Source organism: Chamaea fasciata, unplaced genomic scaffold (genome assembly GCF_029207755.1).
Source record: "Chamaea fasciata isolate MVZ Bird 193981 ecotype frontalis unplaced genomic scaffold, bChaFas1.0.hap1 SCAF_6, whole genome shotgun sequence".
Taxonomy (NCBI): Eukaryota; Metazoa; Chordata; class Aves; order Passeriformes; family Sylviidae; genus Chamaea; species Chamaea fasciata.
Genome location: NW_027094091.1, coordinates 4,925,415 through 5,047,427, shown reverse-complemented (window position 1 = coordinate 5,047,427; position 122,013 = coordinate 4,925,415). Strand labels below are relative to the sequence as shown.

Below are 122,013 nucleotides of genomic sequence, written 5' to 3'. Positions count from 1 at the left end.
GTTTGGTGCCAGGGGTGTCTTGGGCCCTGTTCTTGCTGTGGCCAACTGGAAGAACAGAAAGTCCCATGGTCAGAATTCCCAAGGGAACTGTGGTTTTGCAGATCGTTGTCCCAATCTTTCCTGCTGCTGCTGCTGTTGCTCGCTGATCCACACGGGTAGGCAATGCAGGTCTTTTAATTTGCCAGATTTGCTGGCTGAGGTGCAAATGGATAGAAACTGACTGCAGGGAGTTCCAAACTGCCAAACACACAAAGGCAGGAACCAGCTCTGGTTACCTCTGAATTAACAATCTCACTTCGGGTGTGCTGGGGCCTGTGTTTCATTAGTGTTGGTGTGATGCTCTTGGTATGCACTCTACTTAAAGCTTAATAAAGGCATTTTAGTTTGACACTTAACTGGAGTCTTGCAGTGAAATGCACTGTACCATGTGAAAAAAAATGAAGTAATGCTAAGTGTTAAATAAGCTTTAAAATGCAAAAGGAAATTTTTCTTTTTTTCTCCCTCAAAATAGATCCACATAGAATCTTGAGGAAAAGTTGGTGTGCTCTTGCATCCCTCAGTCATAGAGACTATGCAACAGAGCTTATGCTTATCTCCCACGAAAACCTGCTACCTGAATGGTGCTTGGGAGTACCTTTCATAAAAAATAAATCAGGAGATTAATTTGAACAACTGAGAGTTTAGTCAAAACACAGTATTTTTTAAAATAACAAGCTCCAAGTCAGGATTTGGAGTTTGATCACAGTTAAAATCGCTGTTCAGTGCTGTCTTTGTATTGCACAATGGCCACGTGCGGGAGAGAACCTGCTTTTAACATCTAAATAGTAGAAGACAGACCTAGTGAGACCAAGAGCATAACAAATACATAATGCAGCTGTGAATTTATTTACAAGTAACACAAGTTTGAATGCAGAAGCAGCTACTGCTATGTAAGTGTAATGAACTTACAGCTAATATTGTTTCTAATTTCTTTTCCTCCAAAGCTTAATCCTTTTGCCTTGTAATATGTATATTTGATTTTTTTTTTTAATGTAATTAGGTTTAACAAAGCATCAGTTGCTTTGTGAGTTGTACTTATGATTGTGCTGGGCCGTTAGCTTTAAGCAGTTTGTGTGCTTGTGTTATTTTATTAAAGCAAAAGTCTTCTTGAGACAAATGCAGTAAAGGAAAAAAAATAATATCTTTGGTAGTGTTAAGCAGATGTGTGGTATGCATTTGGAAAATGTCCAATGTCAGTTAAAAAAAAAAACAAAAACAACAAAAAACCACAAAAACAACAACAAACAGGCTAAATTGCTTCCCAGAACTGCTCACGTTTAAGGCAGTGGCTTACTCACTTATGCCTAAATAGAAACTTGGGTTCCCCCAAACAGCCTTTTACTCTGCATCTCCTCACCGTTGTACAAGACCAATGTGAAATGAGTCTTGTGTTTTCTATGTTCAGCATAGTATGTACTGTACTTTGTAACGGGAAGTGGCTACAAGTCCTCAAAGAAAAACATATTCTAAAACAGCAATAATTACCACTGTAAAGCAAAAGAGCACGTGGGGGAGAGCCCGGGGAGATAGTTAATGAAGGTGATGCTGTTAGGAGCACACTGGCAGCAGTGTGTTCCTAAGGGGTGCTGTTGCACCTGGGGAGCAGGATTAAGTACTAGGGAAGGCCATCAGTCTCTGGAACTGGATGTCACCTTGGCAGAGAACCTGCCCGTGTGGGGTCCCTAGAGCTGAGTCATTGTGAGCCCTTATGCAGTGCAGGCTTCTCACCGCAGTTAAGGGTGAGTTATTGCAAATACCATTCCTGGTGGGAGAGACGGACGTAAGGAGGAGCTGTCAGAGTCACACAGAGGAAGGTAAACACTTATTGCCGCAGTCTTGTACCCCAGCATACTTTGCTACTGCACTTCTGGGGCTCAGCAATGGCATAAAACGGAACCAATGACTAATTTTCTGTGGAGGGAAGCAGGAGTCAGCTCTGTTGGGAAGCTGTTTGCATACCGTCAAGGTAGCAGTGCAAACCGTTCCCCTGGCGTGGCAGGGTGTTGAGATGTGTGCAAGTTATCCCTTGGTGTGCTTTAGGATTTTGAGCTCCAGCCTCCAAAGCATGACCCCGATGCAGAGAGGTCTCTCCATCCACAGAGCCCTGGGAGCCAGCCAGCTCTCCAGGGACAGCAGGGTGTCCTCAGGCAGGGGCAGGCCAGGTGCTCTGGACAAATGACTTGTAGGTACTTAAGTTCTGTTCCTGATGGCCGCTGTAACTGTGAAAATTAACCAGACCTGCTGTGATAAATTTGGTTATATAAGGTTTATTTGGTTAATTTTTTATAAGTGAAAACTGAAAAGATGAAAGAGAATTGTAATATGAAAGCAACTGCTGTAAATAATGTATGAATGAATAAAATCTAAAACTTATGTCAGTTTTTTCCTAAACTGTACTGCTGTCAAGTTACTGATGTGCAGATGGTGCCTGCATCTTTTCCAGCTCCCCAGCTCCAGCATGGGCAGACTTCCCTCATTCCTGCTTCCGTTGATAATAGGGATATCTTTTTGTGCCTCGTGCTTGTCAGATTGTATTTCCATGCTATTCCAGCTCATAGTGCCATGTTCAGAAGCTGCACACAGTAACTGTGGAGACAGCCCTGCCATGGGACCCAGCCTGGCCCTGGCCACCAGGCCTAGGGCTGCCACTGCCACCTGCCTGGTTCAGCACTCACCCCAAATCCCCCCTGAGACCAGAGGTAGCCCTGAGGAATGTGCCACTGGAGAAGAGGACGAAACAAAACCATGCAGTGTCTACTCTCTGCCACCAAGGCCATAAGGTGATGGAGTGTTATTGAGGACACTTTCATGGTGGGGATGGATCTTGGGGGTTCCCCAAGGCCCCTTTTTCTTCCCTACACCTCTGGTAAAAATTAAAAATTACACCTTAGGTGAAAACCAGCATCAAAGGGCTGTTCCCCACTGTGTGTTTGTGAAACCTGCACGAGGCTATTTCTGACCATCTCTGGAGCACTTCTGTGGGACCGGGAATCGCTGACCTCCTGTTTGTGGAGGGGAAACAGGGCTCCAGCCTCCAGTCACAATTAGATACACTTGAAATAAACTGATTGCTGATGAGACAGCCTCTGGGGTTGTCTGTTCCTGAAAACCAGTTTCTGGTGGCAGTTATAAATGCTGCAGCTGAAGGACGCTTACCCAGCAACATCTCCAGGCAACCTGGCTGTGGATCCCACAGGGAGCACCCCCAGGGCCATCATCCCCCCCAGCAGAGCGGGCTGAGGCTTTGGGACGTGCAGGGTTATCTAGCTGAGCAGTCAGGCAGTCATGTGGAGCATAAAGTTAATGCCTTTGCCCTGTGGATCTGGCCCCTGTCACTTCCCTGCCGGATCCAGAGGTGCAGACGCTGATAGCAGTATCTCACTCAGAGGAGGTGAACACAAAACACCTTCTGGGACTGATAGCAAGGTGTTCTGGGATTCGGCCTGGGGGGAGAACAGCTGCAAAATCGTGCATGTGCACAGGCTTTATTTTATATCAGAGCTAACCAAAGAAACACCTCCACCCTTAAAACTGCTTTAGTGAAATAACAGAAAAGTGGCAACAAAAGCTGGGTTGGTTTTAGAAGCTACTGCAGTGTGCCTTAAAGCACCTCAATTAGCTGCTAATTGGGCTCAAACTCTCCACTAACCGGCCACACATTCCTGTCCTGACCTCTTTCATCGTTCATGGTGAATTGCTTCAGATAAAAAAAATTAGAATTCATGGAAACAAGGACTCTGCCTCCATTCCCTGTGTTCCCAGGCACGTATCTCATGCCCTGGATGGGACAGGACCTCGTGATCCCTTTCCCTGTTGCTCCCAGCACACCCACCATCTACATACACCCTAATGCTTCCTAAAAAGCCAAAGCAAAACAGCAGCACGGGCCCACTTCAGGCTGTCCCCTCTGCCATAAGCATGGCCTCCCATCAGGGGCTTGGTGCTCTCCCAAAGAAAGGAAGAAGGTTGAGGCTGGAACCAGGCAGGGAGGACCCCAAGTCTACCAGCTGAGAACATCCAGCCCACAAAACTGCTTTTATCTTGACCAAACAGCTGCAAAATATTCCATCTGTCTACTTATCTATCCACCCATCTACATTCCATCCATCCATCCATCCATCCATCCATCCATCCATCCATCCATCCATCCCCACCTTTTGCCAAGAGACACGTCTGCTCAGCTGTTGCCAGAGTCTGCTTGGAGAGCCCTGAGGGTGTGCAGGAGTCAGCTTGAAGTTTCCTTCATCTCCCAAGTCTTTCACAGAGCTTCCTGTGACATTTCTCTCCTGACTCCCTTTAACATCTCCTGGTTCACAATACCCTCCACCAGCCTCTGCTACACAAATGTAAGTACCGCAGTTACCACCTCTTCCATTCTAATAAATAGGAAATCCTCATGAGGGTGAAGGTGAGGGTGTCCTGTCCCAAAGATTATTTTTATTGCACCTATGTGGAACACTACTGGCCAAATTTGTCAGGAAATCAGCCTATTAATTTCTTCATGATAGGTTTTCATTCTTTTCCATGCTTGATTGTATTTGCAAAGTCAATAAAATAAATTCAGCACCTGATGTCTGTTACAACAGGAGAGGAATGGGCATTGTAGAAAGATGAATCATCTCATCTGGACATCAAAGGGAAGGTCAGGTGTATCATGCTCCAAAAAGTGCTCATATCTCTCCACTAATGACCAGTCCAAGACATGTCTAGACTACCCAGCAGTAAATGTCTATCCTAGAAACACCTAAGGTGAGATAAATCCTAACATGATGCCTCTGTAGAGAAGCTTAATTGCACCTGAGAAATCAGGGAAGCTGAAAGACAAACTGTAATTTCTTCAACAGATATTCATTGGGGCTTTAAAGGTAAATGGTTGCATTCAGTAACCAAAGCTTAAAGACTTAACAGGGAAATATGTTTCTGGTTGTTAAAAAATCAAAGGTTTGATGCTGCAGTAAGAAAAATCACTTGTAAAAACTCAGGTGATCAATAGTGTGGTCCAGCTGCACTGGTTCCATCTGCACTGTGGTTCCATCTACTAGAGAGAGGTGTGAAAATCAATTTCTCACCACTAGTATTTATATTACAGTCTAATTACTTAGAATTTTTTACCTAGGCAGGAAAAAACTGATAGAATAGGAAAAGAATAAAGAGCTGCTTTGTGTTTCTCTGCAGAGAGAGAAGTGCAATAGAAGAAAGGAACTCTACGACAAACTGAATTACCTTTCACTCCGTTTTATTTGTTTTATGTTGTCACTCATATTTTATCTTGCAGCAACCCTGAATAATAGCCATTAAAAATCAACATCAGTTTTTCAATTCTGTTGTTTCGAGGCCGCTGTGGTTACAGCTGCTGGACTTACTTGTAAAAACAAGCTTCTACATCTTTCTAAGCTGAAAGACCTTGTTTCTCAACAGGAGAGACTGATCTGAATGATGAGATTGGCTTTCAAGATTAATTTTTTGTGCTTTTTCCTTTGTGGAAATGTAACGAAAAAAGACAAAAAAGTAAATGCTTAAGACTTACAGGTTGTGACTTCTTTAGGAACACTTTAGGGAATAGGAAGAAATGCTGGAACCATTAAAAAAACCCCTCCAAATAATGTGCACTAGGAAGATACTTGGGCAGATGATCAAGGGGAAGAGGATTCAGTTCTGCACGAGGGTTCACCAAGTGGGAAGGATGGATCTTTTCCCCACCTTGGGAATTGTCAAAACATCAAAGAATGTTTGAGGGACAGATGACTAAATGATTACAAATGCTGTTCTTGACCTTTGCAAGTGTGGAAGGTGGAGAACCCTCCAGTTCACAGTGATGAACTTCTCCTGCTCTTAAAGCACAAGGTGTCTCAAACCTGTTAGAGAGTCATTACAAGGGGAAGGTCAAGCCCTCAAACCCAAAAGGATTACCTCAGGAAATTAATTTAGGATTGGATGATTGGATGCTCTCTTCACATACAGATTTTTTTTCTTTTTTTTTTTTTTTTTTCTTTTTTTTTTTTCTTTCTTTTTTTTTTTTTTCTTCTTCTTCTTTTTTCCCATGGATAGAGGAGCAGAGCAATCCAAGAGGAGTTTGTAGGGTTCGGATTGCTTTGGTCTGACAAAAGCCCCATACCTCGAATAATGACCTCATGCTGAACGTCAAACCTGCACAAAGAGCTGAATTTTTACTCCAGCCCAGCAGGTGGGTGAGAGGCTCCAAACCCAGGAGACTTTGTGCCATGCCTCTGAAAGCTGAACTCAGGGGTGTGCAGGGCAGCAGGGCTGTGTCTGCCCTGTCTGCAGCCACCACTGTGGGCACGTCTCCTCGTGGATATACACAGACACAAGGGCATGACAGAGAAGCAGTTCTTCCTTTCATTTCAGTGCAGCATATCCAGAAAAACACCAACTAAAATAACTTCAAGGTTAACCACAGGGAAAAAAACCCACACTGATTCTGCCTAACATTGTTAATATCTGTTCGAAACACTCTCTAATGCAAGAACGATGTCTAAAACATCATTATTAGCCTGTATGCATGTCAATTCATATAAAACCTCAAATATATATATTTTTTCTGTAATGAAGATACCATTTTGCTTAAGAATTATTATACATTATATATTATATACCCAGCTTTCCCACTGAGTCCACTCTAAGAAAGCACCCAACTGGAGATCCTCCTTTTGCATTGCCAAGTGTGGTGAATAGAATTCAAATGACAGGTAAAATTATACTGACCTATCCCTACCTTCATTGCCATTAACTTTTGTAGGGGTTAATGCACAGAAGAAAAAAGGTAGCTCTGTTCATCAGATTCTGTTTCAGATAATGTTAGATGGGATGTCAGTGTCCTGGGAAAAGTGGGGAACTGAAAAAAGTGTGAGCAAAAAAAAAAAAAAAAAAAAATTAAAAAGAATGGGAAAAAATGGAAAAGAGGAAAAAAAATCAACGTGATAGCTAGTTTCTACAAATACAATAGTGTGAAAACTTTCCAGTTTGGTTCCCAGACAGGAAAAACTTGTATGGCTGGCACCTGGGTACATTAAACTGCAGAAAATATCCATGATAGCCTATTAAATTTTCACAAGGCTGAAGTGTTTCTCACTGGTGCTAGATCTGAACTTTTTATCATTGCAGTATTAGTCTCCTAAATGTCAATAAACCCACCTAGGATTATCACACACCATCTCCTTCAGTCTGGCCAGGGGGAGGAGAACTGCAATTCCCCTTCACGCTTCAGCTCTATTGCAGTGTTTAAAACCAGTATTTGAGATTTTGGGCAGCCTGGCAAGATTCCCTCCCTGTGACTTGCAGAAATAGTGCATTTAGTGAAGGCAGATGCTGTTTTTATCACACTCCTTCTAACAGAAACACAATAGATTTTGATATGAACAGCAATGCCCTCTAGAAACACAAAGGACATGATTCAGCCGGCTAAACATGAGGATCTACTATCATTTGAGACAGCCTGTGTTTAAATGGTTTGAAGTGAGCCCAGCCAGGCTGTGAGCAGTGCTTTGGGAGAGTTAACCAGATGGAGAGGTAAGAAATATTGTTGTCTTCTCCCTTACACTCATGCTGAGACATTAAGGTTTATTATATGCTCTGTTTACATGGCAAATGTGAACAAGCCACACAGATACCTTGAGCACTTGCAAGTTATGAAGGCTAAAATATAAATATCCTTTCCCCCTCTGGGATTGTTTGTTTTCCTAGACTCAACATCTGAGACGCACAGCTCAATCACATGATTATCTATTATTTCTGTAGTAGCCTTTTAATTAATATCAGTGTCATAACACCTCTGGTCCTAAGAATGTACTATGCCTATGCCTAACTGAAAAAAAAAAAAAAGATAGCTTTCAATAGGACAAATAATAGTGAAATGAGCAGGATACATGATAAAAGGGTTTCTTTGTCATTCATTTAAGCAAAAGTAATCAAAACACTTCACTATGCTAATAAACTGCAAAATTATTCATTGAGATGGCTTGTTCCTTCGTCATGTCATAGTCTCAAAGGATTTGTCACCAGAGCTTCCACGCAGATTTTCAGTATTTTTTGCATATGTAAAGAAGTCTTAAGGGAAAACAGCATAGAAGCTCAGGCCCTGCAAAAGGCCTGGGTAAGATGGGTCAGGTGGGTAAGAGCTTGAACTTAATAAACTTCAAGCATGCTGGTGTGGAATAATGTATCTAAGTGTGTCCTGTACTCAAAAACTCATTCTCAAAAGAATATTTTTAAGAGTTTTGTGCTCAAACAGAAGAATTATTTTAGCATCAGTGTGCAATAGCCTCATACTCCCTGTATGTTAACAGCTACACAGAATTGGAGGCTGCAGAGCTCGTTCTCCAAGTACTCAGGTGGCTGCCCAGAGAGCATTGCTTGCTGTGATGTCTGATATTGTGGAAAATCTGTGTTAGGTGAAACTCCAGGCCGAGGTAAGGAACAATGTTTAAGCTTGTTTCTTTGTTCCCTTTCCACTAAATTAGAGAATGTCACACAGATCTCTTGACATTCATTCTATAGCTACTGAGTTTCATAAAGGTTGTGTGATCTTCATGATGCAGAGCTGACAAGTTCAAGCTGCTTTCACTGGTGGCTCTTGCTCTGAACAAGGTGCTCTAAAGCAGTGTGGCTGCAGCTGCAAAGCATCCTCAGCAGGCAGCTTCCAAACACATGGTGGGGTTACCTCTGCCCATTACATGCATTTTAAGAGATGGGTGACTGTATCTTTGCCCTTCTTCACCTCTTTACTTCAGGAATACCCATGGAGTGGGACTTTAAAGGAATTCCTCTGGGTCTGTGAATCTGTAGGAGGTGTTACAGGAGGGCAGCAACAGTGCAGAGTTTCCCACAGGACCTTTTCTGGAGCAGTCACCTTCCCAAGTGGCTCCTGCAGCCCACACTTTGCTCTCTGCTGTTCCACCATCACTGAGCCACCCAAACTGCACTGAGAGTGAGTTCCTGTCATGGGTGTGGAGGCATTTGCTGAAATTCAGTATAGTAACCCTTGGTCAGTTTATTGGGACATGAAGTTCTTGGAAGTGAAGTACCTATCAGTGTTATTTTCCTGTCAAAATGTTTTAATTAAAGAAAGCTCTTTAGCTCCTACTTAATTATTATTTCTGGGAGTGCTACCAGAGTTAGACATTTAAATTGTAAATGCCAAGCATTTTGTCTATCCTGCTCAGCCTAACAAAACCTATTTATGACTTCTACACACAAAACATCCCAACCATTGCAATTCTAGCTCTTCCAAGGGGCTGGTTTGATTTAGTTACAAAGAGGTGAAGAATCTGTGTGGCTCTGGCACTGGAGTCTTTTGTGGTGGATTGTCAAAGGCCACATTCTGTGCAGGTGACTCAAGATCAGTCTTTACAGACAAGGCATGTCAGAGTCTAAGGAAAACAGAAATAAACACACATATAAGACAACTTCCCATAAAATGTTTGATACAGCCTGCCTTGGTAATGGTTTCATGCTTGTGTCCTGACGAGTAGCACTGCCAGAGGCTGCATTTTCACACTCCTGTGCCACAGCCTTATGGAATAAGAGCACCACTGACCATTCCAAAAGGAAGTGATCTGAAAGCCTTGTTTCTCTGTAAGCAAAAATTGAGATCTATCTCAGCACACACTGTGAGGAGGAATACCTTGGCCTGTAAGCACTACATTGTCTGAAAGAGTAGTGGTGGACAGATGGCTCAGATGAAATTTCAAAGAACCTGAGGCAAGAAATCATTATGCACTTGCAGATAACACACTGGGAGGGCTGCTCTAAATTGTGGTTCTTTTCTAAACCTCTTGCAGATGCTAAAATTACAAAGCAGGCTTGAGATCTTGGATCCCTGCAGTGATTTCCAAGTTCAGTTATCAGTACCAAAAGGTTCAAAACTTTCCCGTTCCTTAATTGTGGGAAGCAGAAAGAGACTTCTTCAGAGCATCTCCATACTTTCTGAATTGAGTCTTTTCAATGCAGGTTTCCTTTAGGCTCAGTTGTATCTCACGAATTCTGTCATATCACTAGTTTTTGGGGAAGAGAACCCACATTCTCTTCCCCATTTCTCCAAGGCAGGAAAAGGAAATATCTGAAGATTAAACAATGTCAGGTTCATGTAGGCAGTAAAAGGATTTCAATTCCACAGTTTCCTCCCTATGACTAATGTGTTTAAATGAACCACAAACAGGACAATGCTTTAAGCTGGCAGATTTGGAAATAAAAAAATAAAAAACCCCCCCACAAGTAAAAAAAGAGACTTTGATTTTGCTGAGGATGAATGTCCTTGGAGTAAGGAGTAAAAAAAAAATGTTATTGGCAACTGTTAGGTACAGAAGTATCAATGAGCAAAAAAAGCAGGAGGTAGAGTGGGATGGGGAGTGAATAACACCTGCTGCTAAGAGAATTTATTGAAATAACTGAAACATGGGGAATCTAGAAATGAGTTTTAAGGCTAAGACATGACACAAAATAGCTTAAATGCCCACCCTTGTGTCAGAAGATGATGGAGGGGAAGTAGGGACAAGAAAGCACATTCCTGGCTTTGAACCACCAGTATGGAGCATGAAGAAGGACATGGAGGATCCATAATGCAGGAGTGATGAAAAAGTGGAAAGCCTTCCAGCCCAAGGACAAAAGGCGGGGATTTCACTGGGGTGTACCTATGGGCAAAGACTTATTTTGAAACATGAAGTATTACCTGGATTGAAGACTGGAGAAAGAGGCCAGGCTTTTCTGTGGGATGCAGTAACTTGGAGGCTGGACAGTCATTCTTTTTTGTTGTTGTTTTTGCTGTTGTTGTGTTGTGTCTCTCCCTCAGAGAAAATATTGATTAGTTCAAATGCAGTGGCCAGCCCCAAGGGGGAGCACAGAAAGCTCCTCGGCAGAACATCCTGTAACCTGGTGATTTGTGCATTCCTCTGGGTGGTGGATGTTGAAAGCCTTTCAGGGAGAAAGGTTTCCTACCCTTTGTAGATATAAGGACAGAAGCGGCAGCAATATCCATTGCTCTGATTGCCTTTAGGAGGTAGAAACAACCTCATCAGTGTTAGAACAAAAAGCCATGGATCTCAGTCACAAGGAAATGAATCCCAGAAGCTGGCACTTAAACTCCAGAGGCGCAGAATCAATCACTTCCCTGTGCACAGGTTTTGGGCAGGCTACTTGGATATTCAGAGGACTGGCAAACAAGGGAGAGGTACTAGGCATTTTGTGCCATGCTGAGCGTATACCTGTTCCTAAAAATGCTGTGTGACACCAACAAACTCTATTCAAGTCCATCCAAATGTTCAGTTATCATTAGCATTCTTTTTGAAGTCTTGTTTAACATCTTCCCTAGTTATACCTTGCTGAAATTTAAGCCCCTCTCTTCTCATTCTATGTCCAGGGGACCTATGAAGCAGTTCACTGCCAGCTTTATGGCAGCCTGTCTCATACTGGATGAATCCTTTTAGATTTCTCTTCAGTCTTCTCAAGGTTAAATGACTTAAATTTTTGCACCCTTTCCTCACAGGGGGTGTTATCTATAGCTCTGATCACTCTTGTTGGTCTCCTATGGATTCCTGTTGCTCCATCTATTTTTTGAAACGGACTTCTGAAAACTGGGCAGGGCATTCAACTGAGACCTTGCTGGGGCTGAAGCGAGTGAAGGGATTTGCTGTATCACTTTTGATCATTCTACAAACACCTTCAGATCCCCCGGTCCTTTCCTGAAATTGATACCTAACTAGCTGTTCCCTGCATTTTAGGAAATACGTTGCCAGCATTTGGGTAGCTAACTGGTTTTGCTTTTCTGTGAAGCTTTGCATTTATCCTCACTTCTTTATATTCATCTATTCCATTGTGTCAAAATCCTTTTGAATTATAAACCTGTTGGCCAGAAGGATTTAAAGCAAGATTTCAGATCTACAAAAGCAATATAAACAGGATTCAAGACCTTCCCAGGAAAGAAATATATGATTCATTGTCAGAAAAATATTTGGTTTTTTGTGCAATGGTAAATATCTGCCCAGACTGGAGGTGTAGGATGAATTAAAGAGGTTTTTATTAACCTGATTTCCAGGGAATGGAAAGTGTTAAAGGATATGGATAATGCCAGCAGAAGGTTAAATTTTAGGTCAAGCATGAGAAGAAGTGAAAGGACTAAAAAAATTCAGCTCCAGAAGCAAAATCAAATATATCACAAGGCATAGTATCAGAAGCAGCCAGAGAGTTTGACTACAGCCCAACATTTACAACACCTTTTTAACCTCATCTGAGACCCACAGAGGCCCCAAGGGAAGATGTTGACTTCTCCCAGCTCATATGTTACAAAAGCTCATTATATTTAAAGGAAAACCTCCCTGAGAAGCTTATTTAATTTAACATCACGGTTCAAGTGAATGGATGGGAAGATAAACAGAGATGGGGATTGCTGGCAGGCGAGTAGGGTGGCTCAGCTTTCAAACTGCTGCAGAATTTATTCATTGTGAAGAAATGAAGTTCTTATAGGTGTCTTTCACATGCAGTTTGGAGTCAATCATCAGCCTGAACCAGCTCTGGGACATAGCTTAGAGTTAAAAAGAGGGGGAAAAAATTCTGGCAGAAGTCCTGAGGACACTTTTCTTCTTCACCTAACCAGATACCAATAAAACATTTAGGATAAATCAGCAATTAACTAATTTCTGGGCTCAGCTGGATGTGGACTAATGGATCAGTGCAAAGAGGCCAAGTAACCCAGGGAGATATTTAATTTTGTCTCAGCCGATTCTGTAGAGGAAGGCAGTGTAGCAGGCAGCAGCCACTCATGGGGAGGATGGAGGTTGATTCTCAGGAGCCTGTAACTACAGTACTCTGTTTAACACACAAATTGGAAAATGGGATTGTAATCTGATGCATGACACTTTGGAATAATTAGATGTGAGAAATTCAGTGTGCACAGCAGATGAAGCTGCCAAAAAATGTTGGGGGGAGGGGGGGAGAGCGGAAACCAGAGAATTTCTACAGTCAATTTTTGATAGCCTGGAAAAATTGATCATGAAATGAACAACATCAGTAAAAATATAGTTAGCCATAGAACAATCTCCAAAATGCCATAAGTGCATGAATGTCATGCCAAATGGTAGAGAGGAGTGAACTGAGGGCACAAAGTTTAGAGGTAAAAATATAAGCAATTTTTTTTAACTTGTGGACAACTAATAGTGAGATTTTTACAAGAAATAATAACAGTAACTATGAAGTGGGAGGGAAGGTTAGCAGAGGAAAATTGTGAGTGTAAGAAGCAAAAGTTGAGGAAGAAAGAGGCTAAAAATTGTCCAACTAATTAACCTTGAAGGGAGAAGGTGACATGGAAAAGTGCACAAAAAATGTGCAAGCATTGGCTGGAAGCTGGACCTCCACAATTCAAAACACAAGTAGACAGCATAAAAATTTGCTTGGACTTAGAGTAGGTAATAACATGCTTGATAACAAAAAAGGGACTTCCAGAAACAGGTGGTAGAAGTGCACTTCAAATATCTCTCAAGAGAACCAGCTGATCAGTGACAACAGTCTGGCTGTTATCTCCAGAAGGGATGAGCTGATTATTAGGCTGGGGATGTTCCCCAGCAAGGCAAAGACAGGGCACAATTGAAATGTATTTTAAACCCAGAGATGCACTCTCTACTAAAACCATTGCAGAATGGCAGAAAAAAATGATTCCTTTCCACTCCCTGAATGTTTCTGACAATGTGCTAATACCAAAAGGAAGTATGCCAGCCAAAAGTGAGCCTGTGAGCCAGGGAATATAGTAAATGCTGGCACAGAATGAGGCAACACAGGTGGGAAAGCAAATCCCAAAACGTTTCTGGGGCTTCTTCTGGAATGGCACTATATCCTTCATGTGGTGCAACAGAATGTTTGAAGGGAATTTCTGGTTTGTCTTCCACCCAGGTGATTGCTGTTGTCTAACTGAGGAATGACATAGGACCAAACTTCAGGTTGGATGGCAGCTCAGGAGGTCTCCAGTCCAACCACCTGCTCAAAGTAGGGCTATGAGGTCAAAAAGACGTTACTCAGGGATGTGTCCAGTCTGGTCTTCTAATGGTGAAGCAAGAAAAGATGCTTCAGGCCAGTGAGGAAATACATCAGGAAGCTATCATAGAACCTTGAACCTGTTCTTTTGGCCTCCTTTTTAAATCAGATTAAACAAGAAATGAGAGGAACAGGTTTCCTTGACTCCCAAAAAATGAAATTAGTTTGTTTTTAAGGGCTTTTTAAAATCATTAACATGAACAAAACTATGTCCTGGGTAATCTAGTAGATTCAATCACTTAATCTACTCTTACTTTGCAAAAACTCACACCTTTTTTCTGTCTCCATGTTTAAAATGTCTTGCTCCCATAAAATCTGAGGCCAGTGTTTGAGCTGTGGTTATTATCGAGTTGGACCAGCACTGAAGATCAGAGTCCTGCTGTCCCACAGTTGCATGTGGACATTACAAGATTTGTGAACAGGGAAGTATTGGCCATGCCATCCCATGCAAGCACCAGCAAACAGCTGAGCTGTTCCACTTCCCACAGACACTGAGTTAAAGTATTTTTGAATAGTGCTCTTTCCCCACTACTTCACATGGCAAACAAAGAGACTTACAGCTGATCTAAAGGAAGATTCAGGCCATCAAAGTCACACCTAAAATTAAACCCAGACACAAATCAGTTCAAAAGGGTGTTATTACTGTGTTCAGCGAATCAATTAATGAAACTCCTGCTCACAAAGGATATCTGAAACTAAGTACAACCAGCTCTTACCCTCTGCCCATCTATTCTGTGATTTCCCATGCTCATTGATCAGTACTTTTGTAGGGTTCTGCAATTCATACATAAGTTTTTGTTTCTTGCTCTCCCAGTGCCTCTTTGTACATTGTGAGGAAAAGGGAATCATTTAAAGATCAAATTGAGAGCTTTATGGATGGAAAATGCTCTTATGATTCTTCCTGCTCAAGCCTAATCATGTTTTTAAAGACCCTTTCATGCAGAACCAAAATAACCTGACAAGGTGGTTATTTATTATAATAAGAGTCTGGAGTTCTGTGGTGTGAAATTATTGTGCCACCCAAAGGAATTTGAGGCAGTCATCAAACACTGAATATTTTCACCTATATTTATTTGGGAGGAAATCTGTGGTCAGGACTGGCCTTGCTTCCTATAATGGCTCTTTAGATTCAGACCTTGACTAAGGATTGGAAAAACTGCACTGCCCAGATTTTATGGTTATACATAGATCAGCACACAAGCGTGGTAATACTGATGCCTTGTCCTCTGGAAATTGGGACATGAATGTTGGGACACATCACTGGGAAATTAATTGCAAACACTATTCTTTCTCAAGTGGAGAAAGCTTCTCAGTTTCTTTACTGGAGAATCTGGAGCACTGGAATGATATCACAAGTTCATGGTATGTATCCTGCAAGTTGGAGGGACACGAACTTCACCAAGTCTCAAGACTTGGTCAGCAACAATCCTCCAAAATTTTGCCAGTTTACCTTTTGCCTTCACACCAGTGTACACAGAATGAGCCCTTGGACACGTGATAAAGTGGTGCTTTATTGCTTGGCCTTCTTCCTTCTGTTAGCTGATTCTTTGGGAATTTAAAACCCTGGAGAAACTGTGACACAAGGAGAATAAAATATTAACTTTGCCTGCTGGTATGACAACCTACACAAAGTGCACATCTGGGGAACTGTGACTGACAGTCTTTTGTGAAGGGCTGTGTTTGAAAATTTGTATGGTGACCTCTGCATTTCTGTAGCTTCATATTTGAACAGATGTCAATTCACAGAAGTGGATTGAGGTTCTTTTTGTTCTTGACCGTGTTTTTGGGTTTTGTTAGGCTGGAGGGTATTCCTAGCGCTGTTTAGGGCTTGGAAAAATACACCATCCATCTAATTGTAAAGTATACATCTAAAAAAAAATACACAAAGTGAAAATCAGCTGGGAATACCAAAAAATGATTATTTCCTCCATATGGTAGGAAGGTTAGCAATGTAGCCTTAGAGAAACAGTGCTTAGTTAGTAGAGGCCTCCCAAAACCAGTAGATCCTCAGGAGGAGTGAAAGAGATGAGACAGTAGAACATTTCACATTTATTCAATGCCACTGCAAACACAGAGGGCTTGAAAGAGCAAAAAGCAGAAGAAAACTTGTGCAACCTCCTCTGTGCTGGAGAGGTGGGATCAGGGCCCCTGCTCACAGGACTGTGCACGGTGTCACAGCCATGCAGGCTGGATCCCCCTGCCAAAAAGCTGACCCCATTTAATATACAGAAGGGTCTGACTTTGCTTACATGATCAATGCCAGTTTTATAAGAATCAATTTTTAGAAACTACTGACTCACATCAGCTGACAGGTTATGTATGATTAATAAGCAACATAAGAAAACAATGTTTAATAGTTTAATGGCTTTCAGTGCAAAGTAAAATTATTTAATTAAACAAATTAAAAATGCTGCAAAGTCTTTACAATCATACAGTTCTAGAATTTAAATTGTATTACTGTGATAATTTGATGTCTAATGCTGAAACATACTGAATAACTCTTAAAAGTTTTGTGCTTGACTTCAACTTCTGAATAATTAGTAGACTTCAAGGACAATTTCATATTCCACAAGCACAGAGACAGAATTTGTAAAAGAGTAATGTTATGAAACAAATCTCATTTGAAGAATAAACTCTACAGAAAAACAAATTATTAATAAAAAATCCAAACATTGAAGCAAAAGCCCGAGTCCTAAAAAGGACAAGACTGAATCCTAAAATTTATCTAAACAATATTTATCATTATATAAGTAATAAAAATAATAGATTAGGCAAAACTGTAACAATTTGTCTAAAGTATGCTAAGGCTACTGTGCAAACTCAGTTTGAAATTAACTGAATGGACAAAAATCTCCTTATTTTTAACACATTTAAGGCTTCTAGTTTTGTTTACCTGTTTCGCTCCAAAATTGTGGATAAAAATTAAGTTCATTAACTCTTTTTCTAAGTCTGAGGAATGGGACATTTAATATGTGATGAACACCAAGCAGCTACATTCTTCTCACAAAATACAAAATAAGCTGAACACAACAGTTAAGCATCTGACACAGTACAAATACTGTCAGTTTGTAAGTATTTTTTCACAAGCACTTCACAAAATCTTTAACATTAAAGTCTAAACATCCCTGTAACTCAAATATATTTGTGATGCTCCCAAAGGGTTAATACTGTCTTGTTTCATTTCTTACATGTAGTAATTTAGCTGTGAACAAAAGCAGCTCCCCGCTGGATACCTTGGCTAAAGGAAACACAATGAACTGGTAAAAACCAGTTTTATCTCACTGCTGTTGCCTAGGGCTACAGACAAAATGAAGTAAAAAAATTCACATGCAGAGTATTAGGTGCTTATGAAAGATCCAGCAGCGCTGTTGCCTAGTGATTCAGCGAGGAATCAGCACAGGCCAATGAGGTGTTTGGGTACTGAATAACATCCCCAATGACTGCTTTACATCTCCTGCAATTCTGTCATACACCCCCATGATTTCCCAGTGGTGAGAATCACTTTCAAGGGAACCTGTCAGGAAAAAAAAATTAAACAAATAAACACATCACATACAGCAAGATTACTATTTTTGCTTTTCCCTTTGGATGTTGATACTGCTCTAGATTATATGCCTATCCAATATGAAATGTTCATCATTTCTATTAATACTCAATTACTGCTACAATTCTGATAAAAGTACCTTAACAATTTCAACTAATCTTTAGTTTTCAAATTGCAAATATATGTTACTGAATTGCAAAGAATACACTAAAGCAAAATTCATCTTATGCTTTTAAAAGAGCTACAAATGATGATTTTGATGTTTATCATCAGCAACTTTGTCAGCAATGCGTAAAGATATTAAGGTGTTTTTACCCCCATTTTCAAATTCTGGGGTATTTTTAATGTTGCTTTGGTTTAATTTCAGTTTGTTTTGCAGTTCCTGATGCTCCTGTACACAGTAGATTTGTTGACATGAAAGCTGCCTCATTAGCATGGACTATATTTTGGGAAAAAAAAGCTACTTCAAAGATAAAGCATCCTTTACCTCAAAGAAGAAAAAGAGATCTCTCCCCATTAAGACTATATGTGTGCTCTACTTTAGTGACATTTTGTCTCCATACTAAAAAATAATATTCATATTAACCAAGCACATAAGACATATTTAGCTGAAGTAAGTCTGCTGAAGGAGAGCAGGAGCATCTCACAAAAATCTTTTCATCTTCAACATCTCTAATCCTAAAAGACATTTTCCTACTGTATAGAAGGGTAAACAACATGAACAAAAAAATACTTTTTTAAAGATCACTCTCAATTTCTTCTCTGAGATCAAACTTTATGTTTTCTATCTGGCCTCTGTCATTGATCTCTTTTTGAGGCTTCAGAGGAAGGTGAAGTACCTTCATGATGGATGTAGTCTAATATGCTGCATGAGCAAAAGTATGTCAGGACTCCTACAGTAATTTGATTAGGAAAAGGAGACCAAACAAGGGTAATGAAATGTGTATCTCCAAATACTTCTACTGCCAACCAGAAAGTCCTAATCTTTGAAAGCCCCAGAGAACTACGTATTGTTCAAGAATGTGTTTCTTTTCCCCTATTAAGGCATAGTTGGTGTTTAATGGAGAATTAGTTTTCTCATGGGAATGGCACATTGAATCCATGTGTTTAATGCTTTGAGATGGATTTGTCAGTGTGTGACAGTAAAACACCTTAGACAGATGTGAATAACAAGGTATGTCCCATTTGTCCACAGGACATTCAAACCTTCTGCCACTTCGTGGTTAGTCTGAAAAATGTAACACTAAAATGATATTCTACCCCTGTAACTATGAACACTCTCGGTAACCATGTAAACATTTGTCTTTCTTAGAAACCTAGTAGAGTGCTCATATTTATTTCATGACCATGACTGCTTCAGACAAAGTATGCATGCTGTTACCCCTGAAAAAGGCACCAAAAAGTCTCCTAAAACTATCCATAGAGGACTATAGTGTTGCTATTCACTTTATATGCCACCAATAATACCATATTTGATTATTTTTAAGAACCTTATAGCAGCATGAATGCCAGGTATGTAATACAGTCATTTAAAAAAATAATGTAATATACCTTGAAAAACACTCCAGCTTTTTTTTTTTTCTTCCCGAAGGAATTTGTAACAAAAGAAGAAAGGCAAGCACAGGTGTACAATGTAAGCAACCTACAGAATTGCAGTTTGCAAAGCTCAGGAGTATTAGTGCAAGAAATTTATAATCCCAGTGTGGCCAAAAGGTCTCACTGGACCATATTTAGTAAACAGGAAGGTAAAATCTTACAAGGGTTAAGTGAACAGTAGCGGGGAGAATCAGTATGGGAAGCAGAAAAAGTAATTTAGATCTTGGATACCCTTCACTATCCTTTCTCAATTACTGTGGGAAGGATGGGCTCCCTAAGGACCCATAAAGGGTCTTGTAACTGCAAGAGCTCCAGAAAAAGCCTCACAAAGTGATGCTGTAATAGATATAGAAGATCTGGAGGAAGAAATACAAGACAAATTATCAAGTAGTTTTCTATTTCCACTGTTTCCATTAGTACAAGTCTGAATGTTGCAACCATTTCTGAAATAATTAGAATAAAGCTGCTTCTGTCCCTGAATCTGGTTGGATATTACTGCTGAGTGAGTGACCTGGCAACACTAAGTACTCCATTTGTCAGGAAAATGGAAACCCTTGGGCAGTTGCTCACTGAAGTTTAGGGATTCCCAGGAGCTTTAGTCTTTTAACAAGCAACAAAAGCTGGGCAGTAGGCTACAGTGACGGGTACCAGTTTTGTAGAGAGAAAAACGTAATTCTTTTATAACGTAATTACAGTTCGGTCCAATATATAGATAGCTGTGTAGTTATCTACTCACTTTTTACAGATGTTGGTCTGGTAGATGATATCCTCTATCTCTAGCAATGACCAGTGATTTTGTCTGCTTTGTGTGTTAGGCATCCACACAGAAATGTTAAAAAGACCCATTTTCTAAGTGAAAATTACTGAAGAAAGATCTTTTGCAATATTTTTTCAGCAGTAATGAAAGCCTGGCACATCTAGAAAGCCTATTAAAGGGACATATTTCTCACTCCACCACAACCCAACAGAAGTTTCATGGCAATGAATGAAATAGATTTTTAAATTACCATATGCATAGCTACGACAATCTCCCCTTCCAAAAGGGAGTATACATTCTTTCAGTTATTTTCCTTAGGAGCTTTTATAGTAATTTGAAAAAGCAATTACCACAAATATGAAAATGAAACAATTGAAATGAAAAGCAACATAGCTGTTTCTAGGTTCTTAATATGATGATGATGATGTACAAAGCCAAGTATGCCTGAGAAAGAAAAGGAAATTCAAAATTGTCCCTACCTTCAGTGGCACTTCCAAGGCTGTGGTTTGCTGCAGGGACTCCATTGTTCTTTTCACCAGTGCTGCAAGGTAAGTTTGAAAACCTACAGCTTTATTTTCCATGTTAGAATTGTTATATATATATATACAAATATGTTACAAAGTCACTTTTTATATATCCTGTTATATAATACCTGCATTTCTGCATTAAAAAAATACCATTTACAACTTTTTCAGATTATTTTAAAGTGATATTTTATCTCTTGTGAACAGTTTAATTTCTTTTTTAAAATTGAATTTTAGGGGAAAATTTGCAGGATTTTTTAATTTATATATCCCATATATAAAGAAGTACAGCACTACTTCATTTCATATAAAGGTATATAGAGCATGTGTGAGTGCTCAGTTTTCAACTTCACTACTCATAACTCTCTGTTTGATGACAGTTTACATATTTTAATTTTCTTGTGCAGCCATAAAACTCACTTTAAAAAAGAAGCTGGGAAAAAAGCCTACAAGAATCTGAACTTTTAAAAATATTTTACTCTTCAAAGTAAAAAGATCGGAGCCAAATTTTTAAAAAAATCATCCCTGTGGGACAGTGGAGCTATCAGGACTCTAAGCAATTAAACTTCAGTATAATTCATGTAACTGAACAACTCATCATGCCATAACACTATGCTCACTATTACTGTGCAAATGCATCTATAATTATTCCAAATCAATCATTTGGGATCAGATTTGCCATCACTGGTCCTGCTAATTAGTGTTTTGCTTGACAAAGATTGCTGCTTCAACACATACTGTTCCAATAAAAATCAAAGGGAGATTCAATGGATAAACAGTTTTTTAAAAGGAAGACATTTTTGGCTAGTGAAAGTGAAATAGGAATACCAGGTGGCCCCAGAACCTGCACTGTTCTGACAGGATGGATTACTAAATAATGAATGTTGTCTTGTGCCTCACAGACCTGAGAAAGAGCAGGGTCTGTGATACGAGCTGGTAACTGCTAGAGTGAAACCCACATGATTACTGAGCAGCTTCCTTTGAAGTTATCCCTCACTGCACATCACAGTTGTTTGGCAGCTGAGGTTAGAAGCAAAGGAGCAAGAAGAACTTTAAGAAGCTGTGGATGTTGTTGCTCTGGATGCCAAAACCTTTTCTAATGATGCCAGCAATGAAGAGCAGTCTGTAATGTTGTGTCATGTCACTGACACTGAGGCTGGCCTGATAATGATGATGAGGATAACCAGCTTCTGCCTGAACAGTGCTCCGACCGTGCTTGCTCACTCAGATCTCTGTGCTAATGAGCTGTCATAAGCTTTTCCACGAAGTCCAAATTATGCAGTAACTCAAAATATCAGCAGATCAAGTGCCAAAGCTGAGGAAACCAAGACATTTGTTGACACATCTATGTACAGCTACACCTGTAGACTTGGTTCATACTAGATTTGAGGTAGTTCATGGTCCAGCGTGGGACAGAGCAACATTTTTGGAGCACAGACACAAACATTGCAATCCACAGATTGTGAAAGGAGAAGTGCTGGCCTAAATAATTACTCATTTGTAATCCAGTCCATGTCAACATGGCTATTAATAGAGGAGTGTTGAACTGCCTCTGTCTGGAGAAGCCCACTCTGAATTTTAACAAGCTGTCAGCTCTAGGAGGTCAGCAATGCAGCAGATGCTGGGGCATCCCAACCAGGTGGGATGTCTTCGGAAGGCTCAGTGTGTTGCCAGTCAGTCCTGGGTAAACATTTTTTCCAAGCTATGACTACACAAAACTTTTGGGAGGATAACACCTGAATTCTGCACTTCTTGTGCAGAATCACTCAACTCTGGTGTTCCACCAGACAATTATGAAGGGCACACTCAAATCTGTGCAGCTTTACATGTTTTGTGTTGTTAGATAAATAAACAGCAATAGAGCATTTGGGCAATGAGAGGAATAGGTCTTCTTGACAAAATGAGTTACGACAGACAGTAAAAGATGGAGCATGAGTCAGCAGCATCACTTCCTAGGCTGAAATATGTGAGTGATATGACAAAGGCTGCTGCCTGCCTATGCACAGAGTTGGACCTGCCTTCCCCAACTTCTCTAGACCTCTGAATTTCACTAGTTCTGTCCCATTCAGCTGTTATCCCCAAAAGGGGATTCATGATGGCAGCAATGACTGCAACAGCTTTCTTTGTTCGTTCACACATTTTTCGCTCTAAGGCATCAGAATTCTGTTGTATTCTTAAATACTCTTAATTTTAAAATGCACAGATTAAAGTGGCTACATCAGTGAACAAACCCAATGGTTCCTCATTCACTTTGAGAACTATTAAAAACCTCTCCATGGGTTTGCTTCATTTTCTTCTTTCCTTTTCTTCCTGTCAGTTCACTACCTGTTCTATTTCTCATGTCACACTGACTTCTCTATCCAGAGTTTAGTAAAGCCATTGATTTCAAGCAATCTGAAGTTGTTGTGCCTGCATTTCAGCCTTTTGAAACCACTCCTTTGTAAATATCAAGAAAAAGCAGCTGGACTGCCATTCCTGTTTAGTGGTCTGCTAAGACTGTCAACAGTGAAGAAGGAAGCATTTAAACTACATTACAGTCTTCGCACAAAAATAAATAGGTATAGTGGCTGAATACATTTAGGCTGGAAATATAAAGTTCTAGATTTTGGAGAGACAAAATTCTGGAACAGTCCTCAGTGGGAATTATTTTTCATATGAAGATGATAAATTATAAGAGAGACCACACGGCACGGGGGTATGTAATCACAGGAGAGGTCCCCTTTAGTCCCATGTACATAATATCTGATTCTCCCACTACTTTCTCAAACCTCCTGGAAAATTTCCCCTTTTCTCAAGGCTCAGAATAAATAATCAGACATACACAACTGTATCTTCTTTATCTCATATACGTTTTAGAGTGTAGTCACTAAAAAACAGAACCACAGTGTTTAAATAGATCTGTCTCTACCACTCTTAATTTTTTGCTTATTTTCTAAGATTTAGGCTGGAGACTTTGGGGAGATAATGATTATTTCTGTTCAGTCAAGAATCTAGTATATCTGGGGCACATAAATTATTAATTTTAAAATGTTCCCTTACAGCCAGCCATATACTGCAATGGCATCTGTAAAATGCTGTTCTCCCAATCTTTGCAAGTTATCTCTCAAAACCCATAGTCAGCAATTAGGAGAGTTGTTGATTATACTCTTCTTGAAATGCATTGTAAGTGCTAAGCACACATGCTAAAATATCATGTATAAAAAAAAAATGATGACAGAAAAGTTAAAAGACTATAGAGGAACTGAAATTTTAACATAGGTTTTAACATGTATTAGATCTTCTTGATACTGACCAGAATAAATATGCTTATTGAAAGTGCTGTGAATAGGAACAAAGATAAGACATGCATGCCTGCTGTGGAACAAAAGCTTATTTGTCCCTATCGAACTGAAGACATTTTTCAAGTTCACTCACCTATGAAATTATGACTCTAGAAACATGTCAAAGCTGGCCAGACATATGATCTATGGAACAGAGATTTTTGCAAATTGAAAGCTATCTAGAGGCATCTTTCGTTTACGCACCTATATTTCTCAAGTTAGAAAACGGCAGCTCAGAGGACGGAAAATGTCACTAACTTGTGATGACCAGTTCATTCTTTTGTTCTTCTGTTACAGCAGTCCCCTTTTGAACATGTGTACATTTTTATGCAGCTGCCTCAGTACCCAGTAAGCATAAAATTGTAGCAGAATAACGTGAAATTTCATGTAACTTGTATGTGAGCCAAAAATGTATATTGGCAGATGTTAAAAAAAAGTCTAGGATACTGCTCTTTAGGTAGCAAGTGATCATAATACCAACATAAATGGTTTAATACCAAATAAAAAGGTTTAATTTTTTTTGACTGGTTGTTTCAGTGTTCTTAAATTGAAGGTAAATACTTCAGCTGAAATATTTTATGCCTGGTAAAATATTAGAAAAATTGCTTCAAACTCTACATTGTACATGTACCAAAAATAAGAACAGATGCAGACATTCTTTAATTCTATCAATACTGTATAATTATGAGTTCTAAAAAAAATTTTAAATTTAAAATTTAAACCTTTAAAAATTACTCTAATGTACAGTGATATTGAACACAAAGGACTGGAATACATCTATTTCTACAAAAAGATGGTATTTCAAGTACCAAATATCTTTCATTTAATTATCACTGATGGATGCAATCAAGCAGACAGGCATGGAAGAATCCACAGTAATTGCCACTGGCAAAGTTCACCTTTCAAACCCACCAGCTCTTTATGGAACACACATTAGAAGCCAGATTCTACAGTTGTAACTACAGGTATCCCTGTACTGTAAAAAAAAATAAATAATTTTGCATTTCTTCACCACGAAGTGTATTCCCCCTTTCAGCTGCGATGCATTCGGCATAATCCAAGGGTCTGTATTTCAAACACAGCATGGAACACCAGTGTGAGGAAACAGTCCCCACAAAAAGAAAAATTGTGTTCTGCCATTCCTAAATACTCTTCCAGAGTCTCTACACAGACTCACTGACCTGGGGACAGACTGTCTACCTGATTACACAGACTTCAGGATCCGGAGATGTTGAGGCTTCTCAGATTCAAGAACCCAGTTTTTGGCATTACCACAATATTATCTGCCTTTCTGTTTTCTGGGCTGCTGGAGTGCTCAAGATGTGAGGAAGCCAGACAGGCAAGCTGGCCAGAAACCAGGCAGATTATTGATGGTAAAGCTGACAGTCTTCTGCCCAAGCCAAACGAATTTCTGCCAAATGTTTTGATTTGAACTTCCCAAGCACCCTTTAATAGGAAATTAGGATTTTAAAAAGCTCTTTTGCTGTCATGTTCTTGCCCTAAACAGAGAATTGAGGGAAATAACATGCCATATCTTTGATGAAAATTGCACCATTCAGAGTAGTATGTGCTTCATTGTATTTCAAAGTATGTCAAAGCTTGGGCAGTAAAAACCTTGTTATAAATAAATGATGTTCTGCCTTGTCCATTTAGAGTGAGCCATATGTGTGTACTATAAAACTGTGGGCAATGGATTCTTTTTGAAGAAGGTATTCTTCCAAAATAGTTAAGACCTTGTGATGACCCACCTCATGCAGTACTTTGTGCAGAAGTAGATCTAGAAAAAAAAAGAACACTTCTTTGCTTGCCTCATTTTATATTAGATTCAAAAGATTCCAAATCATCTGTGCATTATTAGATGCACTAAAAATGGGATTTCTGTATAGTAAAAAGTCCTGAAAATTCTTATTGAAGCATGTGAAGTCCTAAGCAAGACTAAAGAAAGTGCCAGTATTATGATTCCTTGTGGCAATTTTCAGCCGCCATTCAGGAGAGTCTTAGAAGCAAAAAGGACATTTTAATGTTGTGAAGGAATTCAAAAGAGACTCTTTCATCAGGGAAATGCTGCTGAGAAGGCTTATATCTTGCACTATGATCTAATGAAATAATACTATCTATCTTTATGTTCTTAATTTATAGATCTTAAAAATATTTTAAATTTCATGTCCATTCTACAAACAAGAAAAAGGAGATGTACATTTGTTGTTGCTTTCCTGAAAAAGTAGATCAGAAACATGATTGGAATCAGAATGCAAACATGCTGAATAGTAGGCCAGTACTTCTTGGATCACATTAAATGCAATAGAATAACACAGCACTGAAGTGTAATCCATTAAAACCCTCAAACACTGCTCTTTAGCTTCAAGTCCACGTCTTTCCCTTTACTGAGCTTTGTGACTGTACAACTGAGATTTCTCTCTGGATCATTAAACTCCAGGCTGGAAACTGCAAGTCAGCAGATTCTGTAATTTAAAGTTTCTGAATGGACAAAAGCTCATTAGATATGTAAAGACAAAGCTGACAGCTAAAGAATATTGCCAAATAAAAGTAAGAAGAGTAGGGATTTTTAAAAAGGGTGAAAGAACTATAGGTAAAGAGATGAAAACCATTTTTGGACTTTCAAAGCACTTAAGTGAATTAGGAGCACACAACCTACTGACACTTCTTTGGTTTAATGCTCAGTTACCGAATCTGTTACCTCACTTAGGTATTTCAGCTCCTGAAATAATTGGAAAAGACTAGGAGAAAAGAGTGTTCCTATTTAGTTTCATCTGAAAGGAATCTAGGTCAACTGTTCTCAGGCTGCTCTGTGATGTGAACTGAAACCGTTCACACCATGGTCTGGGACAATAGGAAGATCTGCTTCTGCAGTACTTCTGACTGGAAGTGAGATACCAGTGCAGATACACCCTTTTCTGCCTATTCAGATCAAATGAAATCCTCACTAATGACTGAAGAATCGCCAGCTTTGGACCCTTTTAGGACACCTTGGATTAGTTTTTCCACCAGTAGCAGGACTATTTGGAAAATACAGAGTCAGGGAGGTTGAAAGGAACCTTTGGAGGTTACCTGGTCCAGCCCTGCTGCTCAGAGGAGCCACCTGGAGCTGGTTGCCCAGGACATTGTCCAGATGGCTTTTTTATATCTCCAAGAATGGAGACTCCACAACCTCTCAGGGCAACTTGTGCCAGTGCTCTGTCAGAGAGAAACAGTGTTCCTTGACCTTCGGAGGGAATCTTTTCTGTTACAGTTCGTGCCCATTGCCTCTGGTCCTGTCACTGGGCACCACCACTTCCTCAAGATATATTTACATTAGTAGGATTCCCTGAGCCTTCTGTTCTCCAGGCTGAACAGTCCCAGGTCTCTCAGCCTGCTTTCATTGAACAGATGCTCCAGTCCCTTCATCATCTTTGTCACTCTTTGTTGCACTTGCTTCTGTCTTCTACTGGGGAGATGAACCATAACCAGATCCTGCACTCCAAGTAAGGCTCTCCCAGTGACGAATAAAGAGGAGGGAAATCAATGTCTCAGGCTGGTCTTTTGTGTTAAGAATAAGACAAGTTACTACTCTTCTGCTCTGACGGGGGTATATCTGAAAGTTCCAGAATTTTCTTTTTTCCTCTGACTCTGATGGCAAAGTAGAGACAAATTGAAAACTCTATCTTCAATCAGCAGAATGAAACAAACCTCCATCTTGAACATTCAAGTTTGGCAGCCTATGATAAGTGCAATGACAATTTTCAAGGTACCTCAGACCTGTAGACTGCCCAGGTCCATTTTCTAAAGGTCATCTTAGCAACTTCAATCATAGGGTGATAACTTTGAAGCACAATAAGGAGTTTACAGGTACGTTTGTTCTGCACCCTGCAGCTAGACCTGAAGATCAGCAAATTAATTACTGTGCAGTGCGTACTCTAAATTTCATTATTAGAATTACATTCTTCTTGCATTTTCAGAAAAAAGCCTCCTGTCATCATGTTTCCATAGTGGGATAATGTATTACCATTATTCATATGATAGCTAGAGTTTTTTTCTGTTATACTTGAAAAGTATTGATTTTTCTGAATTTGCTACAATTCAGACTAGTAATGGAGATCTGAATTTTACCCAATGAGGGCAGAATCTATGATTTTCTATATGTATAATCAACCATGAATCATTTTTATCTTTTGGGTATAATATTAGCTCTATACTTCATGCAAATTGAAGCAAAATAAGATAATAAAAATCCTTCTATGCTGTCCTACAGATGTCTTTCAATACACTACGCTTCCTAACTCTGAAACTCTGTCACTTCTAGACATTGCCTTCTCTGAACGGATATTGCAATCTCTAATAAATTGTATCATGGTTTTTAAAAATTAAAATCAGATTTTAACTCCTCTATATATAGGTCAAATGTTAACATATTATCTTAATTTGTTACAATGCCCTGAAAATATTGAGCTGAAATATTTCCCAGGTAGTTTGTTTAGATTAGATAGAGTTTTAAAGTTCTCATTTTGAACTAATACTCACAAGAGGGATCAATGATGAAATGAGACTAATATAGCAAATTGCACTGTTCAAATGAACGCAGCACGGGAATGTGAAATTAATTTTTTATTAAATGCTTGTGCTATAATGGAAGATACTTCTTGTAGTGATTCATTTAAAATATTTGTAACATTATGCTAATTGGTTTAGCCAAACATATTGGTGAGCTCAAAACTAGACCAAAGTTTGAGAATAAACACTTGGTGTGTACAGGAATAAATCCACTACTTACTGGAGAAGAGACCCAACTGTCTGCTATGTGCTCTCTGCTTGCTAAATTTGTACCAGATGCTGAGACAAACTCTGGCTTAGGGAAGAATGTTTGGAGTAAGCCAGATGAGAGGATAGAAACATAGGCATGAACTTTTACTAACCTTAATCTTGAGAATGCCATCATAAAGGTTTCTTAACATAAAAAAGCAGTAAACTAACTTAGAAATTACAGTATGGTATAATCTTATATGAAACATTAAATACTTCATTATGTAACAGCCCCTAATCTAAAGTACTTCAAACTGGTTTGTTTCCTTCTAAAACTTTGGAGGAAATATTATTTACTTTTACAGGACTCACACACTGGATGAGGAAATCTTGATAAAAAACCTAAATACAAATAACCATGGTAATGAATTCCAAATGAGTATATCACGTTTTATCTAAATGAGAGCCAGTGGTGGAAAGCATTCAGAAAAATCTGCTTAGTATACATTTTCTTAATTGTGAGAATCAATGTACTTCTTCCCGCTTCATTAGTTCTTTATTCTCTGAGAAATCACAGGATATAGAGAGTAAAAATGGGTGGAAGGAAAAGAGCAAGAGAGATTGTACTTACCTGAGAATTCCTGGATCTGAGAATCTTCTACTTCAAACAACAGTTCATCATGGATCTGGGCAATTAACCTGAAAAATTTCAGACATCAGATAACATACGCAAAAAATTTTGAACGATGCCTTCCATTAATGGTCAAGTTAAGGTGAAAATAAACACCTAATGAAAATTTAAAAATCATTAATGGATTTAAGAACTGCCCCTCCCTATATTCTGGAAACACAAAGGCCATGGTTGGAAACCCAAATTGTGCTTGCCATCTTATAAATGCCATTCAGGGATTTGATGACATGACAAGGTTTTACTTAAAACCAACACAATTTGCAGAAAAATGGGAGAAATTATGGAGACAGACTATGTTTTGTTAATATAGCTTGGTTGTTTGAACTGGAGATAAAGAAGAAATTCTCCTGCATGAGGGTGGTGAGGCACTGGAGAAGTTGTGGATGCCCCATCCTTGGCAGTGTTCAAAGCCAGGCTGGACGGGTCTTGGAGCAACAGGTCTAGTGGAAAGGGTCCCTGCCCATGGCAGGGGGTTGAACAAGGTGGTCTTTATGGTCTCTTCCAACCCAAACCATTCTGTGTTTCCATGATTTAAATTAAATGTCACCTGTAGATTTTCTTAATACCTTTTCTTAATAATAGCAGTTATTCAAGTAAATAATCCTTTACAAATGGCTGAAACATCAATATGGTTATGACTTACAACTTTTCACAGCTTCTTAAGATAGTTTCACGCAGCCTTAAATTACAATGTGACATTGACTAACAGTGTGGTGAGCTCTAATAATAGATCTTAAATTATTAGTCACTTACAACACAGTCAGAAGCAGAGTGAAAAAGATTAACATATTTCTAATAGGAAATTAGGACACAGGACACAAAAAAGAAATAGATGAAAAGACCAGGATCATCTATAGCAAGAGAATACAGTTACATGAAAAGTTGTAATTTCTAATTCAAGTAAATTAATTAAAGCAAGAGTGTCCTCATAACCATTGAAATGACATGCAAAAGCTATAAATCAGAACAGTGAATATTAAAGATGAATAAACAGTCAACCAATGGAGTAAGAAAATAGTCTATTAAACCAGTGCAAAAACAACACGATAGACTGGTTTTGGTTTGTTCCAGAGTACTGTCTCATGCCTTCAGTCAGGATTAGAGCACCATATATTCTGAATATCTGGTGAGGAAAAGTCCTTTCTTAGAAGAACTTACAACATACATAAAATCGTCATAAATTTATCAGGATTTAGGAATGAAAGAATAGGATTTTCAAAACCTCTCAGCATTGTAACAACTGATCACCTCACCTCAATGCTAAAAGTAAAACAGGAGGAGCAGGGTTGGACCAGAATTAAGTGCTACCTTATGTGTCTGAAAACCTGTGGAAGCAATATAAATTAACTGAATTTTTCTCTCTAGACAGCAAAATAGACTTGATATAACTCTACATGCTCCAGTTCCCCTACTGAAAGCAGCCCAGCTCCTTTACCTTAGCTCTCCATCATGGCTAAAGGACCCTGTTTCTCATTCACATCATCCTGAACAGCACAGCCCATGAGCTCACTTGCATTGCCAGTTAACTCAGGACCTGCACGGAGCTGCAGAGTTACATCTGCCCCATCTTACACATCTAGTGATTAATTTGAAGTTCAGGACCATGTTCTGTCTGTTAAATACAGTCGGCATTGCTGGCTCTCTATCTAGCTCTGCTGCTCTCCTAACCAATGCCTTCAGTTAGAAAATGGGAATAATATTTCTGAGATCTAAGAAATGAGTATTTCTAGTACACTTCTATTTTCAAATGAAAGATATTACAGAAGATTTAATTAACAGTAAACGTGATTTCCTAGACTGATGCCTAGAATGAAATAGTATACATTATTTCCTCCTTAATGTTCATCAAACAAGGCAGATATTTTTGATGATGTTTTATCTCCTTTTCTTACATGTTTCACAGCAAATAATCAGTTCTGGTCTTACAGTACAAGGCCACCTGTATTTTTTCAGGCTTGCTTAAGTAATAACACTTGCATGCAATATTCTGTTCCACAGAAGGAAGCATTCAATTTGACATCAATAAAGATGAAAGAAAAAAAATCAAAGCAATTTGTACATTCAGAATTTACAGCTTTCACCATTCCACTGCATGCACCCACCCAGCTATTGCATACTCTGAGTGAAAGAAGCTTGAAAAAGCCCCTGTGCTTTTGCTTAAGAGCTTAATTGAATCCTCTTCACTTTGAAGGAATGTTGCAATAGCAAGCTCCTCTCATTATCTTGTGCTAAAAGGTACGGTCAACTGGATTAGAAACTGGAAACCAGGCAGAGACTAGTATATTTTAAATTCTACAGATGATAAGAATGCCTTTGATTTAGAAACTAGTATTTCATTAACTGTGTTCTTGCCTGACTGAAAATTAGGCATTGTTTTTGATGAGTACACATATTATTTCCTTTACTGAGAAATGTGACTTGCATCTGAGCATGCCAGTGGTGTGGAACTAGAAACAGTGCTACAGCCTGACCCTTCAAATGCAGAAATATTTCTGTGACTCCCAGTCTGAACATGGCTTTCGACACCACTTTAGTGTGCCCAGCATACAATAGCCATCTTAAACTATTATGCTGCACAATAGAATTTTAAAAAGAAAATATTTTTCATTTTCTTAACACTACATTGATCATTCTTCCACTTTCCTATAAAGCAACACAGAGAATGAATTTTCAGGCCTCCAATGGATCCACCCAGTTATTACTACTATATCATAATCATATTAATGAATTATATATGCCAAAATTAATTAAACTGTTCTCTAAAGATTTTTTTCAGAGTATTCTATCTATGAAGCCATATTGTTAGAGCATACTTTTCCCTACTACCAGGCCAGTTGTCTAATAAAAGAACTAATGAGGATTTTGTTTGTTACTGGAAATCAATATATTCCAGGTCTGGACTCCTCTGTTCTAAAGTGCAGAATTGCAAGGTTTTCCATGACTACTTCAAACACCTAGAAATAATTACACTATTGAACTGACCTCAACAAACAGCTGTTACCTTATTAGTGAGCAACTGCATTTTTCTTTGTCATTAAAGGAAACAACTTTCTGTCTAAACTCAAAAAAAGAACACTGTGTTATGACATGCTGCAGGCTCCAGTGCAGGTATATTCACTAGAAGAGGCCAGTGTAGGAGAGGGGGGAAAAAAAGACAAGATTGTCATAGTAGTCTTCATCAGAAGGAGGTTTTTAACAGTGACATGCAGCGCTTCAGGATGTTAGAATGTGCCAAGAGATGCTCAAACTAATTAAATTCATGCTTCTTCTACAGACAAGGGACTAAGGCTGGTTCTGACCTAGATATTCTGAGCTCACACTTGGAAAACCCCAGCTCTGTGTGTTGACTTTATGGGGGTGCCACCTCCCAAAACAGCTGACCAGAAGTCAGACAGAGATTAACCCTCTGTACGTTTTTGTGATGTGCTTTTTGCATTACCAGGGAAATTTTTACTGCTGTTAACAACACATCCAAAGCATAACATGGTTTAGCTTTCCAGACTGGTCTGTAGGAAGATAATATAAAATATAAAACACCAACAGTTTAGTGGTGGACTTGGCAGTGCCAGTTTAACAGTTGGACTCAATGACCTTAGGGGTATTTTCCAACCTGATTCTGATCCTCTATTACATTGAGCTGTTTTAAAAAATTGAATAGAAAATAAATTTTAAAAGGTTTTAAACTGGGCAGCTGGAAAAGCTTTAAAAAAGAGGGTTTGATCATCATGCATAACATAGCAGGACTCAATGATCTTAAAGGTCTTTTCCAACCTAACTGGCACTGTAATTTTGTAAGGAATCGAGGGCACCTTATTCTGACCAAGAGCCAGGCTGAGAGCCCAGAGTAAAGTTTAAGATGGTTCCTGTTGGACACTCCTGTATCTTCAGAAAAAAAAATGGTGCAGCACAAGGTCACAGGTCTGATTCTGAACTACTAGAGCACTCCAGTGTAAAATTTCCACACCAAATGACATATTTGATTTCTAACTTGAAGATATACTGAGAATTAAATCATATCTGAACAAGAGATTTCCTAAAGCAAAAGGATCATCTTTGAAGAAAGAGCAAAGAAAATGAATAATTTGAAATCCATCATAACTTAATGGTTTAGGTAAAAATTCTTGTGAAAAAAATCCTATAATACATCTTGAGAATTTAAAACAATGTTAGTAGTTATGTATTTATATACAATGAAAATATAAATATTATAGAGTTACTAAAAGTACATTGCTTAAAATAGGGCATGGTAGCAAAATAAACTTTGAAATAAGCTTTTTTAAAATATTCTCTAAAATATTTTCTAAAATATTTTCAAAATATTTCTCATTTTCTATTCCCACAAGGTTTTCATCTTATTTAAAAAAGCACTATATCTCTGACCACTGAAATGAAGGTCATACAACCGTATCAGATTTCATATCCCAAATATTAATATCCTTGTCTCTCATCTTATGTTATTGCCCTTTTTTGATATAATCAAATCAATCAATAAAATAATAATCCAACCAGTAACACCACATTTTTTGCTTTGAATTTGCCAATAAATGCCTAATGGGAGACTTCAAAATTGCAGATATGGGAGTACACAGTTAAAAGCTTTGTATATAAAGTTTAAAAATAAACCCAAAACGCATAAAAACTGTTAAGTGGTTAGGCAAAAAAAAAAAAAAAAAGAAAAAAAAAGTATTTTGAAATCAGACCAATGGGGGAATATGGGGGAAAAAAAATCCACCCAAGCCATCAAAACCAAAGAAACAAATGAAAATATGTTTCATGTTTTAAATGAAAAAAAAAATTAATTTAACTTGAAAAATTGACACATTCACACTTAATAAATTAATATATAATAAAATACAATTTTGAGTTAAAAGACACGTAATGAAACACTTTGCCAGAAAAAGCCAGAATGGCTGCTCATGTAATAAATACTTGCATGGATTTTAAGAACACCTAAAAATGATGACATACAATGATTTTGTGGGAAAACTTTTAAACCTTACATTTCAGGACTCAGACTCATCCCCACAAGCAGAGGAAGATGAAAATCTGCAGACAGGCGACTCTACTACAAATCTTACACCTCCCTCCTGAAGCATCTGCTACTGGCCACACTCAGTGATAATGGACCAGATGGAAGCTGGATCCAATTCGTCTTAGAAATATCTATGTCCCCTATACTGAAACACTCTTAATTTATTTTCTGATACTGCTAATAGTACCTGTGGTTTAATTGTGCCACAGTTTCCCCACAGAAGCCCACAGATTGCAGTGGACAGAATTCCTATTCTCATGTAAGTAAGGAACAAGATTATCGGCATATTGTAATATTTTGTAGAATTTTCCCTTTTTAATTTTTTTTTTTTTGAAGCTGCACCTATGTGGATTCCTAAAGTTGTAATATAAAAGTTATAGCTCAGGATACATCATGCCTGAATATATGTTACTTGCATTAACTTTAAGCTATGTCTTTCAGTGTTTTCATGATAAAGACCAAATCATTTTAACATTTTAACCATAAAAATTCAGCTAGCCTGTGAAATGGGTTTTCTCAGCAGCTACATCATGAAGAGTGGAAAACTGAACAGATGGCTAATTAAAGATAATAGAATTTTTGCATGTATCCAAAATGTTTGAAAACATACCAATCTAAAAGGTGACCTACAAAAGGGTTTTATAAATGAAATATATTTATTTGTGTTGAACGTCTTACATGAAGGAATAGTGAAAAACCTGCTACACGATGCATGTCCTTTTTGGCTGTGACATTTCTGCACATTAAATATACTTGGCTCTTTCTATAAAGAATAAATTACTCTGACTGCTTTGGCTCACTGTGCTTGAAGTGTTCAGGTAACAGTTCACCATCTTGTGGATACATGCAAAATACTGCTTTGGTTGCTTGAGGAAAGTGATGATTTTTCTAAGTTACAGCTTGCATAAAAATTCAATGTTATTTGGCTACTTTGGGAGGCAAAGAGCTACATATTGGACATCAGCTATGGAGAGTGCAATATGACCTCAGAAGTTTCCTTCTGCTACAGAAACGAAAGCATTCGTCTGTGAAACAATAATCTTACTCTCCTCTAAGCAGAATCCAAAACTTATCTTTCCTTTGTGGTTCAGTTTCTCCAGTATTAGGTGAAGGATAAAAGTTAACCATCTTGCTGAAGTTAATATACTAAGGTAGTTTGGGCACATACTGAGTGGCAATTGTGGGTAGAACACCAGAGTAAAAAGCATTTATTTGAAAATCCTGGTTAACTGCTAGAGAAGAAACATGAGTGAAAACGGTTCTTTAACTCCTGAAGAAACAGATAAAGGGCCGTAAGATTTACAAGCAGAATTAAAGATCAACACAAATAGCAGCACTAAGAATTTTAGTTAACGTATGTTTGAAACTATGATGTAATAAGGAAGTTGGGTTTATAAATATGCCTGTATGAATCTGAGAGATTATAAGCAGTTTATAAAGTAATAATTACTGAATCCCTACACACCTTATAAAAATGCCTCTAGATTCATGTGTTGTACTATAATTGAAGCCACTTTCAAGAAATGAATCATTTGTGATTTATCACATGACTTGTATCTGAAAAAAATCCAGGTCATATAAAACAATACTTGTTGCTGGGACAATAAGAGCTATTTCCAACTAATTTAGCTGTTTCTAACTAATCTGTAGAAGTGAGTTGCATTTATAGCTCACCAGCAGAGAAATCATTAGGTGTTCATTCCTTGAGGAAGACATACAAAACTCCAACATCCACTGCTATTGAAAAGCAGCTGGGACCAACCAAGAAAATAAAGCTTTTGCTTTTATTTGCTGGTGGCTTCTCCTTTTCAGATTACTCCTTTGTATTTGGCCTATGGTTGAACCTGTCTCTTTAACTAGGCTCCAGGCATACTGAGAAGTAAAGATGTGTGTGTGGCACAGGTCCAGTGCTGAAGGAACAATACTTTCATGCAAAAGCAGAATTGGTGGATTCACACCAAATTACTCAGTAGTTCTGTAGACCTGTTAAAATTCATGTGCATGTTGTTGAGATACTGAGATGTCCATAAAATACCAGGTAGACTTTGGGTAACATCAGTGCTTCTTCAGCTTACAAAATTAAAATATCTACAAGCAATGCTATAGGCAACAATTCTTCCACAGTTTGCCAGCATCCTTCTTTCTCACCAAGTTTCCATGTGACTGTCACTGCAGTGATGTTTTAAACACCAAAAAGAAACACAACTGTTCATCTGAGTTCACCAAGTTCACCTTTGCACTCTTGTCAATCCCAAAAATCTTTCTTTTACCTGCTACTGTATGCCTTGATCTCATTTCAAAAGTTTCTCTGCTATCATCTGCCTGCAGGAAACATTGTGTGGAGGTTCTATGGATTGCATCAGACAAGTAAAAGCTGGCACTTCAATAATTTATGCTAGCACCACATTTTCAATGAGCAACTTGGCCAGCTGCATCAGAACAGCTTAAGAAAGATCTAGGTAATATGGGAGAAGTCTGAAAAATTTTGATTACTTGTCAGCACCACACAAAATGCTGAGATATTAACACTGATGCCAGTAGTCAACTCATACTAATATTAGATCTGTACCATATATATTACATTTAATACTACTTATCCTGATTTCTGTAAAATTGCTTCCAAGTAACTGATTGACTTGTTATTGGCAACTGCATAAGCTGCTAGGCTTGTATTTGAGTTAAAAGATAAAGAAACATAAAGAGAAAAATGAAACCGCTAGTTGACAGAATCAATCAGTCACAGTAGAATATACTGTTTCATCAAGAATGCCTCTCTGATGAAGCATCATGAAAATGTAACTTGATCACCTTTCCTAACTTCCAAATACAATATCATATATGCAAACAATAACTGAAAATCTACCGACTGCTAGTCACAAAAAAATGAAGCTTCACGCTATTGGGTCAGAGCTTGCTCACTGCTGAACAGCCTCCAGCACAGGAACAATGAATGCAGTGTTGTGAGTGAAGACTGTAAACATACCTGCAAACTAACACTAAAAACTGTAAGACCTTATTTAGAATTATTTTTTCATTTTTTCTAAGGTAAGGAAGACAAAATGTTGAGCGTTAGCCAAAACCTAGCTATGCTTAATAGGATACTGTCTCCCAGTGCAAATGTTCATAATCACTTCTAAAGCATGTAAAAATGATATTTCTCTTTGATATGCTGTTCAAAGTGAAAACCCTGTTTCCAAAATCAGAAATTCTAACAGGGAAATAAAGATACTTACAAGGGGATGAAGACAGAAGAAAAGATAGTAGTGTGCTATCTTTGGAATAAATATGATCTGATGGGGTGATAATAGGAGATTGATTTTATTTCTCATTTTGGAAGAGCTACTGAACGTTCCCACTGTTGCAATAGCACCAATTATGTCCACGCTTCCTTTCAACAATATTTTTCAAACGGCTTCATAAAGGATGTTAGGATCATTATCCTGGCCTGACTGATAAGAAAATCAAGAAAAAGACCACTGAAAAAATAACTAACTGAATGCCACCTGGCAGACAAGCAGAAACACAATATTTCTAGTTTCAGTCCCATATTCTTTTGGCAAGATCCTTCTGATGTGTTTCAAATGCCACTGCCCAAGCAGAAAAGTGTTCACAGAATTTACAAAGGCATTGATTGTGCTTTTCTGACAAGCCTGGCCTGTTAGTACCTACTAAATATTACAGCAAGGAGCCATTATTGACTACAAAAACACTCTGCTCTAGCAAAGCCATCCAGTTGTTAATGGCTGGCAGAAGTTCAAAACCCCTGTTTAAAACAGTCTATCCTTTTCAAATGCCTTTGCAGTGTTGGTCTTCCCCAGCTGTGGCATTTATGATAGGACCAAGCAGGATAGGCGGTGATATTTTTCTTTTCTCTGGTGTAGCCATTCCCCTATGCTTTCAGAACACCAGGATTTTCAACATGTACAGCTTCAATATTTCCCCAAGTCTGTTATCTCCTTAGCCATTTGGTGACATTGCTTCTCTAAAAGAAATAGTTTTGAGAAAGAAAAGAAACAAGCAACATTTTCTGTTGAGAGAAAAAAACATTCACAAGCTTAATCAGACATGACATTAGTAGCAAAAAACTTTGGCTTTCTCAGAATTACAATGAACAGCCAGTTGCTGAACCTAAAGATCTGTGTGCCAGGCAGGAACTACAGAATGTTGTATGTTCTTTGCCCTCACACCACCTCCACTTCCCTCCTCCACTAAAGGCTGTTGGCTGCTCCTCTATCACTCATCTAACTCAGTTATGCCTGCTACTGCTGCAGGGATTTTCGTCCATGCCACAGATGACAGATTCTGGGCTTTTCATTCAATTCAGGTAGCAAAATGAATTATAATCAGTGCAATCTGCCTGAAAGTGTACAATGCAATATGTGATAGTGCATCATCCAACATTTAATATATAAATGTATCATTGTCTGAGTGCAGGCAGGATCTCCACCAAATCTCACACATTTTCAGATTTGTACCAGTGGGCCACTAACTGGTTTTTTTGTGTTTTGTTTTTTTTTTTACTAGTTTAATGGCATTTTGCTTAAACAGTTGCAAGAATATTTAAGAGTCATTCAGAAATTGTTTTATTTTTAGCATACAAATGAGTCCAACTACTTTGAATTCAACAAATTCAACTTTTATTTGTAATTAGAAATTGTATTTTCAGACATTGATCAAATAAGACAACACTGCTGTGTGTAAACTATACACACACTAACACACACAAAGTACTTATAGGGTTAGATAATCCCCATAATTTCCAAATACATTCAGAAGGACAAACTCTATTTCTTTGTACTGAGCTAAACACCCACAGAAGTCCTCAAAGCATGATTGCTACAGCTAAGTTGTTATCATCCTTTCTAGATGACAACAGAAACATTGATGTTCTGCACCACTTGCACTACTCTGCTTTTGTCTGACCTTCTACTGAATGAATTCTTGTTCTTCTGATTGCTTGCTACAAAAACTTTGCATTACCAAAGATGAGAAACCAGTTATTTGGGGTTTTTTCTACATGATTGACTTCAAAGTCTCTTTCTAGTGCAGCAAATAATAATGCTCACTGGATGTCTGGACCAACTTCTCCACAGGAAAAGTTGACTTCATTATTTCTGCTACTGGCATAAAACTCTTTGAGGACATTCTGTGATCTCCCACCCAACTTTAAGCAGTCACAACAGAAGAGAATCATGATGACCGAGCTTTTCTTTAAAGAAAAGCCATCTATACAAGAATTAAAAAAATGTTCATTTATTTTGTTTGAGCACTGGTTTCCTGGTTCCTGTTTTTTTTCCCAGCCCATTGAATGTTCCATTCCCACTGTACAATACACTCAAATACAGGAAGGATATGATCAGTGGGCTTGATTTCAAAGGTGCAGAACTACCACTAAATTAGATCTGACCAAGTTTAAATGACCCCAGGGCTTCAACACCTTAGGATGCATTTACAGATCCAACCATTAAAGCACAAAGATATAACTTTAAATGTATGAAACCACTCCACATGTCCTTGCTCGCTAAAAGATTCAGAAGTACACATGGTAGTTCTAGAGCTACTTAAAACACCAGAAACACATTAATTTTAACTAGTTTTGTTTTAAACCAAAGAGTTTTGCAGTAATTCATTACTAACCTGGCTGTTAAAGTTGGAGAAAAAACAACAGAGGCAAAAATCTTCACCATAGCCATTTTACAAAGATCAGCTGCAGAGCCTACAAAAGAAAGTGATCTGTTTTTAATTTAAAGCCTGCAAAAGAAAAATGTTCTTCTTGGAAATATGGCATAGGAACAAAAAACATCTGAAGATTCTGAATTACAAGAATTTTCAAAACTAGCAGATTCAATTAATGTAATATGTGAAACAGATTATAAGATTAATAAATAACAGAGGAAGTAATTACATGTTAATTAAAACTAGAAAAAAACAATATGAAATTATGTGTTAATTAAAGGTGAATTTGTCATTCATGACTATACGTTGAAAAATTGCTTTCTCTTTAAAAAGGTATGAAATTATCTATCTCTAAGCTTTAATTAAAATTTACCTATTAATCAATTAAAATTTAATGTCACAAAAGGTCAGAACATTCTTTCAGTGCTGCATTTCAATTTGGAGCCTTAATTTTGCACTTTTTCATATTTCCATGTCTATGTAATGTATATTCATTACATTACAGTGTTAAAAGCAGTGGTGCATAAAACAGTGTAATGGCACAGAATAGATGACACATTTCTGGTCATCAAGAGGCAGAATAATTCTCCAGGCCTGCAGTTTGGTGAAGGGCTCTGTTCTGATCCAAACCTTTTACACAAAAGATTTATCTGATAAAATACAGAAACAATTCTTTGAGTAAAGAGTGGAAACCATAATCCTCCTTGTCCCATTAAACATTCTAAATGTCCTAGATCATGGTCCTTTTTACAACCCTGTAACTCAATGAATTCTGATTTTCTTCTTCCAAATGTTTCAACTTTCAGAATAGGGGCAGAGAACAGCCAGGTAGCCAAATGACAAGGGCTGAAAGGTCATCAGAGAATTGCAGAGTATCTCCAATCAGAAGGGACCCATAGAGATCATCAAGTCCAACTCCCTGCAGGACTCTAAATCTGAACTGTATGACTGAGAGCATTGTCCAAACACTCCTTGAGCTCTGTCACGCTTGGGGCTGTGACCACTACTATGGGGAGCCTGTTCCAGTGCCCAACCACCCTCTGGGTGAAGAGCCTTTTCCTAGTATCCAGCCTAAACCTCCCCACAGCTTCATGCCATTCCCTCAGGTCCTTTACCTGTCACTAGAGAAAGGAGCTCAGCACCTCCCCTCCACTCTCCCCCCTGAGGAACCTGTAGACGATGATGGGGTCACCCCAAAGCCTTCCCCTCTCCAGGCTGAACAGCACAAAGGACCTCAGGTGCTCCCTGTAAGTCTTATCCTCAAGACCTTTCACTATCTTGGTGACTCTCCTCTGGACACAGTCTGACACTTTGATGTCCTTCATATATTGAGGCACCCAAAACTGTACACAGGACATGAAGTGGGGCCACACCAGCACAGAGCAAGTGGGACAATGACTTGCCAGTGAGGCTGTGCCTGATGACCCCCAGGATACAGTGGGTCCTCTTGGCTAGGGAAGAAAATCTAAGAGAATGAGGACAAAAGATTATCATCTCTTCTTTCTCCAGTCATCTATGACAAACTGCCTCCTCTGAATCCTATGCTGAGATTCTGTTTTGCACATTAACTGTACCAAGGGCAGACCCTCAGCTGATGATCGAGATGGTGATGTCTGACTGCAGGTTTAGCCTCAAATACCTGTCTTGTTTCCCTGTTCAAATGATGTGTCAAATTATACAACACATCCCAAAAAGGGCCAACTGATACAAAAAGTAACAAAGGATGTTTCAGCAAAGGTCAGGGAAATACCTTCTTAGTGACTGTGAAAATAAAACTATACTGAGCGTTTAGTCCATCACAAAAGATATGTTCTAGATATATTCTTTATGAAACATTGTAGAGTAATAAAATTTGAAAGACTTCTCAAAATATTTTTTTACTGAAATACGAATTTTAGCGGTATTCTATTTTAAACTTTTTAAATGAAAATAGTTTTAAATAAATAATTAAAGATAAAATGAGCTGTTTTTCTATATATTCTGTGGGGGTAGGTACAACTGAATAATAACTGAAGAATAAGATGCTGTATATTGGTGAAAACTATTAAGCTGGAAAATATTCAAAAAGAGAAAAAATACTATGAAAAAAGTGTGAGAAATCAAATTGTAATAATTCAAAGCTGCAATCCTACATTCCTCTCAATATTGTTATGCATCTGAAGTGTTCTGCTATCATTTGCTCCTACCATAATCAAAATGTAAATTACTTAAATTAATTAGACTATTAGGTGTAACTATAAAACACATATTAAATGCAGCTTAGTACACTAAATGTCATAAAAGGTTTTATCATAATTTAGAAAGTTTTTATAGTCTTCAAATATTATCTTATGGCTGAAATCTTAAAATTAAAACATCATGGTAGTCTACAATGAATTTTTTTATAAAATTTGGGAATACTGAATATTTTAGAGTTTTTAATCCTCACTTCACCACATCTTCTATTATTACATTCTGAGTGACAATTACATTATTTTTCATCAGATTTGTCCTCCAGTATCACTTGAACTGACAGTGAAATCTGACAATCTTATTATTGTAGGTACATAGAAGTGAGTGTCCCATAGACAGTCCTGTGACAGCCTTGCTCCAGCTCTTGGGACAGATGGACATAGCAAATGCTGCTCAGAAGGCCGTGTCTCTTTACCCATACTACACTGTGTGCCCTGCAGGACTCACAGAATGAGAATTAGAATTCTAGACCTGTAGCTATCTTTGCAGAGACAGTACTTAAGGACTGTCAATCACAACATAAATACTTACGTCATTTTAAAAATGAAACATTAAAATGAATAATATTTAGAAAGAAAAGTGATACTTTCAAAAGGCAAATTCAAATAACTTTAAAGGGCATGCCATCACTACATCTAGAAAGGATGTTTTCCTTGCCTGTAAATTGTACGGTTCCAGGATAACTTAAAGAAAACCCGGGCAGCATCATCTAATTAAAAAAAATAATTCTTCCAAGGGACAGCTTTGTAGGAGGGATCTCAGTCGTGGGCTGACAGCTCAGGTTTTTTTTCCCTTTGAGACGCTAAACTCTGTACTCAACTGAGCCCCAGGTGACTTAAACGGAGTATGTTAATGCATCAGATTAACTAACATGTGAGCACAGAATGATGACTTTTACATTTCCAATCTATATGTTAAATGGTTTTCTGTGGAATAAAACGACCTTTTTTTCTCGCCCTCCATAGAATTAAGTTTGAAAGTTTCTGCAAAGAATGAGCTGGATTTCAAAACATGTAATAATAATGCACAATTATTGTAACATTCTATATTTTTGAAACTAAAGCTATCTGGCAAAATGAAAGCTGGAATCTGTAAGAAACATAATCACAGACACCCTTCTGGAGTAACATACTATAAAAACCAGAAAGGAAAGTGTTTAAAGAAACAATGCATCTGAAGAACGGAACTCTAGATATTCTCTCTATACATAGTTTGTATCAATGCCTATGTTTAGCTATCACACAGCACTCTAGTGTATTAGAACATTTATACTGTTGCTGATATTAATATTACTATTATTATTATATTATTCTGTTTACTGGCAATTTCCAAGGTAGATGGAATATATAATTTTAACTTCTTTTTCACAGTAAAACTCACGCCTACTCTAGTAGTCTACTGGAATATTCATTCTTCTGAGATTATCAGAGTTGTTGCCCACTCTGTAAAGGCAAGCAGGGACAGAGACAGGTGGGTAGACAGGAAGGTAGGGAGGCAGATCTTTACCTTGAACAACAAAATTGACAGCCTGCCTCTCTGCTTGAGCACGTAGCTTGTAATCCTGTGCATTGATATTGGCCAGTGGCCTTTTGCGCCCCATTATGGAAACCACGTAACCTTGCAGGATTTAAATAAAAATTACTATTATTTGACACAGAGTGAGTAAAACTAAATTTCTAAAATTCTTTTTGAAGACAATAGAGATTTTTATAATTACGTGTTGCCTGAGTCAATTTAATATCTTGTCCTCTGAAAATAGTCAGAGCTTACTTAAACCTTCAACACTGACTGTATTTTTGGTTTAAGAATGATTTCACTCAGAGAACTGGCACATGTTATACAAGGAAAATTTTTGTTCTTTAAGGCTGTCAAATTTTTATTAGGAATGTCTACTGATAAACCAGCAAATTCTCTCTGTGGGAGATGAAACTATAAATACCTAGTAGAATTAGCTATCTATTAGCAGCCATAATTAGAGCTTTCCACACAATGAATAGTTTACTTGGGAATAGTAAAGAAAAATCAATTTGTAGAGTAATTAAATCAGTAATGAATATTTCCCAAAAATATAAAATAGTTCTTTTAGGCGAAAAAAAAAAATTCCATTTATCTTTATGTAGTATTTCTGTGTTCCTTTCACAGCCAAACTTCCTTAACTCGAGTGTGGTTTTTCTAGTTTAAAAGAAATATAAAAATATAGTTAAAGCTTTATATTAGGCCTAATGACATATTTTGCTAAAAAACCCTATTTGGAGGGCAAGTGAGAGGAGTTGGGAGAGGAAAAGACATGTGAGGATCCTCTTCTCAAAATAACACACACAAAACTTAGCTTATCTTCAAAAATAAACTTCTATTCTTATTTTAAGAAATATGAAAAATCACCCATGTTAAAAATACATCTTGAAAAAATTTTTCTTTATATTTCTAATCACCTTGACTACCCATGAATTGTCGCTAGATAGCATGGAAGTTCAGACCGACACAGTTTCATCTCCTGTGCTGTGCAAGCACAAGTGGTGAGGAGACCTTTTCAAACAAAAAGTTATCACCTTGTTATGGACAACACATACCCAGGCTTGTGTGCATAGGATAAATTAATTCAGCTTTCTATGAATTAGTGCATTTCCAGGAGCGCTGATACCAGAAGTACTAGTTTTGAAACAAGGAACAGAACTATCTGGAAGTTAGAGAATTCTTTGGCAAATCAGACTTCCCAATTCAACTAACATTTTCCATGAAGAATAGTATTTAAAGATGGAATTCTTGAAACATTGTATTCTTAGATAAAATTAGATTTGCTGTAATATCCGGATTTCTGTGAGGTGTGACTCCTCATAACTCAGCATCATCCCCCAAACAAACACCATCATTCATGTAACAGTGGCAGAGAAGGTGCCTGGTGTCAAGGACTAATCTGCAAATGCATGCCCAAAAGAGGTCTTAATGTAGTCTTTTCAATATATAAATAATTTCATAAAAAATAGCAGTACAGTAATATATACACTAACAAATATCTTCCTCATAGAATAATTATTTATATGCCTATCATGTCGACATGGAATATCAGACATTCAGAACACTTAAATAATGTTAGTCAGGGGGGTGCTGCTCACCTTTGAACTGCAGATAAGAAAGATTACCTTCTAATGAGCTCAATAAATTGGAATGTTTTTGTTGGAAAGTTAGAATCCAAGGTGAACGAACAAGAAAAATATTAAATAATATTGATCTGCTGCAGACTGCTAAAGCTTGTATAACCTAAACAGATTGCTCTTCTACCATTAATGGTTAAAAATGGTTGATAGGCAAGAGTGTAAGGAGTAAGAAGGAATTAGACAAGTGTGCTTTGCTGACTTTAGAACATTAGTCATGACATTCCTGTCTACTGAACTCATAAACCTGATTCTCTTGCACAGAAGTCTGTTTATTGAAATTCATTCACTTTTAAGAAAAGAATGTTATCTTAAATATATAAAAAATATATAATAAATATGTAATATTTTACTAGGCATGTTATGTTTGGCTTAATTACAGCTAAAAATGGATGTTTGGTAACTTCACTGTTTTTGAGCAATATTAATAAACAAAGGAGTGCAAATGCGTGACACAATGACAGTTCATACTTCCAATAGAAGGCCCTACAAAGTACAAAAAATGAATACTATCCATTTCCATAATTAGAAGTGAATTATATGTTTCTGCCATGACACTCACCCATACAGTGAAGGGTAATATTATATTGCAAATTTACTATTTATTTCTAAAAAAGTCTTAGTAGTGCATGCCCTATTAAGAAACAAAAGAACTCAATTTTGACATTTCTGCTAATTAGCTTTTAAAAGACAATATTTCAAGCAGCTATGTTTTCTCTTCTCAAATTACTGCACTCCTAGGATTCACTAAATATAAACGAATATGTAGACTAAAAACAAATTTGATGCAAGAAGAGTTTGCAGCTGCTGGCTCCAGAAGCACTCTGCACACATCTGTCACTACAGCTACCACCTGAACTTCAGGAACATAAATTCTGATTGATGCAAAGAAAAAATAAGTTTAAAAAAATTGGCTGTGTAAATTGACTGAACTTCCACGGTCCAGCAGCCACGTACCCAATTTATTAGGTAGAAGATTCCTTGGGCTTTTTTTTTCTGTTGGAGTATATTATATGTCAAAATGATGCAATGTAACTTGACATTAAGTGGGTTCATTCTGAGAACAGATGTCTTATTCTGTTAGTATCTTTCTGAGAAAAGGCACACATAACCAGCTCCTTTTAGGGGTAAAAAAGAAAAAAAACCCCAAACCTGATTCACCAAGAAAGGATATTCCATCTTTTTTTGTTGTCCTGTATCTATCTGAATTTGGGTCAAGTTGGATCTTCGTCTTCACCACCGTCACACAATGCTGATCAGTAAACAAAATACAGTCACAGATTTTGGATTACCTTTATTTCGGCACTCTTCAATGGTTTTCTTTGTGAACTCATGTACTTTCTTGTATTTTTGCATAAAACTCTCTATAAATTGACCAGCTTGAACAGGAGTAATTCCCAAGCAGCCAGCGAGACGTTCTTTACCTGGTGGTACAGAAATTATCTCTATTATGCAATAAAGCAGAACAGAAAACCACTCCATATAATAGCACTAGTTCATGCACTGTCAGTGGAATTAGTTAATTTTACTTACCTCTGTGAAAGAGGATGGATCTGATACACTAAAATCATATAGGAACAAAATAAATGTTTAACCCTGTGCTTGAATGTTTTACTGAAGTTACTGGATTAGGCATATAATTAATAAGAAGTACATAAAAAGTATGTAATTTAGAAATTCCTAGTTATAATTTATACCTATAATGTCGTTGAAATATCTTTTGTTTACAGAGCAATGCTGTTGCTTTAAGTATCACTTTACCAGTTCAGTCTTGCAATCTCCAAACTTTGAAGAGCAGATAAAGATTTGAAATTAACTTTAAGCAAACACAAATATACTGAAGATCTAAAAAAGGATGGAGATGTTTAAGGTTGAGTTTAGCTACAAGCTTTAGAGTTTAGCTTGAATTTAGAAAGGATGTTTGGAGTCTGAGTCCCATAGATTTCAAACAGTCTTAAGCTCCTCAGTGTCAGTAGAAACTGGGGTCCAAGTTTTGAGATAAAAGGGTTGGAAAAAGAAAAAATGGAAAAAGTGTTTCAACAGAGAGAGAAAGGAATAATAGCTTTTGGACAGGATATATGTGCACAATATCTGTTATGCTGGATCTAAGAGCATTTATAAGAAAAGGTGGACAAAACCTGAAGATATTCTAGAGTGTGAAAATATAAACTAAGAGCTACAGTTTAAACCCACTTAAAAATCAAACAGTTCCAGTAAAAATAAAACATACATCAACATTAGTCATATGAAGTTTGAAAGACAGATATATTTATGTCTGCACAGCAACACAGAACCAGCACTGTGTCTGCAAAGAACATAAGCTGAGAGGAGACATCTCAAGGCACCAAAGGCACAGAATAGTCATTGTCATGGTAAGGCTGTCAAGAAAAATCGTCTAGCACTTTTAAAAGAGAGAGGATTTCAGCCACCTAAATGCCATCACTGTCAGCCTGATGTGCATTTCAGAACAATTCTTGTAGCATTTTGTTCTCAGTCACGCCAGGATCTGCACTGAGCTGCAAGAACACCAGTCTGGACAAGGTGCTAGAGGAAAAAATTCACGTAGACATCCAGGATGACATTTGCTGAGCTATTATAGATCTGTACTCTTTTTTTTGGACATCTAATTAATCTGGGTTTTCTTCCTGGGTCAGCAAATGACAAGTCTATCTGATAAGGCACACATTGCTAACAGCTAGGAGACTACTGTAGCTTCCTTAGAGAACTGTAACAATCTAAGTTTGCCCATGTTATCCATTTAAAGAACTATTAATATACAATTAAGAACAATTGCATAAAATACTAGGAAAATTAAAGCACAATATTAGCAAGGACGTCTAAAAGGGCCCAGGGAAATGCAGTTCCCGGGAAGCAAAAAGGGGAATGAACAGCCAGGTAATTGTGTCAGATCATGCTCCACAATGCAGGAGCACAGGCCATGCAAGGCAAAGCCCAGGAGTGGACTAAACCTTCTCTGAGCACTCTTCTTGAGTTATCTGTGGCAGGGGAATTATTAGCAGCAGCCTGTGAGTTCCTCTGTTCTCCATTCTGCAGTATCATCTTTCAAAAATGAAAACAGCATTAGTTTTCATTAAAACACTGTGATAGCTCTCCGTGTCATTTCAAGGCTTGAGCATACTGCCATTGAATATAAGGAATTCCTTATTCTACAGATGTTTAAGTTTCCTGTGTTCTAGTTCTCCAAGATGACTAAGGCAGAAACAAGTGAATTGAACTGCTTCAAACTAACCAAAAATATTTATAGAATGTTCTGAGCTGGACAGGACCCACAAGGATCAATTCCGGGCCCTGCACAGGCGGGCCACACCATGAGCCACGCCACACCCTGCACAGGAGGCCCAGTAGTCACACCATGTGTTGTCCCCAAATGCTTCTTGAACTCTCAGCAGGCTTGGGGCTTTGACCACTGCCCTGGGGAGCCTGTTCCAGTGCCTAACCACCCCTCTGGGTGAAAACTTTTTCCCAATAACCAATCTTCTTTTTCCTTTATTTTCCTTCAGAACTAAAGAAAATACCTTGAAAACATGAACCAAGTGTAACCTAAAGCTAAGAAAACAACAAAAAAAAGGTTACTATTTACTACATGAAAGGTTTTGATTAACTCCTGTAAGCATAATACAAGCCAGCTCCTCAGGGAGTGTTTTTGTAGTCTTCAATCCTAAAAGAAGTATTATTCACACTCTTCAGTTGTATCAAAATGTCTCCTTAATGAAAAATGAGCCGTCTTTTGAAGGGAGACAAACTGTGGGTGGAATTCAGTCCATCAATTTTAGGCATCTAACAATTACTTTTTGTCAGCCCAGTTTCCAACTAAGTGGTTTAATGATATCATTTCATGTCTTAATTAGGATCTGATCACACTTCTAATGAACTGAAAACTTCTTATTATCTTTGAGGTACTTCAACTGCCCTTGTTTGAGAGAGAGGGACACAAGGCAAACAAGTAAATGGAGACACTTACATCAAGCACTGCTGCACTGAAATCTTTAGTGTCTGGTTCAGAGCAAGTGAGGGAGTGCCAATGCAGTGCTTAAATGTAAACATGAAAGTTCTCTATAGATGAGCAGACAGACATAGGTTCCACCAAGCCCCAGGAACTGAGGCATTTCTGACTATATACAGAACTACAGGGCATTCAACTGGTGGTGATTCATCCGATTACATCTGGTATCTGCCTGTTCCCCCCACAGTGAAGGGAAGAGATAGGAAATGTGTAGCATTTGCATGGACCAAGGGGCAGGGGAGATAATGCTGGCATTTTGTAAAATAACCCAGTGATGAAACCATTCAGGTGGGAAATCAAAGATTTGTTCCAGTCTCAGCACAGGCAGGTCTAAATTTACAGTGAAGGGTAAAAGCCCAGCCCAGTGCTGGGCTTTTTAACTATAGATCTTAAACACAGAGGTTTCAAATGCAATATAGCTTAATATAAAAATGCAGGTGTGTATGCATATATATATATATGTGTGTGTGTGTGTGTGTGTGTGTGTGTGTGCGCGCGCGTATATATAAATATATATACACTCTTATAGGTATATATATAATCTACACACACCCCCAAACATAAAATAAATGTTCTGGAGAGCTGAATTTGATGCATTTCTTCCCAAGTTAATGCTATAAATGACAAATGGAACACCCTGGCTGATTCTGCCTTTGGTTCAAGGACTGAGTGGAAAAGATGGCTCAGAAAGCATTCACAACCAGGAACCCAGGATGTAGCATTATGGGTTTCCAGGTTACATAAAGCTTGCAGCCCAGGGCTCTCATTTCCTAAATTACTTTTTCAAGAACTCATCCTCTGTAGAGAAAGTTAGTCAGCTGCTCACTGAAATCAATTCACAAGAGCTTCTAGGCTGATGACATACATGCATCTATCTCCCCAGGAAAGGTAACTCTAAGAAAGGAATAGAAGGCATTTAAGAAATAGTAGGGAGTTTTGAAAAGTATGAAGAACATCTTGACTTATCTAGGGCCTGGTAAGGACTTAGGCAGAAGGGGTAACAGTGGATTTTTGCAAGTTTTCTGCAGTTGTGAAGAAATGGCAGCAAACATTTAGCCTCAAAGTAAGGGAACACTTTCACACTGTGAGGGTGAATGAGCACTGGCACAGGTTGCCCAGGGAGACTGTGGATTCTTGAAGAGCCCTTTCTCCAGCCTTTAGGACATTGAAAATCTGGACACAGTTCTGGGCAAACAGCTCAAGGTGACCCTGCTTGAACAGGCGGCTGGATCTGATGACCTCCAGAGGTCCCTTCCAATCCCTGCCATTCTCTGATTCTCTAAATGTGTTTTTAAACAATGCTGGAGTTTTTTAAAATTCCATTGCAGTCTGTCTATATACTGAGAATATGAATTCTACTCAGAATTAGATAAATGCTTCAGTTATATCAGCAGTAAATAAATACAAAATCAGATAATCTTTGTATATGGCAATATAACTACATTAATTTCATAATTTTTATACTGAGTAGATAACTTTAAAATCCTGGATAAAAATATAAATGTAATACTCTGACAAACTATTACTCACCTTTAGAAATTCAGTCTACTTACATAAATTATGAATAAAGTATTAATTTACAGTGGCTGGGTTTTTTTCTACAAGTGCCTACCTGCTCCATAAACCACAGAGTAAACGATACGCTTTGCTTGCTCTCTATCAGCATGCTTCACTTGTTCACTTGGAATCCCTTTCCTAAAGAAACAAATAAAAATCACACATTTTCGGTCAAAACTAAGTTGTTATCCCCAGAGAAAACTCATTTAAAGTCAATAGTCATTTAATAACCACAAAATTGTAAGATATGAATAGATGCATGTAAGGGCTTTTGTTGTCAGCCAGGAATGCACAACTTCTTTACAAATTTTCATAGTGATAGTCCATAGTAAATGAAATTCTTTATTTTCATTTTAATCTTCTCCTTTCTTTTCAATTAAATTCTTGGTTAGGAAAAATCCTACTACTATATTACTAGTTTTTCAGATTTAGATGGATTTAATAGTCGCTCATGAGAAAAATTGATTATTTCCAGCAAAAGCATTTCTTCAGGATGTGACGGTCTGGAGATTCAAAGCATAAGTCTGACCTAAAGCTTGTTTAAATAAGATTATTATGAGGGCTTCACTAACAGAAATATCTAACCTTTTTTCAAGAAATGACTGATAGAAGCAAGCACTGCTTGCTCCACACACCTTACAGAGCTCCACAATAGCAAGGCTTCCTAAAACAGCAGCAGTGGCTGATCCTGAACTCAAGACTGCATCCAGATTACTCCCAGCCAAGTGTCCTCCTTCCCAGATCTCATTCTCGCACCAACTGACATAAAACAGGCCTATAAAAATGCTAATGGATTTAGCATTGTGAAAAATGAAAAGCTACAACTTTGCAATCATCAAGTATGTGCCACCTATACTTTTCCTTATCAAAATGCAGCTTCAGAAAGAATACTGACATTATTAACAACTGAAAGTACTGAAGAATACTGATCATTTGGTTTAAATGGAAAGGTGTTGGGGAAAATCATGTACTCACTCTCTGAAAACAAATACCTACAAAAATTGTATCTGAAACATGGAGATTAATTGCTATCAGAGATATTTGATGATATCTGCACCATTTGGGAAAAGGTCTCCCCACGAGACTGTCAATTTTTTCATGAGTCTGGTCACATTTTTAAAAGCAAAGTTTTCTGTGGTTTGCTATGAAAGCTTTTTTTTGTCATGAAAGATGCTTTGTAGTGAAGGCTTTAGCTGAGGAGCTTTGAGAAAACGATGTATCTCTATGTATCTTCTTCAAGGAAAGTCTTTCACCACTATTAAGATATTCAAACTCCTAGAAAAGCAGCAGAGCCACCAATTTTTGCTTGCTTACCTCATACATTGATATTAGCTGAGCCTATGCTCAGTGCTGGTATAATTAGGCATTCTGAATGATAAACAGGCAGACCCTGAATGAAATCAAGATTTAAATAAGTCTTTACAGCAGTACAGATTTTTTAAGAGGAAAAATACAACAATATAATCTCCAGTCTTCGTTGGACAAAAAGTCTTTGGTTTGGCAGAAGCTCACATTGTTCCTTTGAATACTACTAACTGCTCAAAGATGAAACAAAACTTTTCACTGCTCAGTTTAGTTGAGAAACAAAAATAATTTAATAGTGTTACCACCTGTAATGAAGACTGTTCCCACTTAAACATTTTGCTAGTTTGAGACTCCTGTAATTTACTTTCTTAGTTCATGGATCTTTAGAATACAGTAGGCTGAGATTCCCAGTTGTACCTGAATACAAGGACAAAGTGGCAATAGGAGTTAATAAGTGCAGAATTAGGAAACTAGACATCATTAAGGATTTCCTGAAACAATCTCCAGCAGAAAGACTGCAGGAATTCCCTGAAGAACCTGGCAGAGAACTACACAGACACTTGAGAAAGCATCAAACACAGGGGAAAATAGAATCTGGTAAGAGAGCAACTTTCTGACACTCAAAACCAAAATTGGGGAATGCTGAAACTGGGGAAAAGCTAGAAAATGTAATACTACTTTCCTAATACTGCATAATTCAAACTAGAGGATTGGACAAGGCAAGAAATGGGAAAACAGCAGCAGAATTTACTTGCAGATTTACTGAAGTCAGAGGCTAGAGGCAACTGAGAGGCAGCGGGTACATCACCTGCTCATCTCTCTGGAAAAGAAGGGCTACAACAGAAAGGACACAGTGAGTAAGAATCATGGAGACCTGTAGAGGAACACACAGATTCATCAGACCATGGTCCTGAGGGAGACACAAGGTGAGATGTGCTGGGAGGGACTGGTGGGTCTAGAGAAGTTTTAGCAGTGAAAGGGGATACTAGAACTGGATTGTGTGCACAATTCAAACTGCTGCTGGAACTTTGAATATGATTTTGCATTATCCAAGCTTCAGTTTGGAGGCCTGACTAGAAAAACCAGAAATAGTCTTATTGCTCTAATCATGACTGGCAGTGTCAGCAATCACACTAAAACCTTGCCTAAAACAGTTTTTCGTGCAGGTGTACATGCATCACATACTCATGGCAATCCAACAGTCACTTAGCATTTCCTGATCTGTGGTTAGTCATGAAACACACAGAAAAAATTAAAATTTCAGAGCTTTATCACAATTACTTCCTTTAATATTATGTTACAACCAAAATGGTCAGTCACCTCTGAGTGTGTCAGAGGGAAATGTGAGCACTAGGCAAAGAAACATTACATCTACCACTCTGAGTAGTGCAAATTTATGTACCACATAAAAGAATACATAATTATAAGATATGAAACTGCCATATAAATCAAAACTACTTGAGCAAATAGAAGTCATTAATCGTAACTATTCCTTTTTTCTAATAAATGCTTTTTTCTGTTTGTATTGACAATCATTGGTTTCTACTAGGGTTGTTTGATTCCTTCTGTAAAACAGAGAGGCATTCCTGCAGCTTGAGGCAACGTCTGTTTATTCCTTTGAATAATAAAATTAAAGGGGAGGTGTACAGTTTCTCAGAACTATAGCAGCCATGTAAGAAATCCCCAGTGGGCTTTCTGCTTTATCCTGTTTCCCTTAAAAACTAATTTATGTTTGTGATAATTGATTTGTTTTAATGGGTACTGTGAGAACCTATGTCAAGACGAAACCTGTATTTTGCCTTTGGACTCATCAGAGAACACCATGATATTGATAAAAAGACATTGTTATCTGCCTACTTGGATAAGAAACTTTTAGCAAGCCATCCAGTGGAGGAAAATATTCAGTGTGGTGTGATGTAACAGAGATTTTTAGTGGAAATGCACTTTTTTGAATAAATTTGAATGTGAAAAAGGAAGGTGAATGGGCATAAAGTAGTCTTAGCTGCTGGGCAGTGACACTGAGGCTGTGACTCCAGCTCATCCAGCACTGTCTCTACAGCTGGAGTAAGAAGAAGACTGTTAATGCAATGTTATAGAAATTGATGCAGGGAAAAAAGCTCAGGAGGAAAAAGAATTTGCTGCAGATTTTGTTGTGGAAAGAGCAAAATTCCTCAAGTCCTGCAGAAAATAAATATGCAGTTACTAGTTCTAGCATGAAACATATTTTTCCATTTTAGTACATCCTTCACATTACTCTCTCTTATATATGCTGGGAAAAGTTCCAAGTTCATAATCAGTATTTTCACCATCTTCAAATCTCCAAGTGTGCAGTATTTCACCTCTTATGTTCCTGTCCTTGCATGCATACTTGTCTCAGGCTATTTTCACATCTCTGATTTGTTTGTCCTTTACTTTGTTTAGCAATGATTTACAAGTACTTTGCCTTATAGTACTTTATTTGATAGACATCTCTCAGGTAGTATAAAGAAGAGCCCTTAGTGCTGAAAGACATGTTCAGGTTGGCAAATGCCAGTATCAAAGGAAGGAATTAGCAGAGCTAAACAATCTGGAAAGGTCTGTGAGGGCAGCAAACAACTTGCAGTCAAAAACTGTAGAGTATCTAACAAACACAGTAAGAGTAGAAATACACAGAGTCCTTAAAAAGGTGCTCTACTATGAACTGGGCTGTGTGTCTAAAAGGAAATAGCTGCCTAATTCTGAGTGTAAAAAACATGGAGAAAAACTTTTCTAGCAAACAGTGAAGAAGATAACATGAAATCATGATTACGAAAAAAAATGCAGATATGAAACAAAAAAATAAATATGATTTATTACTTTTTCAGAGAAAATACTTTGATTATTATTGTAATTTCTCCAAAATTCACTATACATTTTCATTTATTAATGGGGTCTAATGGACATCTCAAAGAGTCTCTGCTGGATTAAGTCTTAGGTCTTTAATACAAATGAACACCAAGTTTCTTTACACCGAAGAAAAATACAGCAATCATTTCTGCAATTTCAACATAGTTTAATCGTAAACTGGAAGAATACATTTAATACAGAGTAGACATCTCAATGGATTAATTTTTACCTGTACAGAATACTAAAAAAAACTAACATGAAATTTAGCATACAGAAATGAGCTCACACAACATAAACACATTAAAAAAAATATTAAAGAGGCCACAGGGCATAATGTATGAGCAACGGCAAAATAAAACCTTGAGAACAGGTAGAAATGGGAGGAAATCAGTCTTAAAAGAATGCGATAAGACATTCCAGAATTTCTGGGAAATATTGTGTGGTGACGGAAGTCAACTGTTTATGCACAGGAAAAGGCAGAACAAACTCCTCAAACACAATATCTGGCAGGCATGTGTTGCCTTGATCTGCATTACACTCCAGCCAAGCTAAGCTCAGTCGTAACAGCCACAAACTCTTGGCTGCTCTCTTGCATCTGCCAATTAATCCAAGTCCAAGCTGTGAATTGTGGGTGTGGGAAATGAGCTGGAGTGGCATTAAATTCATTTTATATGCCATCATTAGTGTCCAATAAATGGGTGATTGTATGAGTGAATACACATTTGTTCATCTGACAGCTCTTACAGCTTTTTTATTTTCATCAGTGAACTATATAAATCTAATTTTCAATCACCTGTTGCTGTTTAATAGCAGATGAGGGTTTTATATTCTGTAAGTTTGTGCCTGGAACTTTGTGTTGGGATATGAAAAAGGTACAGACAATTTACGTAATCAGGAAAATTAGAAAAGCCCAGTTTTACAGCAGCATCACTAATGGGTAGATCATGTAGGAGGTAAATTCTGAAAGTTCACTTTTTCAGCTTAGCAGATCTTATATCTGAGGCAAGAAGAATATCTATAACAATGTATGTGAGTATCCAAGACATACAGAAAAAACTGGCTATCTGTAACCCAGTTCACTCACTGCTAATGCAATGAGCAAGAATAAACAATTTTTTTGAAAGCTGCTATTCCATGACTCATGGAAAATGCTGACAAGACTCAGGCATACTTCGTCTCAGACATTTGTAAGGTAATATGCAGAAGCAAACTTGGAATTACTTTTGCCTGGATAATCTCTGTTACAAAATACAGAAAGGAAGAGGTTGGGAAACAGTTTCCCTGAAGACACTGTCATATTAAAATGTATCACTACTTTTGTCTTGTACCAATCAAGAGCTAGACATAAGATACATACAATCAGCCCATCTTTTTTCATCCAGAATTGTAAAATGTATGGTTTCTATGCTTTCTATAACTATGAAGCATTTACACAATTAAGTTCAAAACAAAAAGTTATGAGATTATCTTTCACATAAGAGCATGGAGACAGCAGGATGAAAAATGCAATTTTTCTAGACTGCCCAGAAGAGTGGAAATACACTCAAGATACTTTTCCAAAAATAGGAAAGAAACCTCTCCACAGAGAAGCTCTGGACTCTCTTTTCCTGTAGATATTCATAGCCAGGCTGGATGGGCTCTGAGTAACCTGGCCTAGTCAAAGTGTCCCCTGCCCATGGTAGGGGGTTGAAACTATATAGTCTTTAAGCTCCCTTCCAACACAAACCATTGTAGGATTCTATGAACAAAAGCATCTACAAAGACTAAAATGCAGACTAACATCTTGCCAGAAGGGAAACAGCAGGTCAAGAGTAACAGAAAGATAAATCTTTCTTATGTAACCTAAGTATATATCAGGTTTTTGTTGTATTTTTTTTATCTATGTCACTTCTAAACACTTCTCATATCTGATTCAGAGGTTATGTCAAATGCTTGTATTTGCAATTTTATCACGACTTGGTTTGCATAAGTGAGATAAAAGGTTACAGAATAATATAAAGAAATGACTCACACCATAGGACACCAGATCCCTCACACCTCTTCCTCCTTACCTGAAGGGCAATACATAGTATTACAAATATATATATATATATACATGTATATTTATCCCCACCCTGGCATCAGGAGAGGCAGAGCTGTCTTCCAGTAGCCACTGCACATGCACTACAGCCAACCTTAAAACATTTTTGTCATTGTGTCTCTTTTCCCTTTGGGTATGCCACCCTACCAAACTGTGGTTTAATTTATTTTATATCTATTTAGCACCAGGAAAATCTTTATAACCCCTATAAGACACTTTTGAAAGAATCCAGAAGCACTTTAGTATTTTAAAACTTCTTCCAGTAGCTAATCATAAAATAATTTATTTTGTCTGAGTAGCCTCTATAATCCACTGCATGAAGATTTATTTAATTAGTCCTCAACCTCCTTTTAAAAGTCATGGTATCTAAGTTTCATGTGTTTTAAAGAAGATAAAGACATGTATTTGCAGTTTGCTATGAGTGTCAAATGTTTTCTGTTATTACATTTTAAAGTAGCAGGGAACCAGAAAAAGCAATTGCAACAAGGTTATGTCATAAATTATAGCCATCATCAGTAACAATTTGCTGAGAGATTAATTTGGGGCTGAAGTGATCCATTATCTTTATTAAGATATTTACAGGTACATTGCTGTTTCAGGTATCAGACACTGAAGAGATTAATTAGATGGCACTTATTTTCAGTGTTCTTCATTAGAAAAAGGCCACTTAGAAGATTTTTCTGTAAAAATGCACAATTCGGGACATATGTCAGTTGAAACAAAGTCCCTGACATTGACATAGGTTCTTGAAAGAGCATTCCTTGCCCTGCAACCTTCGCTTTGCCTCTCTTTCACCCCTACAGGAAAAAAAAAGGGCTTTGGCCTCACATATACATAGTCTTTTTTTATTTCTGAGTCATGAGGGCAGTTTTATTTTAGGGTCTCTGGGTCTATGAGTACAGAAGAGAAGAAGACAGGGTAACTAACTCCCCATGCCAGGCACCGGTGTGAGCATCGACAGTGATGGGCACCATGACTGAAAGAACAAATAAATGTTAATGGATTAAGGGGTCCATGCAAACTGGGATGGCATAAAATTTCTCAGAGGCCATTTGTATAAAACAATAGGGATCAAATGCAAATTAATGCTCTTGGAGTTCTTTCTTATCACAAATACTTTTCAAGCTTTTCTTCAAGTAGCTTCAAATAGTTAAGACAGAAGAGCAGCCATTTTGAGTGATGACACAGGCAGCTGCAGCAGAGCATCAAATAATTACACATCTTGGACCTGCCAAAAGTCTTATAAAGAAATAGAGGGACCTTCAGAGCAGCCTTTAGATAAATACCAGAAAAGTGAAGCAAAAAGAGCAGAGTTCTTAACATATAATCAAAAGATGATGTAATGCCACCTCAGATATTACATTGAGCAAAACATGGAGCTATCCTATTGTTACAACAATGTATAGTTTGCTCAGGAAAAACAGGCAGGGGAAAAGAAAAGATGTCACACTACACCAAACTGCATCCACATGATACAGAAAAAAGTAAGAGACAGACTGGAATATCTTGGATGGGCAATCAAAAAAGGAAGAAATCAGTCATGCTATATATAAGGGTCTGGAACAAATTCTGCAGAAAGGGATAAGAAACTTTGTATCCCATCTTTTACAATCTTCTCTATTTGAACACTGAACTAAAGGTAAAAGTAAAAGTGAAGAAGGAATTGCAATGACATTCTTGATTTCATCAAAATTTAGCTTGACACTGGAGTTGAAGTTGAATTAAATGAAATAAATGGAAATATTTTACTGAGCTCCGGAGTGTGCTCATAAAACAGCATTTTATCAGTCACTCTAGAAGGACATGACTGTTTGGAGATAAGAGTTTCATACACAACAAAACCTTTTTATGAAATTAGCAAAGCCAAAAGTTATCAGACACCACAAAACAACGGAGGACTATCCAGCCTCCTCAGAGCTTGCTTTCTCTCTAGTTAGTACTAGTTGTGGTGGTATAAAACTTTATTTTTCATTTACTCTAGAAGGCTAAGAAAGCATTTAATGTGCAGCAATAATAAGCTTCCAGTGTGACATAAAATTAAGCTGTCGGCTTAAACTTCTAGTTAACTGCCTGGTATATTTAAAGCTTCTAAAAACAAAAGCCATTATGCCTCCCGAAGACTTTATTCCCTCTGCTTTATCTGCCAGTCTAAACTAAAGCCACAGCTGCACTTCTACAAGACAATGTAAACTACAGGGTGAAACTTTCACAGTTGCCATAAAGACTGTCAGAGTGCGGAGTAAGACAAGTGTTACATTTCATTAATATCAGCTATTGCAAATGAGGTTTCAAAACATGTAGAAATCTCTTTGCTGCACAAGTAACACTGTTAAAATACTCCGCACCAACACCCATGAGGTGTTGAACTTGGAGCTTAAAAGGTTTTAAAACTCCGATTCTGAGGTGGCAAACTGAACATCTTCTTCTTTTACTACATACAGCAGCTGCAGGAGCTTCAAGTGGCACAGCCTCACTCACAGATTTTACCAAACATGTTATTAAATACCAGATTTGTAATGAATAGTACCTGTCCATAGTACCTGTCCCTGAATATGGGACTTGATTTGAAAGAGCATGCCTTCCCATTCAAACTGAAATTGTCTCTCTCTTAACTGGGTATTAGAAACACATTACTGATTCCACATTTTTTATTAGTATCACTCTAAATAAAGGTACAAGATGAGAGGTATTTTAGACATTGATCAGAATAGAAATGATATATCTACTGCAAAAAATGCTTCTTCAGAATCTATTTCACCAAAGGAGAGTAAGTAGAAGCCTTGAAATAAACTAAAAATTGTAACAGGATTATAAAACCAGCCAAGTAAACGATAATGAAAGAAATGTTATATTAACCTTTAATGAGTGTCCTAGCAGGCAGCACTTAGGATCTCCTGATTTACATCAGGAATCAATACAGCCTGAGTTACAGAAGCAAACTTTGGAGCTGAAGGATCACAAAACAGTCACACACTTCTAAACAGACACTTCAGCAGAGATGTTCAGTGACACTTACTCAAGGGGGCTGCCATGTAACACACAGGAAAACTTTTCTCCACTCTCTTCAAAGCATTCTAGAAGTAACCCTAAATACTACCCAGTGAAGAGTAGACATGATTTTTACTTGTCTTAATACTGCAAAAGTTTCACCATTTTACATGTGCTCAGTGGCATGGAACGTCTCTTCTTCATTGCAACACCAAAACCAAAGATTTTGTCATTTTGCAATGGATGAAGTGAAATGAATTAACCCAAATTAATTTCAGATTTGACATCAAGTTCATAAAAAGGGGAGAAATGAATGAACCCAAGAGACCACATGTCCTAGAAACTTAAAAGTGTATGAAATAGCCTGGATTATCTAAAAAATCTTTAGACAAAAGATGGGGCTCTAAGAACCCTAAACTGGTATAGCTCGTTATTTAGAAAAAGAAGAAAACTAAGAGAACTCTGCTTGGGGGAGAGAGAGCTGTGCAACCCTGTGGCTGCATCTTGTAACTGTATTTCTGCTAAAGGGGACAGGAGGAGAGCTAAAGCTCTTCCTGTTTCCTTAGTCAAAAATCTACCTGGATAAGCTTGATTATTTAATTATTCCTTAATCACCTAACAAACACACAGGTGACATCTCTTGATTAATAATGACTGTTCAAGCTTGTTGACAATATTTTCATAAAATTAATATAGAAGGACAAATATTCATATCTGTTTAAAAACCGTTCAGCTACAGATGTGGCGTTCACTTCTCAGAAATCTATCTTATCCCTGATTAACTGGCCTTTGCTCTTGCTATTTGAGTAGGCAGCCTAAACTGAATTCCATATCAGCTATACCATACAGTTATATGAATTAACCTGACAAAATACTATTTTATGGAGTATTAATCTTTAATCTATTTAATACAAAGAATGTATTTGAAACAAAGTTGTATGAAATGGATATGGGCAGGTGTGTATATATTTAGTCAGCCTACCACCAAGCATTTGTGCATACTTGACCTTATCTTTTTCAAACACAGCCAGTTATCTTTTTGTATAATTCAGCCCATGAGGACTTATTTTGATTAATTTCAGGAATATCCAAAATACCTCTGCTTATTTCCTGTGTTCTTCAGAACTCAGCAGGCTATCAGCAGACAGAGCTATTGTCAGGAAGTATCCTGAATTGCCAAGAGGCTGGAAAAACAAGAGTCCCTATTTTGACACAGTTCCTACCAGACCAACTGACAGTATGCAACAGTTTGGCTCACCTGGCCATCACTGGATATAATCAGCTCTGTGAGTCCCCTGCTTGGCAGGTGGTAAAGAAATAAAATTCCACACTTCCTGTAGGAAGACATTCTGCAAAGAACAAACCAAATCTTTCTGCACTGTCATCTTGTCATTCAAGAATGGTTGAACTATTTTTTTTAAAAAAAGACAAAAACATAACAAAAACATAACAAAAAGCCTTTTCGCCTTTCAACATGCTAATTCCAAGTAGTTCTGTGCTTGGCTTCTCTCTAGGCTTTTTCTTAAGTAATTTCCAAAATTAGCATGTCAGTCTCTAACAAAACAGTTCAGAACAGATATTACCATGATCCCACTGAAATACCAGCTGAGGAGAGATGGACTTTCATGTTCAGAACATTTTATAAATAGTCTGCAGTTCCCAAGGTTATTGGAAATGAAGTGTTCAAGTACCTCTGATTGTGGCAAGGATAGTATAAGCTAAAGACCCTAAAAATATCAGCCAAACAAGCCTACACTATAAAAATGGAAAAAAATGTTTTTCAAAATGATTGGTGGTAAAGAATTTATAAATCCCTTGGAATTCCACGATAATTACACACTTCTTTATTTTAGATATAAACTGCCATGACTACAAAGACATAATGAGATATGACCTCTTATCTGCAGCCATTTTTTTTTTTTAACTCTCTGAAAGCCACACAGGTGAACAATTACTATCTCCAGTACTTCGTAGAAGGTAAATTCAATACCTGGAAGAAGCACAGGTATTCATGCTGTTCTCCATCACCACACAAAAGAAAGCACTAATAGCAAGAATATGAGGAAATAGATGACAGAGGAGAGAGAAGGGAGTATTTTGTGGTTTGGATTTTACAAAACTCAGATCTCAATGTGAAACAGGAGCAACTAGACCACTATCAAATTCGCCAGCCTTCTTTCAAACACTGCCATGAGTGTAAGCATTGCACACAACTGACACAAATCGTCCTTTCATTGGTATAATCAGAGTAAATATCATCCTTAAAGAGTATCCACTAATTACCTTGTTACTTTAATTCACCATCAGTAGTTAATGTGTACAGGTTAAATTACAGTTCAGAGCTAGAAACTGATACTTTAAAGAGAATGCCCATTTTCATATTGGAATGGCAGAAGTTATCAGGTTATTCAGATTATTATACCTTTTAATATATAACATATCTGTATATTGAACAGTGTTAGAACCATTCCTCTACTACATAGTAAGTAATACATATTTTTAATAGAGATTATTTAAATTTCTCTACTCTCCTATTCTTTCAGCTTTTAGAATTTAAAGAAAACTCATTGCATAGAGGCAAACTTTTTGTGTGTTCCCTGATTCACACTCTTTGGTTTCCATACTGAAAATGAATCAGAGTACAACGGCCTAACAATGCTATCTACTAAAGGCATTTTTCTGAGGCATAAACCAACTTGGGTACCATTACACTGAATCTACAGATAATCTATAACACAGAATATATGACAGAAAATGCCCAGGTAATTTACCACTGCATGGAAAGGTTTGTGCACAGGGACAATTATCTTTCTGATTTCACACAACTGAAAATACAGCTTATAGTAGCAATAAATTCATGCTCGCAAGTAGATCATACCGTAAGCAATTTACTAAATATCTTTCTTAATTTTGCCCCTTCTCAAATAGCAAATATCTTCTAAAGAAAAGGTGTAATTACCAGGAGAATGTAACAGTAAATCAATACAAACAATCTAGAAATATTATTAAATCTCAGAGAAGTAACATGGTCAAGAGAATGTTCTTTGTTTAATATGCTAGTACTATCCCTAGAGACTAAAAACCACCTGAGTATTCCCTTTCCTAAATTTCTGGATATAGGAGCATTACACTTTCACTTCAATCCATTTGCAACAAATCTACTTACAGGGTCTTTTCCTCTGAATCTCTTGGTTTATGAGGATATAGAGTCCACATGTTTTACCATCTTAGTTCATAGTTATAATTTGGAAAGGGCAAAATGGTCTCATAAATCTGCTAGGCCATTTGTGACAGACACATCAGTGTTCTATTTCAGGCTTGAGAACATAAAATGCAAATATAATTTGCAGATATTAGGAATATCTGTAGCAAGTACTGGATTACAGTGACAACATCTTCAAGCTCAAATTGACTAAGCTTGTTCAGAGCCATAAATAATAGAGTTGCATTTGTATGGCCAGGCTGCCCTCAGGACCTTTGATGGACAGCACCACTGTGCTCTGCTGGATACAGCTGAATTTGCCACTGGCTGCTGGGGATCTCCCGTTGTCTGACACAGATTCTAGAGAAGCAAAGGAAAGGGCTTACCCAAATATTTTAAGTATGGATTAATGCTCCACTCATAGGAACTCTGTAGCAGTACTATCCCAATTCAAAAAAGCACTCAGGCAGGAAAGTAGGCAGAAGTCAGATAGGATGAACCCCCATACTATGGTGTGTTTAAGTGCTTAGCTGAATCAAGACACTTGTCCTGGTTTTTGACTCAATGTGGTCAATATGAGTGTATACCATGATGGAGGAACAACAACCTACTGAGAAGGGTGACAAAAGAACAGTTTGGTAATCATTACACGTCGAATTAAGAAATTCTGCAAAGAAATTCTTACTTCAAAGACTAAACTCATTTTTCAGCATCTATTTTTGAAAGTGATTTTAAGATATGCACATCAACAGCATTTAAAAAAAAATTACTTATTTTTCATTTATTTTGTAAAAGCTAAAGAAGTGAGAGAAAGTTCATGCTGAGGTTTGTTGTCATTTGGATGTCTAACAGCAGTTGGGTCTCTTGGCTGGTCAGACAGCTGCCAGGACAACTCTCGTCACCTTCAGCACTGGGATGATGATTTGGATTAAAAAGGATTATGACTGTCATGGGGCATCAAGGCAACATAGCACAAGGTGAACTTCCAGGTAGCTAGAATCCATTATACCATTAATTTTTAAAAGTTCAGGCAAGTCTAAAACTGAACTATGTGTTCAGTGTGTCATTAATGTAATGAATTCTTGGTGTTGTAATAGGAGGTACTGACCTCTCTTTAAGGCTTTTTCTTTGTTGGACATAACAGAGGACTCACTGTAAGATAATTTTGGTAATACCTTATGATCATCATCATAAGAGAACAGGAGGAAAAGCACTAAGCATATATAAGTGAACATCAAAATCTCTACCATCCTAGTTTTAGCTGGGGTAACTACCATGTACAGACAGTCTGGGCTGACACACACTTAGGCATCTCTACCTGCTCTGCTGACCAGAGTAAAGATTCCATACCAACGATGTTTAACAGAAACACGGATCCAACAGGGTTCCAAGACAGATGAATCTCTAAGGCAGCAAAGATAGGCTGAGTCACAGATCAGAGTACCTAACCAAATTATGAAAGGAAAGATTTATACATAAGATATCTTAATTTAATCAGAAACTCATAGAGTTCACATCTTTGCAGAAACTGCCCACCCATGTGTATTTCCTGCCAAATGCTATAAAAAGCCTGTGAACATTTTTAAAAAGGTTGAATTTCAGATAGAAGGCTTTAGTCTTAAGGGCAGCTAAGGAATGGAGTTATGTTTCAGTGAAGAAGCCATGAAGTTTAGAAAAAATGAGTGAATAAACTGATATAAAACTTGGCTGGACTCTGGAGTGTGGCTCAGATTTCTATCCGATAATGTATTATTTTCTATCTATGATTTAATAATCTATGATTTAATATTCCTAAGTCTAAGGACTTTTAGATACAGAAAACCAGCTGACATGCATTCAGAAGCTGATATGCCACCTGATACTAACATTACTTAATTTTTTGTCTTTGGAGAGGGAGATTCAGAAACTAATCCATTCTTTATAGATCTCTTAGAGAAAAAACCTTTTTTTGTAAAGTTTTTCCAATTGTACAAAATATTTCCGAAAATATTTACAGAAAGTAACAACATGAAATTCCTTCAAACAGAACAAAACATCTGCTATGCCTATTGGTGTATCAGTTGCACAGATCTTAAAGGATTAAGACCTAGAGAAAACTGGATGACCAAGAAGAGATAAAAGGTTTGTTGTTTATTTTATTCTTCTCATAACTCATTCTAATACCAGCAAGTAGACTCAACTACAATAAAGTCAATTGACTAATTTTTGGCCCTAAAAATTTTATTTGTCAATAGCGGACTATGAGAGATGAATAAATATCTGTAATGAGAAAGCATTTGTGAAGCCTGTAATTTTATATCTTCTCTTTGGGTGCCAAGGAAATTCAGGACAACATTCAAAAATGCAAGATGAGTTCAGCAGGAACTGACCCAACAGGAGGAATTCAATTTGTCAGAACAAATACAGATGTCTACATTTAAGCTGGTCACCCCAGACCTACTTTGTTCTCAATGGTGAGAAGTCAACACTTTTACTGTGCGATTGATCTTATTACACAGGGCATATCAGCAGTTGGCCAAATGAATCTCCAAGTATGTGACAGATGTCCAAGGTTAGATGAGATTAAACACACCCTTCATGTTTCTGTGATTCATGAGTCATCTAATAGATTCAATAGAAAGTTTCTTCCAACCATTAGCTTTACTGAAGCTTAAGAGAAGAGTCAGCAGAATCATTATGCAATGATTTTGTAGACACACCATGACAATTCTGTCTGATAAAAATATTTGCCTGTAATATTCTGTTAAATTTAAAGTTACCGTGTAGCAACTGCAAGAGGTTGATGGCTGCCAAGAGCGGTGAGATTGCTGAATAGAATGGTATTTCTGGAGTCCTGCTCAGAGCTGAGACAAAATTTGACTCATCTTCATGCATACATTTCCAAGAAACCATCAAACTAAAATAAGGATTTAACTCCATCATGAGGTTCTAGCGATATCACGTTAGAGCTAAGATTTTATTACAATATCAAGAGAAGTATCTAAGAAACTCTCAAAGAAAGGTGATCTTTCCACAGATATATTTGATGAAATGTTTGTGGTCTTGAGTTTTGTTCCTCCAGAATGCACATGCCATGAGCACAGATTCAGTTGTTGGTAGCAGGATAATTATAACGTGAGCTGCATTTTGTTTCTTTGTACAACTTCAGAGCATATCAACAAATATTTCCCAGCCCTGGATGTGTTCAAGGCCAGGTTGGATGGGGTTGGATCAGTCTGGGATAGAAGAAGTTGTCCCTGCCCATGGAAGGCAGACTGGAACCTGATAGTTTTTAAGGTCCCTTCCAACCCAAACCATTCTAAGATTCTGTGAACTACGGAAGTGTGTAGGAAATACCATGTTTGGGAAGACTATGCCTGCAAAAATTTAGAAACTGTAGGATGAGAAATGAGCTCAATCAATCAAAGGTATTTTTGCTTTTATTTTCAGCTAACAACTAGTTCTTCCAACTAAAATGGAGATAAAAAGATAAAAGAGAGGGGGAGACAAAGAAAATAAGCAAATCACATAATATTTACATGAACTTCAGTCTGTTTAAACAGCTTTATGCTACAGCATTTTATTCAATCTCTTTCTGATCTATCTGTTGAAACCGCAAGACATCTATCCTGTCTCTTATTGAATGCTCATGCACTTTTGAGCACAAGGGAATCCCAGTCTCAAGTAAGATTTTTAGGCATTACTTCAATACAAACAATATAAAATACTTTCAACAGGTAAGTGGCTAATATTCCATCCTTTTTTGATAGTTCATCTTTTAATCAGCATACTGAAGAGATCAGTAAATAATTATTTAGATATGGAGATTAAAAAATATACATTTTTTAAAATTATTGAGGTAGCACTTTGGCCAAGTCATTCCAGAATATGGAAGCATTAAACCCTATTAGTTCAAAAGAAATCCCATAAGCTCTAGTCTGTTTCCTAAATATATGCAATTTGATTCCAATACTTCTATTGCATATCTAAGCAAATTTACAAAAATGCTTGTACTTTTACTGAGAAAAGCTGTTCCACAGTTTTTCAAATAGATAACCTCTCTAACTGCTGCTCTGGATTTTTAAAAGGAATTGGTCAAAAAAATAAAAGGAGAAAGTTATCAGCAACCACTGTTCACAATATATCATTGCATCAGCTTTAGCCACAAGGCTCATACCGGCCAGTTGGATTGCAGCATTTTGATATGTGGTAATTAACCATACCAGAGAAGAACAGGCTCAGAAAGACAGAAGGGAATTCACAGTGTTAAAATAGTATGAACAATACATATTATAACAAAATACTGTCTTTCGTTATCATTATGCAGTAATACAATAGCTTAGGTTATTCTTACTATTTTGTGTAATTGCTATAAAAATATGTAACATGTAATCTTACCACTGAGAAGCCAGTGTGGTAAAGATATCAGTGATTTCAGGTTCTTGGAACAGTTTCAGAAGCTCTGGTTCAGATGATAAGTCAGCAAGGATCCTTAACTCAATATGGGAAAAATCTAGAAAACAGTGTTAAAATGCATCTATTGCTCTAAAATAAAAACATACCTGCATTTTAACCAGACTATCACAAATTAAAATGTAAGCCTGGACTATTTAATCACTTCTTCATCCTCAAAAGAGACAGATGCCTATAAGAAGCTCATCCTGAAGATGTTATATTCCAGCTATGGATCACAAAGTGTCTCAATCCTTCATTATCTTCACGTGTCAATTAATCTTATTAACTCTGTTTCTACTCACAAGACTTAAACATCATCCACTTCCAAAGTATAATAAGGAACACACATCATATTATAATACTAATTGTTACTAAGGGATTTGACAGCCTTGTAAAATATGTCATCCAAAGGAGAGGGGAAAAAGACATGACAGAGCTGTGAATATTAATATGTATGAGAACAATAATTCACTCTCTTACCTGCTGCTAAAAACGTACATCCTTTTTTTGAAACAAACAATGTTCTTGGGGAAATAGTTATTACGTCCTCTTCTCTTCCTACAGAGGACATATACATTTAAATCCCAAATACCAGTTCAAACATACTGTGCTGCAAACCATAGGAGGTTTTATACCAAATACACAGCTAACACCACAGAAATGGCAATGTAAGCAAACTAGCAGAGCAGCAACTGCCAGCATCACAATTATTTCGCTATATCAGTCATGTCCAACTTCACCTCCACCATCCTTGCAGTACTGCTTACTTCCTTTCTCAAATCCAAACCCTTCCCTAAACACAAGCTATCAAATATATACAATAACTAATATAATTCACAGATCACTTAATAAAGGATACATTCATAAGGAAAGGTCTATAAAAATAAAAAAAATGTATTTTTTGTATCTTTGAACATGCTGCAGCAATGTATAAGTAACCAAATTCTGAGTTACAGATAGTAGGGGAATATAATATTGAGAACATACAGCTGTCATAGGTATCCAAATTGTAACGACTGAAATCCCCACTAATATCATGAAACACTAACACAAGGAACTAGAAATTGAATGCATCCAGGGAATATCACTTGACATAGCATAGGGAGAGATGGTGGTTTGAAAGGCAACAGAATCTGGTCAGCATAAAAGTGAATAGAAAAAAATTTTTCTTGATAGAGGAAAAACTCAGAAATACATTTCTGAGAAGCACATGAGATCATTAGCAAAATCTCCAGAAAGTTTCATGTGCTACAGTTATGCCCAGCACCTCAGGTTTATGCTGCCCCTGCTGACAGTTTTTTATAGCAACTTTTAAATAATTCTTATAAAAATGACTCATGTAGATAAAATAAAACTACTGTCAAAATTTTACATTATCTTCCATAGCCTCTTGTTTAATGACCTGTATTATTTCCAACACAGGGAGTGAATAGCTGTGAAAAGGCAAAGCTTGCCCAGCACCACATTGAGCAGTACTGCCCAGCTGTGGCTGCAAGCATTTGAGGAGGAGAATATGTGTTCCAAAATCTCTCTCATATTTGAGTCTGTTACTGTGGGTTTCTCTCTTTATCATTTGGCTCATGCTTCTCTAGACTTCACATTGATTCTCTGAACCATCTGTCTTAAATCCACTTCTGTAATCAAAAACAACACATCTGGCTAACTACTGGTGTTTAGTTGTGAGTATGATTAAAATGACCCAGCTTAAACATTGACTCAGGCAGAGCCTTATGAGCTGAATGCACACAAAATCATCCCTAGGATATTTAAGGTATTTAATATGCATAATTTCATTTGGAAAAAGTGAGGGAAACATAAAAACCCTAAAAGCTTGTAACTATTTAAATCAGTGCTGAAACACCAAGTATTTTTTCAGGAACAACCAGAAAAAGTAATTAGTTTAAATGCTAATGTATAACAAAATGTCGATCATCTGATATTAATGCTGGATGGATCAGTTTACTTCAAAATATAATACCACTCAGTTAACTAATCAGATAAACCTGCCTTTTCATCTTAATAAAAACATAGTTTACCTTTTATGTACTGCTTCTTTTTAATTGTAACTGGATGTTTAGAGATACCTTGAATGTTCTACAAACAGGAAGAAGAAAAATGCTTAGTAAGTGGAAGTTTATGAAAATATCTTTAGGAACAGTTTATTACCAGCATTAGTGATACTAGTGCCAACAAGTTTCTCCCACATAATAAGAAAGATTAATCATTTTGCCTTCCAAAGGAATCTTCACACTCTGCATCTGCAGACACTTTTGAATATTTGCTCTTCCATGAAAATTGGAAGCTACTAAGAACAATTACTCACTTGCGGCCTTTCCAAAGCATAATCTCTGGATGCACCATAGAAGATAATTAGTAATCCAATAAAAGTAACTTTCATCTTATTTTAACCAGTGTCTTTTAGATATAGTGCATTACTTCTGAGAAAACAATACATGTGAATCTTGCCTACAGGCTAAAGGAACTGAATATTCTTCAGCCTCTTGGATTTATTCTAGTATATATTCCTACTTTTTTGAAATGCATGATAAAAAAGGAACACTTTATTGTCTACGGCACATTAGTCCAGGTAAAAAAACTAGAGCTAATTTTATCAACCAACATGCAGGACTAGGATCAGCAGCAGATTTTTTTTTTTCAAGATCTGGGTTCATACACCTCCAGGAAAGCATCAAACGTGCACATAACTTCTTTCTGTTATTTTGTGTCATTATGCCTCTTCATCTAGAAAAGCAAGATATGATGAGAGAATGTGTATCAAGATCTGATTTTGTCATTCCATGTAATAAATTTGCAAGTGGTTCAGGAATTAGATGAACATACTAATATTATGTAATACTGGAAGTTCAGAGAGTGGGAATAGTGCTATGTAATTTCCAAATCAGAATGATCATTTTCTATGCAATTTTCAACTCAAAAACTGTTATTTTAAACTTAAGAGGGAGGGATGTAATCAGACAGCAAAAGCCACTGAAATTTAAAGCAGAAGCAAAAGAACAAAACCCCCAAACCACAAGAGCACCATTCCTAGTCTTAGTACCACCCTTAAAGATGTACAATTAAATTCATTAAAGTTGAAGACCTGCCACAGCAGCCTACAGAGAGAGATAGGAAACTACCACATAACACACAGAATATTTTCACAGCATGGGTAAAAACTAGCAACACGTTCTCAGTACATCAATACCCAGAAGAAACACTTGCCAACTGGAATATTTTATTCTTTAGGTTCTAGAAACATTTAAAAACACAGTTGTAGCTTATGGTAATGCCTATTCAAAAATCATTTTTTGAAGCAGGTGGCTATGTAATCTGTATACAAAACTAACAGTCCTATTGGCAACTATTGATTTCCACCAATAACAAGCTGGGGAGAACTAGTGCTCATTTGTATGAAAAACATGCATGAAATCTAGTAGGTCCTCAGAAATTCAGAAAATTTAGTCCTTTATTATGTACCTGGGCATGAATGAATGTGGGAGCCTAATTTTACACACATTAAAAAACCATTTTAATTCTGACTTATAGAAACATTCTAACAGAGGATGTAGAAGGGCTTTTCATTCCACTCTGCTCTGGTATTGTGCCATGTACTTAGTCGAGTAATTTCCAGCACAGGATAAAATTGTTTATAGTTATTCTCACTGATATTTTTCCTTGTCTCATTAGCTTCAAAATCCTGAACAAAAAGAATTTTAAAAAGAAGTATTTCAGAATCTATTAACATTGTAAAAATCAACCACTACATTGCTATCTTGTTTTCACTGAGAGCATATGTACAAAGTCTACTTTCAACGAAATTTTAAAAGTGCTATTAATAATTCTGGAAAACACTAGCAAGTAACTACAAGTGCAAAATGTCTTTTCACTTGTAAATTAGTTAACAACTCATAATTTTACTACATTTTCAGGAAAGAGGTAACTCAAGAAACATGAAAGTTGTAATGCTCATCTTTAAGTTATTGGAATACTTTAGCACATCCCTCTCATGTAATTTTAGATTAATTAATTTTAGGCAAGTTGTTGGTTCAAACAAGCTGTGTAGAATCCCTCTACAGCCAGCAAAGACAGGAATCTCCAGTGGATAGTTCAACCTATTTGTACAAGACACATACTGACAAGTTGTCCTAAGGTTGCCCTGGAGGTGATGTATTCTATGATTTAGATCATCAAATTTGAGGAGATAAATTTACTATAGATATTTAAAGGAATAGAGAAATAAGGAAACAATCTCACAAGAGTCTTCCAAATATCAGGTTTTCCTCTGCTTGAGTCAGGTGACTGTTTTACGGTATCAGATGTGGAAAACTAATATGGCTTGGGCACATGATTATCATCACCTTAGGCTACATAATACAGCCTGTATTTTTGCTTTTATGTGTACATTTCAAGTATTTCTGTAAAACCTTCACTGATCCAATCTGAGATGTGAATGTTATCCCTTATTGTCAGCAAAGGGTAACCACATCCTGTTAGAAGTTATGGAGAAACAAAATTGCCCTCTCCGAAAAATCACGCTTCAACAGACAGGCAGGAGTGCTTGAAACAGTGTGGTGGAAAAGCTGGTTGTGGAAGTTAACTATTATAACACTTCTCTTCATTGTTTCTGAGTGAGGGTAAAAAAAAAAAAACAAGGTTAAGCTATTCTAGTAGATGATTAACAAGAAAATCCTAGCATTATTTTAAAAAATTTAAAAACATATAAAAACAATATCGTAATACAAAATTAACTTCCAGAGGTTCCAACTGATTGAAGGATAGATGAAGCCAAAACCCCAGCTTCACTGTGTCTGAAAGGTTGTGATGATCAGGGGAGATTTCTGAAGAAAGCAACTGTCACTCCTACCTTCCACAAGGACAAGAAGGAAGATGAAGAAAACTACAGACCAATGAGCTTCTCCTCAGTTCCCAGGAAGATGATGGCACAAATAATCCTAGAAAACATCTGCAAACATATTAAAGTCAAGTAGATGATCTGGGGTAGTCACCATGGATTTAGAATGGGGAAATCATGTTTAACCAATGACAGACAGCCTTGTGCAATGCAGTAACCAGCTCTGTGGATGCAGGGAGAGCGGCAGATGTTGTTTACCTTGACTCTAGCAAGGCTTTCAAAACACTCACTCATAAAAGCCTCAGAGAAGCTGATGAAGTACAAGTTAGATAAGTGGACAGTGAGGTGGACTGAAACCCAGCTGAACTGCAGATCCAAAGGGCTTTGGTGAATGGCACAAAGACCAGCTGGAGGTCCGTCACTACTGGAGCAGCCCAGGGGCAAATAAGGCCCAACAGCTCCATCTATGACCTGGATAACAGGACTGATGCAGCCTCAGCAAGATGGCAGGCAATCTAAAACCCTGAGAAGTGCTTGACATGACAGATGAATGATTCAGAGGGGCCTCAGGCACCTGGAGAAATGGGCTGTCAGGGTCCCACAGAGTTCACAGTCTGGAAAGCAGCTCCTCAGAAAATGACCTATGGATCATGGTGAAGAACAAGCTGAACAAGAGCCAGCAATGAGCCTTTGCACTCAGGAAGGCCAACAGCACCCTGGGCTGCATCAGGAAAAGCATCATCAGCAGGCCAAGAGACTGATCCTTGTCCTCTGCTCAGGACGCCTGACTGGAGCACATACACTAGATGGAGCCAGGTTCTTCTCACCGATGCCCAATGACAGGACAAGAGGTGACAATAAGAAACCATTACAGGAAATTCCATTTGAATCTATGAAAACTTTTCTGCTGTGACAGTGGTCAAACACTGGAACAGGCTGCACAGAGAAGTTCTGAAACCTCTACCCTTGGAGATATTCAAACTCTCAATAGACAATCTCCAGCAGTCCTGGCAAGGAGGCTCAGAACTGATGGACTCTGGATGTCTCTCTTAAAGCTTCACAAACACAACTTCAAGCGTGGCCTTGAAAGGACGACGCTGTAATCCATAAGGAAAGTCACTATATGCAAGGAGAGTAGAATTATCAATGAAACAATACCTAATCAAAATCAAACAAATAGACAGCTTTCCAGTTTTATGAGTTTCTTCTCAGTCAGTTAAACTCCGTTGAGCTTTCTATTTTTGGTATCCAAAATTCTACATCTTCATTTGACACTGATTTTTTTATTCCTTCCTAGATTAAAATCAGTATGTTATTTCAGTTCTTTCCAGGAACTACAGTATACAGACATATATTGGATAAATTACCTTTGAAATCAGTGTAGTTAGATTTCACCTAATCACAGAGGCTGGTGGTGCATTTTATTTATTTCTTACTCTATATCAAGTAGGGTTGATGATCATATTTCCTATATTCTGAATCCCCTTTCAGTTTTTATATGGAGTCAGCTAACCCCTACATCTTTCCTCCTCCCCATTTACATTTTCAGTAGCATAAACTGTTATTTTTAACAAGTAATCTCAGTCAACCCCAGTAACTCTCAGAATAGACATCCATGTCTGTATACAAAGGCATCAGTGGTTATAAACATTTTTTTTTTACCAGAAAATGGCTCATTCATCTATAACTACCCAGACCTGCATTTCTAAACCTCTATGGAATACATCGTTCTGAAGACCGACAAACTGCAGGGAGGGGAACAAGGCAATGTAACAAATAGTTACTGAATAAAGAGGAACGCACAGAGGTGGCTGCTGACTATTCTGTAGGCATTTGATTCTGACTAATTCCCCCACTGTTCTAAGACCTTACTTAAAAACAAGAACAGAAACAAAACTTACTACTAAGATAAGAGTATCCATTCATAAATGTATACAGGACACATGTGTCAGGAGGGAAGTCAAAAAACAGCCAAGGAGTTAGACCAAACAGATAGAAGGAAGGAGTTAGACCAGGTAAAGTTATCCTGCACATATCCTTTGATGTGGTGTCCAATCCACCAGCTGTTAACTGAGGCACAGTGCTAAACACCAGAGCAAAATAAAGGAATTAATTATTGTTTTATAGTGGCTACCAGCACCAACAAATAGCAAAAGCTAGTTGCATTTCTTGCAAGCAATAAAATTTACTGGGACTGTGATCTTGTTAGATTTAATTGCTCTAATAGATGTTGCTTCAGGAAACAAATTATTTCTTCATACTTGAGAAATACACAGATTTTCATTTCCATTTGAGAAAAGTTCAGAGCAGCAAAATTCTAGTTTCTCTCATGAAATGTAGCACTACAGCACAAACTGAAGCATTGTAAGCCAAACGTTTCCACAGTTTCTCTTGGCAACTTCTTCTCCAGAAAGTTTATTAGAATAATTAGGCCACAACTATTCTCTTTGAACATAAACTCAGCTCTACACAAAGAAACACAAAGCAAGCTTTTAAATTCACAGCATCTGTTTGATGACTAGCATTGTAATACTTCTAGAGCAGAAGTAAGTCTTTGGTCTGTAAGACCAGACTTCATTACAATGCTAACAGATAGGTGGATGACAACTTCTTTGAGCTTTATATTCCAAATTTCTAATTGCATTTTTTTAAAAAAATTCTAATTGCTATTTTTTTTTTATTCTTGTTATTCTTTACTCTTTCCTCTGGTTTATTTGCTTCTTTAAAATTTTCTCACTCCTTTTCCTTCTTTTTCAGTTGTCTTCTCTTGCACTACATGGGACCACACCTAATGATAAATTGTTCTCTCACATCTGATTTAATCAGTTTGAGAAAAAATGTAAGCACAGGTTCAGTGAGTTGCTTGCTTAACCATCAACACTTTGCTTGCTCCATTGTTAAAGGCCAAAGCTATTGGAGAACTAGCAAGGAAAACTGCACCCTGCCCAGAAGAGTATCTTTGTAATGCAGAATGAAAAGACTGAGTCCTGAGGGCACTCAACAACATCAAACTCACTCAATTTATCTGGCACCTCCAAAGTTGGAGTCAACTCACTCATGAGAAATTACACAGCAGAAATAATTTAAAAAAACCTTTTGGAAAATTGCCACATTTAATTATTGTCCACAGCAGCATTCATTTATAGTACTAAAAGAATAAACAGCTATTTTCTATGACTTCTATATGAAACACAATTTCAAGACAGTCTGAAGATCTAATTTTTAAAATATGGCATGCATCTCAATAAACACAGAAAAGAGGGAAATGAGCAAGGTCACCATAGCAATGCCAGCCTGGTATGGATGTGCACATGCATTCCTTAGCATATCTTGACTTGTCTGCAGTTGCCATCTAGTGGCTTGTGGAAAATTAAGGACATCAACTTTCCTTGTCAAAACCCACAGAATCATAGACCCTTCTGGAGAAAGATTCCTTCATTTTGGGTACTAGTTGCCACTTTTCAGCAGAGAACAATCAACCAAAGGTAAGGCACTCCCCTCTTGCCTCTACTCAGCAGCAAAGAGTTATCAAGGTTTTAGACATCAGAGAGGTGGGAAACTTGGAAGTTACTCATCCCATTCCCACAAGTTTAATCAGCTTTGAAAGATATGAACACAAAGAAGGAAAAAGGGCAACCAAAATTCATGACTTCTTACTTCAGAGAGAAGGCCCTAAGAATAGTGTATTTGATTTCCTACAACTAATTCTCTTTCTGCCATATTCCCTGAAATTTAGACCTGGCAATGATCTCAGGTAATAAAGATTTAGTGGCACATGAAAAAGGTTTTGATGAGTGATTTTTACAATAGAAAAGAAAAAACCTCATTGATTGATTAAAATCTTTGTTCTGTGACAAACTATTTTGTCAAATCATGGGTTCAGCCCAGATTCTTGGCTACATACTGACAGATTACTCACCTTTGCACAACAAGCAAGGAAATTTGTACAAACATAGCTCTTTGCATCTTTCAAGAGAAAAAGACTGCTTTTGTTTCCCATATATAAACTGACTACATTTTATTACTTATTTAATTTCCTTTTCCTGAAAGAAAATTATATACAGAACACTAGCTCTGTTATATTCATTAATATGGGAAGCTCAAACTCTGGGATGAACTTCAAGGAGATACAATTTAGTTTTGGTGAGAAAAAAACATGCTAAGGCATAGAGATAACAACCCTTTGAGTGGCAGCTGGAGATAGTAAATATTGTATAGTTGTAGATTAGCTGCATATTATAGCTTTAAAGTAAACAGTGTCAAGGCAATATTTGTCCAAAGGTACAAATACCAGACCTCTAACCACACAAACAATTAGAAGTTTTCCAGGCTGGAGAAATCTACTGTTGAAAGAAAAGATGTAATGGCTATTTTATGAAAAGGGTAAAATTTAGTATCTCAAACAAGATTGTTCTACATACTGAGGAATTTACTGAGCACGTGTTAGTGGGCAATCCTTCTTAAAAGGCTGTAAACAGGAAGGTGGTTGAAGGAGTTAAAGGAAACATACATAAGTAATGTCTCTTTGCTCCCAATGAGGAAAGGACAGCTCCTGACTTTACAGAAGTGCTCCTTAACTCTAAGCTCCCAAAATTCAGTGCCAGTAGATGATCATGCTGGAATAGGAGAACTATGGACAGCAAGGGTGGGTGTCAGCAAGATAACCTGTGTCCTATCCCGTCCATCTTCAGCAATATTTATACAAACCACTAATTTTTTCCACTGTTGTTCCCAACTTGAGAGAGCATATCCATCTCCAAAACTCTACACAGTGTTCTGAGGGTTTATGAAAATCTGCCGAGGAAATAAAGAATGGGCAAATTTTCCACTTATTGACACAGAAATAAAAATAATTGTCAGCAGAGAAAGATGAATATAACAGGAATGTAGAGCTACTGAGATATTTTTCCTGAATTTCTCTGGAATGCCAATGACAGAGCTTTGGAAAATCATTACTGTGTGAAAACTGGTCCATCCAAGATGAGAAGTCTCTTTCAATCTACCTAACTTTTGATCTTCCCCTATAAACCAATTTTTTTATCATTCTTCGTTTCTGATCTTGTTAGATCTCTCAGATCTTTTAATTTTTTTTTAGATACAAATTGGAAGAAGATTGTACAGTAGAAGAACACTACATAGCAATATAAACTATTTAAATACTTCTACTATGTTAAAATATAATGAAATCTATGCTATGATTGAGTTAAGCTTGTATTTTATTCTTGCAAACAGGAATTCAGCTGTCAGAGAAATATAGTAACACTTCCCCCTTTTGAGAGCTTGCAAAACAAGACATAATTTGTGTCTGAGATTTTTATTTTAAATGTCCTGTCAGAACATAAGTCTCCAAGCTCTGAGTAGTTCCTAACGTGTATATCTAAAACCCCCTCTAATGGAGTGCTTCATGCGAAACCCAAAAAACCCAGCAGGCAGAATTTCTAAAATTTTAATCAATTCATAAGAGGTTCCAACAGAAAACTTAATAACAAATAGACACAGAGATAGTTAATGTAGGGATCACATATGTATTGGTACACATTGCTGAAGATTCAGTCTGAGCAACTGTCTTATGGATGAGGACAGTAAAAATTACCTCAGCAGGACACAGGCTCCATGAAACTCCCCAGAGCTTATAGAAGTACAGTGACTGTGACCAGCAGACACATCAGGGGATGCTGCATATGCCAACCTCAGGCATAAGAAAAGTGCCCAGCCAGGAGTTGAAATGTGAATGGACAAACAGTAGCAGAACAACAACCATGATAGACTATGAGCAAATGTCACTAATTGTTTCTTGTAAACTAAACTCCATGCTAATATTGCCCTTAAACTATTCTCAGATTACATGGAATCAGACTAAATAAAATTCTAAGAAACACAACAAAGTGCGTAGATTAACTTATGTAACAGAATACTTCAAGTAATAGATATTACTATAAGCACTTTAAAACAGCTTTCAATTTGTAAGGTACTATAGCTACATTAATCAAAACAAGTTTTTTAGCAAGGATGATTCTAATTTTGATTCTTAGATCTGTGCTCCAATCACATTCATATTATAGAGAAAAATAACCTGGCAGTAGCAGTAGTTGTATTCCAAGATGAATTTTTAAAACATGATCATAGTTTTGGCTTTTACCTGGAGCATTCCCAAAAGACTGCTGGTAAAGGCCATTTAAAAGATAAAATGAATCAGCATATAATCAACAACCTTAACGCCCACTCAATAGCAGTAAATGCTCAAGTGCTGACAATTTAATTTCTACATACTGGATTGAAATATATTATCTTCTAATTTTAGAGCAACAAGTGGAAGTATGCAGTGCTGTCATCTCTCTAGCATAGGAAGATTTTAGAGGAACTTTTTTTTTCTCCATTTCTACAAATCTAAGCCTCTCTGAGAATTTCTTTTGCCAGAAACTAACAGACATTGAAGGAGGATTTCAGCCTCCATAGTCAATATTTCAAAATGTGCTAAAAATACTCTGGCTGATATTTTTCCAAGCTGTATCAAATCTTTCATTTCTGAGCTGTCAGTTCTAATTGCTTGTTTATTTCTGTGCTTAGGTTTAGCTTGTAGAAAAAAAAAAAAATGACAGACTACCTTATCCTGCATAAATAAAATGCAAGTATCTTTTATGCTATTACTGCAAGGAAGCAGATTTATACTGGCTGCACATTACCTTTCTTTAAATAACACAGAGAACAATTATACATATAAAGATAATCCCAAACAGAAGAGAAGAGGTTGTTCTAAAGAAATACAGCCCAGATGATGCTACAAGCTTTACTGAGCCAAATTATGCCATAAAATGTTGCCCATGTATTGGATACACCCACTCACCATGAGATAATGAATCTATACAAATCAGGAGCATTACAACAGAGAATACCAAAGATGCGCATATATCATAGAAAAGGACACTGTAGTCCAGATGCTAAGAGAACAAAGGTCTAGAATGAAGAAACCTTGTTTCTGCATTTGAGTAATAAATCAGCACAATGATGTTCTGGAGCATCAGATATGAGTGTTATGATATGACCAACAGTGACTTTCCACACTACAGTTGTCACACAAATACCTAAGAACTTTCTACTGCAATGCTAAGGTGGTGTAAAATTTCATCCTGAAAATATAACTGGACCAAAGTCTTGTCAACATGCCCATCCACTAATTTTTTAAGTACAATTTTCCTATCAATTAACTTCAGCTGTGATGAGTGAGGAAAAGGAAACAGAGAACTTCTGTCTCCAACACTGTAAATATAAATATAGTTTCTTGAAGCCTTCATTAAGATTACTTTAAAAAAAAAACTAAGCAACAACAGAAGAGACTATAAAAACATCATAACTCTACTCATAGAATGAGGTACTATTTTAGTGCTATTAGTGCAGTCATAATCACCATATGACTCAAGAGTATTGGAATAAACATACTGAAAAGAAATATGGCACGAAAATATGTTCTGAATGCGAAAGATGCTCAGAGAGCACCAATCAACCACAACAATCAGCAAGCACACTCTGGCTTTCTCCAACAGCACATCAGCTCATCTGAGTACAGGGCTTCGTACTGACTAGAAAATACAACATTACATTGCTTTAATTCAAAGGCCCAAGAAAGCATAGACACATTCTCATATCCATTAAGACAACCCACCCTTGTTAAAAGCAAAGCCCACATTAGGGAATACTTACCTAAAAATGATTTTGTTAGCCTAGATGACATTATAGAAGATTTTAGACAAGAATGTTTTATATGAACCTGTAATGTGTCTGACATATCTCTATCCCCAGTGCTTTCCAATAAACATATTTTAAAAAAAATAGAAAACACACTCCAAGATCAATGAAAATGTAAGGCCTAAACCATTCGTCCATTTTAAGTAAATAATCTTCTCAGTTGGACAGTGTATGAAACCAAGTTTACAAAAATCTTATTCCTATCTGCAGTTTCAAAAGGAGCCAAGGCCTTGGCTCATTTCTGGGGAGGGGGTTAAAAAAAATGCAAAATGCAAGCATATCCCTGTTCCTGACTCCTCACATTGCATCAGCCTCTGCCAAACCTTCTAAAAGACGTGAAAGAAAGGGGCAGGGACAAAACAAGACAGTGCAGAATGTCATCACTATTGGAACACCTTGCAGAATGTACTGTTTCTGCTGGAATACAATTGCGGCCACAGACTTCAAACTTTCAGAAAGTATATTCGCAGTATCACACATCAGCTTGCAGCCTTAATGAGGCCTTGGACAAAATGCCTGAAATTTGGAGCTGTCACAACAGCTTTGGTTGCACGATTCTGTCAGACCACCCTGCCATGAGTGAGCACGTGGGGGTGCCAAGATGTAAAACCTGTTGGGATTCTGCTGCAAAAAGGAGACAAACAAGCACCATCCCATACACACTGTCCAGAAATAATCCCAAAACTGCACCAAAACCACATTTCCATTTTAGCTCAGAGAAAATTAGAAAAATTTTGCACTTCAGAAAAACAGCCCAGAGGGGAAATAACACGGATAGAGTATGGATAATCAGAAAAACTGATTTGCTAAGCTAACTGAGAGAACAGACTCATTTTGGATAGCAATTGCTCAGAGGGGCCTCTGCTTCAAGGGGTTGTCTCTCCCCTTAGAATGAAAACCAGATGGGTAAATTCATTATTCATATTCCAAACACTACTTGCAACACTCATTTTCTAATAAACAAGCATGCAATTCTCTATTGTGCATTCACCATCCGAAAATCTTACACCTGTTAAAGAGATTGAGATATATGCTATATTTCAGGTTATTTATGACCTTTCCTTAAGCATGCTGACATTCAATATGCCCTAATTAGTTTGCCTTTCAAATTACATTCCTGATTTCCAAATTATAGGCTAACATGTTTCCTTGACTGATAGGTTAGGTTATTTTATTGCTTTGCCTTTTTGGACAAGCTGTAAAAGCATTTTTCCTGAGGAAAAACAGGAATGCTGGGTTTTTTTCTACTTCCTCCAAGAAGGTGAAAATCTTTTATTTATCTTCACCATAATTTTTGTTACTAAAAGGAAGGAAATGCTCCCTGAAGCCCACCACTTTATACTTTTCAGTTTAAGGACACAAACATCTTCTGAAGTAGAGAAGCATAAACTCATTAGCAGTATTCCAGTTCTCTCTGCTGCAGAAGCCTGGAGGAAAGAAACCTTAATACAAAATACGCGATTCCAGCACTGAAATTTACATCTTAAACCAAATTATAACATCTAATTTTATGCAATCTTTATATCTCAAGTTTGGATTTCTCTCTTTTCATTCTGAAAGGGGCTTGATCTTAATTGGGTTTATGATTTTCCACTAGTGTCTTGACTTATTTCTGCTTTAAACCATGGAGGCAGAGAAGAGATATTTACAGGTGAGTTTGGAGAACATAAACTAGCTTTTAGGAATGTCATGAATATATCTAATAGAAAAGTTATCTATGAGCAATATAATCAAAGAGCATCCTAATGTAAACAAGACTAATACATTTATACAAAAAACTACTTGAAAATAACACATTCAAATAATAAATCTAATTAAATTCCCCTAATAGTCATAAGCTATTCTATAATCTATCATAGAGAAAAAAAAAAACTAAAAAACCAAGCATATGGACACATTATAAAATAATTTGTAGGGTTTATATTAACTTTTAGGTTTCAGATACTCAGGTTCTCCAAAAGTTGCAAATAGACACCTAGAATGCAATAACAGGAGACTGCATGTCCCTGTTTAGCAATAATACGTTAACACTGTTATTTGTGAAAAACACATGATTTATACAGCACACATATTGTAGAGGAAGAAACCAAATGAGAAGAAATGAAGTGTACAGTTAAACTAAAATAGATGAACACATGGAGAGCCACTGAAGTAAAGTGCTGCTAAGAAACCTCCTCTAAGTTGCTACAACACAGAAGTCATAAAAATTCATGTGAATAAACTTATCTATTGAGAAAAACCCACATAAAGCCAAAAATATATATCATCCATATATCAAATGTGGAACTGTCTGAAAGAAGATGACAGTTTATCTGAAAAAGAAATTCTGCTCTATATCCAATGTCTAGTCATTTCCCCTCAAACCTATAAGTCAATCCCTCCTGAACTCTAATAAATGCCTTAAAGGACAGAGGACAGATAGATCCATTAACTTTACAAAACAAAAGAAAGCTAAAGAAACCTTTGTTTGGAATCCCATCTCTCAGAAGCACTGCATGGGATGTTTTTCCAATTGAATTCTCACAGAATCTGATTCACACTTATCTCTTGCTTTAATCACTTGTTAAAGCATTTTAAAACAGTTAAAAATAAACTACCTCAGCAAAAATTCAACTAAAAATTGACATAATATCACAGTAATAGCAAAAATATCTCCAATATTTATGACTTCTGGCAAGAATCTTCCCAATCCTTTAACACTTAGCAAAGTGACTGGGCACTGCAGTATATCTTCTATATCAATAAATGATTCAGAAACAGATGGTGTAAGTTCCATAAACATTTCAAACAAAAAAAAAAAAAGCCATGCCAATGTTTTTCCTTAGAAGGAAAAGCCAGCCTTAGGCAACCCTGGATGCTAACTTTAGCAGCATTATTTTGAAGAAAAAAAAATTTCAAGAAAAATAGATTTCATGTCCTTTTTACTATGATGGCCCAAAGGTCACTTTGTGTTTTATGTGGTTTTTCAAGACAGCTGTCTGTTCAGCTCTGACTTGCAAATGCCTGTGTATCACATCAGAGAATTCAGCAAACTGTGACCTTCATAATCACCTTCTCCTCTCACTTGCTCCCATCTGGGTCCATGAGAAACAAGAGCAGCAGCAACACTTCCCCATTCTGTTGTTAATTCAGAATCTTAAACACTGATTTTTACTCAGCAAAAAGCATAAGCACTTCCTATGAATTGTTTGATGACAAATTGTACAGAAATACGAGGGTAGGAAGATGCAAATGAAACGTGAACTATGAAGACAGGTGAAAGAAGAGCCAAGGAAGTCATCAGTATGATAAGGGTGAGAACCCCCCAGGTTTCTGTCAGAACTCCAAAGTCACCATTCCAGGCAGGGCTTGCCAGGAACCACATGAGCCCATCCATTCAAAACGGTCACAACTGTTAAGGCTTTACATCTCTGCTCCCACACAGAGCTGTGGAAGACCATGGCCTTTCTCCAAGACTGCAGAAAGCTCCCAATGCCATTTAAATGAAGCTTAAGGTTGGGTCCTGCACAGAGATAAGCAGTACCCAAATCTGCATGGATAGGAACTGATAACACTTTGGGGCACAAGTTAAAAGGACAATAGCCTCAGAGCTTGCCTCCAGCCTTTATGAGACAAGTCCCATCTCTGCATCTGTTCCCAGTTATCCACAGGGCCAGAGGCCTGTTCTTTGCCAGAAGAGGCCATGGTTAAACCAAAGAGAAACTTTCCCCAGATACACAGTCACTACTTTTCTTCTGCTGTTCTGTCACCTATGCCTTGAGCCCCTGGAACTCTGCAGCCCCATCTTGTCCCACACCAGGTCCTGCACTCCTGTCCATCCAGCCATGGTGTCATAAACATCAGGAGAGAAGGGATCATAAAATACGCTCAAGTAAGCCCTTGAAAGGCCACTTTGTAGGGAAAAGAAAAGAAACCCAAGGCTGTAGCAGTCCAGAAAGTCAAATTAAACACATTTCAGGCACAAGCCTATCCATGGAGACCATTATAGACAAGAGAGGAAGCACAAAGAGCCCAAGTGTCACATCCATATAAGCAAGATTTCCAGAGATGCCAGCTGAGCCCCTTACTGCTATGAGGCCTGAAGCCAAATTCCAGAAGAAGAGAGCTTCCTTTTTTCCTGTAATACCCACCTTTCAGGGCTCACTGATCCTTTACAAGGAGTGCTTCATGAACACCAGGAATTCATAACAAGGAAGTATTCAAGGTACATGCATGGCTCACAAATGTACACTTCTACTTCAGGTAACAATGTTAATTCTGATCACAGATAACACAAAATATGCCTAAGAGCAGATGTCCTACAGTAAAAAACCCATTTAATAATCTTTTTCTGTCCACCATTTAGATGCAATACAGTAACTGCTAGACATGCACAATAACAAACATTTCTTGAGTTTAAAATATCACATATTTTGAACAAGCAATGTTAATTTTTCATTTCAATTAAAATGCAAATCTTCCAATAAGCTCACTTACAGGATGTTTGGCTGAAAGTCTGCCAGTCACAGTTCCTGTTTGATTCCAAGTAGAGGAAACAAATCCCTGTAATCAAGTAAAGTAAGAAACAAAAAAAGAATGAAGACACACAGTAATAGTTTAAGTATCAGTAATAAAAATTCACTGCAATCAAAACAAGAAAATATAAAAGAAATACTTCTAAATTTTCCATGTATGAAAGTTCTTGAACTGTAAACACTGCAATCATTTCACATCTTTTAAGAATTTTACAAGCCACTTTATATATTTCTACCTTTTTCATGCACGTTCGTAGTCCATCCACATAAGTTGATTTCATTTTATGAACCTAAAATACATTAAATTTAAGACAAATGTTTATTTATAAAAATAAGGGATTTTTCAAGTTGAAGATCCTAATTTCCAAATCGATCCTGTGTGTAGACTTTTCTTTTTTAAAAACACTTTTATTTGAGTAAATAATGGATTTATACTCACTGATAGCTTAACCTATTCGTGTAAGTTAGGTAAGTGCTTGGTTATAACCTAATGAAAGGGCTTTGCAGATACTATTAAATGAACTATTGGAATTTATTATCTTACATCTTATATCCCCAGGTCAATAAATTACATGAAAACCACACACACACACAAAAATCACAAATAAATTTTAAAAAATAATCAAAACCAAACACAAATCCACTCTTTTAATTTTTTTTTTAAATTCTTGGAAGCTCATTCACTGAAAATCTAATGATAAGTGTGGGAGCAGACTAACCAGATCATTTTGGATTTTCAGGAGGCTTGCCATCCCAAAATTCCCCATAAACAGTTTTCTCCTTCACTTTATGCAAAGCATCTCTTCACAATTGAAAAAATAGATGTTTAGCCCTAAGTAGGCTTTATAGCACTACACAAATTTAACAGTGAAGTTTTCCAATTGTCTTTGCAACGTTGTACAAGTTGTATGCTAGCTATAATCTAACATAGAGCAAAACAGCTACAAGCATTAAAATTTTAAGTCTTACGAATATTGACTTCAAATTAGTATTTGAATGAACTTTCACTAGAGCCAACGTATTTATTTATTTAACTATGAATATGTTATCTGTCTTGCTAAATTTTGCTTCAATACAGCTACATTCTGTAAATGCTGTATGTAGTTGTAAACTACGTTCTGCAACTACATTCTAAAAAAATATCAGCTCACCTGGCGGTATTCTAAAATTATCTTAGGCAAGGGATGAAGATCTTGCAATTTATTTAGCTGCAAAATCAAGAATGTGAATTATTGACATACTTTTCTTGAATTTATATTATTAAACAAACCTTAACAGAATACATTTTGGAGGAAGAGATTTTCCTGACAAACTGAATGAACAAAATATTGGCTGATTCAAGCAATCCTACCCCAGCCCCAAGGAAGCCTTCATTAGGAAGGCTGGAGATTACTGCTTCCCATTTCATTGTCACTCCTGTCCCAGACAGGGACAAAAAGACACATAGACATAAAAACTTTTCCTGAGCAACTTCAGAAACACTGTGCTGTGATGTGTGTGTGTTATTCATGGTCTTTTCTTTGGTTTTTGTGCTATACAGCATCAATGCAAGAGAGAACATGATGGAAGTAGACAAAATAATATGTATATACGCACATAGATATTTATACACACACATAATCCAAGAGGAGAATTTCTCCTGTTCATGCCTTAATAAAAGTTCCAGGAAAACTTCAAGATAAACTGAAATTGTCAAATTAAAAACCAATAAAATAAACCATATATCTTGATTACTTTGATTGGAAACTGCCAAAAATTCTTTTTAGAAAAAGAATTAAACTATTAAAATAGAGATTGGATATTTACAAGTACAACAAAAAATATCTGGAACTACAACAGTCCAGGATGAAAAACAGATGCAACTGTACTAGAACGTATATTTAAAAGCATCCAGTTTTCTTCTTGCTACCAGGGAGAAACAACAACTTAAGATTAATTGTCTACTATTTATCTCCCGGAAGAAATAACTAGCAGACAATTTTCTAAAATTCTAAATAACTAAGTCTCAGCAGTTGTTGGAAACAGAATACTGGACTACATAAAAGTATTGCTTTGATAATAGCAAGAAATCTTATGTTCTCACAAAAAGGTGACATGAATTCTATTTCACTGATCCCTCCTATTTCCCAAGGCTCTCTATCACTCTCCAAGATTACATGTTTGATCTATGAAACCTCCTTCTCCTTGAGTAGTGTGTGGGTTTTATGGTTATACCATTGAGGTTTCTGGAGAGCATATTTGGTAGTTTGGACACTTGACTAAAAAGTGGAATTTCCTCCTTAAGAAATAAGTATTACCTTTCTACCTTCCCCAAGGATGTTCATGTTCAGCATTGAGCTGTGCACTTTAACCCCTATGTAAACTACAGCACTTCAATTGCGGCGCCAAATCAGAAACAGGTGCAGCTGCACAGAGGCTTTTTCTCTTCTAAAAACAATCTCCATTGTCATTATTATCTTCACAAAATGATTTTTTAATGATGTGACAAGGGGATCAAGAGAACCCTCAGTTAGTTTCCAGATGACACTGAATTGGATGAAAGAGTTAATCTGCTGGAGGGCAGGAAGGCTCCTCAGAGGGATCTGGATAGGCTGGATCAGGGGGCCCAGGGGTCTGAGGTTCAACAAGGCCAAGTGCCGGGTCCTGCCCCTGGGTCACAGCCCCTGCAGTGCTGCAGGCTGGGACAGAGCGGCTGGAAAGGGCCCGGTGGAAAAGGACCTGGGGGTGCTGGTTGAGAGTGGCTGAACATGAGCCAGGTGTGCCCAGGGGGCCAAGAAGGCCAATGGCACCTGGCCTGTGTGAGTAGCAGTGTGGCCAACAGGACCAGGGCAGTGGCTGTCACCCTGTGCTCAGCAGTGAGTACTGTGTTCTGTTTTGGACCCTTCATTTCAGAAAGGACATTAAGGTGCTGGAGTGAGTCAACAACAGAGCTGGAAAAGGGTCTGGAGCACAAGTCTGATGACGAACAACTGGTGGAGCTGGGGATGTTTAGCCTGGAGAAAAGGAGGCTCAGAGGAGACCTTTGGTAGCTGGTTTGTTTTTCCCCACCATGGAGTGCAACTTTCTTTTCTGGCACAAATAATCACAGCAAAAATAGTACAATACAAAAATAAACCAAGATCATTAGAAAAACTTTAGACAAATCACAGTTTCATTGGAATATAACTTAGAAGTTTTGCTAAATCGTGCAGCTGGTTTTAAAACCCTTCCCTGTCTCACCACAACTTCTGAGGTGGATACGAGCTGTTGTATTTCAGTTCTGTGAAGTTTCTCACACAGCGTATGCAGCTTTAACTTATCAAATAGCACCTAAAGTAAGAAAAAGACAATAAATCTTTCAGTGTTTCAAGAGTTGAAATAGAAAGTAAAAATACTGGGTGCTTGAACTTCAACAGGAAATAGGTTTCAAAGTAAATAGAGCACACTGTAGCAAAGAGAATTGAAAATCTTTATTTTTGAGCTATTGAAGCATATTTACTAAAAAAATTGCATCATTTATGTACGTACAATCAAATATGGATTATTCAACACTGTAATATTTATGAGAAACTGATTTGTCCTTCATTAAAATCAGAAAATAAGATAATTAATATAGAAGAAAGTAAGTCAGAAGTGGTAAGGATATATATGCTTTACACTCCTTCTGTATCAATAAATCTACAGAATGCACACCTTAACTAGAAATACAAATAATAGAAGCACAAATAATACCTCTCGGAGTTGACAACTGCTGGTCAAAAGGAATCGTTCTCCAGCAACCTCATGGGCCTCCTGTTCAAGCTCTTTGAGCCGCAACTATAAATTAGGACATCAAAATTATTCTGTTCAAATTATTATTTTCTTCAGTATCTGCTACTTCCAAGGTTAATGAGACTATTGGACCTTTATTTAAAAATGGAGTATTTGATATTGTGTAATCATTGCTGGCTATCGACATTTGGTTGAGTAGATTGCTTATCTACTCCTTATTTTATATTGCTTCATGATCTGGGAAGGGGATTTATTGTAGCAAGAAGTACCAACATTTCTAGTTAAAGAATTTAGGTTACTGAAGCCTATAGAGATCTGTGAGAGAAACAGGTATGCAAATCATTCTGATAAATTAGTAATCTGTCAGACCAGCATGATTATCTAGTCCAATTTTATGTTACAAAATAGGATTCTCTTGCAGCTATTTTTATCAAAGAACACTCATTTAAAGAGTGTATTGTTCTCAAAAAGAGGGAGAGACATCTATCACTTCTCAGGAAGATGATTACTGAAAACTGTAGTTTCGGAAAGAATCATTACCATTTTACTCTACCACACATAACCCAAAAGGAGCTGCGCATTTTGCAGTGCAATTTCAGTTCTGGGGCAAGGCCAATAAAGTAAATATCCCTTTTTTACTTGTGTAAATAAATAGGGAAGTATCCTAAAATGTAAATATAATTAGCTATATTTTTAACTATATACTAAAAACACACTATTACATAAAATGTGACAAAAGTTCCTTCTCTTTTTAATCAGTTATCCTCAGTAAAAGCACAAAAATGATGCTATACTATTTTCAAGAAAAGAAATTAATTCAAAATTTACCCCTAGAATCTCTGATGTTTTTTTCAGTTCTTGTTTGTTCACATAGATTTTGTGTGTTTCCATCACTGTAAATACAATTTTAGGTTAAGAACATTTGTAATTCACAAATTCAATCTTACATTCTTCTTAGACTGTAAAATGGAAACTCCAACTCACGCAACTGTTAGGAGGCTAAGATAACATTTCATATTCTCAGGAATTACATTCCACTTAAGCATAGTCAGCAGCTGTGTGAAAATAGTGAAAATTCATATTTTGAACTGAACTTTCATACCTGCCAAAATTTTGATAAGTGGAAGCTCTAATGTGCAAAATAAGTTCCACAAACCTTGAGCCTGTAAAGTAAGACATAAATACATTCTTCAGTACCAGCAAATTTTGATCTCAAAACATATAGTAGTGTCATTAGGTGAATGTGTTTTCCAGTGAGCAGTATTTCACTTTGTGTATATTCCCTTTTTACATGACAACACTGTTTGTGGCATGAAATACTACTTGGTGTAAATTATAGTATCTAAATGCTGTCCCTTTTTTTTGTGGGGAATAGGAATTATGCAATAGTAACCATTTTGTACGAGACTGCTAATGAAGAAATATATACACCTCTTTTTTTCCAAACAGTTTATTTTTAAAGCACGCTTCATTGTAATAGGACACACAGTTATCCCTTTTCCTTTGTTCACTTGAACAATTCAGCAAGCATTCACAATTCATAACTTTGTTTTCACTAGGGTGAAAATAAGAGTTGAAAGGGTTATGTCCCAAATCACTTTCAGAGAACAAAAAGTCTGGGTTTTTTCTAACCACTGAAGCAATCTGACTTGTCTAAAAACTCTTGTGGGCTGGATCTCAGTGTTTCTGTGCCTTTGGTGTTTCCCTGCTGCCTCCCTTCACGGATTGTTCACCATACTGCTCAGGCACTTGGATATCCACATTAATATGGCACCATCACCTAATGGTCTAAACCCTACAACCGCTATCAGCAACTCCAAAGACAACCCCTGGGAAACAATAGTTGAAAAATAACTATGGTGCCCCTTGCACCAGAACCTGGGCGTATCCCTAAATTCTAGAACTTTTCCAGATGTATGATCACAGGCATAAAACCAACATACACACCCCAACAGATTTCTTGAGATGCATTCTGAACTGTAATAAGGGGTAAAATGAAATAAAATAGTTCACTTGGAAGGAACCTACAATGACAATCTAGTCCCACTGCCTAGTCAATTCAGGGCTGACTAAAATTTAAAGTATATGATTAAGGGCACTGTCCAACTGCCTCTTAAACACTGACAGGCCTGGGCCATCAACCAGTTCTCTGGGAAGCCTGTCCCAGCATGTGACCAGGGCTTGGTTAACACAATCTAGAACAAAAGATATGCTGAGAGTTTTCATAAGCAAGGAACAACACATAGGAAAAAATAGCTATATTATGTTCTATCTCTTTTAACACTTTTTAGACAGTAATATACAGATTTAAAATACTAAAAGAAAAGTCAATATTCTGAACCTTTCCTGTTCTCAGAATCTTCATTTAGTTAAATGTAGCAAAATTTCTCCTAAGGATTAACCTTGACTCCATCTCCTAGAAAAAATGGCAAATTTCATGGGCAATTTATTTTAAATGTTGACTGACAATGTAAACCACTAAGGACTGAAGCATTCTATTATTTTAATTTGAACGAGAAACACATCATTAACTCTCTTTAATTCAATACATACATAGTTATTCCTGAGCAAATTCTTTTTGTCTTACCTTTAAGCCATGAGCAAGGTCCATCATTACTTTATAAAGCTTGTCCAAGATCACACCTAAGTTTTGATACTGATATAAATATATCAAAAATAAATCAGTAACTTCATTGCTAACATGAAAATATTTAGAGTATTATCTTTTTAAAAGGTATAAATTGTAAAAATATGTTTTTTGTATACCTTCTGTTAACATTCTAGAAACGTTGTTAGATCTCTGTCAAACCAAATCATTAACACATAGATTATGAACATTCCAGATTTTGCCTGTTCCTACATTTACATTTTGTATCAAGTAGAGAGAAATATAATATTGATAAACTGCCTTTGACACTGAAGTCAGAGCTCCCTTACTACTTGCAAAACAAGAAAAAATTCCTTGCAAACTCTTTCTCACATAAGTACCGTCACTTTTGTGACAAAACTTCATTTCCTTAATTTCTGCTCCAGAGCTGTTCCACACAGCACCAGATCACCTCCTTCAATTGGCTAGAATAGCATTTTGAAATGTACACAAATACTAAGAATGATTGTGAACTCCAAGAACATGACCATTAAAAGTAAACTTAATAAAGACTGAGAAATAGCAGGCCCTGGAAGGTAGGATGCAGAGGACTTTCTTCAAAGCTGAAATATGCAGATCCACTGGTGATGATCCTTGTTCTAAAACAGTCTAGTCCATACTGCAGTGAAAAGTCATCAACCTGTCTCCAAGAAACCTTGTCCATACCAACTTGTTCTGGAACAAATGAGCTGTGAAATACAGACAGCTTGCTTGATCCCTTTCTGGAGGTGGAAGAGAGCCCAGTGACAGGCTTCAACTGACACAAAATTCCTCATCAGTAAATGCAGCGATGACATGACCAGCAGAATGTTTAGCACCTGCTCCAGCAAATGTTTCAGGGAATGTGGACCATGACCACTTTGGCACAGTACCAAATATACAGACAAGCAGCAAGCAGCATATCTTCATGCAAGAGGTGTGTGGGTGAGTTGTGGGCTACAGAATAAACCAGCAGTCATTCCAAGTACTGTGGTGGGTGGACAAGATTAGCACAAGACAGGGAGCTTCACTGAAGTAGTGAGGCACAAGATGATTTATCACTTACCACAGATCCCTCTGGCAGTAAAGACAACTGTTAGGAATCTACCAGTAAAAACAGAGCAGGAAGATTGAAGAGATAAACCTGGCAAAGAGCCAGGAGACACAGGAAGAACTGGGACTCACTGAGCAAAGAGAAAAGCCAAAAAGGAAGTGTGAGAATGCAGGTGACAAATTAAGGAATAAGGAATGGGGTGGAATAATCACAGGATGTTACAAGGAGGTATTAACTGGCAATTCAGTGAACAGCTCAGCATAGACACTTGGAGATGGCTGGGGCAAGGAAACAAACTAGACCTGAAGTAGGACAGGAAGGAAATAAAATTTCAATATTTAACTCAGAGCTGGGAATCAGGATGACAAAGTTGAAAAATAACTAAAAACAGACGTGGTATCTGAAGAACAAAAGACTGAGTCAAGCTAAGGGAAGAGGTAAGATTAAGGATGCTGACTCACAGCAAGGCCATCACATATTGAAAAAACCCATAGGTTACTTCTGTCTGTTTGCTTGTCTATTCCCTACACTAATAACTTAATTCATGAAGTAGCTTCTGAACAACTGCAGTTTACAGCCAATGCTTTCAAGTAAACTGCCTCTGGTTCTCTCAGAAATGTCCACACTGATGGGTAGGTGCCAATACAACCAACCTCTGTCTGTGCTCTAAGCCCATTTGACATCTGTGGATTTGTATCCTATACTCATGGTGCAATACTTGGTCTGAATGAGCAAGGCCTCTGAAAAGTGAATGGCATAAAAAACCCCATTATTTAGATTGCTCTACATCTTATCCATCAAACAACCTCTGAAAGCTAAAGTGTCCACAGTAGATCACCTACTGTAGAATATATAGAATACTGTAGGATAGAATCATTTTCTTCCATTATAAAAGCATTATCTTCTTTTGCAATATTTTCTAAGCAATAGCAATTCTATTATCATTTCCTTCCCTTTTTAACCCAACCACAAAGAACTGAAAACAAACTACTCACAGATAAATTTCTCAAAGTGCTTGTATCTGTATGGCTGTTTTCTTTTCCCTTTGAAAAAGGCTTTTCAAAATACTTCTGTATTAAACACTCAAAGGAAGGAACTGTGTCGCTGGGGTTTATCAGCCATGCTGCAATCCTTGGATCTAACACAACAGTATTGGCAACTACAAAAACAAGTTATTCAAAATACTTAAATTACCTCCCATACTGCAAAATAGCTCTAAAGTTTTGCCCATCTTTCCTGCATGTACACATCATAAATGGACAAGTATTTACTTTACAAAAATATTGAACATTGAATTCGCAGCTCTAACATGTGATCAATATCATGAGTACACAGGAGGAAGTTCAGCATTGCATATTTCTGAAGAGTGCTATTTTGTGAGGTTGGGGTGAATTTTTTTGACTGGTTGATTTTTTTCAAGTTTTCAAATGTGAGTAAACTTTTGCCTCCTTAAATTTACTGTAAAAACCTCCCTTTGCTAGAACTGAAAAACTTCATGCTGAAGGGGTTTTTTAATGAGAGTCTCCCTCTCACATAGTTTTCTTATTGTTGTTGCTAACTTGACTGATATCCACAAAATTGCTATGGGGGATCAGGGAGAGATTTACTTCCTAGCAGTCAGACCAAGGTGTTAATGTATATATGAATTCACATATGGGTTCATTGTTGCCAAAACTCAGAACCTTTAGTCCTTTAGCCTGGTATGTGCTTACACTGCAGCCTCATGTTCACATAGATGGGTAGGGTGGGCCAAGCCCAGTGCTGTTTCACTTTCCTTTGAACTGCAATCTCAACATGTGTCATGCACTTCTACAAAGAACAGGAGAAACTAATGACTAGACTGCTGTGTGATATATTCAAAGATAAACCTAAGTATCCCCTTCACTAACCCCTAAGTAAGTTCAAACAACGACCTACAGGTACATTTATAGAGAATTCCATGCTATACAACCTTGCAGACTCAGTTACCTGGAAGCAAATTTTAATGTCCATAATCCAAGTTACAGCGACCGGACTACTCTAAAGAGAATTTTAGGGGTTTTGTTTGTTTTGCTGGAGCTCTGTTTGTTTGTTTTCACAGCCGAAATAATGTGTGAGGAAGCATCAAGTTTCAAAATTTAAAAGTCTTGACAAAAATTCTTTTGGGTACTAGAAACTTCAAATTCAAATCCCATGGATCAGGTAGGATGCAACCTAACTAGTACTTCCTGTGTGTACAAGTTGTAAAACTGTCACTATTGCCAGTTCCATTATAGCATTTCTTTTCCCACCTTTCCCATTCCCAGTGCTGGCTTTTGTACAGATCTTCTCACCAGATTTTAAATCATCAGCAGCTTACTGTGATTTACTGAAACTTTTCAGATGCTGAACACAAGCTGATGATTCTCCATAGATAGAGCCCTTCCTGAAAGGTCAGGAGTATTTTGTAACTCACTCAGCAGTAATTTGATATGTCGAACAAAAAAAAAAAACAAACCCAAAAAACCCCGAAACAGAACCCAAAGCAAAAAAGACATGATATTTACATCATATGCCTGTTTTTTATAGTTGCTTTTAAATACGTAGAGAAGAGTCTTACTTGTTTCTATCAAAAGAACATGGGCCCATTCAAGTGACTCCTAATTCTGACAACTATGACATCTCTGGGATTTATTTTAGCCCTTCCTTTGAGCAGAGGAAGTCTTTTTCTAGGGAATATGAAACACAAAGTAGTTTGACCTTTTCAGCTGTAGTCAGGACTGCATAGAGAACTGGAAGAACCTTGTTTCCACTGGAAGCTATCCTTAAGTTACTCAATGATTTGATTCCTACTCTGAGAAGAAATACCTTGACATGCCAAGCCTCTGGTCACAACCTCCCCCCAAAATGGTGTTCTTTTTCATGGTACTAAACTCTGTTTTTCAAGATATTAACCACCAACATAGTTATTTCTACACTTAGTGATTGGAACAGAAACACCAACAGTGCAGAGATTACAAGATGAGATCATAGATTCAATACTTGCCTTGTTTCCAGCTCATTTCACTACTGTAAACTTGAAGTAGAGTCCTCAGGAAATCTTTCGCATTGAAGCAAATTATTGGAACTTTACACTGTAGCATTTGAAACAACACTTGCCTGCACAGAAGTAGTTCATTAATACACACTATACTGCTCCTAGATTTAGTCAATCTATTTACTTTGTTCTTTTAATTAGCACTTAATACAAAACAGTTAACCCAAGACATGTCCTTATTCCTAAAAGAATAGAATACTGCATTTGAATATTTAATTCTCAATTCAGTAATACTCAAAGCTATGTTCTATAAGAAATTAAAACATCCTAGCAGATATGCTTTATCACATATACATAAAGAAAACAAAACCTTTTTTAACTCCTGAAGTGCAATCTTAATCCAAAACACCATCTGGCAAATACTTCAATATACCCAAATAAGATCACAGAGGCTAAACTGGTAGCATTATGAAACACTGATTTGAAAGTTACTAGACAATCTGAATTGCCATATCTGCCTGCCCTGTGTTAATATGCTGTTTAAATCCAAAATGCTTAATCTCTGTCATGCATTTCCATACCTCTTGAAAATGTCTATAATTCCCTCATTCATGCTATTTTAAAAAGATGTGGCCAATTATATATGCATGTCAATATATAGATTTACCAACTATGTGTGTTGTTTTTTTAAATAAGTTATATTTTGGGCAATATAAAAAATAATAGTTTTTATAAAGCATTTTTGATGGTATGAGACCACAACTCCAAGGGTTCAGACACATTAGAAATCTCATAGATCACAAAGTATTACTGCATGCATTATAGATCCATTCTTAAACAATTGCACTATTCTTACAATAAGTAATTCCCCATAGGTTTCATCTAAATGCTAATAGTCTTAATCAACTTATTGAAGTTTTACTGTTCATATGTACATGCTTCACTGATACGTTATTTTCAGCTCACAACAACCTATATTCAAGCTGACAACATGTTATTACACTACTTGTCATGTAACCCCAATATTACACCTGGAGCAGCAAAGTCACGACTCATTTCAAGCCATGATTTCAAGCAGTAGAAGAGATGGAACTAAGAACCAAGACCCACGTCTTGAAATTTATGGTTTGTAATTTAATAATCCAAATTCTGCAGTTTACAATAAAACAGCTATTACTGAAATTCATAAAATATTCTGATGGAGTTTTAATATGCTAGAGTATTACATCCAGGAATCAGATTCAGTTCTCATTCCTCCCTTTTTGGGATATGATTTTCAAGTTAATAGGAATAAAAATGGACTTTGGTTATAATAACTGGAAGTTTAAAATATAGTCTAACTTTTTATTAAAATTTAGTCCATGTATTAAGCAGATACATAAAGCCTTTACTTCCAAAATTATATTGTCTTATTAAATATATATTGAATATTGTATATATTGAATATTAGCAAAACTTCATTTGGAATGTAAAAAGCCATTAATAAGACCTGTGCTAAAAATATTTAAAGTATTAACCCAGAAAGGGTGTTTATCATAATAATGTCCACCAAAAATGTACTAGCTAAGAAATGCAGTTCAGGAAATGGAAGATAAAGATAGATAAAGACAAGAAAGATAAAACATATTCTGGACAAAACATATTCTTTGGTGCTGTCCAGCTTTAACTGCTCATAAAAGATTTGCTGGTGAATGTAAATAGCTCCTACCAGAATCCCAATCTAACTCTGCAAGGGCTGCAGTCAGTGATATGCTGAGCCCAAAGGAATAGTCTATTCTTATTTGATTCCTATTAGCCCAGACTTGATACAGAACTAACAGAGCCACAATGAAATTCAATGAGCCTGATGTAAGGAGATTAGGTCTGTGCTAAGTAACCAACATCACTACTGCTGAAAGCATATGTAAAGAAAACAGCACTTTTTCTTACATACTCTCACCAAGAAAATTTCTTGTGAGCCTGTTCTTGTTCCCAGAGAGATGACTGTTCAGTTTTTAAATAAATTAATTTATCATTTTCATTAGCAGCATTCCAAGTACGGCCAGTTGAAGTGTGACTGGGAGGACAAGGCTGATCAGTCTGATTCTTCACCAGCACAACAACTCCTTTTACTGATGAGGTAGAGGCCTGTTAAGCATAATTACAATAGTGTTTCCTCTGACAGATTTTGTGCAATCCCATAAAGAAAAATTCCCAAATGTTTTACAGTATGAAGCCTATTATGTACACTACAGTTACTGCATACACCATTGACACAGTAGAGGAGCATGCAAGTGTTTCACCCTTGAAACAAAAATCCTATAATGGCTTCATTTTCTCTAAGTTTTACTTGGTAGTTCAAATTAAAATGTAATCTAACTGTACATTTTGGTATGAACATGGGTTTGTGATTAGCAGTCACATGCACATTCAAACGGTTCTACAGAACTGACTCTAAACAAAACCCATCCTTCACTAACCTGCTCCGAGTTGAGCTGTGAAGAACCATCATGAAATATCATAGTGGTTACAAAAGCTGCTGCCTGTTCTATAATTGCAAGCAGTTCACTTTTTTCTTCACATCCTAAACTGCTGATATCATAAGGATACTTTCCAGAAGACTTTATTTGTCCAGGAGTAGAGCTGTATCTTCTTTCATGCAAGAACATATAGGTATTTACATCCAATCTTCTTGTTTTCTCTGAACAAGATGTAGACACACTTGGCTTTCTTTTAAGAGGAATAATTATTTTCTTTTCCCCATCCTTCAGACTTTTTTCTTCTACTGAAAGACTCCTTTCTTCATATCCCCATTTTGGGAAGCCTGAATCCTGGTGACAGCTACCAGGTATTCTGGTATCTTGACAGCCACGTATTTCATCCATATGCACTGTCCTGACTATCTGACCACCACTTCTTTTTTCAGGGCTGACTGTTGCTTTTAATATGGCAATTCTGGAATCATAATCCTCCTGGGAAAATCAGAAATTTTTAGCAAAGCAATTATTTGACTTATTAGGAGAAACTAAAAATTGCACAAAGTCAATTTAGATAAGCTTTCAAGAAAGCAAAGTTCTATGAAAAAACTATTGATGTAAACAAAACAGAACCAGTTTAGGGGAACCACATTACCTAAACCAAAATTCAAGTATGTATCAGTAGAGATTTTGTTGACATATACTGTTTACATCCACAACCACTTTTTCTTCAATTTAATATTAGCTCAACACTAAAAATGGCGAATTAACAACCCTAAGATGTATCTAGCACAATAGCCTGTCTTCCATAGTGACAAGGCTATTATTGTCTGAAGAGGAAAGAGATCCTTCATCTTTAGCTTCAACATTCAGAGCTCTTCTCATGTTCACGACAGCTTCATTTGTTATAGAACTTTTGGCAGGGGACTTTAATGAGTGCTTTGGAATTTCAAGCACGTGAATCAACTGGATCCCTTCATGCAATTTACAGGATTGCAAGGCATAACAAAATTACATAAGAAAGTTGCACTGAAGAAGTATTATGAGCTGTATGACTACGTATTATATTCTATTCTGTTCAATCCACTATACCCAGAACAGTTTTCCTACTCCAGATAGTCACTGGATCCCCTTACAGCAGTATGCTATTAAACAGCATTAAGCAAGATACTGCATTGTAGTTCTTGAAATCTACCCCTTCATCCTTATTTCCTTCAGAAATTTCCTTGGTATGCTACTGGCCCTAGTACTATTTATTTTGCTAGTTTCTTCTACAAACTCCTCAGCTGAAATAGATCGAACAAGGACTCTGGAATGGCAATCAGTGACCTTTCCAAGATTCCCCAAGGTAAATGTGTGTTTAACTATTTACAGATATACAGATTTGCATCTTCCCTCAATACTTTTTATGCCTCAGTCACCAATAGGCCTTAGAGGAGCTGGCAAGCTTTCTACTCCTGAGGCATTTGAAAAAATTATGTATTAGTGATGCATTTGCAAGCTTTTCCTCAAAGTTATTTTGAACTATATAATTGTATATTTCATTTAACTTAGTTAAATGAGGCTAGTATAGAATAATAAAAATTCTGCTAAGTTCACATTTTTGTGTGATGACGTTTTTTAGTAGTGTCCTTCATATTGTCTCTTTGCCATACTACTTTTTCCAGACACAATTTAGTATTCATTTCAAATCTTCAATATTCTGCTCTGAAGTAATCCCTACACTACCTACAAATTTTCTGGGTTTGGAGGGCAATTCCATATATTTTTTTTTTAAAAGTTTCTTCCATTTTATATAGTTTTTTTTTTTTTTGAAAATTAAGCATTACTGTCTTACCTATCCTTCAGTGCCTCCAAAAAGACTATAGTCCCTGTAAGAGCACCTGTCAGCAGGGAAGATTTTGGACCTGATCTTACACAGAATCAAATAAAAACAATTTTTTCTCGTGAGTTCTCCAACTGTTCCACAAAGCAGTTGTCTCCTAATTTTCAGCTGGAGCATCATGCATAAGCTTAATACTCATCTACTCCACTGAAAAGTAACTGAAGTCTCTCATAATTACTGTATTTTGGTCTCTTCTAGCCCAGTCTCATTCAGCTCATCTGCTGTCATTACCACTGCAAAAACTGGTACCTCCTCACTTCAAAAGAACCACGAGGTCCTGCTGTGCAGGGCTCCCTCCAGTCCCCAAGATGAGAGTTTTCACTCATCAGAGGCTACTGTCCACCTCCAACCCATCTGCATTGATTGAGCAAGCCAGAATGACAAAGCCAGTAAGTCTGGGGCTTTTTTGGTGGGGTTTCATAATATTCCTCAACCCAGTTCCCATATTCCCAAACCTTAGAAGTATAGAGCCAAGTGATGAAAAAGGCGTAAGACTGCTTTAGATCATACTTCATAGGATCAACTCTACAGCAAAAGTACAATTACAAGGTTCTAAGTAAACAGGAAAAGGAAGCTAATTCAGCTTCTGCTACTACCAAAACTAATAGTGGCCGTTCTGAATGAAGACAAATTAATTGGACTTATGCAGTGCTAATCAAAAGGTGGGCATTATAAAGTTATCAGAAGGGGAAAAATCTTACCACAGAAGGGCCAAACTTTAAGAGCTGTAGAAAGACAACTAATTCATTCAAGTGTATTCTCCAGTCAAACTGCAGTTTTATCATTTAACACAGCAGAATTTAAATTAGGACACTCTAGTAATTATAGATCCAGGAATAAGCAATTCTCTTTTAAAGGTTCAAAAAAAAAAACCAAACAAAGCAATTTAATTATCAAGTCAGAATAATACAGCTGGAACTACAATTAACCACAGAGAGAAAGAGCGGCTTCCGTGAAGAACTGATCTTCTACTAGAAATAATGACATGTCTGGAAGTAGAGAAAATGACTCCCAGGATGTAGTTTCATAATTCATCTCAATGTAGGAAGATCTTATTAGATGCAGCCAGTCAAAATTAGAGTGTCATCATCACAGAAAGGGGTTCTACTCCTCTCCATGTGCACCCACACAGCTGCATGAGCACCTGTGAGCCAGTGTCATTTGTAGGATAATATCTCATTCCACACAAGGCATCAGTTTTCTGAACCTTGAGCAACCTGAATGGAATTGAAGTGTGCAACATGCAGCAGAGTCAAGAGTAAAGAAGGCTGTGAAATTTGCAGCTGGGATTAGTTGCAGCATCTGCAACTCATCAATCAACTCAATGGATTTTACAAGCAAAGCCTGAGCTGGGGCTGCCACAGTTACCTGTTCCCACTCTTGCACTGGCACTCACTCACATGGATATCAAACCAAATTCAGAGATGATTAAAGCCCAAAATAAACTTCCTAATACAAAGTAATTTTTCAGATCAATCAGCTCACTTTATGATTGTTCAGTGACAGGAGTCTGAGAACATTTCTAAACTCTGGTAACTGTCTGAATGTGGCAACCTCATTTCTGACCAATCTGTCATAAAAGACCAACTTCCTGTGAAAAAGGAACAGAAGTTGGGGCCAGACTCTCATAGGTATATATAGGCCAAGTGCAAAATAAGACAGTTACCTGAACTATGACTGTATAAAATATATCATGATAAAGCTTGTTACGAAAGAACCAGTTTATAGCTTCAAACCTGCCACAAAAAGACTGCTTTTAGTGGTTTTCAATCTTACAAAATGCTTGCCTTTTCATTTCTCAGATGTGCATCCTTATCACCTAGTTTATTTTCCTTTGTCTTCTCTATACCTTTAAAAAAGAAGAAACAATTTACAGTGCAAATGAATCTGCAAGCAGCCCATATAACTTAGGTTTCATACAGGGTTATATTACTGACACTTTTACTAAACCTGAAAGAATTGCAAAAAAATTTCCCTTGACAACCATTTATCAAGTTAGTATCAAGATAATATTTATGCTTAAAAGGGTCCTGGAGGGTCCAAAATATGCATATGCAAAAGACTGCTTTGTCACCATTAAGAAAACACTACTTTAAGTTCACTACAAAGCAGAAAAACATTTTCCATGGTATTCAGATGAAGCATTACTACAAATCTGTAATTATGTGAATTTCCCTTTTTCAAGAAAACACAACTCCTTTTGGTTGTAGTAAAGCTGGGGGTATGAGCATGAAGAGAAAAAAAAAAAAAAAAAAAAGAAAAAATCCCAACTCTAGAAACTTCACACAGCTTAACTGTTTTCTTGGAATTCAGCAGCAGTATTCCACAAAACCTTTGTTCTATAAAGCATTATTTGTATTTGAGTTTAGCATATCACGTTTTACAAACTGACCATGTTTTACCTGCAGGGGACAATTTTTTTCCACATTGTTCTTTTAGCAACAGAACGGGCATTTTAAAATCAGGTAAGAGAGAGCAAGGAGAATTCAGACCTGACAAACTGACAGGAAGATAAGGCAACACCAGTCCCATGAGAAGTAGGCCAGCCACCAATGCTAGGTCTGACACAGAGCTCAGCACAGCTGGGAGTCTGGGCCCCCACCAAATTGCCAGACCTTTAGCCCAAAGCTCTGAAAGCACAGATGCTGCAGTTCCAAGGCTTTGTAAATGCACCTCAGACTCACACCATGGCAAGTGAAACCATTAGGACATGGGTTTCTTTTCTGCCTTACACTGTACACAAGTCCCAAGAAGAGGAGAAGCAAGTGAAGCCTGGAATGAAGGAGCCAGGAGTAACAGGCTAGCAGTAATTATCTCAGTGGGTACAGAAAGAGGAACAGGGAAAAAGAGAACTCACCTGAAGTGCAGGTCTCTCCAGATGTTGCAATTAGTTAGGATTCTTTTATGTCTCAATTATCTTATTGCCCAGCCAAAAGACACCTCACAGGCAAAGTGTGTATTTTGTCCCCCCCTAAACTGCTGCTGTCAGCTATGAACTGCATTACCTGCAGCAAGACACTTTGTGAAACAACAACGGTGTTGACCAATATCAAACAAAGCATAAGGCGATCAATTTCAATTTACTAGAACTGTTTAAAAAAAACTTGTTTGGGCAAATCAAGACCTTTGTCTACAGAAGAAAATAAGCTTATTTCTGCATGTCAATGTAAGTGTAAAATCAGACATTTAGCTCTAGTTCAAACTTCTAACCTAAGCTGTTAGAACAGCCAATGTGGCACAGCTGTGTTTGTAGCTTCAAACATTTTAGCTTTGATTTTTTCAAGACTTTCTACAACAAGATAATAAATTAAGAATGACAGTATCTGAGTTTACATTCAGTGCTTTTAATTGTTTCACAGCTAGACAGTTGTCCTTGACAAATCCAATCCCCAGAGAAGACAATGAGGATTACATTTCTCTCCTCCACCACACAATAATCAGTATGACGGGTATTGAAGAGATCTGCAACTTCCAGTTTCTGAATTACAGCAAAGTATCACCAGATGGCAGCAGAAACACGTCCTTGCCTTCCAAGTCCTCAAGGCTTGATGGAAAGATTAGAGCTCCACTGCCAGGATAACCACAAAATTTCACCAACTAGGTCAACATCGCAGATATTTCTTCTATTTGAGCCCAATATTTACCTTCTGAAGACAAACATTTTTTTCCATTAAGTAGAATTAAAGATTTAAAAATCTGTCTATAAAATACAGTTCAATGCAGTCTGAAACAGACCAACTAACATCAAAGGTTTGCAGTTGGTTTGGGTTTTTTAAGTGAGGCAAACTTCTTTTCTTAGACCCACACTAAAGCTGTATGTATATATATACATATAAATATATATGTATAGGCAATGACAAGGTAGCAAGAGAAGTTAAAATACCAACCTGAGGCTAGAAAGAGATCAAATTTTCTTTTGAATCATCTGGGTTTTGGTCCCAGGTGTACCACATACAATGTAACATTTTAAAATTAACCTATCCCACATTTGTTTAAACGTGTATCACTGATTTACACAGTGATGAACTATTACCTTTGCAACTGCTACACCACCAGGCTCCACTGATCCAATACTTTACTGAAAGAGGATTCTGAACCATAATTAATATAGAACAGTGGCTGCAAAAACCACGATGTACACAGGAATAAATGTTAGATTTAAAGCCCATTGATCAGATAGTATTCCAGGATCTAGTTCTCAGAAGAAAACAGACAACTGAAATTAAGTAAAACACTTAACTTTTTATTTCTTTCCAGAGCCACAATGTGACAGTGACTTGCACTGAACTGAGAATAAAACCTGCACCTTGTAAAACCTCCCTAGTATCCACAATGTTCTAGATCCTGCTGAGGCACTTTTAGCATTACCTAATTTGTTCTTTCACTGGGACTTTTGTTCACTCTTCCCCCAAGAATTTCACAAGGAGCACACTGCTAATGAATATGTGTTTTAAGGACAGACATGAGCCTGGAGAGCTCACAGTTTCCTGTTAAGTTCCTAGTACCTTTCAGTGATCTTTAAATATCTAGTCCAGAGTCAATATATGCATCTAATTAATGACATTACAGTACTTAAGTAACGGTTTGAAACTCTCATATAATTCTGTACCACATAGCAGGAACAGAAAAAGAAAAAATTAAATTGGTGGTACCATTCCTTGCACTCACATAACATAACTGAATCAGAAAAGTCCCAGCAAATGTCACAGTTACAGCTTAATTCCTTTCCTAAACCAGTAAACCTGAAATCTCACCTTTTCTTCTCCTCTATTTAAAAACAGAGACTAGAGGTTTGATATTGTTGTGTTTCAAATTTTCAACAGAAAAAAAACACAAATAGGCTAAGATTTACTCACTCTGGTTATTTTCTCTGTTAGTCTGAGCTTCTACAGGAATAGACTGCAAAGCTGTCATAATCCTCTGAGCAATGTCAGATAAAGGCACTTTAGAAATCTCACATCCTATGTACCGCTCCATTTTTAAGATTAAACCTAAACACAGAACACACAAATTATGAATTAATCAGGGCCATGAGTAATCCTCACTTATATTCTGTTGAAATTAAAGACAAACTATAGTGAACATGTTTAGCCATTCGGTCTCAATGGAAAATTACATTTGCTCCCAGAATGCCTATCAGTATTGTAATGGAAATAAAAATGTAATAATCTGTAAAAACGAACTTCTCCAAAATAGTGTTTTAAAACACTGATTAAAAAATCAGAAGTCCTAAGTACAGCTAACTTGTACTAAAAAAAAAAAAAATCTGACAAATAAAACATGTATGTATGTCTGAGATACTTTTCTCCTTCCAGCATCTTTAAACGAGTCTGCATCCAGCATGTGCACACATTTACTGTTACTAGTGCTTGGATTTATCACAAAAAACACAATTAACTTTCAAGTAATTGCCAAAATTAAGCCAACACAAGATTAAAGAAACAAGCATTACTATCACAATATACAGCCATTAGTTTTACACTGTTTCAGAAAATACTTATCATAAAAAAACCTCTACTTTCTTAAATTTTGTATAATTGATGCATTCCAGTACTGCTATATACTGGTAACTTTAAAATAGCTACTACAGCTTGTCAATTTAAGAAACTGGTCAGCAACATCTATAATCTCTACAAGCTTTGACCCCAGCTATTGTTGTAAATGTTATCCTTTTCTGAAAAGGAGCTGGTTTTCAAGCTGAACTGTCCATATTTTGTCAATACCTACAAAATACTTGGAGAATCCCTAGGTACAACACACACTGGAGAATCACAAGTAACAGTGTCCACACTGACAACTTCTTGTTTTACAGTTAGACCAGAAGAACATGCAAAACTTGACACAAACACAAGAGAAATATCCAACATTTTGAATAAATACTTAAAGGATCTAAGCTGTATAAATCAATCACTGTACCAAAACCTGCTGTTGACTCAATTATTCCTATACAAGTGGTAACTGGACTCCTGTTATTCTGGTCTTCTCCCACTAGATCCAGTGCACGAGCAGACTGTCAGACAACCATCAGCAAACAGTTCCTCTTGCCTACATGGAAATATTTTTCTTGGCTCAAGACCACAGGTACATGGCAACTTTTAGTACTTACAAGTACAAATATTTGCATCCAATTCAAAGAAGAAAACCATCACACTGCATTAGCACTGGCTGTACCTATCTAGTTCTAATCAGTAAGCATGTGAAGGGTGAGAGGTGGAAAGGCTTTCTTTACCCTGACATTCTAGGAGTCAGAAGTACAATCCTTCCCCGCACTCAACTCCTCCTAAATTCGATGACTGAGAGCAACACTTCTCTCCTACACAGGGTTAAAGTGCTCCCTGACTTCTCAGGCTCCAAAGCAGCAGTCACAGCCCCAGGGGCAGATCAAAATGAGAACCCATCAGACTAAATATAAACAAGACACCATGTCTGAGCACAGGCATAGAAAACCCCACACAGATTCACCATAAATATTAACCACACTGAACTGAATTGACAGAATTTGGCATTTAATAATAAACACAAATTATAGAGTTAAGCAGCATGAAATCCAGACACAGACACCAACCAGTAAGCTAAAAAAAAAATTACACATTTCAAAATAAGTTATAATCACATAGAAATTAAAAGGCTGCCATCAAAATAGTTTTAAGACTACTGTTACCAAATTTAAACTAAAATACTAACCATCAATAGGTGCAGTGCTTGAAAGCAAGCACAGCTGATCCCATCAAAACATAAAAGACTGGAAGTTATCATTTTACAAAAGCCTATTTAGTTCCATTGGTATATTAGGAAGCTATATAAAATTTGATAAACAGGCTAACAATGCACATGAAAGCACAAGCATGAAAGTATCAGCACCCTGAATTGAAATGCCTATCATTATAAATTATAAGGCAAACTCAGAAGTACAAAAGATAAAATTAAAATTCTTGTTCACTGACAAGCCCAGCATAAGTATGGACTGGTTTCAATGGAGAAGACAGGCCACAAGTTAAATTAAGAGATATTGGAATGGTCCTAAAACAGATGGTCTCAGTAGTTAAAACAGATTCTGGTACATATTCCAACACATTTCTAACAAAACCAAGTCTTCTTACAAGACCTGTAAGGGAAACAATCATGGAATATCTGTTGCCTTTGAGAACTCTCCCCTTCAACTATGAGCACATTACATTCTTGTTCCAAAATCTGGAATGCCTTCTCCACATTTATTTTGCAGTTCACTCAAAAGTTCTTAGCATGCAAAAAGACTTAACTCAAGGATGTGACACATTCCTACTGATGCTGTGCTATGTGCAGCAGAAATGAACACAAAGGCCAACAGAAGAACAGCCTGAACATACTTCTTTCAAATAACCAACAGTTAGTGACTTCATATCCAAGAGTTCTGACAAAAATGAGATTGAATTCAGCAGGCAGAAGCCATAAAGCAGCACACAACCCCAGCTGGTAACAGTGGCAGTTAAGATTCACTGCAGTGACAGGTAAGTGTCAGCCTTGACAAGCTAGTGCTTATTATTCCATAAACTCATAAGCACTTTACATTAACATTTTCCTTTCTTATGAGTACATTGCTGTTTAGACATTAGGAACTCCACTGGTTGTGAAATTCTCATCTTCCAGACCACTGGCTTTAGCCTGAGCCTGCTGCTCAAGCTTCTCCACCATCTCTTTCAAGTGCTCCTCATCTTTGAAAAAATACACATACAAGTCTCTTTCCATCTGATGCAATCTATTGGACTTCAAAAAGCTTCTCTTCGACTTCAGATCAGCAACCAGATCCTTAAGGAGATGATTTAATTCAGCTAAATCCACTTCCAGTTGGTGAAACTGCTCAGTAAGTTCCTAACAAAAAATAAAAGACAAAAAATTATTACTTTTCTATTGTTAATACACTAGCTGAACTAGAAATAGAAAAGGTTCTTTGCTTTGGGAAGCCGCTTGTTTGTAATCAAAAAGTAATCACAAAAAAAACCAGAAACAAAGGTAATTAGGCATTCCATTCAATTTATGTAATTTTTGAGGTCCACGTAACAGAACTCATATTGTATTATGCAAATGTAATTTCATTTATTTGTTGACCAGATGAGTTCAGATCATAAGAATCTGAACCTGACCTAAAGAGAAAATGACATTTTCTATCAATTACAAGTCTTCATTGCTAGTCAAATCTTAAAAGGAAACAAACAAAAAAAAGCACAACAAAAAACCCAAATCAATTTTACAATTAAATCATTAAATACTAGCTACAACTTTCCCAACTGGCATCCCTATGATAGTTCAGTATAAGCAAATTAATCATCTACTTGCACATTATCCCTTATTAAAGGAATTACTTTTCCTGAGAAACAGCCGCAGTAGAACAAGGTATCATATTTTAAGTAACTTAAATCAATGGGGAAGGTATTTGATTTAATAATGTGCAATCCCTAAATACATACTGATCCAATTACAGTTTCATTTTTAAATAAAAAACTATTCTATATGTTGCAAATTCATTTGACAGATGAATGTTAAATATATTTTTATGTAATTAACCAAGAAAGTATTATATAATAGGAGATTGCCCTGGATGCATTTTTGAGGTATCTACAATGATTTAAAAACCACAACAAGGTGCATTTAGCAAACCCTGTCCCATTTAAAAAGATGTTCTAAACATAACATCTGAGAGCTGTGTAGCAGGATTGTCCTACTACAACTGTCCTTCAAAATTGTGGTATTTTTAGTTTGCTCAAATTACTCACCCATAGCCAGGCTTTTAAGGGGCCAAACTGCACTACTGGGGTCTTTGAGGTAACAGAGGAGAAAGCCCACATGAAATGAAGAGCAACTTAAATGAGTTTTCCAGTGACACCCTAGCCAGACATGGGATCTCCCACACCACAAGGAATACAGGACTGCATGTACCTCTGAAAGAAATTCACTTAGATGCAACAGTTTGCTCAGAAACAAAAAAAATTATTACCTGACAGCATTTACAAAAATCCAGCACTCGCCAAGAACAATGTAAATGCTCAGCATCCATCATCATTATGCTAATAAATTTGCTGCTGAGAAGTGGGGACAATTTGCCAGTCTAGAGGACTCACACTACACTTTTATCAGTAAAAGAATACGACACACAATGTAGTAATTTGAAAATAATCATTGAGGGCTTACCGGACTGCGGAGCTGTATCTGATTTGTCCCACAATAGAGAGCACCATGAAGGGCATCCACATCCTTTTCCAGGTTGGACAAAAGGAGAGACTGTTCCTGAGCAGATGCTGCCAGCTGATCCTGTACTGCAGCACAGTCCTGCTTTAACTTCTGAGCCATCTGCTCCAGGCTTTTGTATGTTTTAAACAATTGCTTTTTTTTACTTCCTCCTTCCAGGAGCTGATACAGCCTATAACAAGTGAAGTCAGACACACAAATACTTTAACTTTCCTAAGCACTCTATCATCGTTTGCTAAGAGAACATGTCTGTGTTGAGAAGTCAGAGGACAAGTAAGGTTAAGTACTGCTGAGGGGACTTTTACAATACTGCTCTATCTCCCACTGATTTCAGGACTCCATCTATATATAGCAGTGATTAATAGGAATCCAAAATATTTCAATATCAAATTAGCAGCAATGAAATACAAAAGTAACAGTTAGTAAGTACATCATGAATGTAAATAGAAACTGACAGTGTGCTTTTGCCAACTATTTCCTGACACTTCAAGGACTGCAAAGTAAGACAGATTTTTTAAGTGCTGAATGAAAGCAGACTTCAACAGCCAATGAGAAATAAGACCAATCTTTGTAACATTTTCAAGTTTACAGAAGTATTTCCTGTTTTCTATCTATGAAGAGACTGCTAAGAAATTCACCAGTTAGTTAGTTACAAGTCATGCCAAAGGCAGCATCACACACTACAGCAAACTGTACCCTTACACTGCATCAGGAATGGGCCTAACATAATTATAGACAACATTACATAGCCCAAAAGTTACTACCTCCTCTGCATGACAAAATCTTCAGGAGCTGATCCCAAATATAAAATCAGACTGGCTTTATTAAGAGCAGGAGCCATATTTCAGAAATAACTGAATGTCGTTCAAGTGCCTTCTGTTTACAAACCCTGTATTTTTAATTCTTTCAACTTCCCTTCCCTTTTTCCAAAAAAAACAAAAAGTAGAAACATTCTACTGTGATTTGGAGACTTTATAATAAACCTGAACAAAAATATAACAAGCTGACACAAACACACAATAGGAGTAAAATTAATGCTGCCTAATTCTTCCAGTTTTTCACTATGCCAAACCATACCCAGCTATCATTTAACAACTATTAAAAAACCCAAACACTTAGGGCACCATTCTAAAGAAGGAGGAAAAGTCTGACAGTAACACACCTATAATTATACAATATAGCTCATCAAAAGGTTTAGTCTTGATAGTAGAGCAGCACAGCACACATCCGTAACTGTATCATCTGTACTTTCAGGAGACTTAAGTATCAAGATGGCGAAAAACCAGACTGTTGCATGGGTGCCAGGACACTCAAACCAGATGGCAAATTAAGCAGTAAAACTGAGTTAAACACATTTCATAGCCCCAAGGAGTCATTCCTCTCTCCTACCACACGAGGGGTTTTTGCTGGCTCAGCTGATGAGGCTGTGCACACAACCTGGGAAACCACTGCTATTAACATCTACACCTCTAGAGTATCAGGAGGTGTTAGGTAACACAGGCTTGGGTTTAAACATTCTTCAAGTTACAGATATTAATTAGGAATGCTTCAGCAATATTAAAAAGACTGATAATTGAATAGCTTTTCCTCAGGCAAACCTGAAGAGAATTTCAAAGGACAAGGAAGAAACAAGTTTCACATCTTGAAGGCTTCAGTTCTTGAAAATCCAAAATTCTAATTAGCTACAGCAAGTAAGTAAGAACTTGGCAGCAGGCAAGGCTTATCTTGCCTGAGCCTTCATCTCCCCAATATTATTTCAAAGGAAATCCAAGTTCAACAGTGACTGTAATACTTGCCTGCAAGATAAACCATCCTCTGAACTTATAGTGTTCCTTGGCTTTGCCTTCTGAGTTCGTTCAGCTATCACCTGTAGTCTCTGCTGCAACTCATCAGTGCTTTGCTTCAGAGCTTCTACCAAATTCTCAAGTTGGCAGCTGATCTCCTGGTGTTTCTTCATCTCCATTTCACAGGCCAGCTGGATTAGTTCAAATGATGTTTTCTGTCTTATCAAATGCCTGCCTATTTTATCTTGACTTGCAGCATAACAGTCCTGCTGAGCGATTTGGTGATCTAAGTATTCTTTCACCACTGGTGCAGTCAAAAGTTGTGCATTCTTCTTAAGAAGGGGAAGTAGCTCTTCATTATTTATCTGAGCTATATCTTGTTTAATTGCTGAAACTTCAGCACTTAAACTAGATATTTCAGCATCAATGTTTTCCTGTTGTCCAATATCCTGCATAAAACAAAATACTTGTGAATTTCGTCATGGTTCCTGCCAAACCACCTCCCAAACATTTCTTCAGTTCATATGAGATTCATGTGTTTATGTTAAATTTAGCTACAAAATTAAATGAAAACTCCACAAGTAGTTTTACAGAACTTTACAAAATAATGCAAATACAGATGAACAAAGTAGATAATAAATATATTTCAATAAAAAGTCATTTCATTCCATCGCAGGGTCAGGAAACAGTTTATTGTGTTAAAAGTGAAACAGCTGCATTTTACCTAGCACCTATTTCAAGCATGCCTAACTGAAATCCCACAAGCCAACATGATTTTTTATATTCAGTCAGATCAACACTGCTGGCAGAATCAATCTTTTTCAAATTACCCTAATCAATCAAGTCCTATATTCTAGTCATCCATAAATGAAAATATACAAACTGACATGATGCCTCAAGGTAGTCCAGGACTGGCATAAGCAAATACCTTTCCTTTCATCATGATTTCTTCACAAATTCCACTAGCCACATCTGCCTGTCACTCACTTGTTGAGAGACTTCTGTGGCTCCAACGATCAGATTCATTTATTTGGTACAAATGCTTGAGTTTCCAGAGCCAGTGAACTAAAACTTTTTAAGCTACACAATATAAACAGGAATACATTTATCATATTGGCTCCTTGAGACCACAAAATTGCAACCAAAGCTGAGATTCTGTTTATTGTACAACGAGCCAGTTCTAATCTGACAATTCAAACTTAAATTAAACTAGAAAGGTGCTAAAAATTCTAGGATTTTAAAGGTAGTAATGCTGGAAAGTAGAATTAAAGGTACCATACCACACTGAAGAATTTCTAACTATGGAAACTGAAGATAATTCACTAAAGCAGTTTTGTAAGCAAGTCCAAAACTTCACAAAACTGCAATTTCACTGCATAAAAATAACCGAAATAACAGTAACTCAGCAATTCCTTTCACTAGATCCAGTGGAACTTGCCTGTCTGTTTAAAATTCCAGTACATTCTATCACCTTTAGTGCCTCACCTTGTCCGAGGACTGCAGCAGGCTCTCTGCACACTTGACAGCTGCATTCATGCCCTCCTCTTCAGCTTGCAGCTGAATTAGCTGGTTCTGAGCACAAATATACGCTGCCTGGAGCCTGGCTATCTCTTGCCTCTCTTCACAAACTTCATTAGCCTCATCAAAAGGGATTTGCCTGATTAAATCTTCAAGCTGAGAGCTGCCTTCATGTGAATTTTCAGTGCATTCAGGCATACCTTTTAAAAACCACTTCTTTATGTGTGATGTAAGTGCTGCAGTGCTCTGTTCTTCCACAGACAAATATTTGTCCAAAGAAAGTTGGGAAAAAAACACTGGATGTGCATCTGACCCTTGTTCTGCATCTGAAGCAGAGAAGAAAGAGGCAAATTCTTTCACTGCAGCTATGAGAGACTGCAGCTCATTGTCAAGCTTATTATTTGCTGCAGTAAACACCTCCAGGCCTTCTTTCCACTCTTTACGTGCTTCTTTTTCTCTGCTTTGGAATGTTTGTAACACGCGGCTGTTGGTAGTAACCAACAGCTGAAGCTTATTGTGCCGATGAATTTGAAGGTTTTTTAACTTCTGAAGAGTTTGAAGCTCCTCCTCTAATTTCTTCACTTCTTCCTCTTCTTCCCTGTCCTCCTCTTGGCTACTGGTCGTTGAACCCGTGGGCTCCAAGGTTTTAAGGACTTCATCCAGTGCATTTCCTTCCAAAACAGGCTTACCACACTTGAGAAGATTATCAAAATCTTGCAGTTCTTCTTCAGATACCACATGCTGCTCATTTATGTTTCCACAAAACCACTCCAAAAATGATTTGTTTTCTGAAGACTCAAACATCCAGTCAAAATCATCTCCATTAAGCTCATCAGCCTTTGGATATCCAATTTTTTTAAGAATTCCCACAAAATCTTTTCCACAGCTCATGATAAAAATATTTTTTGTCAGCAGAAAAGATCCAAATACATGAAAAAATCTGGGGTATTATTCCAGCTTTTTTTTTTTTTTGCCATTTAAAATGAATATTCAGTATTTTAATAAAAAGAGTCTGTACAGGAAAAAGGAAATGTCAGATCACAAAAAAAAAAACAAACCAACTTGAATGCTGTTTTGGATTAAAGTTGCTATTCAAAGACTAGAAACCAATTTTCATTTCAGATATTTTATTATCTTTTGTTGATCAAATCAGGATGTATTTTTGTATCAATTACATCCCAGATCATTGCAAGCACTTATGTTTTTCCTTAATGCACATAAACTTATTACGAAAACAGTATAGTATCATTAAGTTAAAAGCAAAGGTGTTAATACTGAGCAATTCATTGGCCTCCAGAAGTGATTTTCCTTGCACAGTTTTCCTCACATTCATTTAAAAAACCACCCACAATTATTTTAAATCTTCCAAAATGATCATGGTTTTCAGTTTGTTCTAAAACCAAAACTACAGTGATGCTACACCACTTTAAGATCTTCACTATAAGGGTTTTTTTACCTCAACAGCAAGCAGAATCTTGTCTTCTAAATCTTTGTTTTAAAGTTTCCTCTGAAAATGGAACAAGAAATACTTTAACATATAAATACCTCAATATAAAACTGCAAGTTTTTTAATCAATTATAAAAAATTAAAATTAGGATCAGAGTAAAAATACTCTTGTGAAAACATTCACACCTTACAAGAAAAGGGAGTTTGGTGCTTTTCTGTTTCCTAGCAGACAAATAATCAGCTTTGGGATCCTAAAATTTGTGTAACAGATAGCAAAGGATATACGATAAGTTAACAACAGTCAGGAAGCCTTGTCTGCAATACTCTGTTAATACTAAGGGACTTTTTTTAGTCTGATATTACTTAATACATAGTTTATAAAACATTTCACCAGAGAACCCCACTCTGCCAGCAAGCCTGGAGCGCTGAACAAGTAAAGCCATTCCTCTTAAGTTCCCCCATCTGACTTAGTTCATCTTGACTCAGCTCTAAGTCTGACTTAGCTCAGAGACTGCAGATGACACAGACTGTTGCACGAGTTTCGTGTCACAGGGCAGCGCCCCAAGCGCCCTCTGTACTCCGTGCTGAAAAGCGCTGTCCTCAAAACGCATAAATTTGGGTGCCAATAGGATGCTGCCACACTTTTTTCAGTGGTGCCCACCGACAAGGAGTAATGGCCATAAACTAAAACAAAACAAGTTTGACTTTAACACGAGGAAGAACTTTACGTTGAGGGTAGCAGGGCACTGGAACAGGCTGCCCGGAGAGGTGGTGAAATCTCCGTCTCTGGAGACATTCCAGAACTACGCGGACGCGTTCCTGGGTAACCTGCTCCAGGTGATCCTGCAGGGGGGGGTTGGACTGGATGGTCTCCAAAGGTCCCTTCCAAACTTACTGATTCTGTGAAATAACAGGCCCCCACACAGCCCTGTGCGCGGGCACACTGGGCCACCACGGCACTGCCACTGCCACCAAACACCACAAACAACTGCGGAGCCCTGAGGGAGCGCCCACGCCCCCGCGCGGGCCGCACAAGCGGGGCCCTCAAGGGCCACGTCCCGCCCCCGGGGCAGCCGCGGCCTCCAGCCACACAGGGACCCCGGCCGGGACGAGAGGTCGGAGGGGAGCGGGGACGCGGTGGCGGCGGCTGATCCCGTCCCGCCGGGAGCGAGCCCCGAGCCCGCAGCACAGCTCCATACTCACCCCAGCGCTCCACAGCGGCGGCTCGAGGGGAGGGCAGCGAGGCGGGAAATGGCGGGAAAGCTGAAGGAAGCCTCAGAGAGGGCTAAGGGAAAGCGGCGGGAAGGCGAAGGGGCGGCTAAGGGAGGGTGAAGGGCGGCAGCAGGAAGGCCGAGGGAGGGGTGAAAGAAGACTCAGGGAAGGCTGAGGGGAAGTTCAGGGAAGGCGCGGGAAGCGACCACAGCTCGAACCGCCCGCCGCGCGCGCGGTGTCCCCGCCCTGCTCCGCCCACCGCGCTTGCGCGCGCCCGCTCCTCTGCCGGGGGCCCCCGCGCACGCGCACAGGGTTCCGCCTCGCAGCCCGCCGCTAAGCGGTGACGTCATGTGGGCGGGGCTCCCACCGTCCCGCCGCGCTTCCCCTCAGGGCGGCCGGCTGGGGTCGGATCTTCTCGTCCCTTCCCCTCAGCCCCCGAGGCGCGTCCCTTCAGCTCTCCGCGGCTCCTTCTCCCCGTTTCCCCTGCCCAGCACACGGGAGGGGGAGGATGGGGCAGACCTGAGCGCGGTTGATGTCGCCCAGCTTTGGCCGCTGTGCCCGTCAGCTTTCTTGAAGCCCAGACATGGCTAGCGGCGGGCACGTCGCCGTCCGTACACAGTGTTGCTGTGTTGGTGCTTCCCACCCATGCTTAGTCCTTTAGGTAATTGATGGGGCTTTATGGCCCTGGATTTGCCTGGTGCCTTTTTGAACATGCTGACACATAACTTCACAAGGCAACCTCCCAGAACATCATTAAGTGCTTTTTGAAAAGACACTTTACTAATCGTTTTGTAGGTCTCTCTAAAACCCATCAAATGATTCTCGGCACTAACATTTCAGGATTTGGTCACTGCCACCCCACCTTACTCATAGTATTCATGGCAATTTACAAACCACCAGAGCAGTTTCCTTCAGTTTTGTCCTCTCCGGTTTGGAGAGTCCCAAAATTTGGCCTCTGTAGAGCCAGTGCTCCATTGGCCGCATTGTTCCCAGCATTTTTCTCTGAACCTTTTACATCATCCCTGTGCCTTGCTCAGGATGCTGACACAAGACTGCACAGAGTCCTCAGGGCATGGGTGTACCGAGATTTTCTATGGAATTCTCATTTCCAGTGCCTTCCTTACAATGCTCCCTGTTTCCTTGGCTTTTTTGGCTGCTGCTGCCCATGCAGTCACCAGAAAGCTCTCGACATGGATTGTGGGACCTCTGCATTGGAAAGACTGGTTCTTAGACAAGCACAAATAAACTTGTCACTAACACTCTGAGCATCCTTTATCAGCCACTCCTTGAGTTTAGCTGTCTTCACTTCCTCTTTACATTTCATATGCCACATTTTCCTGGGCTTCCCCATGTGCCTTGCAAAAGCCTCCTTAAATTTCTCACGGAATCATGCAAGCAGGGGGGGAGGTTTATGCCACGTTTTCCTATTTGTGTCAGACATTTTACCTTGGCTTCTGGAACTGTATTTTTAAGCCTTTTGGGTGTTTTCAGGCTTCTTGGTTTGGAACTGCTCATTTAGGGTTGGGTTTTAGGTTTGTTTTTTGGTTTTGGTTTTTTGGGGTTTTTTTTTTTGCATTTTCCCCATTTTGCATAGGTCATTTTCTTAAAATTGAGTATCTGTTTGCTTTATTTGTCTTGCATTCATCTTAGTGTTAAGTTTAATTATATTGTGGTTGTTACTATTGAGCAGCTCACCCACTAACAGCTCTTGAATTAGATCCTCTGCACTGCTGAAAACTAAATTCAGAATGGCATTTCTTTTTGTTGTGCTTCATAGGGCCAGTTATTCTAAAAAGAAATAATTTACTGTATTCAGAAATGTTATCTCTGCATTTCACCCAGATGAAGCATTGATCCAGTCCATATGTGGGTGGTTGAGCCCTCCCACTACTTGTCCTAAGTGTGCAGCTTCTCTAATCTCACTTAATGCAATTGTTGAAATGAACCAACACAGGGAAATGAGCAACCTTGCATCTTAGCACAGCTAAGGCAAGCTCGCATTAGGTTTTCTTGATCAAAATCAGCACCTGTATCATTTGCAAAGTACAGAATGTTGATTTCTGGTATAATGTGGTCTGTGCAAGATGTTTTTAGACGAAACCCTGACCTGGCAGTGAGTTCTCATGGGCAAAAAGAGCTGTAGTGTTGAATGCCTCCCCATCAGATTACAGCTTGATCTGCAGCTGCAATTTAGGCTGGCTGAAGTTTTCAAATCATCTTGCAGATAAAGTGCATTGTGTCTGTCCGACAGGGAAGGAACAAAAGCATTCACCAGCTTATTTCATAATGCTCTGCTGTTTCAGTTCAGTCAGTTACTTGCACCAAAATCAACTTCTCCTGCAGTGGTATTTTGCAGACTTGTGCTTCTCAGTGCTGTGGTTTGGGGTTTGGGTTTGTTTTTTTTTAAATAAATATCACTGTTATTTGTGTAAAAAAAATGCCTGTGTAAAAGCCAATTTTCAACACCTGGAAAAATTCTTAAAATTCTGCTGTCCAAAGGCAGCTCTGCCAATGAAATCCACAAATACATCTGATAAAAGTTTGCCTGTCTTTTTTCTATCAAATTGTCTGCCTGGATTGCTGCAACTCATGCCTTCAGTTCCCTGTGTGACTGGTTCCACTCCCTCTTTCCAGACTCACACAGCTATGATGTGTCACCTCTTTTGTGGCCTTTCCCAAAACCTATGTCCCCATCTGTTTACCTGGGAAAGCAGCACTACATGCTCATTCTGTAGCAGGTTTGGAGCTATGTCCATGCTGGCCAGTGGCCGCCGCTTTAAAACGGGAGAGCTCGATTTAGCCATGTTCAATGCAGGAAATAATTTATTTTCTTTATTTCTTTCTACCCACACGTGAAATTTCCATGAAAGTTTTCATCATGGATTATTAAATGCAGACTCCATTTTATCTCTGCTTTGTCAAATATGGTGAAAATTAGCCAGAAGGTTCAGAAGTTATCGAGGAAAGGAGGAGGGGAACAGATGGACAAAAGAGGAGCTGACAGACAACATGATCTCATAATCCCCACTGGCATAGGAATTCAGGCTAGAATTGGAATATTTCAGGTCAGAACACTGTGCACTTAAAATTCTCATTTTGAAAGAACAAGCCTCTAAAGAGAAACAAATTTTCATCTGTTAGACCATCGATCAGCTCTTAGGGCAGAGATTAAACAGCAGCCTTCTACAAACATGTTGTCAGCATTTCTGACAGCCCCTTTCCCACCCAACCTCAGACCCATGTGCTTCAGCATTTGCGTTTGCAGCTCCTTTTGCATCAAGATTGTTTTCCTCTGATTCATTTTTTTTTCGTTGTTGTGTTCAGCCAAAACATAATTAAGGTTTACCTTACCCTTTTTTTCCTTTTTAGAAGCAGTTGTTTTGCATCTGTTTCCTGGAACTGGAGAGGCTGCTTAGATAGCATATTGCCTTTACAAGGCATTTTATGGTGAATTCCAGCAGATTAAGGCATAAATATTTCTGGAAGGATGTCTGCAAGCTCTGCAGTATTCCATCCGTACCATGTTGTGTTTGTTCCACTGCAAAATATGACATCATTGTGCCTGACACCTCAGAGAGGAGCTCTCGGTTACCCATCGTCAGAGGCTGTAACAAACAGCCAAGGAGTGCAGTGCCACCACACAGGCACTGCAGCTGCCCAGTCTAAACCCTCCCACTGGGATACATCTGTCAGAAGAAAAACTCAAAGTCGTTTGCTTGTTACTGCTTTAGGGTTTTGTTTTGGTTATGGTTTGGCTTTAGGGTTTTGTTTTGGTTATGGTTTGGGGGAAAAAAAATCAACACAGAGGAGGCAAGGAAATAGGCTTTTAGCTGGTGAACTGTAACTGTACAGAAGCTTTTTGATTTTGCATCATACTACACATCTGCTCACAGCAGCAGGATTGCAAAGGTCCCTGCTGCAGATTGTTGGAGCAACAATCCCTCTTTGGAAACACCCTCTCCTAAAATGTAATTCACTGCTTTAAGCAAATTTGTATTCTGGATTAAGCGCAACTTTTGAAGTGCCATGTGAACTTTTATTATAACGAAGTCAGAAGACAGGAATTTGGCACCAGCTTGTTTTCTTTGCCAAGTGCGTGTATCTTCTCTCCAGAGGAATGGTAGATTTCATTCTGAGACCTTGTATTCCCAGAAAAGCAGGTCAGAGTGATTAGTTTCCTTCAGCTTTGTTGGATTCAGTACCATAAATATACAAGAAGCTCCTACGTGTTTGGGCTACCATTCCTAATGTATTTAAATACATAATGCTCAAAGGGATATTTTCTTTTTTCCCAGAAAATTGTTTGTTTACTCTCTTGACCCTGTTTTGAATGAAAACCCCAGTTTTCATCCTGATATGCAAGGCAAGCTTCTGGATGTTTAGTATTAAATTTGAAACATCCATCATTAGCAAAATAAGGAAACGTATTTTTCTTATAAACAAATGGTATAATATGACAAATATCATAAACAAAGCTGTACAGATCATAAACTGTACAAGATTTACAAAAATAGTGCCACCACATTTGTAATAATTTTTTTACCCAATGCAATTCTTGTGCTGAGAAAACTGGTGCTCCTCATAAAATACAGCACTGCTAAAATTGTATTATAGCTAGTTTTTTTCTGTTGGAGATTAATTTATACTAAGTTATTAAGTGCTAGATTGTATTTTATGTTTATTTTGTGATAATGTTAATTTCAAAGAAAACTCTGATAGAAAAATTAGTTTACTATGCTTTGCACATGAGTATCTTACTGATTCATCAGCTTAGCTTATTCAAATCAAGTATAAACATATCAACTAGCTACTGGCTATGATTTCAACTACTATAGTAAAACTACTATTTCTGTATTTTTAAGACGTCACTGTATCGAAGACCAACATGTGTGGCAAAGTGAAACACAAACCAGGGGATGCCACACACTGCAGCTGAGAGTAAACAATGTAATTCACAGAAGGATTTCAGCTCCGTCCCTCCTCTCATCTCTCATCAGTTAAAATGCTCATTTTTGTGTGGCTGCACATCACTTGTGATGTGACTTTCATATTTGACAAAAAAAAAAATGCAGAACTTGTAGGCTGCTTTTTAATGCTTTTTTCCATGTCTTGTACAGAGCTGAAATGATTTAAAGTATAATTACTTAGAACAGACACTAATGCATTTCAATTTGCAGTTTGCAAACAGGTTAGTTTGTCTTCAGAAATGTAATAGTGGAAATTTATACAGCACCCATGGTTAGAGACAAATAAGATTAATGACTCTTGGGGTTTCAATGGGCCAGTGTGTGTAAAAGAACTCTAAGTAGCACCCCAATCTTCAAACCATGCTATTAATTTGAATTGCTAAAGTCAGTGAGCTCTTTATGAAACAGCTGACATGAAATAAGCTGACATGTAAAGATTTGCAATATGTAAAGAACTGCAAAGAGACGAAACACCATGCACAAAAAACAAGTGAGGAAAGTTAAAAAAAAACCTGAGTAACACAACAAAAAGGTATAAAAAATTGTATTTATATTATAACGAGTTAATGATACAACACAATACTCCGTGTGCTACAGAACGTAGCAAGCGCCATGTATGTGTGTACAAATGAATCTGTATAATACAGTAAAATGCATCTCACAGACTATGAACCATTCCTTTGGCTCTGGGACCCAGAGGCTCTGGCACAGAACTCACTCACTAACACCTTTAGGTAACAATTTTACCAGTAAGCAGCAGAAGGTTCTCAGTCAGTGCTTCACCTGCACCAAAATTTCATTTTAAACATCCATACTGCACAGACCCTTCCAATGCCATAAATCCCGTGTAACCACAGTTTAGGCCTCTCATGCAAAATGAAAGAAAGGAATTCTGAACTTGGGGCACCTTCACTCTGCTTTGCCAACAGGCAAGCCTCTCGCTGGCCATGCCTCCCCAGGAATCCTTTCCTGGGCTTATTTACAATACTTCCGGTGGAGAGAACAGTCAAGGTGACCAAATGGTCTTTTTTGTTTCATATATCCCCTGCATTTTAGTTCTGGGTAGCTATGGAACACACTGGGATGTTTTCGTTACAGCTACCAATTAACAACAGTGCATTTGGACAGTCACTTAAGCAAATTGGCTCATTTCATTGCTGGCAAAATTAATCTCTGTGTTTTCCCCATTAGTATTTGTAGGGAGTACAGCTCTTCCTTAAAGGGTTCCTAAAAGGTTTCAATTATTCTTCCATCAATTTTGGAAAGTGTAAGTTAATGGATTAAATATCAGCACTGTTACTGGCTCATACCACACACAACCGATGGCCTCTACCATTTAAAAACAAATTTAACAGATTTATGAAAGAATAATTCGTTTTGAAGACATTCCTTTATCAACAGCATCATAAAATGAAATGTATAAAATTAGTATTACTTAATTAAAAGCTGTGATGATGTGGTTCTTTTCAAAAATGTGTTTCTTTCCACATGGCTGATCTGCAAGGATGAAAAATTTCACCACTAATTACCAGTCTGCCAAAAAGTTGGTAAAAGGGCGAAATAAACACTTGTTCAGGAGCAGAGACTGTTTTAAGTACTTCCAGGAAAAGCAGAAGTACCTGCCCAAAGCAGGTTTGCAGGCAGAGCCCATACTTGCCACTTCACCTCTTTCTGTGGCCCAGTTCTCTTCTTTTGGCTTTTTAAGTTCCTCCACTGAAATGGGTTATGCAAAGTGTACAGTCAGATGCTCAGAATACTGGTATTTATCACTGTAATTTATTTGCAGGTCAATGAGTAACTTTTTTTCTATTAATATATGCATGTGGTATAGTTGAACCCATACTTATCCATATGAGAAATATAACACCATTGAAGTCAGAGTCTTAGTTCTGTAAGTTAGATCAAGTTAGATGTGTTAGATTTTAAGCAGTTTTTTCCCACTCCAAATCTTATACTAATAAATTAGGATTGAAACTAATCTATAAACACCACATAGAAAACTGTCCTAACGGATTTTTGGAGGCTTTTTTTTTCTGTTTCACCCTGCTAAAACTCACTCTGAACCAAGTTTGTTCTTTGCAAAAGACAATACAGGATCCAGTCTCTGGTTAATAATGTGTTGCAGAGCTTCTACTGCCAAACCTGCTCTTTTCAGAAGATAAATATATCAGCTGCCATGAGCCTGGCAGAGTACAAGCT

The 122,013-nt window shown here is 37.5% G+C and overlaps 2 protein-coding genes across 3 annotated transcripts; both read right to left on the bottom strand.

Moving 5' to 3' along the window:
- Positions 1-17,518: 17,518 nt before the first annotated feature.
- Positions 17,519-104,916, bottom strand: POLN (DNA polymerase nu). The gene is made up of 24 exons (XM_066184921.1): positions 104,521-104,916; positions 101,452-101,513; positions 97,783-98,274; positions 97,263-97,450; positions 95,333-95,445; positions 93,324-93,487; positions 91,236-91,304; positions 89,751-89,811; positions 89,477-89,541; positions 88,610-88,693; positions 88,118-88,207; positions 86,050-86,106; positions 85,135-85,188; positions 84,861-84,926; positions 69,826-69,883; positions 68,270-68,347; positions 67,733-67,847; positions 50,971-51,053; positions 46,627-46,758; positions 43,689-43,799; positions 39,912-39,990; positions 29,183-29,250; positions 20,450-20,511; positions 17,519-17,587 (listed from the first exon to the last, which is right to left on the bottom strand). Exons 1-24 carry the CDS (start codon positions 104,639-104,641, stop codon positions 17,519-17,521), a joined length of 2,541 nt encoding a protein of 846 aa, XP_066041018.1. The 5' UTR covers positions 104,642-104,916.
- A 1,233-nt stretch (positions 104,917-106,149) lies between these two features.
- Positions 106,150-115,025, bottom strand: HAUS3 (HAUS augmin like complex subunit 3). Of its 2 annotated transcripts, XM_066185289.1 has the most exons (6): positions 114,839-115,025; positions 113,645-113,695; positions 112,156-113,200; positions 110,683-111,119; positions 108,830-109,058; positions 106,150-107,512 (listed from the first exon to the last, which is right to left on the bottom strand). In XM_066185289.1, the coding sequence occupies exons 3-6, from the start codon at positions 113,077-113,079 to the stop codon at positions 107,246-107,248; spliced, it is 1,857 nt and encodes a 618-aa protein (XP_066041386.1). In that variant the 5' UTR covers positions 113,080-113,200; positions 113,645-113,695; positions 114,839-115,025; the 3' UTR covers positions 106,150-107,245. The 2 variants fall into 2 exon arrangements, with proteins under 2 accessions (XP_066041386.1, XP_066041387.1); XM_066185290.1 differs by lacking the exon at positions 114,839-115,025 and having other exon boundaries at positions 113,645-114,659.
- Between the last annotated feature and the right edge of the window lie 6,988 nt (positions 115,026-122,013).

What these genes read in the sequence shown, in the direction of transcription:
- POLN (XM_066184921.1), bottom strand. Translation starts at nt 104,641, where the DNA reads ATGGAGCGGTACATAGGATGTGAGATTTCTAAAGTGCCTTTATCTGAC. An exon ending in TGAAATGAGCTGGAAACAAG is followed by an intron (nt 93,488 to 95,332) that starts GCAAGTATTGAA and finishes TTGTTTTTGTAG; the next exon opens with TTGCCAATACTGTTGTGTTA. An exon ending in CCTTGGAAGTGCCACTGAAG is followed by an intron (nt 17,588 to 20,449) that starts GTAGGGACAATT and finishes TTTTCCTGACAG; the next exon opens with GTTCCCTTGAAAGTGATTCT.
- HAUS3 (XM_066185289.1), bottom strand. Translation starts at nt 113,079, where the DNA reads ATGAGCTGTGGAAAAGATTTTGTGGGAATTCTTAAAAAAATTGGATAT. An exon ending in GAGGATGGTTTATCTTGCAG is followed by an intron (nt 109,059 to 110,682) that starts GCAAGTATTACA and finishes CACTTGTTATAG; the next exon opens with GCTGTATCAGCTCCTGGAAG. An exon ending in AGATACAGCTCCGCAGTCCG is followed by an intron (nt 107,513 to 108,829) that starts GTAAGCCCTCAA and finishes ATTTTTTGTTAG; the next exon opens with GAACTTACTGAGCAGTTTCA.